Source organism: Vulpes vulpes, chromosome 1 (assembly GCF_048418805.1).
Source record: "Vulpes vulpes isolate BD-2025 chromosome 1, VulVul3, whole genome shotgun sequence".
Taxonomy (NCBI): Eukaryota; Metazoa; Chordata; class Mammalia; order Carnivora; family Canidae; genus Vulpes; species Vulpes vulpes.
In genome coordinates this window covers 19,799,414-19,936,001 of record NC_132780.1, presented here as the reverse complement: position 1 = coordinate 19,936,001, position 136,588 = coordinate 19,799,414, and the positions used below count along the sequence as shown (strand labels likewise).

The 136,588-nt window shown below is 50.6% G+C and overlaps 10 protein-coding genes and 2 pseudogenes across 38 annotated transcripts; 8 read left to right on the top strand and 4 right to left on the bottom strand.

The window, feature by feature from the left end:
* Positions 1-3,715, top strand: part of LOC112909391 (leukocyte immunoglobulin-like receptor subfamily A member 6) — a 6,713-nt pseudogene extending 2,998 nt beyond the window's left edge.
* Positions 3,716-8,880: 5,165 nt separating this feature from the next.
* Positions 8,881-16,417, top strand: LILRA5 (leukocyte immunoglobulin like receptor A5). 3 transcript variants are annotated; one of them, XM_072758871.1, is made up of 5 exons: positions 8,881-8,954; positions 9,097-9,132; positions 9,315-9,599; positions 9,733-10,035; positions 16,135-16,417. In XM_072758871.1, exons 1-5 carry the CDS (start codon positions 8,921-8,923, stop codon positions 16,269-16,271), a joined length of 795 nt encoding a protein of 264 aa, XP_072614972.1. In that variant the 5' UTR covers positions 8,881-8,920; the 3' UTR covers positions 16,272-16,417. The 3 variants fall into 3 exon arrangements, with proteins under 3 accessions (XP_072614972.1, XP_072614991.1, XP_072614980.1); XM_072758890.1 differs by lacking the exon at positions 9,733-10,035; XM_072758879.1 differs by lacking the exon at positions 9,097-9,132 and having other exon boundaries at positions 8,886-8,954.
* Positions 16,418-20,451: 4,034 nt separating this feature from the next.
* Positions 20,452-25,318, top strand: LOC140599042 (leukocyte immunoglobulin-like receptor subfamily A member 6). The gene is made up of 8 exons (XM_072758776.1): positions 20,452-20,529; positions 20,771-20,859; positions 21,081-21,116; positions 21,277-21,561; positions 21,713-22,012; positions 22,239-22,520; positions 22,824-23,123; positions 24,821-25,318. Exons 2-8 carry the CDS (start codon positions 20,811-20,813, stop codon positions 24,955-24,957), a joined length of 1,389 nt encoding a protein of 462 aa, XP_072614877.1. The 5' UTR covers positions 20,452-20,529; positions 20,771-20,810; the 3' UTR covers positions 24,958-25,318.
* A 12,548-nt stretch (positions 25,319-37,866) lies between these two features.
* Positions 37,867-44,089, top strand: LOC112909392 (leukocyte immunoglobulin-like receptor subfamily B member 3). 2 transcript variants are annotated; one of them, XR_012001690.1, is made up of 13 exons: positions 37,867-38,006; positions 38,164-38,199; positions 38,369-38,653; positions 38,798-39,100; positions 39,323-39,619; positions 39,830-40,132; positions 40,412-40,462; positions 41,355-41,483; positions 41,810-41,852; positions 41,931-41,968; positions 42,164-42,216; positions 42,729-43,014; positions 43,214-44,071. XR_012001690.1 is itself a non-coding variant. In XM_072758719.1 (13 exons), exons 1-13 carry the CDS (start codon positions 37,973-37,975, stop codon positions 43,358-43,360), a joined length of 1,764 nt encoding a protein of 587 aa, XP_072614820.1. In that variant the 5' UTR covers positions 37,893-37,972; the 3' UTR covers positions 43,361-44,089. The 2 variants fall into 2 exon arrangements, 1 of the variants encoding a protein (XP_072614820.1); XM_072758719.1 differs by having other exon boundaries at positions 37,893-38,006; positions 42,970-43,014; positions 43,214-44,089.
* Positions 44,090-54,052: 9,963 nt separating this feature from the next.
* RPS9 (ribosomal protein S9) lies at positions 54,053-60,741 on the top strand. 2 transcript variants are annotated; one of them, XR_012001717.1, is made up of 6 exons: positions 54,598-54,667; positions 54,820-54,935; positions 55,049-55,171; positions 59,475-59,661; positions 59,743-59,919; positions 60,483-60,741. XR_012001717.1 is itself a non-coding variant. In XM_025985343.2 (5 exons), exons 2-5 carry the CDS (start codon positions 54,839-54,841, stop codon positions 60,658-60,660), a joined length of 585 nt encoding a protein of 194 aa, XP_025841128.1. In that variant the 5' UTR covers positions 54,053-54,667; positions 54,820-54,838; the 3' UTR covers positions 60,661-60,741. The 2 variants fall into 2 exon arrangements, 1 of the variants encoding a protein (XP_025841128.1); XM_025985343.2 differs by lacking the exon at positions 59,743-59,919 and having other exon boundaries at positions 54,053-54,667.
* Positions 60,727-68,622, bottom strand: LOC112909393 (leukocyte immunoglobulin-like receptor subfamily B member 3). 5 transcript variants are annotated; one of them, XM_072758727.1, is made up of 14 exons: positions 68,442-68,622; positions 67,716-67,906; positions 67,272-67,576; positions 66,992-67,080; positions 66,738-66,773; positions 66,290-66,574; positions 65,839-66,138; positions 65,331-65,612; positions 64,728-65,027; positions 63,198-63,326; positions 62,805-62,847; positions 62,691-62,728; positions 62,418-62,467; positions 60,727-61,937 (listed from the first exon to the last, which is right to left on the bottom strand). In XM_072758727.1, exons 4-14 carry the CDS (start codon positions 67,038-67,040, stop codon positions 61,758-61,760), a joined length of 1,692 nt encoding a protein of 563 aa, XP_072614828.1. In that variant the 5' UTR covers positions 67,041-67,080; positions 67,272-67,576; positions 67,716-67,906; positions 68,442-68,622; the 3' UTR covers positions 60,727-61,757. The 5 variants fall into 5 exon arrangements, 2 of the variants coding, with proteins under 2 accessions (XP_072614828.1, XP_072614834.1); XR_012001693.1 differs by lacking the exon at positions 68,442-68,622 and having other exon boundaries at positions 62,243-62,467; positions 67,716-67,909; XR_012001695.1 differs by lacking the exons at positions 67,716-67,906; positions 68,442-68,622 and having other exon boundaries at positions 62,243-62,467; positions 63,198-63,461; positions 67,272-67,418.
* Positions 68,623-85,712: 17,090 nt separating this feature from the next.
* TSEN34 (tRNA splicing endonuclease subunit 34) lies at positions 85,713-92,068 on the bottom strand. Of its 3 annotated transcripts, none has more exons than XM_025985332.2 (5): positions 91,759-92,068; positions 90,824-91,070; positions 90,358-90,601; positions 89,951-90,208; positions 85,713-86,210 (listed from the first exon to the last, which is right to left on the bottom strand). In XM_025985332.2, the coding sequence occupies exons 2-5, from the start codon at positions 91,064-91,066 to the stop codon at positions 86,023-86,025; spliced, it is 933 nt and encodes a 310-aa protein (XP_025841117.1). In that variant the 5' UTR covers positions 91,067-91,070; positions 91,759-92,068; the 3' UTR covers positions 85,713-86,022. The 3 variants fall into 3 exon arrangements, with proteins under 3 accessions (XP_025841117.1, XP_025841118.1, XP_072614946.1); XM_025985333.2 differs by lacking the exon at positions 91,759-92,068 and adding an exon at positions 91,323-91,439; XM_072758845.1 differs by lacking the exon at positions 85,713-86,210 and adding an exon at positions 88,155-89,852 and having other exon boundaries at positions 91,759-91,895.
* On the bottom strand, positions 86,408-86,551 carry LOC112909444 (U2 spliceosomal RNA; annotated as a pseudogene).
* Positions 92,069-92,408: 340 nt separating the features above from the next.
* MBOAT7 (membrane bound acylglycerophosphatidylinositol O-acyltransferase MBOAT7) lies at positions 92,409-104,993 on the top strand. The gene is made up of 8 exons (XM_072758764.1): positions 92,409-92,676; positions 93,394-93,472; positions 93,577-93,706; positions 94,193-94,319; positions 96,414-96,573; positions 98,617-98,977; positions 100,819-100,995; positions 103,987-104,993. The coding sequence occupies exons 2-8, from the start codon at positions 93,397-93,399 to the stop codon at positions 104,372-104,374; spliced, it is 1,419 nt and encodes a 472-aa protein (XP_072614865.1). The 5' UTR covers positions 92,409-92,676; positions 93,394-93,396; the 3' UTR covers positions 104,375-104,993.
* A 151-nt stretch (positions 104,994-105,144) lies between these two features.
* Positions 105,145-118,998, top strand: TMC4 (transmembrane channel like 4). Of its 2 annotated transcripts, XM_025985319.2 has the most exons (15): positions 105,145-105,348; positions 106,327-106,540; positions 108,246-108,391; positions 108,538-108,770; positions 108,864-108,985; positions 114,875-115,022; positions 115,737-115,904; positions 116,108-116,271; positions 116,530-116,656; positions 117,088-117,185; positions 117,396-117,579; positions 117,868-117,998; positions 118,108-118,263; positions 118,558-118,636; positions 118,740-118,998. In XM_025985319.2, exons 1-15 carry the CDS (start codon positions 105,186-105,188, stop codon positions 118,815-118,817), a joined length of 2,211 nt encoding a protein of 736 aa, XP_025841104.2. In that variant the 5' UTR covers positions 105,145-105,185; the 3' UTR covers positions 118,818-118,998. The 2 variants fall into 2 exon arrangements, with proteins under 2 accessions (XP_025841104.2, XP_072614809.1); XM_072758708.1 differs by lacking the exons at positions 117,868-117,998; positions 118,108-118,263 and having other exon boundaries at positions 105,176-105,348.
* Positions 118,999-119,201: 203 nt separating this feature from the next.
* LENG1 (leukocyte receptor cluster member 1) lies at positions 119,202-122,324 on the top strand. Its single transcript, XM_072758860.1, has 4 exons — positions 119,202-119,453; positions 120,353-120,532; positions 121,171-121,433; positions 122,051-122,324. The coding sequence occupies exons 1-4, from the start codon at positions 119,322-119,324 to the stop codon at positions 122,322-122,324; spliced, it is 849 nt and encodes a 282-aa protein (XP_072614961.1). The 5' UTR covers positions 119,202-119,321.
* On the bottom strand, positions 122,301-135,536 carry CNOT3 (CCR4-NOT transcription complex subunit 3). Of its 18 annotated transcripts, none has more exons than XR_012001679.1 (18): positions 135,247-135,479; positions 131,686-131,760; positions 131,505-131,572; positions 131,187-131,261; positions 130,975-131,064; positions 130,700-130,828; positions 130,503-130,598; positions 129,298-129,517; positions 129,069-129,202; positions 128,699-128,755; positions 127,147-127,534; positions 126,945-127,068; positions 126,267-126,465; positions 125,221-125,320; positions 124,914-125,112; positions 124,459-124,674; positions 123,810-123,935; positions 122,301-122,642 (listed from the first exon to the last, which is right to left on the bottom strand). XR_012001679.1 is itself a non-coding variant. In XM_072758634.1 (18 exons), the coding sequence occupies exons 2-18, from the start codon at positions 131,708-131,710 to the stop codon at positions 122,544-122,546; spliced, it is 2,262 nt and encodes a 753-aa protein (XP_072614735.1). In that variant the 5' UTR covers positions 131,711-131,763; positions 135,247-135,536; the 3' UTR covers positions 122,301-122,543. The 18 variants fall into 18 exon arrangements, 16 of the variants coding, with proteins under 16 accessions (XP_072614735.1, XP_072614745.1, XP_072614739.1 ...); XM_072758634.1 differs by having other exon boundaries at positions 124,542-124,674; positions 131,686-131,763; positions 135,247-135,536; XM_072758644.1 differs by having other exon boundaries at positions 124,542-124,674; positions 124,914-125,079; positions 131,686-131,763; positions 135,247-135,513.
* Between the last annotated feature and the right edge of the window lie 1,052 nt (positions 135,537-136,588).

The following is a 136,588-nucleotide window of genomic DNA, read 5'->3' as shown; positions in this document are numbered from 1 at the left end:
TGAACTTCAAAGCCTTTGAAGTTTATTTATAAACTAATGTCAATTCATAGACTGTCTGAAGAACTCCTCACCTACTTTAATACCATACTCCTGAGTTGTCTGAATAAGAGTCAGTATGCCTAAGAGAGCTCTCAGTCTGGGCATAGTTTATATGCTGTGAACTCACTCTCTCCCTTTCAACTGGTTCTCATATGTTGTTAAATATTATCATAACCGCAAACACATGGAAATTTCCCTTTTTCATTTTGAAATGCACACCCATTTTTCTCACATCATAGGACTGAGTAAATTGTCCTCAAGCATCACATCAGGAAAACAAATTTGAATTCTATCAAACGTTTAAAGAAGAAACCATACCTATTCTACTAAAACTGTTCAGAAAGATAGAAAGAGATGGAATACTTCCAAACTCATTCTATGAGGCTAGCATCACCTTAATTCCAAAACCAGACAAAGACCCAACCAAAAAGGAGAATTATAGGCCAATATCCCTCATGAACATGGATGCAAAAATTCTCAACAAGATACTAGCCAATAGGATCCAACAGTACCTTAAGAAGATTATTCACCATGACCAAGTGGGATTTATCCCCGGGATACAAGGCTGGTTCAACACTCATAAAACAATCAACGTGATAGATCATATCAACAAGAGAAAAAACAAGAACCATATGATCCTCTCAATAGATGCAGAGAAAGCAGTTGACAAAATACGGCATCCATCCCTGATCAAAACTCTTCAGAGTGTAGGGATAGAGGGAACATTCCTCAGCATCTTAAAAGCCATCTACGAAAAGCCCACAGCAAATATCATTCTCAATGGGGAAACACTGGGAGCCTTTCCCCTAAGATCAGGAACAAGACAGGGATGTCCACTCTCACCATCGCTATTCAACATAGTACTGGAAGTCCTAGCCTCAGCAATCAGGCAACAAAAAGAAATAAAAGGCATTCAAATTGGCAAAGAAGAAGTCAAACTCTCCCTCTTCACAGATGACATGATACTGTACCTAGAAAACCCAAAAGACTCCACCCCAAGATTGCTAGAACTCATACAGCAATTCAGCAATGTGGCAGGATACAAAATCAATGCCCAAAAATCAGTGGCATTTCTCTACACTAACAATGAGACTGAAGAAAGAGAAATTAAGGAGTCAATCCCATTTACAATTGCACCCAAAAGCATAAGATACCTAGGAATAAACCTAACCAAAGAGGTAAAGGATCTATACCCTAAAAAATACAGAACACTTCTGAAAGAAATTGAGGAAAACACAAAAAGATGGAAAAATATTCCATGCTCATGGACTGGAAGAATTAATATTGTGAAAATGTCAATGTTACCCAGGGCAATTTACACGCTTAATGCAATCCCTATCAAAATACCATGGACTTTCTTCAGAGAGTTGGAACAAATCATCTTAAGGTTTGTGTGGAATCAGAAAAGACCCCGAATAGCTAGGGGAATATTAAAGAAGCAAACCAGAGCTAGGGGCATCACAATGCCAGATTTCAGGTTGTACTACAAAGCTGTGGTCATCAAGACAGTGTGGTACTGGCACAAAAACAGACACATAGATCAATAGAACAGAATAGAAAATCTAGAAATGGACCCTCAACTTTATGGTCAACTAATATTCGAGATAGGAGGAAAGACTATCCACTGGAAAAAAGACAGTCTCTCTTCAATAAATGGTGCTGGGAAAATTGGACATCCACATGCAGAAGAATGAAACTAGACCATTCTCTTGCACCATGCACAAAGATAAACTCAAAATGGAGGAAAGATCTAAATGTGAGACAAGAATCCATCTAAATCCTAGAGGAGAACACAGGCAGCATCCTTTTTGAACTTGGCCACAGCAGCTTCTTGCAGGATACATCCATGAAGACAAGGGAAACAAAAGCAAAAATGAATTAAATAGGGACTTCTTCAAGATAAAAAGCTTCTGCACAGCAAAATAGTCAACAAAACTAAAAGACAGCCTACAGAATAGGAGAAGATATTTGCAAATGACGTATCAGATAAAGGGCTAGTATCCAAGATCTATAAAGAACTTATGAAACTCAACAGCAAAGAAACATCATGAAATGGGCAAAAGACATGAAGAGAAATCTCACAGAGGAAGACATAGACATGGCCAACATGCACATGAGAAAATGCTCTGCATCACTTGCCATCAGGGAAATACAAATCAAAACCACAATGAGATACCACTTCACACCGGTGAGAAGGGGGAAAATTAGCAAGGCAGGAAACAACAAATGTTGGAGAGGATGCGGAGAAAAGGGAACCCTCCTGCACTGTTGGTGGGAAAGTGAACTGGTGCAGCCACTCTGGAGAACTGTGTGGAAGTTCCCCAAAGAGTTAAAAATAGATCTGCCCTATGACCCAGCAATTGCACTACTGGGGATTTACCCCAAAGATACTGATGCAGTGAACCGCCGGGACATCTGCACCCCGATGTTTATAGCAGCAATGTCCACAATAGCCAAACTGTGGAGGGAGCCTCGGTGTCCATCGAAAGATGAATGGATAAAGAGGCTGTGGTCTATGTATACAGTGGAATATTCCTCAGCCATTAGAAACGACAAATACCCACCATTTGCTTCGACGTGGATGTAACTGGAGGGTATTATGCTGAGTGAAATAAGCCAATCGGAGAAGGACAAACATTATATGGTCTCATTTATTTGGGGAATATAAATAATAGTGAAAAGGAATAGAGGGAAAAGGAGAAGAAATGGGTAGGAAATATCAGAAAAGGAGACAGAACATGGAAGACTCCTAACTCTGGGAAATGAACAAGGGGTGGTGGAAGGGAAGGAGGGTGGGGGGTGGGGGTGACTGGGGAGTGGGAACTGAGGGCGGCACTTGACAGGATGAGCACTGGGTGTTGTTCTGTATGTTGGCAAATTGAACACCAATAAAAAATACATTTATTATTTAAAAAAAAAAAGAAAAGAAATGACAAATGCCCACCATTTGCTTCGTCATGGATGGAACTGGAGGGTATTATGCTGAGTGAAATAAGTTAATCAGAGAAGGACAAACATTTTATGGTCTCATTCATTCGGGGAATATAAAAAATAGTGAAAGTGAATAAAGGGGAAATGAGAGAAAATGAGTGAAAATATCAGTGAGGGGGATCCCTGGGTGGCTCAACAGTTTAGCGCCTGCCTTTGGCCCAGGGCATGGTCCTGGAGTCCCGGAATGGAGTCCCGCATGGGCTCCCTGCATGGAGCCTGCTTCTCTCTCTCTCTCTCTCTCTCTCTTTCTATCTCTATCTCTCATGAATAAATAAAAGAATCTTTTTTAAAATTGTTAAAAAGAAAATATCAGTGAGGGGGACAGAACAGGAGAGACTCCTAACTCTGGGAAACGAACAAGGCGTAGTGGAAGGCGAGGTGGGCGGGGGGTTGGGGTGACTGGGTGACGGGCACTGAGGGGGTCACTTGACGGGATGAGCACTGGGTGTTATGCTATATGTTGGCAAATTGAACTCCAATAAAAAAAAAAAACTCCTGGTACAGATTAAAATGCAGAACCCGAAGGAAGGGAGCTGGTTGACATGGAACGACATGGGACTCTACTCCACACATTGGCCCCTCTGTCCTCCTGACAGGAGCCCCTGACACCAATGCCTCTTCCTTGGATGCTGGATTCTTGGCTACTGAATCACTGAGCACTCTCATCTGCAGGGTTGTGAGCTAGGAGGTCTTATGTCCCAGACTGAACAGTAAACATACAAGGACATGATTTCTGTGTTGGGAGGCTATAGTTCTCTGCAACCCTGAGCACCTGAGGCACAGCCAGAATCTATCCAGACTGACTCAGAAGCCAAGTCTGAAATCAAGGGAAAGAAAGAGACTGAGGGCATCCACTGGGGAGAGCAGAGGAACCCCTCTAGTGCAGTGAAGGGATAGTTTAGGAACTGTAGAGAAACGAGATGATGACAAGTGGAGGGATATAGAACACAGAGCAGAGGGCAGGCTGGATGGGGGTCTCCAGTTCCTCACCATGTGCTTCCATTTCCCCTCAGGAGTAGCTGACACTGTGAGCCCACCCCAAAATATGTCAGACCCCAGCACTGGTGAGTAGGAGAAAGTCTCAGTTCTCGGGCTGGTGTGGAGGGTGAAGTCCTTCTTGTCGGGGAGAGGTGGATATCCTGGGAGGACATCTGGATCCCAGTTGATTTGGGCCCACCCTGACACCTGGGACCTCTCTGTCCTAATCCTAGCCTCCGACCTCAAGGATTACATGCACAGTGGAGAATCTCATCTGCTTGGGCATGGCTACCTTCGTCCTGGTGCTTCTCGGCATTCTGCTCCTAGAGGCTCAGCAGAGCCAGAGAAGGACCCCAGGTGTAGCCAGGAGGTAAACACAGGGAGCAAACCCACCCTTCCCTGTGGCAGAGCTTTGGACATGAAAGTAATGTGCCTAGGGGGATCTGGAAGAGAGCATGGAGCTCCTGTTAGCTGAGCTGTCTGCTGAGAACACAGAGAGGGAAACATGGTTTAGGGGCCAGGAAGTGTCTGGGCTGTTCCCTGTCCAGGACTCATCCTCCATGATGTGTGATGCTGTCCCTCCTGCCATTGTTGGATGTCCTTGACTGTCCCTCATCTTCCCTCACGCCTGTTTCATGAGGGTATGGCCCACACAGCAGGTTTGGGTTTATACCTTCCTATAGCAGCAGCTTCTGGTCCTATTCGTGGCATACATTTTCTACCTGCTGAGCTTTGCCCGAGTCTGCTCAGACAATGAGCCACGTCCCAGGGGAGAAGCTGGGTCTCTGAACAGACACTTCAGTGTCCCGGGGTGTGTGATTAGGAAATAAAACTAGGTTCCTGTGTCAGGACCCATCTTCCCCAGAATCTAAACTGGGATGGAGGTCCTCGGTGTAGACGTGGGGCTACTTCAGAGATGAGGCACAGGTATCTGCAATTTTGTTTGTCAACGTGGATGATCAGGGCCATGATGGCAGAAACCCTTATTCTCACATCCTGCTATCTGTATCTGCTTTAATTATGACATTCTCCAGGTGTTCATGATCCATTTTCTTCTTCCCTTTTCTGAATGCTTCATAAATTGAAACCATATTGCATGTCTTACTATTTTGACCCCTTCACACAGTCATCAGATTCCTTCATGATCTTCCTATTGCTCATTGCTAATTACATTGCTGCTTTTTCAGAGGACACATTGCCTATGAGAGCAATGGAAGTAATTGGAGGTCCTTCTAATTTTGCCTAATAATGCTTAACATTTTAGGGACAATATGGGCCTTAAGATGTGCATTTCCTCCTGGTTGATATGTACATGACACCATAGTATTTGTTTGTTCCTTCATTTTATATATAATGTATCACATATCACTCCCTTCATATTTATGTAATATAAGTAATGAAAAGCTTTCTAATATTTGTACTCATTCGATTAAGCATTTATTGTATAAAAATCAGTTTCTGTGCACTTAACCTAGCTTATTAATAGACTTGTTAAGGTTATAATCTTGTGGAGATATGAATTTGAATCTCTGCTTATGTACAGCCTTATGCTGCATATATTTCAAGGATGTGTGATTACATACATACATGTACCTGCGATGTCAATATAATTTTAAATTAAGTTATTTTTCCTTATGAAAACATTGTGGGGCAGACTGGGTGGCTCAGCGGTTTAGCGCCTGCCTTCGGCCCAGGGTGTGATCCTGGAGACCCAGAATCGAGTACCGCGTCGGGCTCCCTGCATGGAGCCTGCTTCTCCCTCTGTGTCTCTGCCTCTCTCTCTGTGTGTCTCTCATGAATAAATAAATAAAATCTTTAAAAAATAATATTTTAAAAAAGAAAACATTGTGGCTTTACATTTAGTTTTGTTGAATATCTATACGACTATCAGCTAATATTTTATTTTTATTTTTTTTAATTATTTTTTATGACATATATTTGTTTTTTCTGATTTTATTTTATTTTTTTTAAGGTTTTTTTTATTTTTTATTTATTTATGATAGTCACAGAGAGAGAGAGAGAGGCAGAGACACAGGCGGAGGGAGAAGCAGGCTCCATGCACCGGGAGCCCGACGTGGGACTCGATCCCGGGTCCCCAGGATCGCGCCCCAGGCCAAAGGCAGGCGCCAAACCGCTGCGCCACCCAGGGATCCCTCAGCTAATATTTTAAATAAAAATAACAATGTTTTCTAATTTATATTTTTAAGATTTTATTTATTCATTCATGAGAGACACACAGAGAGAGAGTCAGAGACACAGGCAGAGAGAGAAGCAGGCTCCATGTAGGGCGCCCAATGTGGGACTCGATCTTAAGACTCTAGGATCATGCCCTGGGCCAAAGGTGAGCGCTCAACCACTGAGCCATCCAGGCATCCCAACCTTTTCTAATTTAAAATCCCCCTCAAGAAATATCAGAGAGAGTGAGAGAACATGAGAGACTCCTAACTCTGGGAAATGAACAAGGGGTAGTGGAAGGGGAGGTGAGTGGCGGGATGGGGTGACTGGGTGACGGGCACTGAGGGAGGCACTTAACAGGATGAGCCCTGGGTGTTACGCTATATGTTGGCAAATGGAACTCCAATAAAAAAAATACCAAAAAATAAATAAAATCCCCTTTAATAATTTTGTTCTCATGAGATTTCATCGTTAGTGTATATCTGTTTTTTTCTGAGGAGCACGCTCTGATCCAATCTGTGATTGGTCAGTTGATCTTTCAATGTTAGTACGAAATGAATCCCCCTGTAAATTATAATCAACATTTTATTTAAGCATTGGTTCTTCATACATTCACATCTGCACTCTCTTACTTTCACTTCCAACACCCAGAATAGTCTTGGGTGCTCAGCATTCACTTCCTTTATATAATTCCGACAACCAATTTGGTGGTTATATGTGCATTTCTCATATTTGGTAGTTAACCTATTGTTCATTATTGGTATTTAAATTTATCAATTGAACACGTTTCAAATTCACCCTCCCCTTTGGATAAGAAATAGATGATTCACATTAGCTGAACACTTATACAAGACCACTCTTAGAACTTCATTTAATCCTAATTACCAAATATAACCAGGCTGAGGGTTAAGACCTCAACACACAAATTTGCAGGAGAACATAAGCACCCAGTCCAATAACATTAATAAACCCAAAAATATTTATTATTGAGTATTCCCAGAATGCATAAAATCCTACCAACACTCAAAATGAAATAAAAAAAGACACCCACAACCCACATCATTAATGAAATACAAATCTCACAGGCTTCTATAGTGTCACCTAAATAAAGTCTGTTGAGGGTTTGGAGCAAGCTATGCCTCTAGGGAGGAATTAAAGGAGTAGGGAGCTCAGCTAGAGACCAAGCAGCAATTTCTTGTCTTGAGTCTGGGGCAAAGTCCTTGATGGATGCTCCTGGGTCAAGGGGTAGGTTTCAATTTCTGTAAAATCAGGCAATTACAAGAAATCGGTCTCTCTGATCTTGAACATTGTCTGCTAAGTATACAAGCAGGAAATTCTGCATTTCATGTCCTCCAGTTCCATCTTAGAATCCTTTCACAAGAGATTTAAGTGGACCTTATGAAGAACTTTATCCAATTTGGATAAATGGGTGAATTTCACAAGAACAATTCTAAAACCAGCTCAAGAATAAGTAGAAAACCTGAATCATCTTTGGGCTCTTAAACTATATCTAAAGATTAAAATCATCCTATAAAACTAACTCCAGGTCCAGCATATTTTACTGTGAGTTCCTCCAAACAATTATGGTTGACAAACACCATTTGTATAGATATTTTTCTAGAACAAACACATTGCCACACATTTTCAGGGGCTAGCATGAACACCCAACAAGAATACTTAAAGAGAAGAACATCACATTTAGTCTCCCACATACTTAGATGTAAAATAACTTTTAAAAATGTAGGAAGGGAGGCGTCTGGGTGGCTCAGTAGGTTAAACGTCTGACTCTTGCTTTCAGCTGAGGCCATGATCTTGAAGTCACAACGTACAGCCCCACATCCAACTCCTGCTGGGCTGGGCATGGAGCCCAATTGGGAGTCTCTCTCTTCTTCTCCTTCTGCCCTCACACAACTCTCATGTTCTCTCTCTCTAAAATAAAATAAAAAATAAAAATAAAATGAGGGAAAATATCTGATTACATTACTGTTCAATTCACATGGGTCATAGGTGGTAAAAAATATTTTAATATACATCAATTTTCCCCCAACAAATCAGGATTTTAACATACTCATTGCTCTCTACAGTTTACAAGTAGGACTTAAAACAGGGAGGACAGTTCTGCCCCCAATCACATGGGACATTGATGATTCAAAGGGATTCACAGCCATATTCTCATGAATGGGAGGTGATAGAAAAGTCCAGGAAAATAGAGAAGTCCATGCAGGCTGTGATAGAAAGAAATACCATGCTCTGGGGCCAGGAGAGAGGATGTGTTTCCTTTCCTATATTTCTCTTCTAGGCTTTTTGCCACAGTGACCTTGACCTGAACAAGCAGAGATGTCACAAATGTGTCTGTGCTGACATGAGCACCACAGCACAGCAGGAACCCATGTCTTCTGCAGCATCTCTGGAGCATGGGACCCTGTCCATGGTGAGGACCCTAGGGATATGCTGAGGTTGAAGGATACCCTATGGAGGAGATTCTGGGAGAAAAGAACATATGCAGGTCTCCTCACATGGACAGGACATGTCAGAGTCCACTTGCTGCACCATCATGGATCTCAGACCCAGGCTAGGCCCCGGAGAACAGGGTGTTTTCCTTCTTGTAGGGTTGCTGACGTGACAACCCCATGATGAGGAAGACTGGTCCCCAAGGGGACACACCCTGTGTGTCTGTCTGTCCTCTGGGCACTGAGGTTCCTCCATCTGCACAGCTGAACCAGAGAGAGAAGACACCATGACCCCAACCATGATGGCCATGCTCTGTCTAGGTGAGATCTGAGGACAGGAGGGGACCCCCTAGTCTGGGAGGGACCCACCCCACAGCCAGGTCCTTGTCTGTCAAAGATCCCAGGCTCAGGAGGCTTATGAGAAGGGATTCTGCTCAGAATTCAGGGCAAACCTCTCTTCCAGGGCTGAGTGTGAGCTCCAGGACCCGAGTGCAGGCAGGTGAGTCTGTCCCCAGGGGTCCCACTCCCACCTCCTCACTGGGAACAGGAACCACCAACCAGGCAGGAGGCATGGAGATCAGCAGCTCTGGGCTGACAGAGAGGGGATACCTGGGGGTTTGGGGCTGAGTTGGGAATTGGGTGTGGGGAGGATCTTGTGACCCAGTCTCTGTTTCCTTCCAGGGACCCTCCCCAAACCCACCATCTGGACTGAGCCAGGTTCTGTGATCCCCTGGGGGACACCTGTGACCATCTGGTGTCAGGGGAGCCTGAAGGCCCAGGAGTACCTCCTCCATAAAGAGGGAAAGTTATGGCCTTGGGAGAGACAGCCTGCACTGGAACCCAAGGACAAGGCCAAGTTCTCCATCATGTACATGACAGAGCAATATGCAGGACGATATTGCTGCTACTATAGAAGGGCCACTGACCAGTCAAATTACAGTGACCGCTTAGAGCTGGTGGTGACAGGTGAGAGCCCACTCAGGGTCCCAGACCTCAGGAAGAAGATCTGCTCTTAGAGTGTTGCCATCTCACAGCCGAGTCCTGGGGATCATGTGGGGGGATCTGAGCCCCATTTAACACAGCCCCTCCCCTCTCCTAGGATTCCATGGCAAACCCAACCTCTCAGCCCTACCCAGCCCTGTCGTGCCCTCAGGAGGGAATGTGACCCTCCAGTGTGGTTCACAGACAGGATTCCACAGGTTTGTCCTGATGAAGGAAGGAGAAGGCCAACCATCCTGGACTCAGGACTCCCAGCGAGCCCCCAGTGAGGTGTTCCAGGGCCTGTTCCCTGTGGGCCCCGTGGACCCCAGCCTCAAGTGGTCGTTCAGATGCTATGGTTATTACAGCAACACCCCCCAAGTGTGGTCACTCTCCAGTGACCCCCTGGAGCTGTTGGTCTCAGGTGAGAAGCCCAACCCTGTCCCCTCTATGTCCTGTTGATCTATTCAGAGGTCTTTCCTCAATGGTTACCTGGGCTGGGTTGGGAAAAGGGGGCTCTGAAGGAAGGTCATTCAAAGGGAGATCTATCCCTCAACTCAAAGGAAGCCAACAGGGGCCCTCGCACCCCTGCCCACAATTTGACCCTCTCCGGGGTGGACAGCCGGAAGATCTTCAGGGGTTCAGGGGGCAAGTATAGGAGAAGTTTGGGTAAGATGCAGACTCCTAGGTCAGCCCAAAAATCCATCCACAAGACCACTTGTCATCAGGGTGCCACAGGGGTCCCTTTGCTCAGAAGGAGCACACACTACTCCTGGTCAGTTTGAGAGCCCCATCAGAGGATCTAATGCCCCCTCAGATACTCAAACAATCTTGTGTCTCAGGGGGGGCTGAGAGTCCAGCAGAGACACCTAGGGTCCACATGTCTCCAGGGCTCTAGGCTGGGCCACAGGGCAGATGAAGGAGAAGAGTGTGAGCAGAGACAGGGTCTCTAGGAGAAGCTCCAGCCCCCCACCAGTACTGTCCTTTACCCCAGGATTCTCTAGAGACTCGGCCCCCATCCACACTCCCCGGAACCCAGCTCACCAGCTGCTGAGTTACAGGGGCTTCTGTTCTGGGAGTTATCATTTCTCCCAGTCTCTCAAGAGGAGGGCTGGGGGTCAGGCAGGGATGGGAGGCCACCACAGGGCTCCAGGAGCTCTGAGGCCGGCGGAGGAAGATGGCAGAGGGACAGACTGGGGCCCCATCTGGGGGAAGAGCAGCCAGGCTGAAGTGGGGAGCTCAGGAGCCTACCTCCTCACCTCCCTGTCCTTGGATTATGAGGTATGGAGGGGTGCTCACCAGGAGAGGGTGTCTCAGTGCTCCCTGAGATAGTGATTTGGGGCAGGTCCCTGGTCCTAGGTGAGGAGTCCCTGTTGTCCCTGTCCTCTCTAAGCAGAAAAGGTCAGCTCAGTGCCCTGTCTACAGGAAAGTCTGAGACAGGATACGATAAAGGGATCCCAAGCAGCGGTTCCACAGAGGAGGGTCCACGCAGAGAGTGTGGACATAGGTGGGACGCCTGCCCCGCCTGGGAATCCACATCTAAGCAATCTACACAGGGCTGAGGAGGGAGAGGCAGGGGCCTAAACACCAGGACCCTGAGAGGAAATGAGATCAGACAGGTGACAAGGCAGAGCAAACCCCTCACCCCATGATTTCCTAGTGTCTCTCGCTCAGATGCTGGGCACTGGCTACTAGCCAGGGGCAGGGGCAGGGTAGATACTCCAGGGAGGGGCAGGTTCAACGATATGGGGCAGAGTCTGCAGGTGCTTCTGTCTCCTGGGAGGTGGAACTTCTGAGAAAGGCATTCCCAGTCTGAAAAGGGGGCGGCCTGCACTAAGATCATTTCTCACCTTCACTGCCCGGCCTCTCCCAGGACCTGGGAAGGGGTAAGAAGCCCAGGGAAACGGAGATGCATATGATTTTGTCATATGCAGAACAAGAAGTATTCTCAGTAGGATAGAGACAGCACAGATTAGGAAATGCCCACTGATTGAGCATCTCAGCTCCTCCTCATCCCGTACAAAACCGTGCAATCTTCTAAAAGCCACCTGCCCCTTGTCAGCACACCTCAACTTCTAGGCCAGGTTTGGAGAACGTGTGCGATTGAGGATGAAGAGGGGCAGTTTTGCAGCACTTGGTGTCCAGGCCTGACTCAGAGCACAGGCAGGATATGGGATGATGGAGGAGGGGAGTCTGGGACAGTTGTAATGATGGTCCACATTCCCTCCCAATTTCCAAAGACCCTAAGTATGGAGCCCCTCACCCACACCTGAGGAGGTCTCTGAGCCCTCTCACATCAGGCCTGGAGCTGCTGAGACCAAGGTGGGGTTTGCTGAGAGTGCAGGTGGAGCCCTTACCAGACACATTCCTAGAGAGATGCCTCCCTGACTATGGGCACCGCTCCACAGCCCCCTGTGCTCCCCTGGGGGCCTCCATGCCCCTCAGTGCCCACCTGACATCAAAGGTAGGTTCACACAGACAGAGCACACAGGAGTCCCCTTGGATGCTGTGCAGTGTGTCTGTGTGCAATACGTGTCTGCTCTGCATTGTGTGTGGAAACTTGTCCAGTGTCAACCACCCTGACTGCTTCTTAGAATGTTCGAAGTGAGGCTTGCAGATGCAAAATACAAATTTACATTATGAGGATTTAGGACTTTAAAATCTCCAATTTCATTGGGTTTATATGAAATGCATATATTCTTTATAGAGAATAATTTGTGATTATAAAGTGTTTTTCTGGCAGTCCCGGTGGCTCAGTGGTTTAGCGCCGCCTTCAGCCCCGGGCGTGATCCTGAAGACCTGGGATCGAGTCCCATGTGGGGCTCTCCACATGGAGCCTGCTTCTCCCTCTGCCTGTGTCTCTGCCTCTCTCTCTCTAGCTGTGTCTCTATGAATAAATAAATAAAATATTTTTTTAAAAATAAAGTGTTTTTCATAAAACATGCTTACAAATATGGTTCATAAAAGATGCAGATATGCTCTGAAGTTTCACTCATGAAATTGTCTACTCTCAAAGCTTAAAATTGTTCAACTACTTGACTTATAAGTATGATTTTTTATTTCTTTATACTTTCTAAAAAAGCAGTTAAGTTCTAATAATCTGTTCTAATACAGTGATACTAATTTAGTTATATTCTTTTTTTTAAAAGATTTTGTTTATTTATTCATGAGAGACACAGAGAGAGAGAGAGAAAGAGAGAGGCAGAGACACAGGCAGAGGGAAAAGCAGGCTCCATACAGGGAGCCCAATGTGGGACTTGATCCCGGGATTCCAGGATCACATTCTGAGCCAAAGGCAGACGCTAAACCGCTGAACCACCCAGTGATCCCCAGTTATATTCATTTTATTCTATTAACTTAGTTTTGATTCTCCACCTTCCCATTGCTTTGCAACTGATCTCCTTTAATTTACTGATAATCATTATATCAACTGCAAAAACATTGAAACTTACCTGTTTATTTCCAGATTATGCACCAGTCTTATTTAAGGTAAAAAATATATATAATAATGACAAGATGTTAACACAAAGCTAAGTGTTGTTTTAAGAAAACATCTAAAGTGATACCCAAATTACTTAATTATTTTAAGTTAAACTCATTTTTAAACCCTGTATTTTTATGTATATAGCAATACTGACCTATTTCAGTCTATTTTTCTGTTATGTTCAGATTTTATTAGGAAAAAAATATGCTCTTCTTAATACGAATTAGGAATGGAATTTTTTCTGGGCTTGTACATTTCCTGACTTATTCTTTTAAATTTGTAGCCCCTGCCCCACTTTGGGCAGCAAGGCCCAGCCTGGCATAGGAACCCTGGTAGGTCAGCTCTGCCTGCCTCTTGAAAGCTCATCCAGTCATTGGATTTCTATCATCAGGACCTGTTCTTGAGCCCCCACATCGGGTATAAAACTAAACAAGTAAAATGTGTATGTACCCAACCAAAACAATGCCAGCAACTCAAAGGAAGCTGGGCTCTCACACCTCCGGGGAGCTGGGTGGAAGCCTGCCTGCCCAGTGCTCTGGGCTTCCATGGCCAAGGGAGGAAAAGCTGACTCCCAGCCCCCAGCAAAGGCTCCACTAGGTGCTGGTGGCATCCTCCTTAGCTCCCTCCAAGGGCGGCTCCAGAGGCTCTAGCCACCCAGCACTACTGCGTCCCCTTGTCATTGGGCCCTCACTCACTATCTCCAGAGGAGAGGAGGGAGAGGAGTAGGAGAGGGAGGAAAGGGCAAGGTGGTGAAGGAACCAAGGAAAATGAAAGCCAATCAGAGCAAGGTGTCTGGGGTCACAGGTGGGAGACATTCCTCTCTCTGGAGAGCTGGGGCAGCCAGGGGCCCTCACAGACGCGCAGAAGCTGTGACTCAGCTGGTATTTGCCAGAAGCTTCCCCAGTATCTGGGGCGAACCCTGCTTCCCTGGAACTCAGAGGGGCGGGGTGGGGGAGGGGCCGAGGGAGCAGGTCCGCTCAGCCAGGTGGCCCCACAGGTAGTCTCACACGCCACCACATTTCCTTCCCACCTCTTTGAACAAGTCCGTGAGAAGATGCTGGGGATCCCCGCGGGCCACTTTTTGGGGCTGAGAAAAATTGATTCTAGTTTTGGATTGGCCGCCCACTGCCTCCTGGGGATGTTAGCGAGCCCTTCTCCTAGGACAGCCCAGAGCTACACTGTCCTCAGGCTGCTACTGAGCAAGTCCAAGCTGAGCCGCATTGTAAATGCAAGATACACTCTGGAGTGTAAAGACTTGGGGCGGGGGGGGGGGGGGGGGGGGGGGGGGGGGGGGGGGGGAAGGATGTGTGCAGAATTTCTCTTAGTACGTTTTGTATTGATTGCATGTTAAAATGATGTTTGGGGTGTATTGGGTCGAATCAAAGATATATTAAGATTAATTCACCTGTTTCTTTTTACTTTGTCAATGTGGCTACTAGAACATTTTAAGTTACATACATACATACATACATAAATACATAAATAAATAAATAAATAAATAAATAAATAAATAAATAAATAAATAAATTTGTAGCCCAGTGAGATACATTTAAAAGACTTCTTGGTATCAATCATTTGGATATTAACCCAATGAATAATGTCTATACTTTATTCATACTTTCTGAATATATAAGCTTATTTTGAATTTTCACATGGAGATTTATAATTAGAATTCATATATACTCTTTTATCTTTTTGTTTTTTTTATCGGAAAATGGGTTAAATTTGTTTGTGGGATTACCTAAGTTTGTGCTCATCACTTTTATAACAATGCCGATTTTCTCTGTTCCTTAAGGATTGGAGGTGAGAGAGGTTGTCTTTGAAGATAAAAATCAAGTGACTTGTGTTCTTCCTTGAAATCTTATAGCAGTTTTCAGAGTTCTTCGTGAGTGACAGAGAAAAAGAGATGAGGAAGAGGACAATGATGATGATAATGATGGTGGTAGTGATGATAATGATAGTGAGGATGATGATGTGGTGGTGGTGGTGATGATGGTGATGGTGGTGATGGTGACAGTGGTGATGGTGATGCTGATGAAGATGATAATTGAGTTCCCTCATCTATCCTGTCACATCTGGCCTGTCTCCATTGCAGCAGGCTCATATATCCTAGTTTCCTATTTTCCTCTGGATACTCCTGTACCCACAGATGTGACTTCATTCCATACTGAAAAACATGTTTAGATCTTCCTAGGGACCTGCTCTTCCTGCAGCCTGTAATGCAGCTAGTCTGGGTCTTCATGTCACTCCCCTCAGCCTCCTTCTCCAATTCAGGAATCAACTTAAATGTCTTCTCCAAAAGCAACCTTCACTCTGACATTGTTCAGAACAGACCTGCCTCCTTCCTACCTACGATAGATATGTCAAATAACTAACACATTTACAATGCATTGAATTCTCTTTCTCTCAATGCATTCATATATACCTATTTATTTCCTGTATGTTTAAGACCAACCCCTTATCCATGGACACTGGATCCTAAAGTGTTGAAAAATTACAAGGTCTCCTATCAAAAGGAAGTAGTTTTCATGCTCAGAATGAACACAGAGAATAGAAGAGCCCAAATACTTCTGTACTGAGAGATGATTTTACCACTAAATTCTGAGCTAAGGGATGCAGGAAGAGTCCAAAGGGACTCAGAAGCAAAGTCTGAATTCACAAAACACTGGGAGACTGAAAGAATCCATTGAGAACAGAGGCATCTTTCTATAGCAGAGAAAGGGTTCATTACAGTCTATAAAGTTATATCATGAGAAATGCAGGAAGGTACAAGAACACTCAGTCAGGGGACAAATTTGAGTCTCATCAGGACTTCATTTTTCCTCATGGTTTTATGGTTCTCAGAAGCATCTGACAACATCAGCTCATCACAAACCAAGTCAGATCCCAGCAGTGGTAACTAGCAGAAAACTCAGTTATAAGGCTGGTGTGGAGGGTGAAGTCCTGTCAAGGGGAGGCAGGTACCCTGGGTGGACATCCAAGATCCCAAATGATTTGAGTCTGCCCTGACTTCTGTGATCTTTCTGTCCTCATCCTTAGCCTCTGACCCCAAGGATTACACAGTGGAGAATCTCATCCGAATGGGCATGGCTACTGTGATGCTGGTGGTCCTCGGGATTCTCCTCTTTGAGTCCTGGTACAGTCAGAGAAGAACCCAAGATGCAGGCAGCAGGTAAACACAAGAGTGAACAACGCAACAATCAAAGTCGCAGAGCCTGGGAAATACATCTCCTGTGCCCAGAAGGTTCTAGAGGAGCATGTAGGGCATGTGCTGTGTAAACTGTCAGCAGGTCATTGTGAAGTGGAGGAGTCATGGCTCATGTGCAGGGGCAATGGATGCACCCTTCTGTCATTAAACTGGACGCACCTTCTCTACCATTGCTGAGTTGTCTTTACTGGCTCTTGTCTTTCCCCATTTCAGTGAGTCCTGCTTATACCCAAATGGCAGATTTTAGTCCACATCTCCATACACTGTATGCTCTGGGACAATTTCAGGTAACACATTTTTCTCCACTTCTAATCACTACACACCTTGAGGTACACAAAGGGGTCTCCATCTCTTCAGGTCAGATAATGCAGGTTGTTTTAATGATTCACAAATTGGCATTAAAAATCCACAAAATGCTCCAACACCCTCTATGCATCCACTATCCTTCACTTCCACCAGATGACAGGGTTGTACTGCCTCTGAGAAACCCACTGTGCAAAACACTGATTCTTGGCACTGGCCAGTATCTCTGGTGCATCGCCTCCCTTCATTGGCAACCACAAGGAGCCACTGTGAGGTCCCTGATGGGGAGTGATGTGCAAATACAAGCCAACATAGGACACTTTAGTGCCACACTGGTAGCCCCAAAGTACACCAGGGATTCCCTGCATCTTACGTGGGATGATTCTTTCTACTTCCACTTGTGCCACAGGATCAGTAAATCATACCTGAAGCTCCATCACATCCAGATAAGGTGTAAACAGAAAAGTGTAATATCATTCATGGAAGGGGGCAGGCGTGAGCACACACACCTAATGCATTTCTTGTAGGATGCAAGTTACATGAAACTGAGAGAGGGATTATACTATTCTAGTTACAGTGAGACACACAGCTGTGATCTTTAAATATAAACTTTAGAGAAAATGTGTGCATATGCACCAGGATCCATCACAAGAACATTCACATGAGTTATGCATATTGACCAAAAATCATTTTTAGATTACATGCACAAACTATAAAAGAGGAAAAGTAGAAATTATGTATTCTATGTAGGATATACAATACCATATACACTATGTCTATAAAAACACACTGAAAAAATTGCAAATGCTCATGTCCATTTATGTTCAAACATGATAGTGAAAATGTAGGTGAAAAACCATGTGTTTATGATTATTCCACTCACCAAAGGTAAAAAAGACATCATGTATTACTTAGGAATGTGTGTCTAATGGAAACCCAGAAAAAAAAAAGGAAAGAAAAGAAATTCATGAAATCCGTGTTGGTGGTTACAAATAAAGCCATATTGGATGGTTTTGTGCAAGAATCTTCTGGAATGTGGGTGTGTTGTTCCTCCCAAGCACTGGGTGAGTCATGGGTACTTTTGTCTTCATGGGTAGACAGAATATCTCTAGTTTCCATGCAAGTTAGTAAATACAATATGTAGTTAAGAATTTAAGAAGGACTTGATGGGATGAGCACTGGGTGTTATAGTATATGTTGGCAAATTGAACTCCAATAAAAAAAAATACAAAAAATTAAAATTAAATTAAATTTAAATTTAAATTAATTTAAAAAGAAAGAATAAAAAGGAGAGTGATGCCTGACTGACTCAGTCATTAATGTCTGCCTTTGGCTCAGGTTGTGATCCTGGGCCTGGGAGCTATACTCATTTCAGGTTCTCCACGGGGAGCCTGTTTCTCCCTCTGCTTACATCTCTGCCTCTCTCTGTGTATATCTCATAATTTAAAAAATAAAATCTTTCTAAAAAATCATTTAAGGAGGATTTATGTCAGTTTCTGAACATATCATGAAGCTAGGATCAGAACTGGGATGCAACCCACCAATATAGACTTGAGAGTTATTCCAGAGAGGAGGGTCAACCCTCTCAGAGAGTGACTTTAGAATTACACTTGATTGGTACCTACGTCATACTCAAGGATCTGGTCTTTGCTTGGACCCCATGGAGAGGGAATCGTGTCGAGGTCATGGGGCAGAACCAGCTCCCCTTTGTTTTTTTGTTTTTGTTTTTGTTTTTGTTTTTGTCTTAATTTTTTTTAAATTCATTTATGATAGTCACACAGAGAGCGAGAGAGAGAGAGAGGCAGAGACACAGGCAGAGGGAGAAGCAGGCTCCATGCACCGGGAGCCCGACGTGGGACTCGATCCCAGGTCTCCAGGATCGCACCCTGGGCCAAAGGCAGGCACCCGAACCGCTGCACCACCCAGGGATCCCCCAGCTCCCCTTTGGAAAGGGGTTTGACAGATCCTAAAAACTTAAAGCGAGAATGACTGCATAACCAAGATATCCCACTGCTAGGAGTAAGTTGTAGTTCTGCAAGATAGACAATTCTAGAGAATCACATACAACTAGGTGCCTACAGCAAAACATACAGTCCTGACACAGAGTCTGTAAAGAGGGTAGATCTCATGTTAAGTGCTCTTATCACAATGAAAAACAAGGTAAAGAATTGCACCCAGGAAATCAAGCAGACACTTAAGCAAGTATGTTCACAGAACAACTAACAAGAAACAAAAGGCGGCAACAATCAAGGTCCACCAACGATGATGGATAAACAAGCATTAACTGCTTCCTGCTAGTGCTTTGCACAAAGCATGGAAACAGAATCAAGAAGAGCTAATGGCTGTGGGACAAGAGGCAGAGAGGAGGCAGGAATGACTCAGGTTTTTCTGGAGAGAAGGTGCTGCAGTCACAGAAACAGAGAGTCAGAGAGAGGAAGTGTGTGAGAGGAACAAACCACAAACCCAGGCTCAGAGGTCAGAGATGGTAGTTCTCTCTGGGAGACAGTTAACAGTCTGTAACATATTTCCCATCCGTCTCTGGGGGTCTCTCATCCTGGATAGCCCCACTGGCTCCTCTGGTCAACCAAGGCAGGGCATGAGAGAGCTCTCCGTGCCTCACACCCTTCTACATGACACACGATGACGACTCCACACAGTTCTGCCCAGGAGCCCTCGTTCCATGAATGCGACCATCACCACAGTCAGGCTCAGTGGAAGACTGGAGACATCCTTTTGGAGCCATCACATCAGCCTCATCCCTTGACCCTCCTGCAGGAACTCAGTTCCTGAGACCTGATTACTCTCATGGCTCCAACGCTACCTGTCACTGCTTCTCCCTGCACAAAACCTGCCCACCTTTCTCCACCTTCCTCTAATTACTCCCAATATCTACACCTGCCCATCCACGTGCTGACGACCCAACTGAACTAATTTCCCCAGCCCAGCAGGGCCTGCTCCTCCCCAAAAGCAAAATCATCCCAGTTCACACCCTCCCCTCCCCAGACACACATACAAACTATGTATCTCACAGAGCCAGTCTGAACAGAGCAGACTCCTTTCAAGCCTCTCAGGCCATGAAAACTACAGAATCCTCTCACTGGCTCTTCCCACCAACTGTGATAGTATTTGTGTTACAGGGATTATGTGAATGTCTCAAAAGAACCCAGAAGCACCACTTAGGGGCCAACCACCTCATCACATACTCATCAGATTAAAGTCAGAGCGTTAAGATTTCATTTGGAAATAAGAGATTGATCACTGCAGAGTGTACACACCTTCCTCCTACAGAACCTGTGCTCCACACTGGTCAGCTCCTCAATGCAGTAATCTGCTCACATATGACCTTCCTGACAATTTTCCTGCTTCCTGAAGGTAAAATCCAGGAACACCAGCATGTCCCCCTCTCCCTGAGGACACAGTTCTGGGAGAGTTCACCAGCCAGCCCAAAGACACCACCCCTCAACACTCTTATGCTCGCCCCATCTTGTCTTGGACTCTTTACCCCAGAGGGTCCCCACAATCCTGTGACTAAGCTTGCTAGATGTCTACTTGTGTCTGAGACACTCTGTCTTTGCTTTCTCTCCTTCTCTACAGCTTACCAAACCAATGGCCAATTTCCCATTGTCAATCGTTCGTATTGTCTGTTGTCACTAATCACAGCCCCCAGGAGTTCAGGGAAAGAGTTGTCATCTCAACAATGAATCTCCAGTGCGTGGGGTCATGACTAGATGTGGTCACTGCTCGCTAAACACTGCTTGATCACCAGCCTCATGGAAGGAAGGAAGAAAATTTGCATTTACAGAAACTCAGAAAAAGGAAGTGTTTCACCCGGGTCATGCAGATTCTGTGATAGGCAGGGGCAGAACTGGAACTGACATTGGACTGGCTCCCAGACCCTGCCCTACCTCCCCAGCCTGGACCTGGTACGATGGCCACTCTCTGGACGTGGACTCCATGAGGAAGACGCAGAGGGAGTGGGGTCTGGGGAAACTCACATCTGGTCTGCAAGGCTCCAAGGCCTGCTACTGTTGGGCCACCCTTCAGGGAGAGAAGAGCAAGACCCTCAGTGGGCTGTTCCCCTTCCTGTGAGGCTGGTCATGAGGGCCCTGTGACTGAAAAAGGGCCTGGTCCATGTTACACCCCATGCATCTGTCCATCCTGCAGGCTCTGGGGACTTTATAAGCTGTCTGAACCTCTGGGGACCATGGAAGGCAGCGCCAGAACCCTGAACTTCACTGCCCTTCTTTGCCTGGGTAAGATCTCTGGAAGAGAGAAGGGATGGGGTTGTCTTCTCCCTGCCCCAGGTCCTGGTTCCTGAGAGACCCCAGGTCAGGGAAGATCTGCCAGGGGGGGCAGAAGTTCTGGGGGAGGAGTGTCCTGAGCCCCAAATGTGACCCCAGTGCCCAGGGACCCACCCAGGCCTGGAGCAACTATGTGTGGGTGGAGGGACCCATTCACAGGCACTCTCTTCCAGGGCTGTGTTGGGGACCATGGGACCAGGTGCAGGCAGGTGAGTCCTCCCCAAACATCCTGCTTCTGCCCATAACCCCAGGACAGCTAGAGGCAGAGCATCAGGGATGATGATGACCAGTGTGGGAGGGGCCTTGGGGTGGCAGGGGGAAAAAGGCGTGAATGGCACCTTTGCAACTATGCATCTGATTCCTTTCCAGGGACCCTCCCCAAGCCCTCTATCTGGGCTGACCCAGGCCTCATGGCCACCAAGGGGAGCCCTGTGACCCTCTGGTGTCAAACGTCTCTGCAGGCTGATGCCTACTATCTGTTTAAAGAGAGGGTCTCTGGATATTTGTCCATGGAGATCTCCCAGGATTCCAAAACCAAAGCCAGTTACTCCATTGAACTCGTGAGCACACATGAGGCAGGGCGATACCAGTGTGCATATCAGAGCAGGAAGAGCTGGTCACAGCGGAGTGACTTCCTGACCCTGGTGGTGACAGGTAAGGGCAGGTGCTGACCCGACCTCTGGGGCCCCTCCTCCAGGCTGAAGAGAATGGAATGTGGTCTCAGGGGACCCCTTGCTCAGCACAGAGTACATGGAGTACATGGGTTGCCTGCCCGCTGTAACATAGCTCCCTCCTTCTCTCTCAGGACTATTTGGGGCACCCACCCTCTCAGCTAACCCAGGCCCTGTGGTGGCCTCAGGAGTGAACATGTCCCTCTCCTGTAGTTCACGTTACCCATGGTACTCATTCCATCTGCTGAAGGAGCAGGGAGCTGATGTGCCCCAACACCTGGAATTGATGATCCGTCGTGAGAAATACCGGGCACTCTTCCCTGTGGGCCCAGTGAACACCTCCCATGGGGGGACCTACAGATGCTACATTTCTGAACAGTCGTACCCGTATTCATGGTCACACCCCAGTGACCCCCTGCACCTTCAGGTCACAGGTGAGGCAGCCCCTGCTGGACCCCATCTTTCTCCTGGGCCCATATGACTGACCTAAGCCATATGCCCAATGGAGCCCTGGGAGTGATGCAGGGTGGGTGACACTGGCCTCCTAGGGCCAGAACTACAGGTTGGAGGCTTTGGGAGGGACCCACGGTAGCTTCATGTAGGCCTTGGGCCCAATGCGGGGTCTGGGTCCCCTCAGTGCCACTGTGCCCTTCCATGCAGGTGCCTACCGGGAGCCCTCCCTCTCAGCTCAGCCAGGCTCATTGGTACAGTCTGGAGACAACCTGACCCTGCAGTGTCGCTCAGAAGCTGGCTTTGATAGATTCGCTCTGACCAAGGATGAGGAGCTCAGACCGGCCCAACATCTGGATGGTCAACCCAGCCCCTACTTCCCCCTGGACCCTGTGAGCCGCACCCATGGGGGCCGGTACAGGTGCTACAGTGGACACAACCTCTCCTCCATGTGGTCAGCACCCAGTGCCCCTCTGGACATCCTGATCACAGGTGAGGAGTCCCCTGCCCCATGTCCTGTCTGCTGAAGGCTCAGGGGCCACTGTCACCCCTGGGTGATGGGGTCCGGGGAGAGGGTCAGGAGCACAGGCTCAGATGGGGCCATGTTCTAGGGACAGGGGCTGAAAAATGGCCGGTGAGGGTCATGGAGATGAAGGACATCCACTCAGAGAGACAAGAGGAGCTGAGAGGGGTCCCACACAGAGTCTCTGGAGAGATGAAGGTGGTCCCCCAGCTGGGTCAAGGGCGTATGTGGAGAGGCAGGCCTCTACACATCACGACCTTCCTTTTCCCCAGGAATATACCCAAAACCATCCCTCTCAGCCCAGCCTGGGCCTTCAGTATCCTGGGGAGAGAATGTGACCCTGCAGTGTCGCTCTGAGATCTGGTTCAATACCTTCCACCTGTCCAAGGAGGGGTCCCTTGCTCCTCCCCAGCACCTTCATCTGCAGGATACAGCTACACTGTATGAGGTCAACTTCACCCTGAATCCTGTGACCTCAGACCACCAGGGGACCTACAGGTGCTACAGCTCACACAACTCCTCCCCCTATCTGTTGTCAAGTCCCAGTGACTCCCTGGAGCTCTTTGTCTCAGGTGAGAGGTCCACTCATTTGTCCTTTGAGGGCCAAGATGCTCGGGTCATTGGCCTGTCCTTGCAGAGATCTGGGCTGGGATGGAAGAGGGAATTAAGGAGCCCAACCACTGGATGATCCCTCTTATCAAGAATAAAAAAAGAGTCCATGCCATGTTCATGTCTTACCTACACCAGAGGAAAAGAGGCAGAGCCAGGCGAGTGTGGGGAGGAGACTGAAGACTATAAAGGAACTGTGAGGAGGTACGGTGGGGTGAGGAGAACAGAGAGAGCCACCACAGCCCCACAGCCTGCTTCTTGTTCCAAGCAGCATTTGGAGACTGCAGGCCCTCACCCCATGGACAATCTTCATGTCTGCTGGGCTAGAGTCTTCTTAGCCTGCAGGAAACACAGCTTTCCCAGGCCTAGGCTGAACTTTGCTGATTCTCTGCACTTTAAATGTTTACAGTGCAGTGGTTCCACAGGACCTGGGGCCAGGAGAGGGCACTTGAAGGGTGGGGCATCACATCTGCAGCAGCACTGAGCTCATGGGGGATCCACTGGTTGTCAGTGGGAGAGGAAAAGCATGAAGGAGGGCAGCCCAGGTGGCTCAGCGGTTTAGCGCTGCCTTCAGCCCAGGGTCTGATCCTGAAGACCAGGGATTGAGTCCCACATAAGGCTCCCTGCATGGAGACTACTTCTCCCTCTGCCTCTCTCTCTCCCTGTGTGTGTGTGTGTCTCTCTCATGAATGGATGAATAAAATATAAAATAAAATGAGATTTTTTTATAAAAAGAAAAAGCGTGAAGGAGCCAAATCAAGGTGCACAGAGGTGTGGCCTCTGTCTCTGTCCTTGGTGCTGATATCTAGAAAGGAAGACTACAATGGCACCTGTGGAAACAGGACCCAGATATGTAGAGCCAGAGGAAAGGGTGCCTCCCATTTCCAGGTTAGGAGGCTGGGGAATCTCTGTAAGTCATACCTGCAGCTAAGTTGATCATCCATTCTTGATTAAGACATTGACAAAAAAAAAAAAAAAAAAGACATTGACAAAATTCTCTTCAGATCTGAGACTTTGTTCTCCCTGTTAAATTCTGAATTATCCCGGAGTTAAAAGACTAATTCAGACCTGAAATTTGATGTCCCTGACTTCTCTGGAAGAAGTTTCAGGAAATTCCTCTCTCTTGGTACCTTTTACCTCCTCTGAATGTAATAGTTAGTTGAAGATGGAAAGTGAAGTGGAAATATATAATCACAAGCCAGGGACCAGAAGGAGTTGGTTGGGTGATGTGCAGGAATGGAAAGATAGACCCAACCCCTCCATCCTCCAGGATCCTCATTCCAAGGATGAAATGTAGCCTCTGATGATTCTTTCCCCCTCCTATTTAGATGGATGGTGAGAAGCTGGAGTTACTGACTAAAGGGATTGAGATGGCATTAGCTAGTTTCAGGGACTCCCTGGACATGAGAGAAGGGACTCTTAAGCCTTCCTGTCTCCTCAACCACAAGCTCTATTTCTGACTCTCAGGACTAGCTGATACCATCAGATCATCACATCACAAGTCAGACTCACAAATGGATGAGTGATGAGGATTTCTGTGTGGGGCAATGGGCTCACAGGGTCACATGGTGCAATAAATGCAAGAGGATGGACATGCAGGGATCCCAGGGTACTTGCAGTCTTCCCTAACCACCACAACTTCCTTGTCCACAACCTCTAGCCTCAAACAGCCAAGATTATACGGTGCAGAATCTCATCCGGTTCGGCATGTCCGCCTTGGTCCTGATGGTTCTTGGGGTGCTGCTCTTTCAAGCTCAGCATAGTCAGAGAAGACCCCAAGGTGCAGCCAGGACATAACTGTAAGTGAGACAAGACCGACTGTTCAGTGAGGTAGAACATTGGAAATGACATTGAGGATATCAAGAAGTTCTGGAAGAAAATCTGGGCATAAGCTAGAGAAACAGTCTGCTGAGAATATTCTGTGTATAAACATGGTTTGGGTGCAGAAAAAGTCTGGATTGGTGCTGTAGTGCCTCATATGCAAATAAACTGTAGTCATTTCACTCCCCAGCATTTCTCCTTCCTGGCATTTCCTTGACTTTTTCTGGACTGGCTTCCATCTTTCCTCAACCTATGACATGAGACTACATCCTCCAGGATATCTCTGGGTCCACTTCATGCTCTGCTCCACTTTCATGAAATATAACTTTCTCTATTTTATTTACCGCATTCCCTGGTGTGTGCGCTCTTCGGCTCAGAACACAGATTCTGTTTTAAATAACTAAATAAATGGTAGAGCACCAAGTCCCATTTGCACTTGGGGGAGCTGCTCTGCCCCCTGCCTGGTGCAGGGTTCAGTGGGGGTTGTTTACCCCGTGAGGCCCCAGGAGGAACAACCACAGGGGCAGCGGCCAGCTCTAGAGCCCAGGATTCAGCTCCCGCAGTAACTGCAGTAACTACGGAGCTCTCCATCTGCAGGGCCTGGAGGCTCCGGGGCGGGGCCGCTGATCTGCTCAGCTCCAGGTAGGAGCGTCCTTGCTGTCCTGGGCCCTCCCGGCCTCTGCCTGTCCCGGGGGGAGGCCGGATCCTGGGCTGTGTCCCGGCGCCCTGTGCTCCGGGGCCTGCGCTGTTGGATTCGCGCTCCCGCCCCGCAGCCCCCTCCGCGGAGCCGCCGCCTGAGCCCGTCGGAGCTGCTCCAGGTCCCGCCGTGCGCGCTGCAGCCCTTAGGGAGCTCGGCGCACTCTCCCCGGGGCGCAGGTGTCTGTTAGTGTCCCGGGGAGCCCGAGGGCATCCCCGCCCCTTCTGGGGTCCTGCTCTAACTCCCAGCGAGGCCTTTCCGCCTGGGAAGGTTGGTGCAGCTCCTGCTTCTCCGGGAGGGAGCTTTCCTGTCCTGGGGGCACTCGCCGGGGCCTTAGCTCGGCTCCTCGCGGGGGCCCCCTCCCCCTTGGAGGCCTTTTGTTTCTTTATTTCTTCCCCACCCCCCACCCCGTCTTCCTACTTGATAGAAGCGTGAACTCTTCTCACTGTAGCATTCCAGCTGTTCTCTCTTTAAATCTCAGGCCGAATTCGTAGATTTTCAGGATGATTTGAAGGTTTTCTAGGTAATTTGATGGGGACAGGTGACTTGGGGACCCTACTCTTCCGCCATCTTGCCCCTCCTCCCAAGTCCCATTTGGAACAGATATATCGAAAACCATTCTGTAAAACACTATCTGGACCTCTCAAGACATTCCTGGTTCAGCACATGATAAATCATATCAATTCTCCAGAAATATCATCACTGGGAATGAACACACTGGTGTTTGAAGTGAGAGCCAGATGCTGAGTTTGTAAACAGGCTTCAAGAAATTACCATTTGTTCAAAAATCCTGTTGTACTTCCTGATTTTTCGTGAAACTACCCCTTCATAGCCCACTTTAGATGGCTGTGTGAATTCACTGAATGCAGAGTTAGGAGGTGATGATTGGGGTGGTCTCCCCAAGAGAATAAGAACCAACTACAGTACACCTGCTGATAACACCCACCAATGTGTTTATTTATGTCCTTCTATTTTCAAGGTTGTGGTCACTTCTACCTCAGTGTTATGCCACAGTGTCAGGAAATCTGTGATGCCCAATCCTGGTACATCCACTGTGCAGACAAAAGAGAAAATTAACGACAAAAAGCAGCTGCAGATGCTCTTATTGTGTAGTCAGAGCCCCATTACATTTCTGGGAGTCCTAGAAATGGCTTCAGCCAATCTGGGGAGTAGAAAACAATCATCAGCTAAAAGGGAGAGACAGGCAGCTGGGGCCCACAGCTATGAATTCCATATCGCAATGTGTGTCTATGAACAATAATATACTGGTGAGAATACTGACAGGGATGCTGGTCATTTTAGAAACAAACCACAGAAATCACAATCACAAAGAATGAGTATCTGTAGCATATGTATGCAGTGGATATGGTATGGCAGTAAAAATCCACAAATTGGAACTACAAAAGGTAATACAGATCAATTTTCAATCATGACATTGAATAAATGTAAAGGAATCTGAAGAAACATGTGTGTAAGGTTATTCGGGTCCATACAGAGTTTAAGAACAGATGTTTATTATTTAAGGAGGCAGAATTAAGTTTGACTCTGTAAGGCAAAGAAGGGAAAAATCCCAGGTAATCCAGTTGGTGGTATAAGGCAATGTTGCAAGATTTTGATCAAGGTGGAAACCACCATCTGGAACACAGACAATACTCTCAAGGACTCTCCTTTGGTGACTCCTAAGGACAGTTCTTCCTGAAAAGAACCCACATCTGCCTATAACCTATGTCCATTCCCCATACACTTTAGTGAGATGGGACTCCAGTAGAATGGAGCAAGCCTGGGTCTTACCTGACTTGAGGTAGCCACAGAAGTTGCTCCTGAACCACCATAGCAAATACGTCATACGTTGGCATTGAGGTCCACTCACAACTAGATGAGTGGGCACTGTTGCAAGAATAAAAGAGAACTCCATAAAGGGGGCTCTTAGGTAGGAAGAAGCCCACCATCAGGGGCCAGGAGAAGAGTCATATTTTCTTACCACATTTCTCTGCTTTCCTGCTTTGTGCTCAGAACCACAGTGGGGTTGAACTCAGGCCACACCATGAGACATTAAATGCATATGTGCTGCCCTGGGCACTGCAGTGTTGGCTGGCCTGGGAGGCAACCCTGTGCGTGGGTCTTTGCATTCTCTGTTGGTGGGGGGAGCAGGCTAAGACACAGGTGTGCACAACTTACAGCCAACTCTCCTTCCCTTTCATATATTTTGCAAGAGCACAATCCTTTAAAAGGTAAATCAGTGACTACACACATAAGAAAAAACTTCAAGTCAACATTGGTATTTGAATCATTGTGAATGAGGAACTACAATGATGTCAGAAGCTATCTACAGAGGAATCCATGGAGCAGACCACCTACAGGATAGGAATTTTTTTAAAGATTTTATTTATTTATTAATTCATGAGAAACAGAGATAGAGAGAGAGGCAGAGACACAGGCAGAGGGAGAAGCAGGCTCCATGCAGGGAGCCCCACATGGGACTCAATTCCGGGTCTCCAGGATCACGCCCTGGGCCAAAAGCGACGCTTAACCACTGAGCCACCCAGGCTGCCCCAGGACAGGAATATTGAAAGGAATTCCCCAGTGGAGTGCAAATGCTCCTTCCACCTGCTGTTGAGCTCTTGGGGCATTCTCTGTTGGGGCCTGTAACAGAGGCTCCTGTGCTGTGGATTCTTCTGTGGGGTCTGTGACTGGCCATTCTTGCCCTGGAGGGTAGAGTGTGGGAGCTCCCCCTTCTGGCCTCCCCACTCTTTTCCAGTGAGGATTTGCCTGTATTTCCATTCTGGCAACACTCCTTTGAGACTGCCTGATCCAAATAGGAGGGCCAGTTTCAGCAGCACAGAAGCAGAAAGTTAAAACCTCTGGGGTTGGTTATCATCCTTAAGAAAACTCTCCTCACCAGACATGTCTTCTCAATCTAGATGTGGATCCTATGTAAAGAGGGACTTCTTTCTACCCTGGGACAAGCACTGTTCAAATTACACAATGATGAGCAGAGTCTGTTATCTCCATATCACTTAAAAAAAACTGGGGTGTTCACTCAGGGGCTCTTGTCTGAAAACACTAACATAAACCCTAACCTGCAAAATAACCTAAGATCTATATAGCAGAGCAGATCCACACAACATACACTGCACTGTCCCCAGAGAGTATGTCCTCATGGTCATTGCTGACTTTCTGCCACGGCTTTGGAAAATCCTCCAAGGATCTCCATTTATTTCTCATGAGATGGTCCTCCCTTCTGAGTCAGGCATTCAGGGTTCATCCTGAATGAGCGTGGGTAACCAGTCCAGATTTATTCCAATCTGAATCTTGTCCTTGCTCTATCAGTTAATTATTCACAAAATTGGGGCATGAAATAGTAAGCTTATGTTGCTCATGCATTGGGAACCTGCTGAAATATCTGAGTCTCATTCAGCTGTCTGCTTAGTTAGCTTCCACAAATCATGCACTGTCTTTGATTGACATTCTGGGTGTGACGAGGCTTTGCATCATGAATCTCTAACTACCCTGGAGACTATTTCTGGAATACTGTCCAAGTGATGGAGATGTACAAAACAGGATGAGAACACATATGATGCATCTCATTGACAGGGGTCTCAACTGTCAGCCAACTACGTCCAGTTTACTTATAAAATCAAGGAACAGGATGGACATCAGAGAAGAACATAGGCTCCACCATAATGAAGGGCAGTGAAAATATTCCATCCAAAGGATGGAGTGCAGGACAAGAAAACACTAACTCTACAGTGGGGGACATAGGAGAGCTTGAGCAGTCACATGAATATCAGAAGAGGTATATCTCACAGCAAACAATATAATCGAAGGAACAGAGTGGTGTGCATGACCAAAGGGTTTCATCTGCAGGAAAGCATAAGACTTCTCAAAGTGCACCCACCTAAAGCATAGGTTTATAACGCAAGAGACAAAAACTGCTTGAACAGGTAGGGGGTTTTGAGTTGGTGGGGCATGAGACTCAGTTGGCTCAGTTGGTGGGGCATGAGACTCTTGATCTTGGGTCTGGGTTTGAGCCCCTTTAGGCAAGGAGCCTTCTTGAAAAATTTATAAACAAATAAATAAGGTTTTTATTTTTTTTTACACTTTTTTAAAATTTTTATTTATTTATGATAGTCACACACACAGAGAGAGAGAGAGGCAGAGACACAGGCAGAGGGAGAAGCAGGCTCCATGCACCGGGAGCCTGACGTGGGATTCGATCCCGGGTCTCCAGGATCGCGCCCTGGGCCAAAGGCAGGCGCCAAACCGCTGCGCCACCCAGGGATCCCATAAATAAGGTTTTTAAAGATATTATTTATCATTGAGAGAGGAGGAGAGAGCATGGGCACGAACTGCAGCAGAGGCAGAGGGAGAAGTAGACTCCCCTCTGAGCAAGAAGCTAGATGTGGGGCTGGATCTTAGGACCCTGGGATCATGACCTGAGCCAAAGACAGACTTTTCACCAGCTGAGCCACCCAGGAATCCCTAAATAAATATTTTTTAATTTTTAAATGGTGGAGAAATCAGGTACTGTACAACCAGGAAGAGACCTTAACACTCTTCATTAAATATACACTTTACACGCAAAATGTGGCACCACCATTGCTGACTGGAGATGATCTGCAGACTACTTCCTCTCCTGGTCCACTTTCCAATATGCATCACTGTCATCAAGGGGGAGCTCTGGTGAGGAACTCTCTCCTCTGAACCCCGGAGCATCTGTACAGTTGAGTGCAGAGCTATGTCCAGCATCAACATCTGCCTGAGGAGGAAGATTAAACAAGATGGTTTGTCTTGAGATGGTAGAGTCAGAGGTCCTCCTACCCATAGGAGGGGGTATGTCAGGCAGGGCACTGCTTGTGAGAACAGAGAGCTGATCTGCGGGTCAGAAGGAGGATCCTGCCTTCCCATAGGAATAGAGGAATACTCACAACCCTGGCCCATTCCATCCCATCAACCTTCTTCATGGCTTCTCTGGGGACTATACTTTTGGTATCTCCAGGCAGCCAAGCCTTGGGAAGAGGGAGGCTGTCCTAAATCCCTGTCTCTGACACCTCACAGCCAACCACCTGGAAGAAAGCACTCAGCCTCCATCGCCCCTGTCCTGTCCACCCTACAGCCCAGTCTGAGTGCACACCTGGACACAGCTGACCCATGTAACTGCATCCACCACCTTTTCTGGGCTTCTGAGCTCCAGAGCCACCCCCTTCTCCACTTTACCACACACACACCCATCTCTGCAACTTCCCCTCAGCATCTGTCCTTTCCCTGCCCAGAGTCCATCCATGGTCCATGCCATCCTTAGGATGAACTCCACACTCTTCCAACTGAACCCAAGGCTGTTCCCGGTCAGTGCAGATGTGATGGTCCAACCTCAGCTGCCCTTCGGCCTCCCTCCAACAAGACTGGGGCAGTGTCCAGGGACACACACACTCATGCACATGTACATGCACACACACTCACACAACCATACTGGGACCGAGGACACGACCCTGATTTCCTGGATCAGCTTTCTGGAAACTCTTCCTCCCCAGCTCCTGTGAAAGTGGAGGCAAAGGTAGTGTTTGCATTCCGTCTCCTGTTTAAGCCTGATTGTAACTCATGAGGGGTGTGTGAGCTTCCTGTGATAAATCCACATACTTCACTTCGAATACCAGCTGATACTCACAGTTTGCCTTCAATTATTGTGCTTAATTATCTACTTATTTCATTTTATTTAGTCTCATTTCCATGTACTATAGCAGCTAATATGACCTTCATCAAACTGTCTGGTGACAACCATCCTTTTCTTAAATATTCTATAAAGATTGGAAGAGGTGGTCACTTCTTTTGATGTATAGACACCAAAGCCAAGCTACAAAAAACACAAAGAACCAGGGAACTGCAACACTGCCATAGGAAAAATCACATCTGCATTAGCTGACCATGAAAACAGTGGAGATCTGTGAACTGCCTTACAATTCATATTGCTCTGATTTTTTTTAATTTTTTGAAATGTAGGCTCTGTGCCCAGTACTGAGGCCAACAGAGGGCTGGAACTCACTGCCTTGAGATCAAGTGTCCAATTTTTAACCTACTGAGCCACTCAGGGGTCTGCCTGACAATTCAAAGTAATTGGCTTAAAGAGCCTCTGATAACTCATCTAACACAAAGGGACCAGGAGTACGACTGACAAAGGACAGGCCCTTGGATAAATGGTGTTGAGAAAACTGGATGTCCACAGGCCACATCACAAAAATCAGCTCACGTGTATTAAAAATGTAAAGGTAAGGCCTGAAACCATAAAACTACTAAAAGAAAACACACGGGAAAAGCTTCTTGACATCGATGTGGGCAATGATACTTTTTGGATATGACACCAGAAACGTAGGCATCAAAGGCAAAAAGAGACAAGTGGGATTATCAAACTGAACATCTGCTCGGCCAAGGAATCGTCAACTGGGTGAAATGGCAACTTACAGAATGGAATAAAATACTTGCAACCCATTCATGCAGTAAGGGATAGCTTTCACATATATAAGGAACTCACACAACTCAGTTCAATATTAGTGATAATCCTAACCCTAACCCACATGAAAATGAGCAGAGCACCTGAACAGGAATTCCTCAGTGAAGACATCCAAGTGACTGGTATGTATAAATGGTGCTCAGCCATCATACATCATCAAGGAAATGCAAGTCAGAACCACAGGGAGACCCCAGTTCCCACCTGGCAGCATGGCTTTTATTGGAATTACAAGTTATAACAAGCATTGGCAACAATGGAGAGGAAATGGACCCTTTGTATACAACCGGTGGGAATGAAAATTGGTGCAGCCATTGTGGAAGACCAGATGGACTCTCCTCAAACAATGGAACATAAAGCAACCCTATGATCCATATTCCAGAGATCCTATGTCTGATTCTATGTCCACAGTAAATGAAATCAGATTCTCAAAGAGACTTCTGCAACCCCAGGGTCATTGAAGCATTATTCACAACAGCCAACATATGGAAACAACCTCAATGTCGGTCTACAGATGACTGAATAAAGAAAATACGGTATGTATGTGAATGGAATATTATTCCGCCTTGAAAAAGGAAGTCCTGTCATTTGGGACAACATGGGTGAACCAGGACGATGTTATGCCTAGTGACATGAGCAAGACACGCAAGGACAAGGGCAGGGCGATCTCACTGATATGTGAAATCTAAAATAGGCAAACTCCTGGATGCAGAGTCAAATAGTAGTTTCAGGGGCTGGGCAAGGGGGAGATGGGGAGATGTGAGTCAAAGGATATGAAGTCTTAGCCATGCAGAAGAGTAAGTTCTGGAGATGTAACACACAGGGATGTGCCTGCAGCAGACAAGACCCGACTGTATACTGCACACTCACTTAGAAGATGTGTCTTTTTTTTATTTGTATATTTTTATTAGAGTTCAATTTGCCAACATATAGCATAACACCCAGCGCTCATCCCGTCAAGTGCCCCCCTCGGTGCCCATCACCCAGTCACTCCAACCCCCGCCCACCTCCCTTTCTACTACCCCTTGTTCATTTCCCTGAGTTAGGTGTCTCTCATGTTCTGTCTCCCTCACTGATATTTCCCACTCACTTTCTCTCCTTTCCCCTTTATTCCCTTTCACTAATTTTTATATTCCCCAAATGGATGAGACCATGTAATGTTTGTCCTTCTCTGATTGACTTACTTCACTCAGCATAATACCCTCCAGTTCCAACCACATTGAAGCAAATGGTGGGTATTTGTCCTTTCTAATGGCTGAGGAATATTCCATTGTGTACATAGACCACAGCTTCTTTATCCATTCATCTTTCGATAGACACAGAGGCTCCTTCCACAGTTTGGCTATTATGGACATTGCTGCTATAAACATCGGGGTGCAGGTGTTCCAGCGTTTCACTGCATCTGTATCTTTGGGGTAAATCCCCAGCAGTGCAATTGCTGGGTCGTAGGGCAGGTCTATTTTTAACTTTTTGAGGAACCTCCACACAGTTTTCCAGAGTGACTACACAAGCTCACATTCCTACCAACAGTGCAAGAGGATTCCCCTTTCTCCACATCCTCTCCAACATTTGTTGTTTCCTGCCTTGTTAATTTTCCCCATTCTCACTGGTGTGAGGTGGTATCTCATTGTGGTTTTGATTTGTATTTCCCTGATGGCCAATGATGCGGAGTATTTTCTCATGTGCTTGTTGGCCATGTGTATGTCTTCTTTGGTGAAATTTCTGTTCATGTCTTTTGGCTATTTCATGATTTTATTTTTATTTATTTATATTTTTTTATTTTTTATTTTTCTTAATAAATTAATTTTTATTGGTGTTCAATTTACCAACATACAGAATAACACTCAGTGCTCATCCCGTCAAGTGTCCCCCTCAGTGCCCGTCACCCACTCACCTCCACCCCCCGCCCTCCTCCCCTTCCACCACCCCTAGTTCATTTCCCAGAGTTAGGAGTCTTTATGTTCTGTCTCCCTTTCTGATATTTCCCACACATTTCTTCTCCCTTCCCTTCTATTCCCTTTCACTATTATTTATATTCCCCAAATGAATGAGAACATACACTGTCCTTCTCCGATTGACTTACTGCACTCAGCATAATACCCTCCAGTTCCATCCACGTTGAAGCAAATGGTGGGTATTTGTCGTTTCTAATTGCTGAGTAATATTCCATTGTATGCATAAACCACATCTTCTTTATCCATTCATCTTTCGATGGACACCGAGGCTCCATCCACAGTTTGGCTATTGTGGACATTGCTGCTAGAAACATCGGGGTGCAGGTGTCCCGGCGTTTCGTTGCATCTGAATCTTTGGGATAAATCCCCAACAGTGCAATTGCTGGGTCATAGGGCAGGTCTATTTTTAACTCTTTGAGGAACCTCCACACAGTTTTCCAGAGTGGCTACACCAGTTCACATTCCCACCAACAGTGCAGGAGGGTTCCCCTTTCTCCACATCCTCTCCAACATTTATTGTTTCCTGTCCTGTTAATTTTGCCCATTCTCTCTGGTGTGAGGTGGGATCTCATTGTGGTTTTGATTTGTATTTCCCTGATGGCAAGTGATGCAGAGCATTTTCTCATGTGCTTGTTGGCCATGTCTATGTCTTCCTCTGTGAGATTTCTCTTCATGTCTTTTACCCATTTCATGATTGGATTGTTTGTTTCTTTGCTGTTGAGTTTAATAAGTTCTTTATAGATCTTGGAAACTAGCCCTTTATCTGATACGTCATTTGCAAATATCTTCTCCCATTCTGTAGGTTGTCTTTTAGTTTTGTTGACTATTTATTTTGCTGTGCAAAAGCTTCTTATCTTGGTGAAGTCCCAATAGTTCATTTTTGCTTTTGTTTCTCTTGCCTTCATAGATGTATCTTGCAAGAAGTTGCTGTGTCCAAGTTCAAAAAGGGTGTTACCTGTGTTCTCCTCTAGGATTTTGATAGAATCTTGTCTCACATTTATATCTTTCATCCATTTTGAGTTAATCTTTGTGTATGGTGCAAGAGAGTGGTCTAGTTTCATTCTTCTGCACGTGGCTGTCCAATTTTCCCAGCACCATTTACTGAAGAGACTGTCCTTTTTCTGGTGAATAGTCTTTCCTCCTTTGTCGAATATTAGTGGACCATAAAGTTGAGGGTCCACTTCTGGATTCTCTATTCTGTTCCATTGATCTATGTGTCTGTTTTTGTGCCAGTACCACACTTTCTTGATGACCACAGCTTTGTAGTACAACCTGAAATCTGGCATTGTGATGCCCGATTTTGGTTTTCTTTTTTAATATTCCCCTGGCTATTCGGGGTCTTCTCTGATTCCACACAAATCTTAAGATGGTTTGTTCCAACTCTCTGAAGAAAGTCCATGGTATTTTGATAGGGATTGCCTTGAATGTGTAAATTGCCCTGGGTAGCATTGACATTTTCACAATATTAATTCTTCCAGTCCATGAGCATGGAATATTTTTCAGAAGATGTGTCTAAGATGTTCCTTCCACACATAGATGCATGCTTACACACAGAGACACACACGCGCACACATGCACACACACACACACACACACACAAATGTTCACCATGTGAGGTCATGGATATATTAATTAGCTTCATTGTGGTGAATCACTACACAACATGTACATATATCAGAACACCACGTTATGTACCTGAAATCTATACCATTACTATTTGTCCTTTTTAGCTCAATAAGGCTGAAACAACACTGTTTCACTGAATTACACCAAGCACGTTGGAAGTCATGTCATTTCTCATTTTAGAGAATCGCACTCAAATTTAATATGTGTATTTACATTTCTGAACAAGTGCTCATTACCCTCTCCCTTCAGGTAAGTCCAAGCTCTAGTCACGCATCACCTGTACTCTGAGTGCTCCTCTCTATGTGTGTACACCCGTGTGCCTATGTACATGTGTGTGCACACGTGTGTAGTGTATGCATGTGCGTGCAGGTGTGTCTGTCTGTGATATCTTCCAATGCTTATGTTTTAGCCATTTGTCCTTCATTCTGCACCTCATCTTATCCATCCTGGGTTACTGTTCTTTTTCTTTCTTTCTTCTTTCTTTCTTTCTTTCTTTCTTTCTTTCTTTCTTTCTTTCCTTCTTTCTTTCTTTCCTTCTTTCAGAGAGAGATAGGCTGGAGTAAAGGCAGAGGGACAAGCAGTCTCTGAGCTTAGCACAGAGTCTGTCGTAGAGCTTGATATGGGGCTTGATCCCAACCCCTGAGATCATGACCAGAGCCAATAACAAGAGGCAGTTGCTTAAAAGGACTACCCACCCAGGCACTCCCTCGGTATCTGTTCTACCTGAACTTTTGGCATTCTGCTTACTGAGAGTGAACATAGTCAACTATCTAAGAACATGTAGTTCTGCAAATGCCTTCCTCCCAGTCTCTCTCTATGGTAAGGTGCCTGGAAACCTTTTCTTACCTCTTTGTGCGAGTATGACTCCAGTCCTGGAGAGGAAGCTACATCTGGTGGTTCAGGGATCTACCCCAAAGCCCTCCTTCTCTCTCAAGTGGATGCAGCCTAATCTTCTCCTGGAGCCCTCCCCACTGAAAAGACCCTGGGATCCCCCTTTGCATCCGTAAGTGTAGAAACACCCTCTCTTCAACTCCTCCGAGGTCCCAGAAACCAATGAGGACTCAGCTGAGTTCCCTATTCCCTGCTGGGTTCCACCTCTATCTGCAAATTTCATTTCCTGCTTCTCTGCATGTGTCTGTGACTGCATACTCCACACATACTGTAAGTGGCAGTCCTGGGATTCTGAGCAGACAAGGTCTCCAGTGGGCACACGAAACAGCCACCAGACTGCAGAGTCTGCCATGGGATCCCATCAACATATCAGGAACCAGCCCATGCTGGTCTTACCTGATCTGGAAACTCACTGCAACCCATCCCTTCTGGGATCTGACACCAAATTGCCACAACCACACTGGGGGTGCAGTTCAGGACAACATCCTACAGATGGGGAACTGAGGCTCAGAGCAAGGATATTACTGCCCAAGGTGATGCAGGCAGTGGATGATGCAGAATTGTTTCAAAGAAGGTCCATCTTAAAAAAAAAAAAAAAGAAGGTCCATCTTCCTTCAGAATCAGAGCCATAACCCAAATAAATGTCCCCTAACACCTACACACAGGACCCCCTATGCGAGGATGGCTCTGCCCCAGGAACAAGGGGTATTAATGAGCTGGATAGACTTGGAAGTGTGTTCCGAGGAAGAGGATGTGGAGGATGTCACAGGAAAATTGAGAAGTCCATGGAAGCTGTGAGAGAAAGAAATACCATGCTCGGGGGACAGGAGAGGTGTTGTATTTCCTTCCTTATTTGCCTGTATTTCTCCTCAGGGCTCATTGTCTCAGTGACCTCACCTGACTTATGCAGAGATGTCACACATCTGTCTGTGCTGACATGAGCTCCACAGCACAGCAGGAACCCATGTCCCCAGCAGCACCTCAGCCTCAGGACCCTGTCCATGGTGAGGACCCCAGGGATGTGCTGAAGATGGAGGAAACCCCATGGGGGAGGCTCTGGGAGGGAAGGACATGCCCTGATCTCCTCACCAGGACAGGACATCTCAGGAAGCCTCGGGATCCACTGCAGTGGCCTCAAGGACACCAGAGCCAGGCTAGGCCTCTGGGGACTGGCTGTTCCCCTTCCTGTGGGGCTGATGATGTGATAACCCCGTGACAGTGAGGACTGGGCTCTGAGTAGCCACACCCTGTGTGTCTATCTGTCCTGCAGGCACCGAGGCCCCTCCATCTTTACAGCTGGGCCAGAGACAGGAGACGGCCATGACCCCCACCCTCACGGTTCTGCTCTGTCTAGGTGAGAGCCAAGGAGGGGAGGGAATGCCTTACTCTGGGAGGGACCTGCCCCACAGCCAGGCCCTGGCCTGTCAGAGATCCCAGGCTCAGGAGGCTCATGGAGAGGAGGGGTTCTGTCCAGGATTTGGGGCGAACCTCTCACAGGGACTCTCTTCCAGGGCTGAGTGTGGGCTCCAGGACCCAACTGCAGGCAGGTGAGTCTGTCCCCAGGGATCCCACTCCCACCTCCTCACTGGGGACGGAGAATACCCACCAGGCAGGGAGGAAAGAGATCAGCAGCTCGGCTGACAGAGGGTCCCCCTCTGGGGGTTTGGAAATTGGGGGTGGGGAGGGTCTTGTGACGCAGCCTCTGTTTCCTTCCAGGGACCCTCCCCAAACCCACCATCTGGGCTGAGCCAGGCTCTGTGGTCCCCTGGGAGGCACCTGTGACCATCTGGTGTCAGGGGAGCCTGAAGGCCCAGGAGTACTTCCTGTATAAAGAAAGACACTCAGGGACCTGGAACAGACAGCCTGCACTGGAGCTCAAGGACAAGGCCAAGTTCTCCATCACACACATGACAGATGTACATGCAGGACAATATCACTGTTACTATAGAAGCACCACTGCCTGGTCTAATCCCAGTGACCCGCTGGAGCTGGTGGTGACAGGTGTGAACCCACTCAGGTCTCCAGCCCAGGCTCTGCCCTCAGGAAGAGGGTCTGCTCTCAGGGTGTCGCCCTCTCACAGCCCATCCCTGGGGATCATGTGGTGGGATCTGAGCCCCATTTAACACAGCCCCTCCCCTCTCCTAGGGATGCACAGCAAACCCAGCCTCTCAGTCCTGCCCAGCCCTATCGTGCCCTCAGGAGGGAATGTGACCCTCCAGTGTGGTTCATGGACAGGATTCCACAGGTTCGTCCTGATGAAGGAAGGACAACGCCAGCTGTTCTGGACCCGGAACTCCCAGCAAGTACCTAGTATGGGGTTCTGGGCCCTGTTCCCTGTGGGGCCTGTGATCCCCAGCCTCATGTGGACATTCAGATGCTATGGTTATTACAGCAACACCCCCCAGGAGTGGTCACTCCCCAGTGACCCCTTGGAGCTGTTGATCTCAGGTGAGAAAGCCTGGTTTTCGTCCCATCCATGGTTTGAGGCACCAGACAAGTTTCAGGGACTAACCTACCAGGGAAGCCCCAGATGTGAGGGTGGGGTCAGGGGACCACAGGGGTCACAGGTCAGAGACTCCGAGGGTGAGGGACATAAGACCTGGGGATTAGGACAGGAGAAGGGAGGTTTGAGGTAATCAGCCCCTACAATCCACGGCTGGTCTTTCCCAGGTGTGCTGGGGAAGCCCTCCCTCCGGATCCAGCAGAGCCCTGTTGTGACCTCTGGACAGAATCTGACCCTCCAGTGTCTCTCTGATGTCAGCTATGACAGATTTGCTCTGTCCAAGGAGGGGGCACGTGACCTTCTTCATCGTCATGGCTGGCAGTCCCAGGCTGGGCTCTCTGGGGCAGACTTCCCCCTGGGCTCAGTGAGACCCTTCCACAGGGGCCGGTACACATGCTACGGCGGACACAAACTCTCCTCCCAGTGGTCAGCCTCCAGTGGCCCCCTGGACATCCTGGTCGCAGGTGAGGGGCCACGGTGCCGGGAAAGCCCCAGACTCTACACAGGTCCCTGTGAGGGAAGCCCAGGTGATGGTGGCCAACCTGGGAGGTGGGGTCTCCAGGGAGGGAAGAGACAGAAATACGGGATGAGGATGGGAGAGACTCAGAGGACACAGAGAGATTCAGGTCAGAACTAGGGCTGGACAGCCCCTCACTCACCCTTCCTCTCTCTAGGACAGTTCCCCTACACGCCCTCCCTCCGGGTGCAGCCAGGACCCACTGTGGCCCCAGGAGAGAATGTGACCCTGCTGTGTCAGTCACTGAGCTCTGTGGATATTTTCCTTCTGTCCAAGGAAGGGGCAGCCAATCCCCCACTGCGTCTTAGATCAAAATACTCTTCTGGGCTGTACCAGGCGGAATTCTCCATGAGTCCTGTGACCTCAGCCCACAGGGGCACCTACAGGTGCTATGGCTCATTCAACACCTCCCCCTACCTGTTGTCACACCCAAGTGTCCCCGTGAAGATCCTGGTCTCAGGTGAGGGCCCCTGACCCTGTCTCCTTCATATGCCACATTGTCCTCAGAGCCCTGTGCCCACAAGAGCACGGGGCTGGGATGGAAGAGAGGGGCTCTGAGGGAGTTCACCCTTTACACTGCCCTCCCACTCCTGCCCCTTCCCTCGCCCCCGTCACCAGAATTTTCCACGTGGAGGAGGAGGAGTACCTGGGAACCTCAGGGTAAATGAAGAGGAGGAGTGTGAGCATAGACAGGGTATTTAAGGGAAGCTCCTGCCCCCCCTCCTGTCTTTTTGCCCAGGATCCTCTGGACACCATGGCCCCCCACCCACAATATCCAGCCCAACAGCTGGTGAGTTACAGGGGCGTCCGTCCAGGGGCTTTGGTTCCAGTCTCTCAGAGGTGAAAGGGGGCCGATGGGCACCTGGGGTCTCGGCTGGTGGAGGAGGCTGGGTGTTCATGGGATAGGGAGGGGTGGGGACCCATCTGGGGGAGGGGCAGCAGGTGCAGTGGAAGCACACAGGCCCTCCCCTGACCCTCTACTGACCCCAGGAGTCTCTGAGGGTAAGTGAGGGTCTCTGTCAGGAGGTAGTGGGTGGGTCATGGGGATCAGGGCTGAGTTACACCCTCACTTCATGACCCTCCACATTCCCTGTCTTGGACGTGCCTCTCCCATGTGTGGGCCTCAGTTTCCCCAAGTGAAAAAGAGAGAGTCATGGCCCAGATTAGATTTGTCCTTGGTTCTGACCATGGCTCTGACCTCCTGGGAGAGGAGGGCTCATGGGGAAGTTACCCAAGTCATGATTCTAGGGGAGGTGTCTGTCCCTCTGCAGCAGTGACAGTGATATTGTAGGGGGAGGGGAGGGGAGGGAAGTTGATGGCTGGGGGTGTTGAGGTCTGGAAGGACCCTCAGCTCAGGATGAAGATGCTGGGACAGATCCTGCCCCAAATGAGGAGCCCAGAGCCTCGGAGTGGTGACCTCACAGGGGAGGCATGAGTAGAGCACAGGGAACCTTCATCCTAACTTCATGTCCCAGCCCTGCCACCTCCACACTGGACGACCTGGGACACGTGATTGACCCCTCTGTGCCTCAGTTTACAGTCTGTGGAGCAGGTGGGAGGGACGGCAATCCCCTGCTGCATGATTGTTGTCAGAGTCACAGGTGCAAGCACAGAGCCCAGCAGGTGCCTGGCACACAGTAGGCGCTCAGTAAAATGGAATCACTGGCTCATTCATGGTATAGCTCCTGCCCAAGGTCCTAGCTGGTACCTGTACGCCCTCATCGGGGCCTCGGTGGCCTTCATCCTGATGCTCTGCCTCCTCATCCTCTTCCTGGTCCAACAGCAACGTTGGGGCAAATGCAGGAAGTCGAGTAAGAAGTGGCTGAGGCACCCCAGGGGTGGTGGTGCTCTGTGGGCTGACCCAGGGTGGACTCAGGGCAGTGGCCAGAGGGAACCCAGAGAGGTGGGAAAGGCCGATGTAGGAAACTTCTACAGAATCTCAAGTCAGAGAGTCTAGACAGAAAACACCCAGGTTGGCTCCCATGTGCCAGTAGAAGGTGCTCCCCTCTTTTCAATCTTGGGAGATGGAGAAACACACAGGCAATGCGGGTGAAGGGCTCCTTTCCCTGGTATCACATGGAGCGGGGAGGTTGTAACCTTCCATCCCAGAGGGATGCTGATTCCTAATGTCCGGCAGGGGATGCAGACCCAGAGCCCAAGGACAGAGGCCTGCAGGACAGGTAACTCCTACCCACAGACCCCCAGACTCCCACCCACCCGCCCCCTGCATGCCCTCTGACACCATCTCTCCTCCCCAGCTCCGGCCCAGCTGCTACCACCCAGGAGGAAACCCTCTGTGAGAGGAAGGGGCTGCCTTGGGGGTGGGCTGGGAAGGTTTGGGGTAAGGGGTAAGGACTCAATTCCCACATGCATGACCTTAGCACCTAACCTCATCCCTGGATCCCCTGGGTCACAGCCTCCTCGTCTGGGCCTGCACCCCTGAGAGAGCTCAGGGAACCCGCCAAGACACACACCCCGTTCTACTCCACAGATGCTGCTGTGCAAGACACATGGCCTGAGGAAGGGGTCGAGCTGGACCATCGGGTGAGACCCCTGCTCCCATCTGGACCATAGGGTCCTCTTGGTGCCAAACTTAATCCGATACATGCTTCTCTGTCCTCACACCACCCTGTCTCAGCTCTGTCCCAGGTGTACCCTCTCCCTTCTTGGGTACCTGGGTCATCCCGCTGTGACCTCCTGGGCCCTCCTCCCCATGTCTGGCTACCCATCCACTGTCTGACTTCTTGTTGTTGGGATGCATACCCAGATCTCAACAGGGTGCATGAAGAAGTGAATCACCCACAAGTCTCTAGGCCTCCTTCATTCATTCACTCAGCAGAGGAGCACGAGCAGTCTAATATTACCAGGCCCCACCTAGTGTTGCAAGCTCAACAGTAAGCAAAACTGAACCATACTCAGTGAGCTCTCCTTGTGGGTGTCAGACAATATGCAAAGAAGCTGCAGCATCCTCAAGCACAAAGTGAGGCTAAGAAATATAAAACAAGATATAGGAGTAGCAAGTGCAAAGGTCCTGAGGCAACAACATGGTTTTTCAGGAACATGGGTCATATGGCTGGTGCCAAATGGGCAAGAAACAGTGTCAGGAATAGAACCAGAGCCATAGAAAGAAAACATCACATGCTTCAAGGCTCAGGAAGTCCCTGCAGAGTCCAGCAGGAAAGTGACCTAATCTGCCTGAAAGTTTGAAAGCATTACTCTGGCCACAGTGTGGCAAATTGACTGAAGTGATGGAGTGAATTCAAGGAGACAAACCTCCCCTTCACTGTCTGTCTGCAGAAGAACACACAGGATGAAGAACCCCAGGGAGACATGTACGCCCAGGTGAGCTACTCATGATCAAGTCCCAGGCAGGTCCTGCCCACTCCTCCTTCCTCCCTTTCAGGAGGATTGCAGGACTCAGAGGACAGACAAGCAGAGGAAGATAGGTGGATGGACAGTCAGGTGGGCCCGGTCTTCTCTGATCTCCCTGGCTTCTCCCCACCCCAACGCCAACCTCCCCTCTCACTCTCCCCTGCTACAGGCTGCTGCATCTGACACCCCCCCAGATGTGACCTACGCTCAGCTGAACCACTTGACCCTCAGACAGAAGACAAGTGCATCCTCTCCCTCCCAGTCAGGGGAGCCCCCAGCAGAGCCCAGCGTGTATGCTGCTCTGGCCATTCACTAGCGCAGGAAGGACCCAGACCCCACGAACCCAAGGAAGGCACAGGACCTGCCCATAGTGGGTGCTACCAGCCAGCCTGGACTCCTCACACAGACCACTAAGAACTCCTGGGACCCTTTGCAAGTCACCCAATTCTGTCCTCAAAGATAGCTAATATCCCTACACTATGGAAATTAAAGCAGTGGACTTCTCAATAACCCAGGAATTTAATGAGAAAACCAAAATGGAAATGAGAGAATGTTTACACTGAGGGATAATGTAAATGTTACACATCAAACCTATGAAATGGGAAAATTAAGAACCAAATCAATGACCCAAGGTATCATACCAAGAATTTAAGGAAAAATATAGCAAATTATTCCAAATGAAGGTAAGAGGAGGGAAATTATAGTGATACAAGAAGCTACTAATGAGGACAAACAAAAAATAGAGAAGAATCAATAAACCTAAAATCTTCATTTTTGCAAATATTAATCACATGTATAAATCCTAGCTACAACACCCAAGGAACATAAAGAAAGAAGGCTTACATCACCATTATCAGTATGGCATCTCAGCCTACAGACTTTAAATCAATAACAGAATGTATTATGTTCATTTGTTATTGGTTGTTATATTATGAACAATTTTATGACAAAATATTAAAAAATGTAGATGAAACAGAAATATACGTTACCAAAAAATAAATAATTTAAAATTAAAAATGAAAATAAAAAAATAAAATAAAATAAAATAAACAAATAAAAAGAAATATACGTTACCAAAATGATGGTCACAGGAATAAATAGAAAAATCAGAATTGCTGTATGTATAAAAACATGGTGAATATGTAATTAAAGTTTTTCTGACAAAGTGAACTGAGTCTAGAAAATTCCACTGGTGAATGCCTCCAAATACTGATGCACTCATGAAATACACACACACAAACACATGGACACAGCCACATACACATGAATATGTGAAAACGCACAAACATGCAAACACACATGCACACACATGAGCACACCTACAGATGCAGAACACAGGAACACACATAAACACACATGGACACACAAGGATACACTTACATACACAAGAACAGACACATCTATATACACACAAACATATGAACATACGTGAACACTGAGACACATCTTCATGCATGAACATGTGAGCACACACTGACACATGCATACAAGTACATGAATACATGTGAACACAAACACACATGCATGTGAACACACTCACATGAACACAAGACCCGTATACACACAGGAGCATGTGAACACATATGGACACACAGACATACTTGCACAAATGAACACACATGTGAACACAGAGACCCATATGAACACAAAAACACATGCAGACACATGACATACTTGCACTCGTGAACATGTGGACATACACTGACATACATACAAACACATGTGAATACACTCACAGGAACACATGAACACACAATGAACATACAGGCCTTATGAACACATGAACATGTACAGACACACAGACACACCTGCACACATAATTATGTGAACACACATACACACATACACATACCAAATTTTCACAGGCTTCCCTTGAGAATAAAGAAAGAAAGAACACTTCCCTAGCACATTTAATCAGGCCAGAAAAACAGAAATTGACATGAAAACCTGACAAGAAGAACCAACCAATTAAATAAAGGGGAAAAAATAGGATAAGCACTGAATGGATAGAATAAAATGGTATTGATTATTCATGGATGACAAAATTGTGTGCATGAACTATCCAAAATGATGTAAAGATCTGTTATTACTCTAATCTGAAAAGGATTTACACCATGCCATTGGAAATACCATCAATATACAAAACGTGATTGGGCACCTGGATGGCTCAGTGGTTGAGTGTCTGCCTTTGGCTCAGGTCATGATCCCGGGGTCCTGGGATCGAGTCCCACATCAGGCTCCCTACAGTGAGCCTGCTTCTTCCTCTGCCTATGTCTCTGCCTCTCTCTCTGTGTCTCTCATCAATAAATAAATAAAATCTTTTTAAAAAAATACAAAAATCGATTGCATTTCAGATGTTCAATGTGGGGCCAAGAGGAAGTGGATGTATGTTTCCCTACATAAAGCACAGCTGAAATTCCTACATCACATGAACAAGAAACATAAGAATACTCCAAAAAGCAGAACAAAGGTGGCTGCCCAGCTAAAATCATGAAGACCCCAGGAATAACACAGCAAGTGTCACAGGAGGGCACATGGGGACCTGGACTGTGCCTTCCACCTGGCAGTAATGAGTCAGTACCCCAGCAATGTGTGAGAAAGACTTCTGTGATAGAAGATTTAAATAGGATCCAGACCCTCAAAATATATCCAAATGCCCAGGTTTCAGGACACTTGGGTGGCTCAGTCGGTTAAGCATCTGCCTTTGGCTTAGGTCATGATCCAGGGTCCTGGGATTGAGTCCTGCATCAGGCTTCCTGCTCAGCGGGGAGTCTGTTTCTCCCTCTTCCTCTGCCCATCCCCCAAGCTCTGTCTCTCTCTCTCTTGCTCTCTCTCGCTATCTCAAATAAATGAATAAATAATGTTTAATGCCCAGGTTTCAATTTTTAAAAAATCATTCATCATAACAAGAACCAGGAAAATCACCTGTGGAGTGAGGAAAGAGCACTGTGCACAGATGCTAGCTCTCAGATGCCACAGGTGCTGTTACCTGAGAAGGACTATAAAGTAGCCATAATAGAATGTTGCAAGGAGCCGTTAGACACAAACACGTGCTTCAGATAAATCTAAAAAGAAGGAAGAGGAGAAGTGGAAAATAGAAGATCTCAGCAAAAAAAGAAATAAAAGATATATAAAGAAGAGCAAAAATGGACATTTTAGATGGGAAAAAAATACAGTAATCAGAATAAAAGGCTCCATGAATGGCTGGACTTGATGACAGCATGGAGAGCACAGAGATGATGAAAGACGAATAATAGAAAGTACTGGCCATGGGATGGAACACATTAGGGAAGGAGATGGGCCCCTTGGCGTGTTAACAGGAGATCTACCCTCCATGTGATCACAGTCCTAGAAGCAGACAAGAGGACAGGACTGAAAAACAAACCAAGAAATAATGTCTGACACAAAAGTCCAGGGCCGGATGGCTTACCAGGGGAATTCTGTCAAACGTTTAAAGAAGAAACCATACCTATTCTACTAAAGCTGTTCAGAAAGATAGAAAGAGATGGAATACTTCCAAACTCGTTCTATGAGGCCAGCATCACCTTAATTCCAAAACCAGACAAAGACCCCACCAAAAGGAGAATTATAGGCCAATATCCCTCATGAACATGGATGCAAAAATTCTCAACAAAATACTAGCCAATAGGATCCAACAGTACCTTAAGAAGATTATTCACCATGACCAAGTGGGATTTATCCCCGGGATACAAGGCTGGTTCAACACTCATAAAACAATCAACGTGATAGATCATATCAACAAGAGAAAAAAACAAGAACCATATGATCCTCTCAATAGATGCAGAGAAAGCAGTTGACAAAATACGGCATCCATCCCTGATCAAAACTCTTCAGAGTGTAGGGATAGAGGGAACATACCTCAGCATCTTAAAAGCCATCTACGAAAAGCCCACAGCAAATACATTCTCAATGGGGAAACACTGGGAGCCTCTCCCCTAAGATCAGGAACATGATAGGGATGCCCACTGTTATTCAACATAGTACTAGAAGTCCTAGCCTCAGCAATCAGGCAACAAAAAGAAAAAAAAAAAGGCATTCAAACTGGCAAAGAAGGAGTCAAACTCTCCCTCTTCACAGATGACATGATACTGTACTTAGAAAACCCAAAAGACTCCACCCCAAGATCGCTAGAACTCATACAGCAATTCAGCAATGTGGCAGGATACAAAATCAATGCCCAGAAATCAATGGCATTTCTCTACACTAACAATGAGACTGAAGAAAGAGAAATTAAGGAGTCAATCCCATTTACAACTGCACCCAAAAGCATAAGATACCTAGGAATAAACCTAACCAAAGAGGTAAAGGATCTATACCCTAAAAACTATAGAACACTTCTGAAAGAAATTGAGGAAGACAGAAAGAGGTGGAAAAATATTCCATGCTCATGGATTGGCAGAATTAATATTGTGAAAATGTCAATGCTACCCAGGGCAATTTACACGTTTAATGCAATCCCTATCAAAATACCATGGACTTTCTTCAGAGAGTTGGAACAAACCATCGTAAGATTTGTGTGGGATTAGAGAAGACCCCGAATAGCCAGGGGAATATTAAAAAAGAACCATAGCTCAGGGCATCACAATGCCAGATTTCAGGTTGTACTACAAAGCTGTGGTCATCAAGAAAGTGTGGTACTGGCACAAAAACAGACACATAGATCAATGGAACAGAATAGAGAATCCAGAAGTGGACCCTCAACTTTATGGTCAACTAATATTCGACAAAGCAGGAAAGACTAACCACTGGAAAAAAGACAGTCTCTCTTCAATAAATGGTGCTGGGAAAATTGGACATCCACATGCAGAAGAATGAAACTAGACCATTCTCTTACACCATACACAAAGATTAACTCAAAATGGATGAAAGATATAAATGTGAGACAAGATTCTATCAAAATCCTAGAGGAGACCACAGGCAACACCCTTTTTGAACTTCGCCACAGCAACTTGCAAGATACATCCATGAAGGCAAGAGAAACAAAAGCAAAAATGAACTATTGGGACTTCATCAAGATAAGAAGCTTTTGCACAGCAAAAGAAACAGTCAACAAAACTAAAAGACAACCTACAGAATGGGAGAAGATATTTGCAAATGACGTATCAGATAAAGGGCTAGTATCCAAGATCTATAAAGAACTTATTAAACTCAACAGCAAAGAAACAAACAATGCAATCATGAAATGGGCAAAAGACATGAACAGAAATCTCACAGAGGAAGACATAGACATGGCCAACACGCACATGAGAAAACGCTCCGCATCACTTGCCATCAGGGAAATACAAATCAAAACCACAATGAGATCCCACCTCACACCAGAGAGAATGGGCAAGATTAACAGGACCGGAAACAACAAATATTGGAGAGGATGTGGAGAAAGGGGAACCCTCCTGCACTGTTGGTGGGAATGTGAACTGGTACAGCCACTCTGGAAAACTGGGTGGAGGTTCCTCAAAGAGTTAAAAATAGACCTGCCCAACGACCCAGCAATTGCACTGCTGGGGAGTCACCCCAAAGATACAGATGCAGTGTAACGCCAAGACACCTGCACCTCGATGTTTATAGCAGCAATGTCCACAATAGCCAAACTGTGGATGGAGCCTCAGTGTCCATCGAAAGATGAATGGATAAAGAAGATGTGGTATATGGGATCCCTGGGTTGCTCAGCGGTTTGGTGCCTGCCTTTGACGCAGGGCGTGATCCTGGAGACCCGGGATCCAGTTCCACATTGGGCTCAAGGCATACAGCCTGCTTCTCCCTCTGCCTGTGTCTCTGCCATTCTCTCTCTCTCTCTCATGAATAAATAAATAAATAAATAAATCTTAAAAAAAAAAAAAAGAAGCTGTGGTCTATGTATACAATGGAATATTAGCCATTAGAAATGACAGATACTATTTGCTTCGACGTGGATGGAACTGGAGGGTATTATGCTGAGTGAAATAAGTCAATCAGAGAAGGACAAACATTATATGGTCTCATTCATTTGGGGAATATAAAAAATAGTGAAAGGGAATAAAGGGGAAAGGAGAGAAAATGAGTGGGAAATATCAGAAAGGGAGACAGAACATGAGAGACTCCTAAATCTGGGAAACGAACAAGGGGTGGTGGAAAGGGAAGTGGGCGGGGGGGGGGGGTGGAGATGACTGGGTGACAGGCACTGAGAGGGGCACTTGATGGGATGAGCACTGGGTGTTATGCTATATGTTGGCAAACTGAACTCCAACGAAAACAAAAAAGAAATAATGTCTGAGGGGCACCTGGCAGGTTGCATTGGAAGAGCATGTAATCCTTGATCTTGGGGTTGTGAGTTTGAGCCTGATGTTAGGTGTAGAGATTATTTAAAAATAAAATCTGAAAAGGAAGAGGAGGAGGAGGACGAGGATGAGGAGGAGAAGAAGAAGAAATAAGTCTTTCTTTAATTTCTCCGAATGTGCCAATGGTCATTCATGAAAACTCAGTGAACCGCAAACAGGATAAGCCGAAGAAACCTGTGTCAAGGTGCATCAGAATCCAAGTAAGGAAAACAAAAGACTAGGGAGTCTCTTGAATGCAGTGAGACAGAACCAGCACCTCACAGCGGGCTTCTCATAGACACTCGGAGGCAGGAAGGAGGTGGCATTCTAGGTGAAGGGAATTAAGAGGATTTAGCACAAGTAGACCTGCTGTGACGATAAGCCAGAGGGAGTTCTTGACCTGGAAAGAAAGTGGTACCACCAGGAATTTCAGAGCATCAGGAACAGAAAGCAGAGATGGGGTCACCAGCACAGCATGAGGGCAGAAAGGCAGAAACTGCAAGGCTCCTTTCCCTTCAGAGCATTCACAGCACATTATTTTAAAGTTGAGACAAGGGAAAGCCAACATACACCAATTATCATCCAATGATGCTTGCTACCTTCTGTTAATCTACCAATATTTTAAGATATAAGAATAAGTTAGTTTAAATCCCAGAGCTCACGAAATGTTAGGAGGTGTTGGAACTCCATGCAATTGAGGCACGTTTCATCTTATCATACTTCACTTTATGACGCTCCAAGGTTACTGCGTTTTCTACAGACTGAAGGTGTGCGCCAACCTTACGTCAAGCAAATACATTGCTTCCCAACAGCATTGATCACCTCCTGTCTCTGAGTCACATTTTGGTAATAATCCCAATATTTCAAGCTTTAGTCTCATTATTATATTGTGATGGTGATCTGTGATCAGTGATCTTTGATGTTACTATTGTCATTGCTTGGGACCCCACAAACCACACCTGCATAAGATGACAAACTTAATATATGTGCATGTTCTCACTCCTGTTCCAACCCACCGTTCCCCATCTCTCTCCCTTTCCTCAGGACTCTCTGTTCCCTGACACACAGCAGTATTGAGGTTATCCCAGTTAATACCCCTACAGTGGCCTACAAGTGTCCAAGTGAAAGGAAGAGTTGCACGTTTCTCATTCTAAATCAACAGCAAAAAAAAATAAAAAATAAATCAACAGCTAGAAGCGATTAAGCTGAGGGAGGAAGATAGGTCGATGGCCAAGACAGGCCCAAAGCCAGGTCTGTTGTGCCAGACAGCCCAGCTGTAAATGCAGAGGAAAAGTTTGTGAAGGATATTGAAAGTGCTCATCCAGAGCAAGGCCCTGACTCCCTTCAATTCTGTGAAGGCTGAGGGAGGCTGGAAGCTGCAGAAGACCAGTTTGAAGCTAGTAGAGGTGCTTCAGGACATGGGAGGAAAGAAGCTATCTCCATAACATCAAGTGCAAGGGGAAGCAGCCAGTGTTGATGTAGAAGCTGCAGCAAGTCACCTAGAGCTAGTAGCTAAGATGATCCGTGAAGGTGGCTGAACGACACACAGATTTCCAGTGTAGATGGAACAGCCTCCTACTGGCAGAGGATGCCATGTAGGACTCTCATGGCTACAGAGAAGTCAATGCCTGGCCTCAGAGCTTCAGAGGACTGGAGAACTCCTGTTAGGGGCTCATGCAGCTGCTGGCTCAAAGTTGGAGCTAGTGCTCAGTGACCATTCTGAAGCTCCCAGGACCCTTGAGGGTGATGCGCAATCTCCTCTGCCTGGGCTCCATGAATGGAACAGCAAAGCCTGGTGACAGCACATCTCTTTACAACACGACTACTGAATATTTTAAGCCCACTCTTGAGACCTACTGCTCAGAGAGGGGGAAAATACTTTCAAAATACTACTGCTCACTGACAATGCACCTGGTCACCCAAGAGCTCTGATAGGGATGTTCAACAAGATTAATGCTGGGTTCATGCCTGCTAACACAACACCAATCCTACAGCCCACGGACCAAGGAGTAATTTCAACTTTCAAGTCTTAGCATTAACGGAATACATATTGTAAGGCTGTAGCTGCCTTAGACACTGACTCCTCTAATGGATCTGGGCAAAGTCAATTGAAAGCCTTCTGGAGAGATTCTGCATTCTCGATGCCATTAAGAACACTTGTGATTTGGGGCGCCTGGTGGCTCAGTTGGTCAAGCATCCAACTCTTGATCTCAGCTCAAGCTCGTGTTGGGCTCCGTGTTGGGCTCCATGCTGGGTGTGGAGCCTATTTAAAAAAGAAGAAAGAGAAAGAAGAAAGGAAAGAAAGGAAAGGAAGGAAGGAAGGAAGGAAGAAAAAGAAAGAAAGAAAAGAAAGAAAGAAAGAAAGAAAGAAAGAAAGAAAGAAAGAAAGAAAGAAAGAGGAAGGAAGGAAGGAAGGAAGGAAGGAAGGAAGAAAGAAAGAAAGAAAGAAAGAAAGAAAGAAAGAAAGAAAGAAAGAAAGAAAGAATACTTGAGATTCGTGGGAAGAGCTCCCAATAACCATATTAACCAGAGTTTGGAAGAAGCTGATTCCAGCCCTCATGGATGACTTTGAGGTGTTCAAGACTTCATGGGAGGAAGTGACTACAGATGTGGTGGGAACAGCAAGAGAACCTGGGTTAGAAGTGGAGCCTAAAGATGGGATCACATTGCTGCAAGCTCATCGTCAAACTGAAACAGATGAGGAGCTGCCTCTGAAGGATGAGTGAAGAACGTGGTTTTCGGAGATGGAATCGACTCCTGGTGAAGATGCTGTGAAGATTGTTGAAACGACAGCAGTGGATTTAGAATATCACATACACTTGGTAGAGCAGTGGCAGGGTATTAGAGCATTGACTCCAATTGGGAAAGCAGTTCTACTGAGGGTAAAACATTATCAAACTGCATCAGCCACCACAGGGAAGTTGTGACAGAAGAGTCAACTGATGTGGCAAACTTCACTGTTGTCTTTATTTTTTTTTTAATGTTTTATTTATTTATTCATGAGAGACACAGAGAGAGGCAGAGACACAGGCAGAGGGAGAAGCAGGCTCCATGCAGGGAGCCCAAGGTGGGACTGGATCCTGGGTCTCCAGGATCACGCCCTGGGCTGACGGCGGCGTTAAACCTCTGAGCCTCCCAGGCTGCCCCAACTGTTGTCTTATTTTAAGAAGTTGCCCCAGCTACCCCATCTTCAGCACCCACCACCCTGACCAGTCAGCAGCCAACAATGTGGAGAAAATGTTACAGGATTTTTGTTCCCTTAATGCTCATGGCTCTTGATCATGCTGCCTCAAAGAATGAAGAGGTAGACCAGATGAACAGTGGTGGACAACAAAGTAGTTTACTGACCAATAACACAAAGTTCCCAGGGAGGAAGGGGAGCCGAGAGGGTTGCCATTTTGGCGTTCCAATTTAGGGGGTTTTATAAGCTCCTTGGAGGAACTATCTTAAGTATCCTGAGAACATGCCCCTGTGAATTGGCCGCTAAGGTGTGCCAATTAGTTTTGATCATGCATCCATCTACCTATTGGGTTATTGTTCGAATGTTGACGGTCTTGTGGGCTGACATCTGAGACGAACTGCCTGAACTTGTGATCATAACCCATGTTTCATGGTTGTTTTGTTTCAGGATGTCTTGCAAAAGTCACTTCTGCAGAGGCTGCTAGACAGGATGCTATTGCAGTCTTGTCTAAACTGTCAAATAGGATGCTAGTGCAGTTCTATATTCACTGTCCCTGGTCCCTTTTTATTGTGGGGAATCCTGGTCCTGACACCTAAGTGTCTAACTCCTAACAGCAGGATCCTCCAGAAGCTGAAAGATTACCACTGAAAGCTCAGTTGATGATTAGGACTTGTTAGCAATAAAATATTTATTTTGTGTACATTGTGGTTGTTTAGACATACTGCTATTCCACACCTAATAGACCACCATATAATATGAACAGAACTTACAGATGCACTGGGAAACCAAACAATTCATTTTTCTTTTGCAACATCTGCTCTCTTGCAGGCCTAGAACTAAGACCCCAGTGTCCCCAGGGTGTGCCTGTCATCCCAGAGTCCCTGGAAGGGTAAGATGTCCAGAAAGGAGGTCAAGAAATGGTGTAAGTGCCTGCAGGTGATAAATGGCACCAAGGGGGAGGCCAACAGGTAGCAAGAACTTTTTTCTTTTTTCTTTTTTTGCTGTTAGAAATTTTTTTAAAACTTACAATTTGTATTGGCTTTCAATTTGCCAACATAACACCCAGTGCTCATCCCGTCCCCCTCAGCGCCCGTCACCCAGTCACCCCATCCCCCTGCCGGCCTCCCCTTCCACTACCCCTTGTTCGTTTCCCAGAGTTAGGAGTCTCTCCTGTTCTGTCACCCTCTAATTTTTCCCACTCATTTTCTCTCCTTTCCCTTACAATCCATTTCACTACTTTTTATATTCCCCGTATGAGTGAAACCATATAATGTTTGTCCTTCTCTGAATGACTTATTTCACTCAGCATAATACCGTCTAGTTCCATCCACCTCGAAGCAAATGGGTATTCGTCGTTTCTAATGGCTGAGGAATATTCCATTGTATACACAGGCCACAGCTTCAACCATAGCAATAAGTTTCAAAACATTTCTCCTGTCCTGGAAACCCAAAGGCAACCGCAGGCTACCCCCGGCGGTTCCGGTGAATGAGGCCTGCGCTGCAGGAGGGCGACGCCCCCGGACGGGGAGCCAGACGGGGAGCCGAAGGCACCAGGCGCGCGCGGGCCTTCAGGTGAGGCCCAACTCCTGGGATGAGGACGCCAGGGAGGTCGAACTGCAGTCCTGCCGGGACGCGAGGACGCGGGGGGCGCGTTCGGGCAGGGCACCCGTGTGCCCCCGAGGCCGGGCCTGTGCACCTGCTGCCCGACCTGCACCTGGTGTGTAGGTGCGCCCTGCTGGCTCCGGCCGTGCTTCAGCAGGACGCTCCTCCTCCGACATGAGAGCCGGCCACATCGGGGCTCAGGAACTTCCGGGGCCCCTCCTGGAAGGTCGCCAGGCCCCAGTTCCACCGAGCGGGAGCGACTGCGGCCCCGGGAGCATCGACACCAGCTCCCAACTCAGGCTCGCCAGCCGGGCGGGCCAACTGCCCCCTTCCCGGCGTGCCTGCCTGCACGCGCTCGTCGCTCTGGCCCAACCTCTCGTCTCGAATGCTTTTTCCCGTCCGCCTACGCCTCTTCTGATTGGTGCAGATGTGCGGCGTGCGCGCTGACGTCACCAGGCCGCGGCGTTTCTATAAAAGCGTGCTCGGGGGGCCGCGTGCTTCTCTTTCTCCGGTCTGGGAGCCTACGGTAAGGAGGAGTGTGTTGTGCCCGCGGGTCAGGGGGTGGGTTGCGAGGTCGGAGACGGTCAGATGAGACTGCAGCGCGGGAGTGTGGGTTCGCTAGGGGGCCGCGTAGGCGCCGTCCACGCCCACACGGGCCCTTCTTGCCTTCCTGCGCAGGCGGACGCGCGGAGCCAACATGCCAGTGGCCCGGAGCTGGGTGTGTCGTAAGACTTATGTGACCCCTCGGAGGCCCTTCGAGAAGTCGCGCCTCGACCAGGAACTGAAACTGATCGGTGAGTAGCCTGGACCCGGCTTCCGCTTCCGGGTGAGGGGTGGGCGAGGCCGCCGCGTGCTGGCTCTGCGCCACCAGCCCGGCCCCCCGCCAGCCAGCGCCCTGTCTCCGCAGGCGAGTACGGGCTCCGGAACAAACGTGAGGTCTGGAGGGTCAAGTTTACCCTGGCCAAGATCCGCAAGGCCGCCCGGGAGCTGCTGACGCTGGACGAGAAGGACCCGCGGCGCCTGTTCGAAGGTGTGTATGAGCGTGCACGGGCCTGTCTCCCATGAGGTGGGGATAGCAGGTCTGCATTCAGGTGTACCCCTCTCCCTTGGGTGCGTGACACCGGGCTCCCCAGCACTGCCCGCTCCGATGAGGTGGTCCGGGGCTGTGGGTGGGTGTTCCGGGAGAAACTCGTACTTTCCAAAGTCTTCCACTCTAGCTATTCAGGTTAAGGTCCCTGAATTTCTTTTCTGAGACAGGTGTTAGCGAAGGGCTTCCCGGAGCAAGGACTGATCGCATTGAAACTTTAACACACCTTTTCTATTGTGAGGTGGCAGTGACGTTAAAGTAGCTGGAATTTCCCAAGGTTTTCCTAAGTCCTTTATTTTTCTTAAGACTATTCACGAGAGAGAGGGACAGTGGAAGAAGCAGGTTCCTTGCAGGGAGCCTGATGCAGGATTCCATCCCAGGATCATGACCTAAGCCAAAGGCAGACGCTCAGCCAGAGCCACCCAGGCATCCCTAACTGCATTCTTTTAAAGTGCTTCTTCTGAGTCGTTGGATCTGCATGGAAGCCTTACAGTGGTAGAGGGGCAGTCAAGGGTCTTTCACTGTAGTGGGACTGGGGGGCGAACTGCGGTGGGGATGGGCTGTGATTTTAGAGGAAGCTTAGGGAACTTGGCCTACGGTTGAAATGCTACCTGTGAAAGGTAAAGGTCTTTGATAATGTACTGGTTTGGAAGGAGGTGGCTTGTGTTTTATAAGTGCTTACGTGGGAGTAAATTACCACACAGGTTGCTTGTTTTGCGCCAACCCCTAAAATTGGCTGCCTCACGGCTATCCTGATGTTGCTTTGGGCCTGAGCTTAGGGAATCTTGGTTTATGGTGAAAGGCAGGAGGGGCTGGTTTTTTTCCTGAATTTTCAAAGTTACTAGTTTGATTTCTTTCTCAGTGTATACTTAAAAAGGAAACTTAACTTGAGTTGTCACTGTTAAGTGTGGGTGGTCTTTCATTTTCTATATTGAGGAGGACTTGAAGGCGGTTTAACATTGCAGATTCATTACACAATTCTGAAAATTCAGGAAACCTCCCCTGTGGTTGCTTGCAGGGGACTTTATCCCACAGCTAGTTGAAGGTGGAGGAACTTTGTGAAGATAGAGCTACTAGGTCAGGTCCTTGGTTGCATAAGCATTCACGTGGCCGACTGGGTGGGGTTGAGCAGCAGGTAACCCAGGAGTACTTGTGGTTCCCTGTGGCAGAAGGGGAAGTGAGTTACAGGAGATAGGCAGCACCACAGGTTATAGGCTTTCAAGTAAATAAGGCATTTAACTCCAAGGGACAAGAAGGAGGAACCTGGAAGCTCTGCCAGTCTATTGGAGAGGTGTCTCATTCATAGAGCCTGGGGTCCAATCCATCCCACTGAGGCCTATGACTTTGGGCAGAAAACTTCTCTGCTTGCCTGTTTAAGAGACCAACAGCCAATGTGTGGCGGAGGGTTCATCCTATTCTCACGGCAGCCGTAAAGAACCTGGTATTGCATCCGTTTTTCAGATCAGAAACTGAGGTGCTTGAGTTGCTTTGTGTCATGACAGGGAAAGACTTATGCATCTGAGAATTGTCCTCATTGCTTTTACGTTTGTAAAATGTCCTGATTCTTGTTTTGGCCAAACAGAGCCCACGTGATTTTTCAGTGGTTGGACATACTCCTGTTGAAGATGCAAAGTTTATTCAGTGTGCATTGAAAATTATTTTAGTTCTTATATGTAGATAAGGCTGTTCTGGTGTTGATGGAATGCTGGCTTTCCTCAGTGTGTAGGTGGTTTAATAGTAAACGAGAAATAACGTTTGTTTCTGATGATGGTGGTCTTATTTTCCCTAGAAGTCTCTAAAGAGATTAGTTTGAATTCTCATCAAGTTTGTGTTTTCTAGCATAAGAACAAAAAGGCGTTAAGTGTCTTACTGGTAGGTAATCCCAATTGCCTATGAGTATCTTTTTTGTATTAGTATTTGAATGTAACTGGGTTTTTTTAAACTACGGTTTGATGTATAGCAGTGATTTGATATTTCTATATGCCTGAAATGATTACAATAAATCTAGTTAATTTCTGTCACAAAGTTTTAAAAAATGTTATTTTAGCAACTTAGCAATATTCAGTATCCTAACTGGAAGTTTATTATTTGAACACCTTGACCCATCCCCCCTGTGCCTCTGGCAACCACCATAATCTATTCTCTATGAACTTGATGTGTATTTTGGTGGTGATGATGGTTTTGTTGTCTGTGTATAAGCAAGATCATGGGAATTGATTTAGTCCACTTGGCACAGTGTCCTCAAGGTCCATCCACGTTCTAGGTGGTGAGATTTTGTTCTTATTGTGGCTGAGGAATACCCCCACACCGCCACCCCAGTGTGTGCATCTTACCACCTCTGTTACTTGTTCAACCATCCGTGGGCTCTCACATTGTTTGTGTCGTGGCCCTTGGAAATAATCTGCAAGGGAGCTTCTCTTCCAGTTAGCGATTTCATATCCTTTGGATAAATACCCAGAAGTATGAGATCCGTGGGTGGCTCAGCGGTTTAGTGCCTGTCTTTGGGCCCAGGGCGTGATCCTGGAGACTGGGGATCCAGTCCCACATCGGGCTCCCTGCATGGAGCCTGCTTCTCCCTCTGCCTGTGTCTCTGCCTCTCTTTCCACTCTCTCTCTCTCTCTCTCTCATAAATAAAATATTTCTTAAACATTTTTTAAATGCCCAGAAGTGGGATTGTTGTGTGTCATCGTTCTGTTTTTGTCTTTTGAGGAACCTCCGTACTGTTTTCCATAGTGATTGTGCCACTGCATTCCCACCAACCCTGCACAGGGATTCCCTTTAATCCACATCCTCAACCAGCACTGATGTCTCTTGCATTTAATCCTAGCCGTTCTGACAGGTGTGAGGCAACCTCGTTGTGGTTTTGATTGGAATTTCCCTGATGGTCAGTGATAATAAGCACCTGTTGGCCATTGGCCTTCTGGGTCTTTGGGAAAATGTCTATTTGGATGCTCTGCCCTCCCCCCCTATCGAGTTGTAGGAATAGCTTGTATTTTTGGTGTCAACCCCTTGTCAGATACATGATTTACAAACATTTTTTCTTTTTCAAGATTGCTTTGGTCTCTTTTATGATTCCATACAAATTTCAAGATTTTTCTGCTTCTGTGGGAAAATACCATTGGAATGCTGGTAGAGATTGCATTGAAGTTATTTATTATTTTGGGTAGTAGTGTGGGTATTTTAACAATATTTTCCCAGACCATGACTATGGAATATTTTCGTTTTCGGTATACAGGTTTTTCATTTGGTTAAATCTATTTTTAAATCTTTGATGTTTTTGTAAATGGGAGATATCGTCTTAAGTTCAACGCTTATTACTGCAAAAAAAAAAAAATGAAGCCATGTTACAATTTGGGGTATTGGGAAAGATACTGTTTCTCCATTTTGATCCTATCTCTTTTCCGTTAAGTGTGCTAAGACTTTCAGTGTCTTCATAAAGTCCTGCAGCTTTCCTTGGGGGCAAGAGGTCACGATGCACAGAATATTGGAGATGACCAATAATATGGAGCTTGCTTGAATAGAAATAATGGTTACTTCATAACATCCTCTTTAAGGGAAAGCACGGGGGAAAGGGTTGGGCCTTTAACCCATGACAAGGTGTTGATTTGCTAGGAGTCTGGTAATCCCAGTGAGTATGAACTCTGGGGCCAGGGTTTGCCCCCAGGGTCCTAAGGGCAGTCCCCCGTGGAGCCGTCTGGAGCCATGGACACATAGCAGGGCCTCCTGTGCCTGGGGCTGCTGGGTCACTTCTTGCCATGCATTGTTAAAATCACACGATAATTTTTTAGTGGAAAACCACAGATAAAATAGTAAATCAAGTAACAGATACTCAAACACGTGGCCAGTTGGGGATTTTTCTCAGGCCTACAAACTAGGTACTGACAGTCTAGTATTATCGCTAAGGAGGGTGGTGTTTAGTTTTACAGGGGTTACTAAGTCCTTTTGCAGGGATTGTGTCATTTCTCTCCTGACAATTCCAGGGAAGGTTCTACTCCTTTTTCAGATGAGAGCAGAGGTGTGTGTGGTCACCTGCTCTCCTGGTAAGATGGGTATGGTCATTATGATTTGCCTTTGGATTTTGTGAGGACTGCAGAGGTTACACAGTGGCTCTATGTTAAAATCTTTTATCAGAATTGGTTCTTAACTTCCTGCTCGAATCACAGCTCCATGATAATGGAGCTCTTCAAGAGGTGGGTTTGAATCCAAGACGTCTAAAGTGATCAGTGCTTCCTTCCCCTCCTATCAGGTAATGCCCTACTGCGGCGACTTGTACGCATCGGGGTGCTGGATGAGGGCAAAATGAAGTTGGATTACATTCTGGGCCTGAAGATCGAGGATTTCTTAGAGAGACGCCTGCAGACCCAGGTCTTTAAGCTGGGCTTGGCCAAGTCCATCCACCATGCCCGTGTGCTGATCCGCCAGCGCCATATCAGGTAACACATCTAGGGGTCTATCTTCTCCATCCCCCTTGGTGGTTGCCCTCACTAAGCTTGCTGTCCTTATCCCCTATGCAGCCCTCGGAGGTGACAAAGGTGTGAACACACCTTGAGGGTACAGATTGACACCTGCAAAGTGCTCATGGGTTGCTGGGGAGAGCCTCATCCCCTGCCCCGTAGCCCAGCGCAAGGGTCACTGCGGCCTAAGCCGTACACCTTGCGAAGGCTTCTACAGGCATGCATGCAGCCAGACAGGTAACCGTTCTCGGTGTGCCTGGTGAAGAGAGAAGTCATTGGGCCTGGTTTGGGTGGGTGTGTGGGTTCAGTTGGGCCCACTTGTGGAATCATTCAGGAGCCTGGTGGTCATCGTGTCCTGGCACACTGTCTGTGTTGGTGAGTTGACCATAGTCCATGGTCTGATGGTCAAGTGCTGGGGCCTGTGGGAGTCTGGCTGGCTCAAGAAGACAGGGCAGATGGGTCTTTTATCCGGGTGCTCAGTTTGACCTTTGTCAGATTTTGTAGACTGGAGTCTCAGGTGAAGGACAGTAAGGCTGCTCCTTAGATAGTAAAGCCCAGTGTCTGGCACACTTCACTTTGAAAATCAGACCCTGGAATTACTGACTGCCACTGGCTCCCCTCCGTCCTTTGTGGTCTTGTTTGAGTTCCTCCTGAATGCATCCACAACGCAAACAGGAAGTTCCATGCGTGTGAGTTGAGTGACATTCTAAAGCTCTACAGAACACACAGGTGCTAGAGGGGAAGAACACCAGAGGGGAGACGCTGACCTCTCAATCCCTCACCTGCCATCCCCCCTCCAGGGTCCGAAAGCAGGTAGTGAACATCCCGTCCTTCATTGTCCGCCTGGACTCCCAGAAGCACATCGACTTCTCCCTCCGTTCTCCATATGGGGGTGGCCGCCCAGGCCGCGTGAAGAGGAAGAATGCCAAGAAGGGCCAGGGTGGGGCTGGAGCCGGTGATGACGAAGAGGAGGACTAAACCCACCCTTCCATCCCTTTCAGGGCCCGTGGATTATCTAGTTTTCTAGACCAATAATAAAACAAGTGTTTTGGAATCGTTTATTGGTGTGTCTCCCTGTTCTGAACATACAGCTCCCTGTGGTGGGAAAAGATGACAGCTGGGTCCTCCAACCAGGACCCTCCCTGGAGGGTCCCGGGGAGCCTACTAGCAGGTGGTCCTTGTTCCTTGGGGCATGGGTATGATCTGGTACCCTCCTGAGCAACACAAACACACCACTTCCTTATTTCAGTGGGGATGCCAGCTGTGCTAGGGGGAAGTTTTCAAGCCACCTATTTGCATGGTGGTGAGCAGGGAGCCCTTTCCAGCAGGGGAAGTATGGGTGGAGGTTGGTTGTCATGGTCAGCCCAGCCCTTCTAGCCTTTGGCAAAAAGAAGTCAGGTTCAGGTTGGCAACTGAGCGCTGAACCATGGGTTACAAGTGAGAATGAAACAGTTTAATTGGGTTTTGCTGGAGAGCATTGGACAGGAAGGACAGGCCAGTTTCAAAGCTTATTTCGGTGTGGTCGGGAAAATAGCTGAGGCACCCTGCTCCCTCCCCCCTGCATCTGGAGTTTGTGAACCCGGTGAGTCAGGAAGGAGACTGGCTTCCATTTTCTCTGTCTTGCTGAGAAGCTGGATCAGGCAGAGGAGGAAGGGGCTTGGTCTCCGGAAACACAAAGCCCCTGGCATTGAGCAACGCCTCAAGGACTGTGGCACTGCTGGGCTCTGAGGTCAGTGATGGCCTGGGACGCTGCCAGGCTGCCATGGAGCCTGCAGGAGGTCCCCCAGTCCTTGCAACTTAGTGCTGGGTTCCCCAACACCACAAGGTTGCCATGTGGTAATAAATGGTGTTAGCATTTCCTTGGCATCTTACAGAAACTCTAAGATGAGCTGTGTACTGATGGGAATTCTGGAAGCAGTCAACTCATAAGACCCCAGGAAGTTCCTGGTGTTCCTTGTCCTGCCTCCAGGCTGGCTGGGGTCAAGTGGTACCTGCTGTGAGCAGCTCCTGTGCCTTCCGGGGTCCCTGTAGGGAGTCTTAGGACCTCTGGAGTGTGGGGTCTGAGTCCTTCTGGGCTAGTGGAAGGCCAGAGCAGCATACACACTGGGCTCCTCTGGGAGCTCCTCTGATTGGGAGGGAGAGGATGCGCTTGTTTCCTGTCCTTGGGAGGGAGAGGATGTGCTTGTTTCCTGTCCGAGGGTCAGGTGGTTCAGTTGGATATAGATCACATCTTGCTGGTCCTCAGATATGGCCACCTGGAGCAGGGGGAGAGGAAAGGCACGTGGCTGAGAAGAGGATGTGCTCTCTGGGGGTCTGAGGGCCCTGAGCCCACTCCTGCCCTCTTGCAGTCAGGGTATCTGGGGAGGCGGGGTACAAAGTTGAAATGCCTGTGGTGCAGACATGGGTGGTTGGCCGTGGGAATCTGGAGGAAGGGATTGCAGTAGGCCATCAGTTGGAGGGATGGACAGACCCCGGCACCCCGGCAAGGGGTTCAGCCCAGTGTGAACTGTGAACCAGCCCATAGGTTGTGGGGGCAGGGCACAGGCTGTTCAGTCCTCACCTCCAGTTCTGCCCACTCGACCCAAATGTCCCAACAGCTGGAGATCAGAGGAGGCCAGGGGGAGTGAGGTCGCAGCACCACAGACCGCGGTGCTTCCAGAAGGGAAGGCCCACTGTGGGGTGGAGCATGTACAGGGAGGCGGGGGGTGCCCTGGTCAGGAGCACAGGGAGTTCACCTGGCTCTCCTGCTGGCTGTCCTCAGGCTGCGTGTCTTTTATGACGGCATCTGGTGAGAACAGAACAAGGTGGCCCCTCTTACTAGGATGCCCTGAGATCTCACATGGCAGGAGCCCAGAGAGGGTCAGTGATGTTACAAAGCCACACAGAATCAGATGCTGAACCGCACCAGATCAGATCCATTTCCCGCCAATCCCTGCCTCCATTGACCATCCCCCACGTCTCTGGGCCCCCCTACCCCCAGCCCCCGGCAGCTCCACACTTCCCCTTACACAAGTTCTCCTCCTGGGTGGTGGCAGCAGGACTGGAGCTGGGGAGGAGAGGGGGTGTTAGGGGCGGTGAGTGGGCCACTAGCCAGCGGGAGCGGGATCTGGGACAGGTCTTACCTCCCGGGAAGGCCTCTGTCCTCAGGCACTGCTGCTGCCACTGCTGCAGGAAGTGGGAAATCAGCCTCAGGCCCCCCATTTGGGAACCCCCCTGGGGCCACCTTAAGCTGAGGCTCTACATATTCCCTGCCCATCACCAAGTAGAATTCAAGAGGAAAGGGTTCTAAAAAACAAAGCTTGTATGTGTGTTCAAACATTTCATAAGCTTGAAAAGGCAAAAGAAATATTCACAAGTATACTCACATGGACCCCTCTTTCTGGGTTTCTCATTGGGAGATCCTGGAGTCCTACGCTGGCCTTCCCACCTCTCTGGGTTCCTCTGATCACTGCCCTGAGCCCACCCTCGGTCAGCCCATGGGGCACCACTAACCCTGGGGCCCTTCAGCTCCTTACCCGGCTTCCTGCCTTTGCCTCGATGCCACTGTCGGACCAGGAAGAGGACGAGGAGGCAGAGCAGCAGGACGAAGGCCACTAAGGCCCCAACAAGGATGTACAGGTACTGGTCTGAGGCTTGAGCAGGAGCTACAGCATGAATGAGTCAGTGATGCCATGTAACTGAGCGTCTACTGTGTGCCAGGCACCTGCTGGGCTCTCTACACTCCCCTCTGACTTTGACAACCATCATGCAATGCAGCAGGGGATTGCTGTTCCTCCCATCTGCTCCACGGACAGAAACAGGCACAGAGAGGTCAATCACGTGTTTCAGGTTGCCCAGCGTGGAGGTGGCAGGGCTGGGACTGGAACCAGGGGTGAGGGTTCCCTTGTGGGATTTTGGGGTTCTTCATGCTGTCCCCTTACCCTCTGGGCAGAACCCTGAAATGGAGACCTGCCCACCAAACCCAAGCCCAGGCCTGTCTCCTGCACTGCACAGCCTGACACCCGCAGAGGAACCTGTGGGGACCTGGAGTGTGTGCACCTGTGGGGGGCTGACGGCTTTCACCAAAATCTCACAGGAGCCCTGAGGGAGGTGGTGGGAGCCCTGTTGTGCAGATCGTGAGCCTAGGCCTGGGCCTGGGAGAGGGATGTGACTTGTCCAGGATCCCGCAGCTGGGAAGTAGCAGAGCTGAGGGCTGAACCTGGGGGTGTGACTTCCAAGCCTTGTTCTTGCCCAGACTCCACAGCCACTCTCAGGCTGAGCCCCCCTTGCCATCTGTGAAGGAGAAGTCAGACTCCCCCTGTGTGTGTGCCCACTCACCCACCCCGCCCCTGGTCCCACACAGTGATGAAACCACCTTCTTGCACTTTGCAGTCGCGTTTGCTATCAGAGGGATTGTCCCAGTGACAAGCAACTTCTCTGGGGTGTAATCTCAGGAAGTGACTGAGGCAAGCCGAGGCCTAGCTCCTCCCACCCACCACCTCCTGACAGCGACCCTGCTTACCCCGTGTGGTAAGAGGGGTGCATCCTCAGAGCCTCCTGGGGACCCGGACAGGGTGGGAGGAGCAGGGCTCCTCCCCAGCTGGGCCCCACCCTCTCTCTGCCCTCACTCCACCTGCGATCCGTCCCAGGCTAAGAGACCCCAGAGCCCTGTGGTCACCTCAGACACAAGCCATGCCAGAGAGGGTGACCTTGGTCCCTCCAGGGGTCCAGCCTCTGCTGGTCACACTGGTGTTGGTGTCTCTGGAGGAGCGGCTCCTAGGACTGGAGACTGGAGGAGAATGAGCAGGAAGGGCCTCTGGCCTTCCCTTCTGTCAGCCCTGAGTCCTCTCCAGTCTACGTCACTCCCCTGTCACTACAGGGCCTCAGGGGAAGGGGAGAAGTCAGGGATGGTGTTGTCCTGACTATCCCTCTGAGAGCTGAGGTCCCCTCTGGATGATCTCCTAATTCTGTGACCCCTCACTCCCATCCCAGCCTAGCACTGCCCTGTGAGCAGGTCCATGAGCTGACCATGAGGACACAGAGGGAGAGGGTCAGGGGCCCCTCACCTGAGACCAGGAGCTCCAGGGAGTCACTGGGACTTGACAACAGGTAGGGGGAGGAGTTGTGTGAGCTGTAGCACCTGTAGGTCCCCTGGTGGTCTGAGGTCACAGGATTCAGGGTGAAGTTGACCTCATATGGTATAGCTGTGTCCTGCAGATGAAGGTGCTGGGGAGGAGCAAGGGACCCCTCCTTGGACAGGTGGAAGGTATTGAACCAGATCTCAGAGCGACACTGCAGGGTCACATTCTCTCCCCAGGATACTGAAGGCCCAGGCTGGGCTGAGAGGGATGGTTTTGGGTATATTCCTGGGGAAAAGGAAGGTCGTGATGTGTAGAGGCCTGCCTCTCCACATACGCCCTTGACCCAGCTGGGGGACCACCTTCATCTCTCCAGAGACTCTGTGTGGGACCCCTCTCAGCTCCTCTTGTCTCTCTGAGTGGATGTCCTTCATCTCCATGACCCTCACCGGCCATTTTTCAGCCCCTGTCCCTAGAACATGGCCCCATCTGAGCCTGTGCTCCTGACCCTCTCCCCGGACCCCATCACCCAGGGGTGACAGTGGCCCCTGAGCCTTCAGCAGACAGGACATGGGGCAGGGGACTCCTCACCTGTGATCAGGATGTCCAGAGGGGCACTGGGTGCTGACCACGTGGAGGAGAGGTTGTGTCCACTGTAGCACCTGTACCGGCCCCCATGGGTGCGGCTCACAGGGTCCAGGGGGAAGTAGGGGCTGGGTTGACCATCCAGATGTTGGGCCGGTCTGAGCTCCTCATCCTTGGTCAGAGCGAATCTATCAAAGCCAGCTTCTGAGCGACACTGCAGGGTCAGGTTGTCTCCAGACTGTACCAATGAGCCTGGCTGAGCTGAGAGGGAGGGCTCCCGGTAGGCACCTGCATGGAAGGGCACAGTGGCACTGAGGGGACCCAGACCCCGCATTGGGCCCAAGGCCTACATGAAGCTACCGTGGGTCCCTCCCAAAGCCTCCAACCTGTAGTTCTGGCCCTAGGAGGCCAGTGTCACCCACCCTGCATCACTCCCAGGGCTCCATTGGGCATATGGCTTAGGTCAGTCATATGGGCCCAGGAGAAAGATGGGGTGCAGCAGGGGCTGCCTCACCTGTGACCTGAAGGTGCAGGGGGTCACTGGGGTGTGACCATGAATACGGGTACGACTGTTCAGAAATGTAGCATCTGTAGGTCCCCCCATGGGAGGTGTTCACTGGGCCCACAGGGAAGAGTGCCCGGTATTTCTCACGACGGATCATCAATTCCAGGTGTTGGGGCACATCAGCTCCCTGCTCCTTCAGCAGATGGAATGAGTACCATGGGTAACTTGAACTACAGGAGAGGGACATGTTCACTCCTGAGGCCACCACAGGGCCTGGGTTAGCTGAGAGGGTGGGTGCCCCAAATGCTCCTGAGAGAGAAGGAGGGAGCTATGTTACAGCAGGCAGGCAACCCATGTACTCCATGTACTCTGTGCTGAGCAAGGGGTCCCCTGAGACCACATTCCATTCTCTTCAGCCTGGAGGAGGGGCCCCAGAGGTCGGGTCAGCACCTGCCCTTACCTGTCACCACCAGGGTCAGGAAGTCACTCCGCTGTGACCAGCTCTTCCTGCTCTGATATGCACACTGGTATCGCCCTGCCTCATGTGTGCTCACGAGTCCAATGGAGTAACTGGCTTTGGTTTTGGAATCCTGGGAGATCTCCATGGACAAATATCCAAAGACCCTCTCTTTATACAGATAGTAGGCATCAGCCTGCAGAGACGTCTGACACCAGAGGGTCACAAGGCTCCCCTTGGTGGCCATGAGGCCTGGGTCAGCCCAGATAGAGGGCTTGGGGAGGGTCCCTGGAAAGGAATTAGAGGCATAGTTGCAAAGGTGCCATTCACGCCTTATTTTCCCCCCTGCCACCCCAAGGCCCCTCCCACACTGGTCATCATCATCCCTGACCCTCTGCCCCCAGCTGTCCTGGGGTTATGGGCAGAAGTAGGATGTCTGGGGAGGACTCACCTGCCTGCGCCTGGTCCCATGGTCCCCAACACAGCCCTGGAAGAGAGTGCCTGTGAATGGGTCCCTCCACCCACACGTAGTTGCTCCAGGCCTGGGTGGGCCCCTGGGCACTGGGGTCACATTTGGGGCACATTACACTTCTCCCCCAGAAGTTCTGCCCCCTCCGATTCTCCCCAACCTGGGGTCTCCCAGGGACCAGGACTTGGGAGTAGGGAGAGGACAACCCCATCCCTTCTGTTTTCCAAAGATCTTACCGAGGTAGAGAAGGACAGTGAGGTTCAGGGTGCTGGTGCTGCTTCCCATGGTCCCCAGAGGTGCAGACAGCTTATAAAGTCCTTAGAGCCTACAAGATGGACAGATACTCAGGGGGTGACAGGGCCCAGGCCCTGTGTTCCCCGTCATGGGTCTCTCATGAGCAGCCTCACAGCCCTGCCTAGGGCCTTGCTTTGCTCTCCCTGAAGAGTGGCCCCACAGCAGAAATCCCTGGGACCTTGCAGACCAGATGTGAGTCTCCCCAGACCCCATTCCCTCTACCTTTTCCTCACGGATCCCATGTCCAGAGAGTGGCCATTGTACCCGGTCTCCAGGCTGGGGAGGTTGGGCAGGGCCTGGGAGCCAGTCCAATGTCAGTTCCAGTTCTGCCCCTGCCTGTCACAGAGGTTGTGTGACCCAGGCTGAGACACTTCCCTTTCCTGAGTTTCTGTAAATGCAAATTTTTTCCTTCCTTCTACGAGGCTGGCAATCAAGCATGTTTAGTGAGAGGTCATCACATCCAGTCATGGTCCCCAGCACTGGAGATTCATTGTTGAGGTGACACACTCCTTCCCTGGACTCATGTGCTATGATTAGTGACCAACAGACAATACAAATATTTAGGGGATAAAACAATTCTACTATGGTCTAATAAGACTCTTCCAAGTTGGAAGAAAAAAGAAACCGGGAACCATGAGATTTGGTAACATGTAGATGTCATACAACCTGGATCCCGGTCATGAGAGGTCCTTCTGGGGGATGGAATGATGGAAGGCACAAGCCAGGGGTATGCAGAGACGAGAGTGGGGGACATCCTCAACCAGAAAGATCTTGAGCTGTTCTCAGAACCGAGAGTGATCAGGAGGCCAGGACCTTGTCATGCAGGATTTTGAGCCCCAAGTAAGCATTTGGGATTTCTACTTTAAGGCAATGGGAAGAACCAGCAGAGAGTCAAACAAATTTCTGTCTGGAAAAGACTAACACTGTAGGAAATACTGACAATTAGTAGTAAAACCCCAGCATTCATGTGGTCTCTGGGTTGTGCTGATCAGTATTTAAGCCTTACATGAACCTATCATACAAAACACATGTACAGTTGAGCAGAACGAGCCAGGATGGCTTCTCCATCTGGCAGGTTGGGGAGGAGTTGGCCAGGTTCAGATTGGCGTGGAATTGTTGAGGAGCTCAGGGTGTGTTGCTTGGGAAGGTATTTGGGTGGGAGGGGAGTTGTGTTTGCTGGGGCTAGTGGGTTTAGCTCTGGCCTGATGGTCACAGCCTTATAGATGAGATAGTGCAACTTATATCTTTCTGAAGGAGAGTGTGGGGAGGGTTTTGAGCATCCCACAGGATGAGCCCAGCCTGGTGATTAGTAGGGTCTTCTAATCTAGAGGTGGTGAGAGGAATGCAATGGGGAGAGGGGGGCCTGCTGGGAGGAGCAGTGGGGTGGCTGACCTGCTGACGCACACAGACTTCTTGAGTCTTGCGATGGGTTGGACATTTTTAAGAAGGTCTCAAGAGGGATGGTGGTGTGTATCCAGAGACCGTCTGTTGCCTGGAGGAGCCAGTGGGGCCATCCCAGGAGGATGACCCAGGAAGAGGCAGGGACTGGGAGGTGATTTGAAGACAGATCATCATTTCTCAGAAGGAAGCATGACCCTTCCTCCTACCCTGACATTGTGGATTTTCTTTGTACCCCACACTTCCCTTCACTGACTTCCTTATTTCTGTAAGTCAGCACCATCTTTCTCTTCATCACTCTTAAACCTGAGTCATTTCTGCCTCCTCAGGGCTCTGTCTTCCCCTGGGCAGGGCTCTCCATCCCATACTGGGAATTACTTCTCCAGGCACAGGGTAAGAGCACGAGTTAGAGGTAATTCAGAGGTTTAATTAAAGTTAGAGCTAAAATACTACTGTCAATCTTTAGCAGATACTTACCCTTTCTGAGTCTTCTGTTCTTCATAGTGACGAAATAGTGGCCTCTCCTCTCAGGATTGCTGTGGTGTCTGAGACATGGAGGGGCTCCAGCCGGGGTAGTTTCATGTGTAACTTGTAGGCATTGAGATGACTGCAGTGTCAGAGTTAGTATCATGGGGCAGATTGAAGACCATAACCAACATTCACTGCAAACACATATAAATGCCAGATAAAGGTTTGTAAGATATGTGGCCACAGTCAAACTAGAATAACTAAAGCCCCCGAAATGTAGAGTGAATCCCTAGACATAACTAGAAACCAATGCTGAGTAGGCTTGGTGATGGGTCCCACAGATGGGAACCAGGACCTGGTTTGCTGTGTACCTACGGAGACAAGTAGCAAAGCCCCATAGGAAACAGAATTCCTGGTATGAAGCTAGGAGCTCTGACTCTGCTGCCTGTCTAAACGGAGGCTGTAGTATCTCCACTCGGTGATCTGAGGTCATGCTCAGAATTCAGCTCCTTTCTCCAGGTATGAGCAAAAAATATCCAGTACAATATGGGCAGGTATCACTGTAGTATGGAGGTCAGTTTTAAATAATCCATGCATTGCTAGAATCCTGTGTTTGGAACACCTGCAAATCATAAATCTGAAGCAGTTTCAAGGTGACCACTTGTTTAGAACTTCATAGTGCAGGAAAATGGGATAATGACTTCTGTGAAGGGTTAGCTCAGTGGCAAAATGACCAGGTATATATGATCAACTATGCCATGAAAAATAGAGTACAGATCCAGTCAGTGTGGGAATTCCCAATGAAGGCCAGGGAGATAAATTGAAAATTGAGAAGAGACTTAAAAATAAGCATGCTTTAAATCCTCAAACAGTTAAAGGAAGTTGTGACATTCATGATACAAGAAGGGTTTAGTGGGAAAAAAGATGCTAAGAAAATGTCATAAATAAAAACTCATTAGTCGAATAGAAGGATTCCAAAGATCTATTCCATAATAGATATTAGATAGCTGATCATAAAATTGGAATTGAAAAATGGAATTTGAAAATGAAACTCAGGAAGTATCCCAGAACGCAACTGAATATCATAAAAATAGAAACCAAAAGGATATAATCTGACACATGGAAAATAGAATAACTAGGTCCTAAGACACATTTGTCCTTCATTTTAGTGGAGGAAATGAGAGAATAATAAAGTGGCAGTAATCAGATATTGTTGTTAAGGGTTATTTTGGAAATGAAACCAGAGAAATGGTCAGCATGGGCTGTGACAGCCAAACTTACTGGGAACCGCATCCTCGAAAGCAGATCAAAATGTCAGTACCTAGCCAGACTGATAACCTGCTCAAAGAAACAAAAATCCACATTCCCCACAAGATTTTATCAGAACCCAGTGCCTTCTAACGTAATTAATTTTCAAAGAAACAGGAAAGTCTCAGTAATGATACTCAAAGGAAAAATAACAGACACCAACTCTGAGTTAACCAACAATTTAAAGCCAGTTTTTAAAAGATTGATTGATTTATCTATTGGAGAGAGAGTGGGGTGAGGGTCAGAGGGAGAGAGAGAGAGAATCTCCAGCAGACTCCCCACTGAGCACAGAGCCTGATGAGGGGTCTATCTCATGACCCTGAGGTCATGACCTGAGCCAAAATCAAGAGTCAGATGCTGAACCAACCAAGCCACCAGGTGGCCATAAAGCCATTTTTATAATCGAGCTTCATAAAATAAGTGCAAACACTATCGAAATAAATGGAAAAAATAGAATTCTCTCAGCAAAGAAATAAGAGGCAGAAAAAAAGAAAATTTTAGAACTGAAAAATTCAGTAACTGAAATAAATTCCTTGTGTCTAATGACAGAATGAAAATGACAAAGGCAATCAGCGAAATTGAAAACAGAACAAGGGAAATATAATCTGAACAGTAGAGAAAAAAAAGATTTCAAAAAATGAACACAGATTCAGGGATTTGTGAGATAACTTATATAATTGATCTGCCAGCAAAAGGAGAATGATATCAATAAAGAAAAAAGTTTGAAGAAATAAATAACTGTCCATTTCACAGGTTTGTTGAAAGTCATACATTTACATGTCCAAGATGCTCAGCAAATGCAAAATAGGATAAGCTTTAAAAAGCCACCCACACACATAATTAAACTAGTCAAAACCAAAAAAGAAAAAAAAAGTAGAGAAAATGCCACATTACATAAAGATGGAAAACGATTTGAGTGATAACAGATTTAATGTCAGAAATCATCAACCTTTGTCAGAAATCATCAACTTTAAAGTTCTGAGAGCCAACCTAGAATTCTTCTGGATATATTGTTCATGAATGGAAGCAAAATAAAATCATTCTTAGAGGAAGGAGCACAGGGAGAATGTGTTGCCAGCAGCTCTGCTGTACAAGAGATGATAAGGTAAGTCTTCAGGCAGAAAGGAATTAATTCTGGAGGGAAACTGGGAAGAAAAAAAGGTAAATATCTAGGTAAATGTAATAGCATACTTCTGTCCTCTTACATTCATTAACATGTATGACTGTTGAAAGCAAAACCGATAAGCTCTGGTGGGGTATGAATGTATGTAGAGGTAACACATAGGACACCGGCAACATAAGGGGGTGAGGTTGAAGGCCCTATACACTTGTAAGGCTTCTATTTTTTCTGAAAGAGGTGAAATATTAACTCTATGTAGACTCTGAAATTAGGTATGTATAATACCTACAGTGGCCACTTTAAAAACAATATACAAAGAGTTATAGTTAAAACACCAATAGATAAGGGCACCTGGGAAACTCAGTCAGTTAAGCCTCCAGCTCTTGATTTTGGCCCAGGTCATGATCTCAGGGTCATGAGATCGAGCCCTGTGTTGGGCTCTGCACTGGGCATGGAGCCTGCTTCTGATGCTCTCTCTCCTTCTCCCTCTGCCCCTCCCTCCACCCTCCCCCCCAAAAGAAGTTAAAATGGAATACTTAGAAATATTCTAGAAATCCAAAAGACGGCAGGAGAGGGAAAAGTGAAAAACAAACGATAAGTAAGAGGGAGACAAACAGAGTAAACAATAAGATGGTAAATGTAAAATCAATCTTATATCAGTAATTACATAATGTAAATAGGGAAAGCACAATTAAATGGCAGAGATTATAGGACTGGATTACTACCACCAAGACCCAACTCTGTGCAGTCTACAGGAGGTAAAGGTACTTAGTGTTATATGCTGTCAAATTGAATTTACATTTTAAAAATGTAAAAAAAAAATAAATCTCATATAAATTTTAAAAAATATATATTTTGCAAACATCAATCAAAAGGAAGCTTAAGTGGCTGTGTTAATTTCCTATGGCTGGTGTAACAAATTACCATAAACTTGGTGACTCAACAACAAAGATGTATTGTCTTACAGTTCTTGAGGTCACAAGTACAAAATCACTGGGCTAACACCGAGGCATCAGCAAGGCTGCTTGCTTTTGGTAGCTGTGCAGTGAGAATGTGTTTCCTTGCCTTTTCAGCTTCCAGAGACTGCATGTGGCATATGGCTCCCTACCCCTTCCTTCCATCACTGCAGCCTCTTGATTCTGTCTTCACCTCCCCTTCCATTGACTCTGATCCTTTGGCCCCCTCTAATAAGAAGCCTCTGAATACACCGGGTTCACCCAAAAAATAAGGGTAATGTTCCCATATCAAGGTACTTACTTTAGTCACATTTTCAAAGTCCCCTTAGCTTGTAAGGTAACATGCTCACAGGTTTCAGGGATGAGGGCATTGACACCTTTGGGAATTGGGAGGTAGCAGCAGCTTTCCATCTACCACAGTGGCCATACTGTCCAAGACCATACAGTAAAAGATACCAGATCAAGTAGGCTTTTGAATAAGAAAGTTATTGGGAATAAAAAGGTCAATTCATCAAAAAGACATGGTATTCCTAAATGTGTATGAACAAAACCACAGAGCTTCAAAATACATAAAGCAAAAACTGTCAGAAATGAAAGGACAAATAGGTAAACAGTTATGGTCACAGACTTTAACACTCCTCTCTTGATAAATGATAGAGCAGGGGATCCCTGGGTGTCGCAGCGGTTTAGCGCCTGCCTTTGGCCCAGGGCGCGATCCTGGAGACCCGGGATCGAATCCCACGTCAGGCTCCCGGTGCATGGAGCCTGCTTCTCCCTCTGCCTGTGTCTCTGCCTCTCTCTCTCTGTGTGTGACTATCATAAATAAATAAATAAATAATTTTAAAAAAATAAAAAATAAATAAAATTAAAAATTAAAAAAAATAAATGATGGAGCAAATAGATAGTAAATCAGCAAGGATATAGAAAACCTTAACTACACTATCTACCAACTTGACCTAATTGACACACAGAGAGCACCCAACCAACAGCAAAATACAGTCTTTTCAAGTGCACATGGATTATTGGCCAAGATAGCTTGTATCCTTGGTTACAAAACAAAGCTTAACACATTCAAAAGAATTAATATCCTACATCACTTCTTTCCAGAACCTAATGGAATTTACATTAAAATCTATTACTAGGGCAGCCCGGGTGGCTCAGTGGTTTAGCACCTGCCTTCGGCCCAGGGCGTGATCCTGGAGACCCGGGATCGAGTCCCACATTCGGCTCCCTGCATGGAGCCTGCTTCTCCCTCTGCCTGTGTCTCTGCCTCTCTCTCTCTGTGTCTCTCATGAATAAATAAATAAATAAAATCTTTAAAATATATATTTAAAAAAAGAAAACATTGTGGCTTTGCATTTAGTTTTGTTGAATATCTATACAACTATCAGCTAATATTTTAAATAAAAATAACAATGTTTTCTAATTTATCTCTAATTTATCTAATTATTTTTGTCTCTAATTCTCTCTAATCTCTGTGTCTCTCATGAATAAATAAATAAAATCTTAAAAAAAAAAATCTATTACTAGGGCAGCCCCTGTGGCGCAGCGGTTTAGCACCACCTGCAGCCTGGGGTGTGATCCTGGAGACCAGGGATCGAGTCCCATGTCAGGCTCCCTGCATGGAGCCTGCTTCTCCCTCTGCCCGTGTCTCTGCCTTTCTCTCTCTCTCTCTCTGTGTCTCTATCAATAAATAAAATATTTTTTAAAAATCTATTACTAGAAAGATAATCTGGGAAATCTTCAGTTGTTTAGAAATTAACACTCGTCTAAATAATTTGTGGGTCAAGGAGGAACTCGAGGAGAATTGGAAATTATTTTGAACTGAATGAAAATGAAAACAGCATTCAAAACTTTGTGGGATGCAGCTAATGTGTTTCGGAGGAAAGTACAAGAAGCAAGCACTTATATTTTTAAAAATAATGATTTCTAGTCACTAACCTAACCTTTCATCTTAAGACACAAGAAAACGAAGAGTAACTCACCCCAAACTGAGCCTGTTAAGGGGCAGAAATTAATGAAACCAAGAACAGAAAAATGGTAATAAGTCAGTGAAACCCACTGCTGATTCTTAAAGACCAATATAATTGCCAACGCCTAGCCAGGCTAATAATGGACAAAAGGAAGACACAACTTGCCAACATCTGGAATGAATAACAGGAGATCTCTATAAACCACACTGACATTAATAGGATGTAGGAGAACACTGCAAACTCTGTGCCCCAAAATATTGGCAACTTGAATAGTCCAACTCATTTTTTTAGGATAGTTGACACACAATGTTACATTAATTTTAGGTGTGTAACTTAGTGATTTGACAAGTTGATACATTATGGTATATTCACAAGTGTAGCTACCATCTGTCACCATACAACACTATCACAGTATCATGGACCACATTCCCTGTGCCTTTTATTCCTGTAACTTACACCATAGGTGGAATCCAATATCTCCCTCTCCCCTTCACTCAATTTGCCCATCCCTCCACCTTGCTCCTTTCTAACAACCAAATGTTTGTTCTCTGTATTTATAGGTCTGATTCTGCTGTTTGTTTGTTTGTTTAGGTTCTGCTTATACGTGAAATCATATAGGATGTGTCTTTCTCAATCTGACTTGTTTCACTTAGCATTATAACCTCTAGGTTCATTGTTGAATGGACCAACTCCTAAAAGACACAAAAGTACTGGGCAGCCCCAGTGGCGCAGCGGTTTAGCGCCGCCTGCAGCCCGGGGTGTGATCCTGGAGACCTGGGATTGAGTCCCACATCAGGTTCCCTGCATGGACCCCGCTTCTCCCTCTGCCTGTGTCTCTGCCTCTCTCTCTGTGTGTCTCTATGAACAAACAAATAAAAATATTTAAAAAGACACAAAAGTACCAAGACTCGTTCAAGAAGAAATAACCTTAATATTTTTTAAAATATTAAGTTGCATTTGTAGTTAAAACATCTTTCCAACAAAGGAAACTCCCAGCCACAATGTTCTCACTGGCACAAATCACTGAGCACTTGGGTAAAGAAAATAACATTCTACACAATCTCTTCCATAAAGTAAAAGAGAAAGGAAAACCTTGCAGCAATTTTATCAGCAAGCAGCACTCCAAATGCAGCAAGCAGCACAAATCAGACAAGACAGTACGAGGAAAGAAAGCTGTAGACCGATATCCTTCAAAAACATAAATGCAAAAATCCTCACTAAAATTTTGGTAAATAAAAAATATTGGTTCATTTAAAATATAAGAAAATGATAATAGCATCACAACAAAGTATAATTTATCCTCAAATGATAGGCTAGTTGAACATCTGAAAATCAATAAAGTTAATCCACCATGTCAATAGACTATACAAGAGGGGCCCCTGGGTGGCTCAGCGGTTGAGTGCTTGCCTTCGGCTCAGGGCATGATCCTGGGGTCCTGGGATCAAGTCCCGCATCAGGCTTCCTGCATGGAGCCTGCTTCTCCCTCTGCCTGTGTTCCTGCCTCTCTCTCTCTCTCTGTCCCTCGCAAATAAATAAATAAAATCTTTTTAAAAATAGACTATCAAAGAAAAAGCACATCATGATATAAGTGCATGCACAAAGATTCAATAAATAAAATGCTCAGCTGCATGGGAATAGAAGGGAATCTCCTTAATCAGATAAAGAACACCTATGAAAAACCTTTAATATCATACTGAACACTTTCATGTTATGAAACAAATCAATGATACTCTCATGACTTCTATTCAGAACTGGCGAACAGTAAAACAAGTGAAAGGAATAAAAAGCATACAAAGGAGGAAGAACTATCAACTGAATTTTATTCTATAAATTAATGAACAATTGGAAAGTAAAATTAAAATACTATTATAATAGCTCCTAAAACTATACACATGTAGGGATAAGTATGAGTATAGATGAAAGTCTCCAAATCTGGAGACTAAAAACTATAATACTTAGCTAAGAGAAATTAAAGAACTGAAAAAGAGATAACCACATTCATTGATTGAAAGACTCAACATTGGGGGCAGCTGGCTGGTTCATGCAACTCTTAATCTCAAGGTTATAAATTCAAGCCCCATATCGGCCATGGAGCCTACTTAAAATACAAATAAATAAGGACTCAACATTGTCACAAAAAAAGAATGAAATCTTTCCATTTGCAAGAGAGTATAATGTTAAGCAAAATCGGTCAGAGAAAGACAAATACCGGGATGCTGAGTGGCTCAGCAGTTGAGCACCTGCCTTCGGCCCAGGGCATGATCCTCGTGTCCTGGGATCCAGCCCCACATCAGGCTCCCTGCCTGGAGCCTGCTTCTCCCTCTGCCTGTGTCTCTGCCTCTCTCTCTCTCTCTCTCTGAATAAACAAATAAATAAATCTTCAAAAAAAAAAAAGTAGTAAGCAAACCAAATCAAAATCCCAACTAGCTGGGGCACCAGGCTGGCTCATTTGGAATAGTGTGTGACTCTTGATCTTTGTGTCATGAATTCCAGCCCCACGTTGGGTGTAGAGATTACTTAAATATTTTTTTTAAAAATCCCAACTAGCTATTTTAGTGGTTGACAAGCTGACTCTAACATCTGTGTGGAAATATAAAAGAACAATAATAGCACCACAATTCTGAAAAAAAACCAAGATTGGACGTCTTCTTCCTCCAAGACTTTCTGTGGAAGGAATAAATGTAATGGATGGTGTGGCATTTGCATAGGGATAGGTAGTTGGAAAAAATAGAGATGCCAGAGGTAAACCCACACATATATGATTGATTTTTAACAACGAGACAAAAGCACTTCTTGATGGAAAGATAAATCTCAACAAATGTTGCTGGAACAACTAGATATGTGTTTGAGGGGGAAAAAAAAGAACCTTGATCTTTACTTCACACCATCACCATACACAGTAATTCACATGAAACGGATCATAGACCTTATAGCAAAAGTCAAAACCATAAGGCATCTAAGAAAAACAAAACACTTTTTAAAAATCTTCACAAATTGGATTAGGCGAAGATTTTTTAGCAAGGTACAAAAAAAAGAAAGGTTTTTGGACTTCATAAAATTAAACTTTTTTGCTCTTAAAAGACAGCATTAGGTAATAGAAAAGACAAGCCAGGACTAAGAAGTATGTGTGCATGTACATATGTGTATCCAATAAAGGATTATGTAGAATAAATAAGCACTTTTACAAGTAATAATAAAACCCTCCCACATGAGCAAAATAATTTGAACCAACATTTCTCAAAGAAAGTACATAAATAACAATGAACACATAAAAAATGCTCAACATGTATAATCATTAGAAAAATGAAATTCAAAAAGACATCAATAAAATGGATGAGATTTTTAAAAACAGACTGCACAAAAGAGGGCAGACATGACAGGAGTATATATCTTATGGTTTCATTTCTGTAAAATTCTACAACGAACAAGAGTAAGACCTACAGAAAGAAAGCTAATTGCTGTTTGCTTCCATCAGGTTGACTGGAAAGCTCACCATGGAACTTTTAGGAGTGATGGCAATGTTTCATGTATTGATTGTGGCGAAGGTTGTTAACTGAGTGGTACATTTGCCAAAGCTGATCATACTGCACAACTAAAGGGGGTACAGTTTACACCCCAGTGACTATATATGCATATCAGTTAGGCTCCATTCGCGTCCATTCCACTGCAGATGAAATCATCTTGCAACCATATGTCTGCTTTGCTTCCATAGAAATGATACAAAGCTAAGGACTCAGTGTTGGTCTCCGCTGCTGAAGCGATGGACATTGAGCAGTGTCTATGGTTAGGTCACTTTCAATAAAGGCAGTCCATGTTATGAGACTCCTGAGCACCCTCCGCCTCTGCCACCACGGCTACTTACTCCATAGGCTCACTGCACAAACACTGGGACAAGGAAGAACAGAGAGGCTGGCTAACATCTACTCAATGAGCCACCCTGTCTCCTTGGCCAGAGAGTCTGCAGGGGATATTTCTATCTGATTCAGAAATCCGAGTACTCTGTGCCCACTCCTTTCATCTATGCATACACATGCCTCCTTCCTGGATAACCCTGTACCCTCCCACTGATCCTGCTCCTTCCAGTTCCCTGATCATGTATGCGAGGCATTTACTACTATCCAGGAGTCTGTGCACATCTCACACCTAGTCGGATCTCTTTCCACAAAATGTGCATTATCTGGGGCACTTGGGTGGCTCAATCGGTTAAGTGTCTGCCTTCAGCTCAGGTCGTGATCCGAGGGCTCTGGGATCGAGTCCCACATGGGGCTTCCTGCTCAGCAAGGAGTCTGCTTCTCCCTTTCCCCCTTCCTCCTGCTCATGCGCTCTCTCTCTCAAATAAATAAATAAATAAATCCCTTTTTTAAAAAAGTGTATCATCCTGTTCATTACCAAAATATCTGCTCACTGGTATTTTTAAGAGTCCCACCGGTGTGGCTGTAGAGCAACACTACTCTGAAACATCACACTACCCAAACACGACCCAGGTCACAAAGCTGTTGATGACCACTGAAAAGAGGTGTCATTGTGACAGGGTAAGTGTGTAGGTGTATGCTTGCAATCCCCACATTTGCCCCCAGACCTATTCATGGCCTAGGCCTACCCTTTACCCAACAGTGGCCAACAGTAAGTGTGAACTTAAACCTGAATGGAAATAACCATACCCAGCTCATCATGGATAGGTCCAGTTGCATACACACTCATGTCTCCTGTCATTCGGTTTCTGTTGGGACCAGTGGCACGTCAGAGGCAGCTTTTTAAATGGTACCTAGCTCTCTTGCACAAGTGTTGTGATGACGTGAGCCCAAAACCAATTGAGGCTCAGCAGAGGGATCACATAGCATCTCAGCACATACGCCTACTCCTAGCAGCATAATGTGGTAGGTCGTAGCTATGGCCATAAGGTCCTGGTGGATATAAAAATGTTATGCCTGGGACACCTGGGTGGCTCAGTTGGTTGAGCAGCTGACTTTTGATTTCGGCTCAGGTCATAATCTCAGGGTCACAAGATCAAGTCCTATGTCAGGCTCCTTGCTTAGTAAGGAGTCTGCTTAGGACTCTCAATCTCTCTCTCTCCCCCCCTGCCCTTCCCCTCACTTTCTCCCTCTCTTTTTCTCTCAAAAATAAAAACAAAAATTATGCTTACATGATACTGTAGTTTATTAAGTGTGCAATAGCATTATGTCTAAAAAGACAATGTACGCACCTTAATTTTGTTTATTTATTCATGAGGGATACACAGAGGGAGGCAGAGACATAGGCAGAGGGAGAAGCAGGCTCCCCGTAAGGAGCCCAATATGGCACTTGATCCCAGGGCCCTGGGATCACACACTCTGAGCCAAGGGCAGACGCTCAACCCTGAGCCACCCAGGTGTCCCTTATGCACCTTAATTTTTTTAAAAAATATTTTATTTATTTATTCATGAGAGACACACACACACAGAGGCATAGGGAGAAGCAGGCTCCATGCAGGGAGCCCAAGGTGGGACTTGATCCCCAGTCTCCAGGATCACGCCCTGGGCTGAAGACGGCGATAAACGCTGAGCCACCCGGGCTGCCCTGCACCTTACTTTTAAAAACACTTTATTGCTAACAAATGCTGACCATCATCTGAGCTCTCAGTGAGTCATAATCCTTCTGCTGCTGGAAGGTCTTGCCTTCACGTTGGTGGCAGCTGACTGGTCAGGGTGGTGGGTGCTGAAGATGGGGTAGCTGGGGCAACTTCTTAAAATAAGACAACAGTTGGGGCAGTCTGGGTGGCTCAGCGGTTTAGCACCGCCTTCAGCCCAGGGCATGATCCTAGAGATCCAGGATCGAGTCCCACACCAGGCCCCCTGCATGGAGCCTGCTTCTCCCTCTGCCTGTGTCTCTGCCTCTCTCTGTGTCTCTCATGAATAAATAAATAAAATATATTTTTAAAAATAATACAACGGTGAAGTTTGCCACATCAGTTGACTCTTCCGGTCATGACTTCCTGTGGCAGCTGATGCAGTTTGATAATGTTTTACCCTGAGTAAAACTGCTTTCCCAATTGGAGTCAATGCTCTAAAACCCTGCCACTGCTTTGCCAAGCTTATGTGATATTCTAAATCCACTGTTGTCGTTTCAACAATCTTCACAGCATCTTCACCAGGAGTCGATTCCATCTCCGAAAACCACGTTCTTCGCTCCTCCTTCAGAGGCAGCTCCTCATCTGTTCCAGTTTGACCATGAACTTGCAGCAATGTGATCCCATATTCAGGCTCCACTTCTAACCCAGGTTTTCTTGCTGTTCCCACCAAATCTGTAGTCACTTCCTCCTCTGAAGTTTTGAACCCCTCAAAGTCATCCATGAGGGCAGAGCCACAGACATGGCAATTCTGGCAGAAACTCAAGCAGGCAGAGGAGGGGGAAAGCCTACAGTGGAAAACATGGAAAGCTGCATGTGAGCCCTGACCAGAGACTGTGGGCCCAGAGAACCTAGAGGCAGGCTCACCAGGAGTCGCTGTCCTATGCCATCGGTTAGGAGAGCATATTTGGATCTTTCTAATTGGTCTTATATTAGAGCCAGCAACAAAAAATTAGAGAAGTTGTCAGTTATTAGTCAAGTCCTAGCCATTTTGGACCAATGGTTACAGGGGTATGGTATGGCTTCCTGCACTGCTCCTAGAGGGAGCAGGCTGGCCTCCCTCAGAATTCTATCTTTGTGCATGGTCTGACCATTGTCCATTTTTCTACACAGTCTCTCAACAAGGGAAATCAGGCCAAGGTTGGAGTTGGGACTGGCCCTGTGGCCTGGCCCTGTGGCTGTGCTCTTGAGCACTACTTTGCACTGTTGTCGCTCTGTGCTCCCAACAGGCAGCGTCCCCACCTCAGGGAGGCAGCTCTAGCCAGACGCCTGGGCTGAAACCCTGCAACCACCGAACTCCCTTGGACAAGTTTCTCCACCATTCTCTGCCTCAGCGTCCTTATCTGTGAAATGAGGTTGTTGGTGGTGCCACCTCATAAGATTACAGTGGGGACTGATGGTGCACAAAGAAGGCGCTCACTATTAGGAATCATCATCATTGTGGTCTCATCATGTATTGCTAGGTCTTTTAGGCTACCTTGTTCATTTTGTTGTCTTATTTACAGATTAGCTCCCAGACAAAAAAGTTATAGGATGGCAGGGGTCTCATATTTCCTTTTTATCTGTGTCTTAGCAGAGGATCAACTATAGTTGACAGTGTTAAATTTATTAATAACTAAATATATACTCCATCTACAGATGGAAGTTTCTCACAAATATCTCCTCCAGTTCATTAATTTACTAGAGTGGTTCACAGAACTCAGAGGCACATTTTACTTACCTGATCATTGGTTTATTATGTAAGAATGTAACTCAGGGACAGCAGATGGGAGAGATGCATAGGGCCAGGCATGGGAAGAGGACCCAGAGCGTGTATGTCATCTCCATATGTTTACCCACCCAGAAGTTCTCAACTCCCGTCCTTTGGGGTTTATAGGGTGGCTTCATTACTTAGCCACAATTAATTAAATCATGGGCAATTCATGAATGACCCAACCTTCAGCCCTTCTCCCCCCACCCCCCGGAGGTCATCTCATTAATATAAACTCAGGTGTGGTTGAAAGGGTTTTGTTAGGAATAATAAGACATCTTTATTGCTCTTAGGAAATTGCAAGGGTTTTAGGAGGTCTGTGCCAAGAATGGAGATGAAATCCAAATGCACATTTCTCACTATAAATCACATTAGTGATAAATGTTAAAGCAAATAAATGAAGAGGGAAGGGACATACAGGAGGGATGTTAACTATAAAGGTAGGGTTATCATGGAAGGCCTGAGAAAGTGACATTGAAGCAAAGACCAGTGGACTGTACGGGACAAGACCATGTGGCCATCAGGGGAAGAGCATTCCAGGTAGAATATAGGGGTAGTGTAAGCATAGACAAGAGACATGGACAGGGACAGGGAACATACAACATCGAGCCTTTGCTTTTCCTTTGAGATAGGAAACCACTGGAGAGTTCCAAAGAAGAGGGACACGGTGTGACCCACCTTTTAACCCAATTATGCCAGCCATTCTGTTGAAAACAGAGCATAGAGGGGCGAGGATAGAGTCCAAGGAGATGAGTCAGGAAGCTACTGCAATCATCCATACACATGAGTGATGTTGCTGTTGCTGACATGGTGGCTGAGAAGATGGAGTGATGTGGTCAAATATGGGTCTACAGTGTTTGAAAGGTAGCGCCTATATGGGTTTTTTAAAGACCTGTTTTAGGGTCACAGCAAAACTGAGAGGAAGGTACAGAGATTTCCTGCGTGCCCCCACCCCCACTAATGCACAGTCTCTTCCAACATCAGCATCCCCCACCTGGGGGTCCATTTGTTACCACTGATAAGCCTACATCAACACCTCATTTGCACCAAGCCCTATAGTTCACCTTAGAGGTCACTCGTGATGTGCACACTATGGGTTTGGACAAATGTATAGTGATGCATATCCACCAGTATGGTCTTAGTAGTTTCCCTGGCCTACAAATCCTCTGTTCTCCTGTTCATCCCTCCTCCCTAACTTCTGGCAACTATTCATCATTTTATTGTCTCCAGTTTTGCCTTTTCCAGAATGTCACACAGTTGGAATCATACAGTAAGCAGCCTTTTCAGATTGGCTGCTTTCACTTAGTACTGTGCATTTAAGGTTTCTCCATGTCTTTTCATGGCTTGATACTTTGGCTCTCTTTGACACTGAATAATATTCCATAGTCTCGATGGACTAGTTTATTTATCCATCTACAATGGACGTCTTGATTGTGTCCAAGTTTTGGCAACTATGAATAACGCTGTTATAAACATCTGGTTTTAATAGGGCCATAAATATTCAGCTCCTTTAGGTAAATACCAAGGAATATACTTACTGGAAACAGTCACATCAATTGCATATGGTGAGAGTATATTCAGTTTTGTGAGAAATCTCCAGACTGTCTTCCTAATTGGCTGTGCCATTTTTTGTTCCCACCAGCAGTGAATGAGTTTTGGTTGCTCATCTCGCCAGCACTTGGTGGTGTGTTAATGTTCTGGATTTTGGCCATTCTTACAGGTGTGTAGTTGTATCTCACTGTTACTTAATTTCATGTCTACGTGACACAACATGTGGAGCATCTTTTCATGTGCTTACTCACCATCTGTAGAATTCCTTCAGTGAGGGGTCTGTTAAGGTCTTTGGCTTTTTTTTTTTTTTTCGGTCAGATTGTTGTTTTATTTTTTTTTAAAGATTTTATTTATTTATTCACGACAGAGAGAGAGAGAGAGGCAGAGACGCAAGCAGAGGAAGAAGCAGGCTCCACGCAGGGAGCCCGATGTTTTTAAGTAGGTTCCCACACCTAGTGCAGAGCCTAATGCAGAGCTTGAACTCATAATGCTGAGATTAAGACCTGAGCTGACAGGATGCCTGGATAACTCAGCGGTTAAGCTCTGCTTTTGTCTCAGGGTGTGATCCTGGAGTTCAGGGATCTAGTCCCACATTGGGCTCCAGTGGGGTGTCTAACCGACTGAGCCACCCAGGTGCCCCTGGTTAGGTTGTTTCTTACTGTTGAGGTTTAAGAATTATTTCTATATTTCGGACGACAGTCTTTTATCAGCTGTCTTTTGCAGTACGGCCTCAGTTTTTAATTTTAGTGAAGTCCACCTTATCAATTCTTTCATTGGTCCTGCCTTTGGTATTCTGTCTGAAGTGTCATGGCCACAACCATGGTCGTCTAGGTTTTCTCCTATTATCTCCTATGAGTTAAATAGTTCTGCATTTTATACTGAAGTCTATGATCCATTTTGAGTTAATTTTTGTAAAGGGCATAAAGTCTACATTTCCTTCTTCTCTTTCTTCTTTTGCATGTGGAAGTCCTTACAAGTTGTTGTTGTTGTTAAGTAAACTGTAGACCTAGACATGGAGCTTGAACTCATGACCCTGAAATCAAGAGCTGCATGCTCTACTGAGCCCACCAAGTGCCAAGTTTTTAATGAGGAATTTTTGAGGGAAGACAGAGGTACTCAGTACTGAGTCAACTAAGTGCTTTGTTGTAGAGAAGAGAGAGCCTGGAGAATAGATTTGCAAACCAGTTATCAAAGAGGCACAAAGAACAGTGTTAATGAGGCAGGGATTAGTGTCCTGTTTTAAATTAATCTAAGTTTACAGGAAATATGAGGTTCTAGCAAATTCGTTTACTGAGAAGGATAGGAAAGAAAGAAGAAATTGGCAGCCCAGACATTGAGAAACTAGAGATAGACACTTTCAGTTCCAGAATCATTACCATGTGACTGTATTTCAGTAACAAAATCTATGTAACAAACTATGCATTTTTAAAGTATATATGTAAATATTGAAAGTCAGTAGTGATAACGTTCAAGCAATTTTTCAAGCAGAAAGGCATCTCACAAATGTGTATTTTCTTTGGATGTGTTTCAACTTTTTAAGAGAGGGTGGAACAGAACACACATATAAAAAAATGATCTGAATCATAAATGTATGGTATAAAAAATAATGCTACACACCTGAATAAACACCACCCAGGCCAAGAAAAAAACCACCAGCAGCATTCCACAGCCCCAAGTGTCCCTCCTGACATTCCCTCCCCACCTGAACCTCTGTCCTGAAACTGCAACACTCATGTGCCTTTTCTTCATGTTACTTTTATTTATGTCTTTGTGTGCACCTGAAACACTCTGTGAAAATCTTCTCAAAAGGAAGTTCAGTGTGGTGGGAAGAGTGCAGACCCTGGATTCAGAAAGACCAGGTTTTAAAAAAAAAGAAGGATGGAAGGAAGGAAGGAAGGGAGGGAGGGAGGGAGGGAAGGAGGAAAGAAGGAAGGAAGGAAGGAAGGAAGGAAGGAAGGAAGGAAGGAAGGAAGGAAGGAAGGAAGGAAGGAAGACCAAGTTTTAAATCCCAGCCCCTGGGATCCGTGGGTGGCGCAGCGGTTTGGCGCCTGCCTTTGGCCCAGGGCGCGATCCTGGAGACCTGGGATCGAATCCCACATCGGGCTCCCGGTGCATGGAGCCTGCTTCTCCCTCTGCCTATGTCTCTGCCTCTCTCTCTCTGTGTGTGTGACTATCATAAATAAATAAAAATTTAAAAAAATAAAAAAATAAATAAAATAAATAAATCCCAGCCCCTGGGCAGCCCTGGTGGCTCAGGGGTTTAGCGCCGCCTTCAGCCCAGGGTGTGACCCTGGAGACCCGGGATTGAGTCCCATGTCGGGCTCCCTGCATGGAGCCTGCTTCTTCCTCTGCCTGTGTCTCTGCCTCTCTCTCTCTCATCAATAAATAAAATCTTAAAAAAAAAATCCCAGCCCCACTGGCTACCCACTAGCAGCAGGACTCCTCCAGGCATTCCCTCCTCTGTATAAGCAAATGCAAACACCCACACTGCCAACCCCCCCATTGCCATCAGAATTCAAAACACAGACTCCGTGTTTATTCAACAAGTTTACTGAGACCTCTTGGCCCTAAGCCCTGTAGAAACTGGAGATGAATCAAACCCAGTCTTCACCCTCAAGAAGCTCACAGCTTGGAAATAAGTAACTACAAAAATATCACAGCCAATAAGTGCTTTGAAACAGGGAGGGAAATAAGAAGGATGTAGTGTTTATAAATCCGGAGTCAAAATCTAACCGCAGAAAGAGGCAGGAGGGTTTGCAGCCTCCCATTTGCAGAGATGAGCTTGGGACCATCTAGAAGGGCTCTTTCCACAGATGCAGCCACATCCCCACGGGTCTCTGGAGTTCACTGTAGGCTGGCCCACTGCAGGGAGGTGTAGACCACTTTACCATCAGGCTGAGGGGAACAGAGCAGCAGCGTCTTTCTGACGCTGGTCCCCAAGCGGCCAGCAGAAACCAGGTCCTGGAGTGGAATGGGGTCCCCAGGAGCCCAGCACTGAGCAATGTAGTGGGCGTGGAAACGAAGTGGGTCACCTGGGTAAAAGAGAGACATGTAGCAGTTCCCAGTGGTAGAAGGCTAGAAGACACTGGAATGTCTACAGGTAGGAGACAGGAATCATTTAAGTAATCACTATGAATATTTCAAAATAGCTCTTCTTGTACCTAGCAGTTCCACTTTATGGCATTTTTTACTTATAAGGATAGTGGCACTAAAATATATCTATGAAGATGTTCACTCTGTTATCATTTACAACTGCTAAGAAATGGAAACAATCAAAACCACAGACTTGTTAAATTTGTGGTCTCTCCATAAGACGAAATATTATATAGCTGTTTAAATGCACTTGATCTTAGCCAAAAGGCTGAGAAGCGATTATAGCTGTTAAAATGAAAAGAATGGGGATCCCTGGTGGCGCAGCGGTTTGGCGCCTGCCTTTGGCCCAGGGTGTGATCCTGGAGACCCGGGATCGAATCCCACGTCGGGCTCCCGGTGCATGGAGCCTGCTTCTCCCTCTGCCTGTGTCTCTGCCTCTCTTTCTCTCTCTGTGTGTGTGACTATCATAAATAAAAAAAAAAAAAAAGAATTAAAAAAAAAATTTTTTTTAATAAATAAATAAATAAAATGAAAAGAATGTACCAACATGGAAAAATAAACAATACCCTGCGTGGGGAGGGGCAGGTGGGGCAAACTGCCACAGATGTATGGCATAATTGTATTCAAAAAACAAAACAATTGAATATATCACTGTCGTGATGTAAGAACTAGGACCACAAAGTCAGTCAAAGCCATGTCATGTGAATATCCAAGAAGTGACTCTAACAGAGTAAAAGAAGAAAAGAATTTACAAAAGGATGGAGTGATAAATAGATGCGATAAAGGAGCTAACACAATTTTTCAGAAAAGGGCCAGATACTAAATATCCTCCATTTTGTGGGCCATGTTACAGGTACTCACCTCTGCACTGTAGCACAACAGGAGCCACAGACCGTACGTCAACAAATGGACAGGGCTGCGTTCTGGTAACTTTACCTTTAAAACCTGTTGGACTGCATTTGACCTGGGGTTGTGGTCTGCCCCTGAATTAGGTAAATCTGATCAAATAGAGTAGGAACCAGAGTGGGGTACCATACAGAAGATAAAGGGGTAGGTAATGTAAACCTACAAGAGCAAAGTGGTGAGGTATCCCACATGAGAGGACTGTTAGCTGGATTTCCAGCCAGAACACAGCCAGGAGCCAGGCATCACTCTGTCTGGTGTGACACCTCTGCCGGCTCAGAAGGAAGCATCAAAACACTTGAGAAGATACCCCAAAACTGTTCTTTTTTTTTTTTTTTTCCCAAAACTGTTCTAAAAGACTTAGTGTCTTTTAAGATTGGGAAGATTTACTGTTAGAAATATTTAAGGGATTCAGACCTTGAAGACTTTCATCTTCAGGGAATAAGGATTTTATGTATATCTCATATATATCAAGTATGCATTGTTTTAGAAATATTGATGTATTAGAACAGGTCAGGGATGCCTGGATGGCTGAGTGGTTGAGCATCTGCCTTTGATTCAGGGCATGATCCCAGAGTCTGGGTCAAGTCCACATTGGGCTCCTTGCGAGGAGCCTGCTTCTCCCTCTGCCTATGTCTCTGCCTCTCTTTCTGTCTCTCATAAATAAATAAATAAGATCTTAAAAAAAAAAACCTAACAGGTCAGCCTTGTGGGCCAGTTTCAAATGTGTGATTAAGTTGTTGGTGTATTTAACCTTATTTCATTGTTATTTTATTACTTTTTTAAAATATTTTTTTTATTTATGAGAGAGAGAGAGCGCACACACGTGCATGAGCAGGGGGTAGGGGGGAGAGGAAGAGGGAGAAGCAGACTCCCCACTGAGCAGGGAGCCTGATGCAGGACTCAATCCTGGGACCCTGAGATCATGATGCAAGTTGAAGGCAGATGCTTTACCAACTGAGCCACCCAGGTGCTCCAAATTTATTTTTTTAAGATTTTATTTATTCATGAGAGAGAGACAGAGACACAGACACAGACACAGGCAGAGGGAGAGGAGCAGGCTCCATGCAGGGAGCTTGACATGGGACTCGATCCCAGAACTCCGGGATCACGCCCTGGGCTGAAGGTGGTGCTAAACTGCTGAGCCACCCGGGCTGCCCAGGTGACCCAGATTTAACCTTATTTTAACCTGTAGTTTTAGTAAGACTCTTAACCGTATTAGAACATGTAAACTTAAAACTCAGCCCATTTGCAATTTATTAGATCTGAGTTTTTGGCAAGTTCTATAGCCAGAAAACCATACAACTTAAAAAGGAAAAGAAATACATTAAAATTTAAAATGCAGCTTCTAACGCTGAAAACCACATAAGGCCTTCTGTGAGTAGGATCACACAGGGACAAACAGTCCCTCAAAATCTGCTAGATTGATGGGGATCCCTGGGTGGCTCAGTGGTTTAGCGCCTGCCTTTGGCCCAGGGAGTGATCCTGGGGTCCTGGGATTGAGTCCCACATCGGGCAACCTGTGTGGAGCCTGCTTCTCCCTTTGCCTGTGTCTCTGTGTCTCTCATGAATTAAAACAAAACAAAACAAAAACCTGCTAGATTGGAAAGAAGGATTTGCAACCTGAACTGAAAGCTTAGAAACTAGATATTAGCCTTCATACGTTTAGTAAGCTGAACACTCATTTTCAAAATCAAAATCACCTTTTATGTACAGAAGTCACAAAAAACCAGCAGCAAAGTAAGGACAGTGGTTCTGTAGAGCACAGGGCAGGTACACTGTCTGTCCTAAGTCAGTCCCTCAGTTGAGTGTTTGGTCTGAGAAGAGATGAAGGTTCTCAGCTCGTGTGCAGAAGACACGGTCGGTCTCCAACCAATAGCTAAGATTTGACTATGTATCAGGTGTTTCTATCCTTCTGCGTTCTCAGGAGGAACAAAAAAAGGTGATTTGCCTGCAGATTTACTTTTTTAACCTTTAAGTTACACAATAAAGGCATTCTTACTAAAAAATCAAAAATGAACTAATACACTGAAAGTCTCCTTTACCTATACCCAATGCACATTCCTTCTCAGAGGTAACCACTGTACTTGGGCTGGAGTACGTTCTTTCAGGCCTTCTTCTCCTTGCTAGTTACTTTCCACTCCATACTTCACCTTAAGTTCTCCTATTCTTTCACTAGAGCCATATGGATTTTTTTTTTTTAAGATTTTAAGTAATCTCTTCACCCAATATGGGGCTAGAACCTACAACCTGAGGTCAAAAGTTGCATGCTCTACCGGAAGAGCCAGCCAGATGCCCCTAGAGCATAATTTTTAAAGCTATTCAAGTAACACGTACATAACTGCATCACAACAGAAAACATAATGTGCTTTTTACTGTACCTGTTTCCGACAAGTGGTTCTTTTTCCCCCCCTTTGGTCATTTTTTCATAAATGTACATGGACCTACATTACTCTGACAACTAACACCAGTGTGTAACCACTAACCTATTAATAATCATTCTGGTCGCTAATATTTCACTACCGTAAGGAATCCTGCAGTGATGATTCCTTGTACGTTTTGTGCACATATCTAAGAGTCTCTGAGTGAAACTTCTGGATCACAGAAAGTGCTTAGATTTACTATACTGCCCTTCAAATGGTTGCCAAGTGTTCTTGTCCTTCCATGGGTTTCAGAGGCTGAGAAAAGACAAAAAGGTGGCAGGCTTGTGAAAAAAGGTGAGGGCTTTGAGAAAAAGGAGGTCCCTTTCACAAGGGGAGGTCCCAACAAAACTTACCAGGATAGACCAGGAAGTCACCCCCGAACTTGCCAGCTGCACTGAGGAAGAAGCCTCGTTCCCACAGGTCTCTGTAGATGCTATACCGAAGCTCATGGGCAGGACGGCCAGCATGCGGCCAGTCTTTGGACTGGACACGCCAATCCAGAGGCCTAGCCTTGATAGGTCGAGGCCTAGCAGTGGCCAGCTGGACCAGCAGAGCCGACCTGGGCAAAGGGGCCACCCCATTTGATGGTCCTGGCTGAGGAGAGGAGGAACCTGTGGGAGGTGAATGCAAGAGTCTGATGCATCCAAGGACAGGTCTTCCCATCCCCCAATGAGCCCCAGGCCCTAGATTCCCAGCCAGGATTCCCAAAAGATCTCCCTCTCCCCTGCTCCTGGTCCGTGGACTCCACTCCCACCCTCACCTGCTTCCTCCGGCTCTCCAGGAGCCTGGCTCGCACCAGCCTCACTCTCTGCGGCAGCCGGGTTCGCACTGGCCTCCTGGCTCTCGCTGGCCACCGATTCCTGCTCCAGCTTCTGTTTCTTCGCAGCCTGGCCCTCCGCAATCTTCTCTAGGAGTTCCTGACGACGAGTCTCACGGGCCTCCGCTGCCAGGGCGCTTTGCTCCTGGAAGTCCTGCTCTTGCTGGCGTTTGAAGGATGCCAGAGCCTGAGAAGTAAAGCGGCGGGAATCCCAGGATCCAAGTCTGCCCTGCCTTAGGAAGCCAGGAACCCTGGCCCCCTGACTCCTCCCTAACCCAAAGCCTGAACCTGGGGATCCCAGTCTCCAGAATCCAAGGCGCCCAGACCCCTCCCGCAGAGACCCGCAGTCTGGGTGTCCTGCCTCCACGTCCTGAGCGTTTGCACCGCCCCCACCCCGTCCGCCCCTTACCAGGCTGTGTTGGCGCGGATCCGGGCGCGGGGCGCTGACCAGGGTCACCGCGCCGATCTCGGCCAGAAGCCGCGCCTCTTCGGGCATCAGCAGCAGCGGGAGGCCCAGGCGCGAGTTCTGGCGGGGCCCGCGGGGCAGGGCGCCCACCGTGCGGCCCCCTACTCCCAGACGCTCCCGCAGTGCCTGCACCGCCTCGGCCCCCCATACCAGGGAGCGGCCGTTCGCCACCTCCACCACCAGCATCCTCCTGCGGGGGCCAGGGAGGCACAGCGGTCACCGACAGAGTGCTCCCACCGCGGGGGTGGGGGTGGGGGTGGGGGTGGGGGTGGGGGTGGGCGTGGGGGTGGGGTGTCTCAGCGACGCCCCGCCCCTGAGCCTGGGGGGTGGAGCCTCGCGGGGGCCGCGTTCGCCACCTGCCAATTTTCCACACCAGGCCCCGCCCCCTGGCCGCCGGGCCCGCCCCCTGGGCCCCCCGGACCCCGCTCCCCGGCGATCCCACCAGGCCCCGGTGCCGCCGAGACGAGGCCCCGCCTCTCGCCGAGACGCTGGGGCCCAGCTCGGCCCTCCGGACCCTGCAGTCAGCGTTCCGGTCCTCTGCTCCCCTAGCGCGGGGCCACGCCCCCTTCCAGTGCCCCGGAACTCGGCCCCTCCCCTTTCCGAACCAACGAGGCGCGGCCTCAGGCCCTCCTCTCGCGGGGTGGGACACCCACAGCACAAGCCCCGCCCCTCCCGGGTCGGCCGAACTCGCAGCCCCGCCCCCTCCCGAAGGCCGGCGTCCGGGCTCCCTCGGCTCCCGTCAACCAGCAGCCAGGCCCCGCCCGCTCCGGCCGCAGGCGCTCCCGGCTGGGGAGTACCCGCCCTACTGAGCGAGCCCCGCAGCCGGAGGCCCCTCCCCCTGAGCACCCGCCGTCCGTTCCCTGCTCGGGCGGGCTCACCTCCTCGTGAGCGTTCCCCTCAGAATGCGGTCCCGTCCTCCGACAGAACGAGCTAGTCACCGTAAACACCAGCTCGCAGCCCCGGCGGAGCCACCCCTACGTAGCGCGCCACGCGCAGCTTCCTCCACCCCTCCCCACTCCGACCCCCTGCGTCAATCTCGTCACGCCGCCACCTCAGCCGAGCGGGAACTCTGGGATCCGCCCAGCAGCACCGTAGCCCCGCCTTCCCGCGAAGGGGAACAACCTGGCCCCGCCCCCGCGAAGCGAACCTCCCTCCGCCTCTACGGTTCTGCCTCTCGGGTGTGGGAGGCTAGTTGCCCTGGCCCCGCCCCCGCCCCGCCCCGCCCCGCCCCGCCCCCGCGGCTGACAGGTCAACGGGGGCCGCCCCTCGGGCTGGGCCACTGTAAGCCCCGCCCCCTCCCGATCCCTGCCTGTGGCCCCGCCTCCTCAGGAAAACAGACTCCGCCCATCTCCTAATCCGAGCCACTGGTACCCAACCATCTCCGCACAGAACCGACGCTATGACCCCGCCTACATCCGCCCGGAGCTCTTGGCCCCGCCTACACCCGAACAGAGACTTCCGAAGTAAACCGAGGCCTGTGGCCCCGCCTCCAAGCTGCCGCCGATTCTGCCCGAGGGAACCCGAAGCGGAGGCCCCGCCTCCTTCCAAGTCCGAGGCCTCGCCTCTTTACGTGCTCTGGGCTTGGCTGCCGGGAGGTCCAGGTGCCGCGGCCGAGGGGTGCTCGCGGGCGCGCGGAGCAGGTCGCTGCCCTGCCTGGCCCGCAGCCTGACGGAGCCGCGCCCCCGGCCCGGGACCGCGCGCGCGGAGCGAGGGAGGCGTGGCCGGATCCGGGGCGCCGGTGGGCCGGGACTGCTCCGCCGCCTCCTGCCCGGCGGGCAGCGCGGAGCCGGGCCCAGGTGGGCCGGAGCGGGGCGCCTCGGGGGCGAGGCGGGGGCGAGGCGGGGGCGAGGCGGGGGCGCCTGCGGACCCGCCGGCCGACCCGGGCGGGTGTGGCGCCGAGAGCGCGGCGGAGCGCGGAGTGGCGTAACCGCCTGTGGCTCTGCAGGGAGGTCTGACTTGCGCTGGGGGGACTGGGGCGCTGGGGTGGACCGTCCTCCGGGCTTCAGGTGGGAGAAGGGTCTGCAGCTCCGGAGGAGGTGGAGGCTGGAGGCTGAAACCTGGGTTATCGGAGAGGGAGGGTTGAGTTCCTGGGTCCTCGAAGGAGGGAGGAGGAGGCGGGGAGATCTGGAATCCTGGGCTCTCCAAGGGAAGGGCCTGGGACAAGGGTTGTTGCTGGGTTCTCAGAGCGGTATCTCAGTCCCTGGGACCTCAGGGGGGGTGGGGGGAGTTGCTTTGATTTCTGGGATCGCAGAGAGCGGGCCTGAGAGGTCTGGGTTCCTGCTTCTCACGGGGGAAGAGGACTGGTGGTCCGGGTTCTCAGAAAAGCGGAGCTGGGGGGTAGATTTCTTTATCCTCGAAGGAGGAAGGTTCTAGAGGTACAGATTTCCGTGTTCTCAGAGGAGAGGAGCTGAGGGTAGCACTCCAGGACCCTCAGAACTGGGAACTACGGGGGAGTGGGTTCCTGAACCCTCCAGGGGGGAGGGGCCTCACTAGGAACCTCTGCCCCTCCCCAGACCATGTCGCCTGAAGAATGGACTTATCTAGTGGTGCTTCTCATCTCCATCCCCATCGGCTTCCTCTTTAAGAAAGCTGGTGAGTTAGGTTCCCTCCCTAGTGGAAACTGGGGGAGGGGTGGGGGGAACCCGGCAGGAGCTCCCTGGAAGGTTCCAGGCTTATGCTCTCCCTTCTCTTTGCAGGACCTGGGCTGAAGAGATGGGGGGCAGCAGCCGTGGGCCTGGGGCTCACCTTGTTCACCTGTGGCCCCCACACTTTGCATTCTCTGATCACCATCCTTGGGACCTGGGCCCTCATCCAGGCCCAGCCCTGGTGAGGATTTGGTGGGAGGGGGAGTGGGGAGGAGGTCTGTCCCTTTCTGCCTCTGTCTCTGGACATCTCTTGCTTATCTCTGAACTCACTGTGTCGTTTGGTCTGTTTCTCTTCCTCTCGTGCCTTTTCTTCTGGGTCTCATCCCTGTGCGATTGACCTGATCCTTAACATCCAGATCCTGTATTCAGGAGGAAGGGGCGTTTGTGTGCTGGCCCTGCCACCATTCGTGTTTGTATTATGTCTCTTTCTCCCTCCTTTTTTCTTGCCTCCTGCAGAAAAGATGGAGGCCCTGTGGGGTTTTCACCCTAAAGCTTCTCCTGACCCCTTCTCATGCTCTTCTCTGGCATGGCGCATTTCTGTGGGGCTGCGCCCCTTCTTCTACCATCCCCCATTTTTGGGGTGGTGGTGGGGGAGGTTCTGGAGCTAGACTCTGGGGGAGGCAAGGGCCCTGCACTCAACACAGCCTGCGGCCTTCCTCTGTCCCAGCTCCTGCCACGCCCTCGCCCTGGCCTGGACCTTCTCGTACCTGCTGTTCTTCCGTGCGCTCAGTCTGCTGGGCCTCCCCACCCCCACGCCCTTCACCAATGCGGTTCAGCTGCTGCTCACACTCAAGGTCAGATGCCCCTCCAGCCCCACTTTGTACCCTTGAACTCCCATTTTCACCTCCTCCTCCCCTGACCCACTCCTGTGGGGAGCAGGGGAAGTGGGATCTTACCTTCCCTGCACCCCAGGACGTGGGTGATCTGCCCCTTCATGCTCTGGGCAGATCTTCTTCACCTCTCAGCTATTCCCTGGGGTAGAGAAGTACACCCACACCCCCATCTATGTAATGTAACCGTAGGTGTTTGCCATTTGCCAGAGGTGAGCTAAGTGCTTTACCAACGTGTTCTCCAGGAGCACGTGTTGGTAGCAAACCATTTAGCAAGGTAGGAGAAACAGCTTTGGAGAGAAAGCACTTCTCTAAGGGCACAGAACCAGGACACCCATGTCTGGCTCTTTATCACCTGGGAGAATGGGTGAAAGCAGATTCCCAGGCCCCACCCCCAACTGAAAAGTCAGGATTTCCCATGTGCCAGGCTCCAGCAATATATCAGGGCACAGGATAGTCACACAAGGTTGTGAACCCAAGGTCCTCAGTGTCCCAGGTTCTCGGGTGGCAAGGCAAGGACAGGCAGGAGTTGGTCAGCAAAGAGTTGGAGGGAGAGCCTTTCAGGATGTAGCACCAGGGTGTGGAAGGGAGCAGGCTGGGTTGCATCAACGGTGTGCCAGCCATAGCGAGTGTGCATCGGGAGAAGGAAGGGGAATGGGCCCAAGGTGTGGGCTTTGGGCTTCTTATGGGGCCCAGGAGCCACTGGGAGTGGTCTTTTGGTTTGTTGCCAGAAGAGGTAATGGGACCAGGTTTATGTGTTTGGAAATATGCTCTGGATGCTAATAGAATTGCCACAGAAAGGGCAAGAAGGGGATCCCTGGGTGGCGCAGCGGTTCGGCGCCTGCCTTTGGCCCAGGGCGCGATCCTGGAGACCCGGGATCGAATCCCACATCGGGCTCCCGGTGCATGGAGCCTGCTTCTCCCTCTGCCTGTGTCTCTGCCTCTCTCTCTCTCTCTCTCTGTGACTATCATAAATTAAAAAAAAAAAAAAAAGAAAGAAAGGGCAAGAAGGGATGAGGATGGTCTCCTTGATCAAAGTCCTGCTGACTGGCAGTGGCAGCTTGATACAGTCAGAGCTCCAGCAGGAAATGCTGCATTTGGGACACTTTGAGGAGTTCTTCTTTACAGCAGTGGGGGCAGGATGTAGAAGAGCCAGAGGGGACAGTGCAGGAATCCTGGACCAGCAGCTGGGGAGCCCAGGGCCGAGAAGAGGGCCAGGTAGTGCAACCTGAAGGGAAGACATTGTGCAGAGCCCTCCCTCCACCTTGACACGATCTGTCCATCAGTGAAGGGGCACAGCCAGGCCCTGGGGGATCTTACAAGGGAAGAAGAGCCCAGTGCTCAATCCTGCCTGCCCCCTCTCCACCCTGGGCTTTCTATGGGCCAAACCTGAGAGGAAGCTGGAAGCCCAGCTGAGGCCTGCTGCTGTAGGCTCAGCCTGAGGTCTGCAGAGAAGGTAGGGGGGGGGGGCGGGGGGGGGGGAACCAGGGTGAACCCATTCAGCCTCAGCGGAGTGTGGGGGACAGACTCCGAGACCTGCGGGATCAGATCTGGGAAGTAAGGCAGGTTCCTAGTCTGAGCGTTCAGGCTGCTGGTGGCCTTTGCTGAGGGGAGTGGGAGGGGACCCGCTCTGTGGAGTGAGTAGCACCACACTCCACTCTGGATGTGTCAAGTCTGAGGAACCCTGGCAGGTATCCAAGTCCTAATGACAGGAGTCACCCTGAGTGGTTTTGGGGGCTGGAGGGAGGAACCCAGACTAAGGATACAGTTTGTGGAGGTCATGAGATCGTGGCTGGTATCAAGCCACAGAGGAGAGAAGAACCTGGAAGGGGGAACAGAGAGATGGAAGGGCCCAGAAGGGAGTGCCCAAAGCCCTCAGCTAGCAGAAGCTGCTACCGGGGCACTCCTGATTCCAGAGGCCCAGAGCTGCCCCTGGAATAGAAGCTCGGCTCCCAGTGGCACGCCGGCCGCAGCACCCCTTGGCTGCTGAGAGGAGTGGGGGCAAGGAGGTCCTGTTGTCTGATGTGTCTGTACCCTACCTGTGCCCCCTGCTCCCAGCTGGTGAGCCTGGCCAGTGAAGTACAGGACCTGCACTTGGCCCAGAGGAAGGAAATGGCCTCAGGTTTCAGCAAGGGGCCCAGCCTGGGGCTCCTGCCCGACGTCCCCTCCCTGATGGAGACACTCAGCTACAGCTACTGCTACGTAGGAATCATGACAGGTGAGTGTGCCTGTGCCCCTATCCCGTCACCCTCTCGGCTCCATTCTGCACCCTGACTTTGGTGCCTGCCCTGTGTTCCTGCCTCCATCCCAGTGTCTGCTCCTCTAAAGGATGAGCATCTAGGCCTGGGTTTATGTCAAGCTTTCCCGTTGCTCCTCCAGAGTAGAGACAGACTGTTCTCCGCCTAAATGATTTCCTATGGCTTCTTGGGAGCAAATAGGAGATGAGGGAGAATGACCTATGGGAGCCTGAGGTTTCTGCCATGCAGGGAATAAATACGTTCCACTCCCATGTTAGCCTCAGGAAGTAGTTTCCACTGACGCTGACCTCCTAGGCGGTTTTCTGTTTGATGACTGCTGTCCTGATCTCTGATCCATGTGTTCGCCCACTTCAAACTGCATCCCATTCACTAGCTTTAAGTCCAGTTGCGGAGCCATGCAACCTTCACCACCACATCACTGTAGGACAGTTGTATCACCTTCCCAGGCCCCAGCTCCTGGAAACCACCGCAGACTTGTCCCTTTGGATCATTACGAATGGAATCCCACTCAGTCTGGTCTTTTTTTGTGACATGTGACGTGTCCGCTTCTGTTCATCCCCACGGCCCCCTCCCCAGGCCAGGTCATGAGTGTATCTCCGGCTTGACAGCTCTTTCCTGTCTTCCTTTCCATCAGTGACCCCTGGCAGTCTCAGCCCTGCTCGAGGGATGAAGGGAAATGCTATTCCGCACTTCCCAGCACTTCCTAGCCTACGCTGGTTTCCTAGCTCTCGGCACAGAACACCCCCCGCCCCCATCCTTGGTGCCTGCAAGGCCAGCGACCCAGCCTCTGCGACCCTCTGGCTTCTTCTCCCACCTTTCTCTTCCTCTCCAGATGCACCACTCTACCTTCTCCCTCATGCAGAGCTCACTCCCATCCCACAGGGTCTGGCTTATGCATCCCCATCTTTCTCGAGGTCTCCATAGCCCTCCTTCTCTAGGTCTTTGTTCCTCACCATCTGGCTTCTCTGCCCTCTTTCTCTCTCAGTCCTGTGAACTCCCTCTCTCCAGTGTCTGTCTTTCTTTTCTTTAAGATTTTACTTATATTTTTAGTTTTTTTCCTTCCAAACTTTTATTTAAATTCAATTTAGTTAACACATAGTGTCAGATTGGTTTCAGTGGTAGAATTCAGTGATTCAGCACTTACATGCAACGCTCAATACTCATCCCAGCAAGTGCTCCCTTAATGCCAGGCACCCATCCTGCCCATCTCCCACCCACCTGCCTCTATCAGCCCTCAGGTGGTTCTGTATTGTTAAGAGTCTCTTATGGTCTGTTTCCCCCCACCCTTTTTAAGATTTTATTTATTCATTTGAGAGAGAGAGCACAAGTGGGGGGGAGGGGGCAGGAGAGGGAGATTGAGAAGCAGTTTCCAGCTGAGCAGAGAGCCTAACACAGGGCTTGATCCCAGGACCCTGAGATCATGACCTGAGCGGAAGGCTGACACTTCACCAACTGAGCCACCGAGGTGCACTGCTTCCCCTTCCCCTGTGTTCATTTGTTTTGTCTCCTAAATTCCACACATGAGTGACAGCACGTGTGTTTGTCTTTCTCTGACTGACTTATTTCACTTAGCATAGTGCCCTCTGGTTCCCTCCACAGCTAGGATTTCAGTCTTTTTGATGGCTGAGTAATATTCCATTGTAGATACACACTGCACTTAAGATTGTTTTTTTAAGTAATCTCTATACCCAGCACCCAATGTCAGGCTGGAACTCATGACCCCCAAGATTAAGAGTCTGCTCACTCATTGATTTCTTGTCCTTTTTTCTCTGAGTGTCACTCCCCTTGTTCTGGTTTTCAGACCCCTCTCCCTCCTCCTTGCCCCTCCCCCCCTTCTCCCCAATCTCAGGCCTCTGGCCTCCTTCCTCCTGTTGGAGGTTTCATAACCCTCTCCCCGCAGCTCCCCAGTCTCAGGCCCCCCCGGACATCAGACACTATCTGTGGCCACCCTCCCAGCCAGGGATGTCTGACCAGCCACCCCTCCCTCCTCCCTCCTGCCACAGGCCCGTTCTTCCGCTACCGCACCTACCTGGATTGGCTGGAGCAGCCCTTCCCGGGAGCCGTGCCCAGCCTGCGGCCCCTCCTGCGCCGAGCCTGGCCGGCCCCCCTCTTCGGGCTGCTATTCCTGCTGTCCTCACACCTCTTCCCGCTGGAGGCCGTGCGCGAGGACGCCTTCTACGCCCGCCCGCTGCCCGCCCGCCTCTTCTACATGATCCCCGTCTTCTTCGCCTTCCGCATGCGCTTCTACGTGGCCTGGATTGCCGCTGAGTGCGGCTGCATTGCTGCCGGCTTCGGGGCCTACCCTGTGGCCGCCAAGGCCCGGGCCGGGGGCGGCCCCACCCTCCAATGCCCACCCCCTAGCAGGTCAGGTAGTGGGAGGGAGGCTTCCCAAGACCCGGCAGGCCCCATCACCACAGGCTGGTCATGCCCCTAGCAGGGAGGAGAGTGGGGAGCAAGGGAGCAGGTTCATCACCTGTTGTCAGAAGAGTGTCGCCCACCTACCCCTGTCCTAGGGAGCAATACTCCCCATACCTTCCACTGCCCCTTGTGCTACTGCTTGTCACCTCTTGGGATGGCGAACTGCTCTCTGTTGCTAGGAGAGGGAAGATGGTCTTTTAGCAACCATGCACTGCCCTTCTGTTGCCATGGAAATGTTACCCTGGTAACTCGGTTGTTCCTGGTTACTCCAGATACCATCTTTGGGCTGTGATGGGGCCTCACCCTTTGTTGCTAGGGAAATGGTACCCTGGCAACTAGACTGCCCCTCTATTCCAGAGAAGCGCTTCCCTAGCAACCGTGGCCTGCCCCTTCCAGCCACAAGACTTGCTTTTCATTGCTATGTAAATAGCATCCCCTTTAAACTGCCCTCTGTGGTGGCTAGAAGCCAGCACACACACCCCCAACCATGGGCTGTCCTAGCAGCCTGCACCTTCTAAGCAAATGGCATCCCTGACCATGCTGCCCTCTGCACAGAGGGGATGGCACTCCTAGTCACCGCAGGTCACTTTCCTACCATTGCCAAGGACATACCCTGGTAACTATGGAGTGACCTTGTTGGCAATGCTGCAGCCCTCACCTCACCCCTTTCTTTAGTTGTTGGGTAGGTCACACTGCCAGTAACTAGGGGCATCTTGTTGCTAAGGAAGTGTTGCCCCTATGTTGCTAGGGAAATGATGCTCCTAGCAACTGGGAATGGACTGCCCCACTGCTCCTAGCAAACATGGGTGGCCTTCTACCTGGGGCTGAGGCTGGGCAAAGCAGCCTGTCTATGTAAATTATGAATTCCTCCTTGCCCAGATTGGGGCATCCCCTAGTAGTCACAGACAGCCATTCCATTAAGGGGGAAGTGGCACCCCCAAACGAATTTCAGCCACTGCCCTGGTAACCACGAGTGGACCTCCAGTTACTAGAGAGAGTGTCTCCCAGAAAATGTCAAGCAGAAACTGAAGGCTTTTCTAAATCTACTGAGCCCCACTTTTAATAGATGGCTCCCATCCCATTATCAGAAACCACCAACGGCTCAGATGGGTGCAGAATGTTGGGGATGTTGACACCAGTGATCCAGGAACCACCGTATTGCTGGAGATGACACTTCTTAAGTCATCATAGGACCAATAACCAGGAAAGGCCCTTTCTGGAAGCATTTGTAAACATCCCAGGCCTTTTTGCTAAGGAATGCCCTTTTTCTAGCAACAGAGACCGTCCTGGTGTCACATGGGTCAGAACATCTCCCTAGCAACCACAGACCACCTCATTGTTAGGAATGATACTTCCCTAGCAACCACAGTATCTTCCCCACTTAGAAGGGACCATACTTGGAAGCTTCTTGGAATATAGTGAGCTTGGTTGCTAAGGAATGGCCTTTCCCTAGCATCAGAGACCAGTGAAGGATCAGGTTGCTAAGGACTCCTAGCTTAGCAACTGTAGCTCTTCCAGGCTCTTCCTTGCTGTTGCAGCCCTGTTACCAAGAGGAGGACCCCATTGTCAGTGAACTGTGCCCCTCACCTCCACTAGTCTTAGTCCTGGAAAAGCCCCCCCCCCCAACCCTGTTGCCCTAGCAAATGTGACAGCCAGAGCTATTGCCTGGCCGTGATCCCCTCCTGAGTGTCTGGGGCTAGGACAGTAGCCAGCGTCGGGAGGGGGCCTGGCTGAGCTGCATGTCTGTCCCCCACCCTCATCCTCCACCCCCCACCCCCCACCCCCAGTCCGGAGAAGGCGGCTTCCCTGGAGTACGACTATGAGACCATCCGCAACATCGACTGCTACGGCACTGACTTCTGCGTGCGGGTGCGGGATGGCATGCGGTACTGGAACATGACGGTGCAGTGGTGGCTGGCACAGTATATCTACAAGAGCGCACCTGCCCGCTCCTATGTTCTCAGGTGAGCCCGCCTGCCTTGGGAAAACTCGGAACTACATCTTCCGGCAGCACCTGGGGCTGCCTGCTGGCTCCGCGGTGGGGCCTCCTCCCAATAGAGTCACGGGAGTTGTAGTTTCTCGAGGCTGTTGCCCTGCCATTGATTTGCATTCCTCTGGGAGGTAAATCATTCCCTCTCTCTGGGCCTCAGTTTCTACTTCCGTCCTGTCAACCTCATTCGACAGAAGCAGTGTATTGAATCCTATGGACTCTGGTCAGACTTTCTGGAATCTTGGCCCTACCAACTACAGAGAAACCTTAATGAATGAGCTGACCTGTGTCCTCAACTCCTGAATGGGGGTCATGATGTTACCTGCTTCATAGTTTGATGTGAGGATGAAGGGAGATAAAGTGTGAAATGTAGTCACTGTGGGGCCCGCCAGGTGGGTGGTCACTATACATTAGATTTTTTCCATCATTCATCTTATATTTCTTGAGTGAAAGCTTTGTGCCAGATACTGCTATGTTTACAACCTTATGATGTAGAAGTGAGGCTCAGAGGGTTAGGTAACCTGCCTAGTGTTACTCAGCTTTCCCAGAACCAGCAGATGAGGTCAGGACACAGCTGACAGAGTCTTGTAATGAAGCCAGACTTACTGGGTGCTGGGGTCAGGGTCTGGCACCAACTGGATGTGGGAATAAGAAAGTGCAGAGATGACACAGCACACCAGGTGGCGGCTGGGGGAACCTAGGGCACAGAAGGGCCATTCCCGAGATGGGGAGACTGGGCAGGAGGCAGTTTCAGGACTGGGTCAGATGAGGGAGCAAAATGGCTCTAGTGTCACTTAACCCGGGGTGACAGTTGCGTTCAGCTGAAGTTACCGAATAGGCCGTTAGTTACGTGACTCTGGCACATAAGGAGGTCGGTGTGAGAAGCAGACACTCCGGTATCATCAGGTAGAGGCAATATGGAAGGCTCTGGAGCCGAGCACCAGGTCAAAGTCCAGGGGGCTCCAGACATTAGACATTTTCAGTGGGTGGGGGAGGGAGAGTTTGTGCCACACTCCTTGGCCGGGGGGCAGGGGGCATTCATCAACAGCTAGAAACGTTGTCATAACCGGGAGGTGCTACTGGCATCCAGTGCTTAGAGGCAGAGATGCTCCTCAACATCCTGGGAAGCACAGAATGGCCCCCACCATAACACAGAATGACCTGGCCCCAAATGTTGGTAGTGCTGAAATTGAGAAACCCTGGTGTGGACTAGGGACGAGGAGGAGCCGGCAAAGACACAGCCCATGAGATAGGAGGCCAGTCAGGAAAGTGTTCCTTCCCAGGTGGGAGCCAAGTGAACAGAGTGTTTCAAGGAGGGAGGGGTTACTTGTGTCTGGTGACGTCAGGAGCTTCAGCGTGGGGTTGGGAGGGGAGGAGAAAGTCTCCGGCAGCCTTGATGCAGCCTTGACAGGAGCAGTTTGGTGGGTGGAAGCAAAAGCAGTTGGAGTGGGTTCCAGGGAGGACAGAAACGGGGAAGGGTTGAGGGGAGCGTGGGCTGGTCTTTGGAGAGTGTTCACTGCCAGACAGGGCGAGCAGAGGAGGATCCATGCCCAGTGTTGCCCTGTACCTGTGTGGGATCCTAGGTCCCCAGGCGCCATCCGTGTGCACGCTGCTGCCCTGTTTCCCCCTGTTGGGGACCATCATTGCAAAGTTCCTGACCCAGGGAATTCTTCCTCCACTATAGGTGGAAAAGAAAGAAAACAGTTTTGTTAATGAGCTAGCATTAAGCCAGGCTGTGATGCACGTCGTCGCTTGTAACCCACTAGGGAGATAACCAACACGGAAAGCTCACCTTCTTGTAGACCCACCTGTCACAGCCCACTGCGCAGCACGTGCTTGAGACACGAGGGTAACTTGCCCTCCTGCAGGGACTCAGCAGCTCCGTTTGCCACCCATTCCTTCATGTTCTTCCTCAGTTGGGCTGGTGACCGGGGGCAGCCACTGGTGCTGCTCAATAGGAAGACTGGAACGTGTGCCTATGATGAGCAGGTGGCAGCGTGGTGCCAGGTGCTGGGATGGGCCCCCACAGTGGCGGGGAGACAGGGACCCTGTAGATCTCGCAGAGGTGGCACCACCTCCCTCCAGAAAAACATTCATGGATTGTGATGTTTTCATCTATACCCAAAGGACAGAGGAAAGAGTCTCAAACACTAGGTTTTACAGGGAAGTAGCCAAGAAGAGAGAGAGAGAGAGAGAGAGAGAGAGAGAGAGAGAAAGGTCTCCCCTTTCAGTAGCAAGGAAAATTCAGCCTTTTTATGGACTCTGTGTGCCCCCCAAGAATGAGAGGACAGCATCATTGTGTCACCAGGTGTCATCAGCACCCTGATAAGCCAGAGGGAAAAGTTGATGCCACAGACCAGGAAGAGCTCCATCCCCACCCCAGGCCGTGGTCCATGGCAGAGCCTGCTGTGACTTCTGTGTCTTCCATGCGCGTGCCTGAGTTTGTGGGTCTTCTATGGAAAGCATGTTTGGGTCATAGAAAGAGGAGACCATGGCTGGAGATTTCTGAGTCCTCATGAATCAGGAATTATACTGATCCCAAAAGGAAGTGGCTGGAGGCTCAGGTTCATGGGTCTTAAGGACAGATATGATAAGAGGGGGTTAACCAGATTCCTGAAGAGTAGTGACTCCTGGGGCTGAGGGAGGAGGGGGCTGAGGGGCCTGAACTCCTGGGTCTGAGGGAAGAGGGGCCTGAGGGGCCTGAACTCCTGGGTCTGAGGGAGGAGGGGGTTGAGGGGCCTGAACTCCTGGGTCTGAGGGAGGAGGGGGCTGAGGGGCCTGAACTCCTGGGTCTGAGGGAGGAGCGGGCTGGGGCCTGTACTCCTGGGTCTGAGGAGGAAGGGGCTGGGGCCTGAATTCCTGGGTCTGAGAGAAGAGGGGGCTGGGGGGCCTGGACTCCTGGGTCTGAGGGAGGAGGGGCTAGGGGGCCTGGCTCCCAGGTCCTGAATCTCAGCCTCTCCCCCAGGAGCGCCTGGACCATGTTGCTGAGCGCCTACTGGCACGGCCTGCACCCTGGCTACTACCTAAGCTTCCTGACCATCCCGCTGTGCCTGTCGGCTGAGGGCTGGCTGGAGTCAGCCCTGCGGGGGCGGCTCAGCCCCGGGGGCCAGAAGGCCTGGGACTGGGTGCACTGGTTCCTGAAGATGCGCGCCTACGATTACATGTGCATGGGCTTTGTGCTGCTGTCCCTGGGAGACACCCTCCGGTACTGGGCCTCTGTCTACTTCTGCATCCACATCGTGGCTGTGGCCGCCCTGCTGCTGGGGCTGGCCCTGGGTGGAGGCAGCCCTGGCCGCAGGAAGACGTCACCCCAGGCCGCCAGCCTCGCCCCAGAAAAACTCCGGGAGGAGTAGGCCACTGCCGTGACACCCCTTTGCCCGCCACTACAGCCACTAAGCTTCTGCCTGGGAATTCCATGAACCAGGCTGCTGTCTCCTTTCCCAGAAAGAGCCCCTGATTGGGCTGGGCCCTGGAGAGGATTCCCTCAGCTCTGCACCCCACCCTCCCCCAGCAAGGCAGGGCTGCTCTCCCTGCTCCCCTGCCCTGACCCGAGGGCTCAGGAAGCTCAGACTTCCCTTCTGGAAAGTTCAGGTGTTGTCTCGAAGAATCTCCCTTGGTCTCTGCCCCAGCTGCCAGGTCTTCAGAGTGAGCTACCCGCTCCCCAGCCCCCCAACAGGGCCACGGGGATTCTTGGGCAAATTCCCTGTTTCTGGCTCCACGGTGTGGGGCCAGGAGCCTCAGGGCAGGCCCTGGGAGTGGGAACCTCTCTCATGGGCTTTCCCCCTTTCATCAAGCAGTGTTTCAGGCCGGGAAGGGAACATTTCACAACGGGTAAACTGAGGCAGCTAGAAGCTGCAGCTTCCATCTGAGCCACCTCAGGGTCCCAGTGCTTCTGTCACCATCTTGTCATTTTCTGGCCTAAGGTAGGGTCAGACTGTGTGAACCTCCCCCAATAAAATGTTCCAAGAGGTCCGTATGTGTGTCTATGAGTGACCACCAGGTGTGGGGCCCACACGGGCGCTGCAGGATGGGCTCGAGCCAGGCTCCCTGGTGTCACACTGGCATCCGGGGGTTTCGGTTCCCAGAAGACCTTTCGAGCGGCCACCCTGTTGGTTGATGACAAGTGCTTCGGATTCCCCTCCCTGAGCCACCTGGTGGCCAGGTATGGACCTGCCCATGTCCCTTCCTTACCTGCAGCTGACCGCGCCCAGCTGGCCGCTGGAGACGGAAACAGTTTCACCTGCGGCCATGGAAGAGCGCCCGACATGGGAACCGGAGGCCTGGGGCTCCCCCGGAGGGTGGCTGGCACCCCGGGAGGCCAGAGCAGGTGGGGGAGTGGGAGGGGCCCAGCCCCTTGGGCTGGTGGAAGTCCTGAGGGAGGCAGGGAACGGAGGCTGAAACTCCAGGGTCCAGAAGGCAGAAGGGGGAGGGTTAAATTCCTGGTTGTCTGAGGGAGAAGGGATCCAGGAGCTAGGACTCCTGTGTCCTGGGGAGCAGTAGAGGGGGAAGAGGGGGGCAGGGTCGCAAACTCCTGAGCAAGAGGAAAAAGGAAATTGAAGACTGGGTTCCTCAGCCCTGAGGAAGGAGGGGTCTAGGGAGCCCACATTTCAGTGCTTACAGAGGGGACATGGGGCCTGGACTTCTGGGTCTGAGGGAGAAGGAGCAGGGGCCTGGACTCCTGGGTCTGAGGGAGGAGGGGCTGGGAGCCTGGACTCCTGGATCTGAGGGAGGAGGGGCTGGGGGCCTGGACTCCTGGTCTGAGGGAGGAGGAGCAGGGGCCTGGACTCCTGGTCTGAGGGAGGAGAAGCAGGGGCCTGGACTCCTGGTCTGAGGGAGGAGGAGCAGGGGCCTAGACTCCTGGGTCTGAGGGGAGGGGCTGGGGGCCTGGACTCCTGGTCTGAGGGAGGAGGAGCAGGGGCCTGGACTCCTGGGTCTGAGGGGAGGGGCTGGGGGCCTGGACTCCTGGTCTGAGGGAGGAGGAGCAGGGGCCTGGACTCCTGGTCTGAGGGAGGAGGAGCAGGGGCCTGGACTCCTGGGTCTGAGGGGAGGGGCTGGGGGCCTGGACTCCTGGTCTGAGGGAGGAGGAACAGGGACCTGGACTCCTGGTCTGAGGGAGGAGGAACAGGGGCCTGGACTCCTGGTCTGAGGGAGGAGGAGCAGGGGCCTGGACTCCTGGGTCTGAGGGAGGAGGAGCAGGGGCCTGGACTCCTGGTCTGAGGGAGGAGGAGCAGGGGCCTGGGCTCCTGGGTCTGAGGGAGGAGGCTGGGACTCCCGCGCCCTCCCAGCCCCTTCTCTTCCACCCCAGGCCCATCGCTCTCCTCTGTGCTGAATGAGCTCCCCAGTGCTGCAACCCTTCGGTACCGAGGCCCTGGGGTTCTTCCGTGGGGGGCATCGGAGGAGGAGGAAGAAGATGGAGAGAGGAGACTCCAGACCATGGCAGAAGTCGCCCAGCAGGAGCTGGAGGAGCCTGTCCCCTCCCGGGAGCTGCCATGGCCCATGCAGGCCCGCCGGACACACAGGTGAGGCTCCGCTCCGGCTTGCCAGCGTGTGTCCTCTCCTCCTCCCTCAGCCTCTCCCTGCTTCTCTTGCCTTCTTTCCCTGTGCCTGTGTCTCTGCTTCTCTGACTCCCAGGCCTCCTGCCTCCCTGGCTCCTGGCTCCAGAACGCTCCTGTCGCCCGGGTTCGTGTGCTGGCTCTCTGCTCTGGCTCCTTCTCCCTGTGCCTGGAATCCGTGTAGTGTTTTTGTTGTGGCCTTCTGTTTTCCGAAGTTTGTCCCTCTTCCTTCTTTCCCTTCCCGGGCTACACGCTGTGCACGGCTGCTGAACAACGAACATTCTGGAGAGTTCCGGCAACACTGACAGGTTTCCCTGCTATCCAAAGGACAGCGTTGCTATGAAACCTTTCATAAACCTGCTTGGGGCATCAAGCAAAGGGTAACACAGGTCTTTCCTAAAAACAAAGGCCTGGGCCTGGAACTTTGGGGAAGTGTGGGATGCCTGTGTTGTGCATTTCCACCAGGAACAGCAGGACAGAAGAAGCAAGCACAAGGCCCTTCTGAGAATGGGGCCGTGTGTCTTGAAATTGTTCTCCAAACCCCATCATTTTGCTTTTATTCTTTATTTTTTTAATGTATTTATTCATGAGAGACACAGAGAGGCAGAGACACAGAGGGAGACGCAGGCTCCCTGCGGGGAACCTAATGCGGGACTCGATCCCAGGACCATGGGACCACAACCCCAGCCAAAGGCAGACGCTCAACCACTGAGACACCCAGGCCTCCCTCGTTCTGGGTTTTTATGGTGATTTTGTTGCACAGGCGTGCTTGGTTAAATCTGTGGGCATTGGCCATGGAACTCAGCCTGCAGCCCCTCTCTCTCCCTCCTGGCTCAGGGCTTGCTTCCCCCCCCCCCCCCCCCGCAACGAGGCCCCCACTCTTAGTCTCATCACTCAGGGCATTCCAAAGATTTTTAAAGCTCTGTGCCAGGAATGGGGACAAAACCCAGATATATTTTTTTTTCAGATATATATTTCTTATTATAAATCACAGGATCACACCTTCCTTTTTTTTTTTTTTTCCTTTTAGATTTTGATATTTGCCTACAGAAAAGTGCATGAAACATTGTGTATACACAGAGTATTCCCATCACGGGAACCCACGGAAACTCCACGCAGGGCAGGAGACACAACTCCACAGCTCCCAGAAGCTGCCCATGGGCCCCAAGTCACCCCCACCTCCCCACAACATCCCTTCCCAGACTTTAAAAAAATATTTGATTTATTCATGAGAGACACAGAGAGAGAGGCAGAGACACAGGCCAAGGGAGAAGCAGGCTCCCTGCTGGGACCCTGATGTGGGACTTGATCCTGGATCCCAGGATCACACCCTGGGCCAAAGGCATATGCTCAGCCACTGAGCCACCTAGGCATCCTATCCTTCCCAGACTTCTATGATGATCTGTTCCTCATTCTCCTGTCCAGCTTGGCCACCTGCAAGTTCATCCCTGAAGAGCACAGTGTGCTTGCTCCAGAGCTCCTGCGGTATCCACAGCCTGCCTGGCCTTCTATGCATTAGCTGCGTCTCTTCCTATTGCTGTAGAGGATTCCGAGTTATCGATATATTGCAATTTACTTCCCGCTCCTGCTGTTGTGTTGTTTCTCTACTTGGGGGTGTCCATTGGGAGCTGCCAGGTCCTTCCTATTCTGTCTCTGAATGTTTCCCTACCAGGAAGAGCCATGCCAGGGACCAAGTGGCTCAGGGATCGGGTTCCAGAGCCTCAAATTGCGCCCTGAAGTTCCGGAGGTTGAAGGAGAAGACGAAGGAAGGCCTGCACACCTTGCAACCCTGGGCGTGGACACTGAAGAGAATTGGGGGTGCGGTGGGGTTGAGGCTGGCCCCATTCCTGGGTCTGAGGGAGGAGGGGCTGGGGAATCAGGACTCCCAGGTCTGAGGGACTGTGTGTCAGGGTCCCGACTCTGGACCTGGAAAGGAGCCCCAGGCCTCTCTGCACCCCCTGTAGGCCAGTTTGGTGCCGGCACCGAGTCCTACTTCTCCTTGCTGCGTTTCCTGCTGCTTCTCAACGTGCTGGCATCTGTAATTAAGGCCTGTATGACACTGCTGCCCACCTGGCTGGAAGGGACCCTCCCAGGTCCCCCTGGCTCTGACACCTCCTCGCCCTGTGGCTTCTACAACCCCAGCCCCCAAGGCCTAGTCACCTTCCCCACCCATCTCCTCAACTTGCTGTCAGGAGAGGTGCGTCCCTGGAGCCCTGGGAGACCCCCCCACCGAGCCTCAGTACCCCCTGATTCTGATTGCCTAAGCCCACGGTGAACTTTTCCTCTCCAGGGTTTTCTAGAATGGTCTCCTCTCTTCTATGGGTTCTACCCACCCCGCGCACACCTGGCAATCACCTATCTGTGCTCCGTCTTTGTCATTGGCCTCCTGTATCTGCTGTTCATCCTCCATCGGTAAGTAACAACCGCACTCCATCCCCACCCTGGTGTCGTGGGGAAGGAGTGGTGGTGGTAGAGGACCAGTCCCCAAGAATCCAGAGTCCTGCTCCATGATCCCTTTCTCTAGTTGTATTGAAACCAAATTTTTAAAATGCCAAAGACCAGTGACAAAGATGGACAGTTTCAACTTCCTGCGTCTTAGAAGCTTGTAGGGGAAAGTAAGATATTAGCCCAGCAAATTAAATACATCTTTTCTGGAGGGGAGAGAGCTTTATAGGAAACCAATAGGGGTGATTCATTCATTCTCACAAATATTTATTAAGCCCCTACTATGTTCTGGTCACTGTTCTAGACAGTTGGCAAAACAGGACAACAAACGAATGAAAACCTGACCAAGGGGCACCTGGGTCGCTCAGTGTTTGAGCATCTGCCTTTGGCTCAGGTCATGATCCTGGGGTCCTGGGATCGAGTCCCACATCAGGCTCTCTATAGGGAAACTACTCCTCCCTCTGCCTCTGTCTCCATGAAAAAATAAATTCTTTTTTAAAAAAAGAAAACCTGACCGAGTTCTGTCCTGATGGAGCTGACAGTCTTCCTGGTGGAGACAGGTGATAAGCAATAAGCTATAAATGAGTCCATGACGTGGGGCTCTGGACACACACAGAGCAGGTGAAGTGGGGTGCCAGTGATGATAGGCCAGGCTGCTCTATGAATAGGTGCCCAGGGAAGCTTCACTGAGACAAGATCTTTATTTTTTTTTTAAGATTTTATTTATTTATTCATGAGACACACAGAGAGAGGCAGAGACACAGGCAGAGGGAGAAGCAGGTTCCATGCAGAGAGCCCGACTTGGGACTCAATCCCAGGACTCCGGAATCATGCCCTGAGCCAAAGGCATACGCTCAACCGCTGAGCCACCCAGGCGTCCCAAGACAAGATCTTTAAATGAGGATGTTGAGAAGGAGAGGGATTTGGTCAAGTAAACACGCAGGGAAAGAGCATTGCAGGCAGAGGGCCCGGCCAGAGCAAGGTAGGAGGAGAGTGGTGTGCTGGAGGGCGCACTAGGCAGCCGGCTGGGGCCAGAGCAGAGGGAGGTGGGGAGAGCGGTGGAGATGCACCTGCACTCCAGAAAGGATTTGGCTGCTTTTCTGAGTGAGATGGGACTCACTGCAGTTTCTTGACCAGATCAACCTGATTTGATTTCAGGTTCTGGCCCTGAGGGAGGGAGAGGCAAGAAGGAAAGGAGGGAGGAAAGACAGTAAGGGATGAGCAAACCCACAGCAGGTGAAATAGTCACAAAGGTTTTGCAATCCAGGCAAGAGACAGTGGTGGCTTGGAGTAGGGTGGTGGTAGTGGTCAGCTTGGGATTTTTCTTTTCTTTTTTTTTTTTAATTAAAAAAATTTTTTTTTAATTTAAAAAAAAATTTATGATAGTCACACACACAGAGAGAGAGAGAGGCAGAGACATAGGCAGAGGGAGAAGCAGGCTCCATGCACCAGGAGCCCGACGTGGGATTCGATCCCGGGTCTCCAGGATCATACCCTGGGCCAAAGGCAGGCGCTAAACCACTGTGCCACCCAGGGATCCCTCTTTTCTTTTTTTTAAATTGAATTTCTACACCCCCTCCCCCAGCTGTCTTGAGATACAATTGGCATAAATAACATTGTGTAAGTTTAAGGTGTACAAAGTGTTGATTTGGTACATTTACATATTGCAACATGATTACCGCCACAGCAATGGCTCATACCTCCACCCCCTCACATCATATCATGTCTTTTATGATGACATTTAAGATGTACTCTTGTAGGGACGCCTGGGTGGCTCAGCGATTGAGGGTCTGCCTTCAGCTTAGGGCGTGACCCTGGGGTCCCAGGAACAAGTTCCGCATCGGGCTTCCTGTGTGGAGCCTCCTTCTCCCTCTGCCTATGTCTCTGCCTCTGCCTCTCTCTCTCTCTGTCTCTTGTGAATAAATAAAATCTTTACTCTTGTAGCAATTTTCAAGTATCTAACATAGATAGTACTGTTAACTATATTCAGAATGTTGTACATTAGCTCCCCAGAACTTATAATTGGAAGTGTGTAACCTTTGACCCCTAGGTGTCCCCATCCCCTGGTAACCACCAGTTTACTCTGTTTCCATGAGTTTAACTATTTTAGATTCCATAAATAGTGGTATCACACAGCGTTTGTCTGCTCTTACTCACTTAGCATAATGGCCTCAAGGTCCATCCATGTTGTTGCAAATGGCAGGATCTCCTTCTTTCTCGGGGTTGAATAATACTGTTGTTATATGTGTACGTATCAGATCTTTATCCATCCATCCGTTGGCAAACAGGTTGTTTCCATATCCTGGCTATTGCTGATAATGCAATGAATGTGGGGGTGCTGATGTCTCTTGAGATCCTCCTTCCATTTCCTTTGGACATATACCCAGAAGTTTGCTTCTGGGATTGCTGGATGAAGTGGTAGCTCTATTTTTAACTTTGGGGGGAACTTCCATACTGTTTTCCATAGTGGCTACACTGATTTACATTCCCAACAGGGCACCAGGGTTTTCTGTTTGCCACATCCTCACCAACAGGTCTTATCTCTTGTCTTCTTGATGACAGCCATTCTGACAGGCGTGTTGCTCATTGTGGTTTTGATTGGCATTTCCCTGATGATCAGTGATGATGAGCACGTGTTTGCATACCTGTTGGCCATCTAGATGTCTTAAAAAAAAAATGTCTCAATTTCTCTGCCCATTTTTAAATTGAAATTTTTTTCCTGTTGGTATTGTATGTGTTCTTTTTCTATTTTTTTTCAGTTAATCCCAGTGACAGATATGATTTGCAAATATTTTCTCTTATTCCATAGGTTGCCTTTTCATTCTATGCATTGTTTCTTTTGCTGTTCAGCGGCTTTTAAGTGTGATGGAGTCCCACTAATTCATTTTTGCTTTTGTTGCTTATGCTTTTGGTGTCCTAGCCAAAATATCATCCCCAATGAATGTCAAGGAGGTCTTCCATCATTTTTTTTTCCCTAGGACTTTTTCTGTTTTAGGTCTTATGTTTACATGTTTAACGCATTTCAAGTTAATTTTTGTGAGCAGTTTAAGACTGAGACCAGGTTCATTCTTCTGCATGTGGCTCTCCAGTTTTATCAGCAACATTTGTTGAAAAGACTATCCTCCCCAAGGGAATATGTGGGCTCCCTTGTCAAATCTTAGTGTTGTGTGTGTGTGTATATATATATATATATTTAATATCACACATATCCAGAAAAATGCAAAAATCAAAGAATAGAGCTTGGTATGTCCCCATCCATATCAAGAAATAGAACATGGCCAGCCCCTGGAAGCCCCCTCAAGATCTCGGGTTACTGCATTTCCCCTGAACTCTCCCCACCCCATCCTTTCTGTTTACATCATGGGCTGGTCTGGCCTGTTTTGTTCTTCATATAAAAGGGAGACTCTGGCTGTATGTTGAGTAGAGCCCAGAGGGTTCCCTAATGTTGGATATGGGGCGTGGTGAAGCTGGGAAGTTAAGAATGACTTCAGGTGTGTTGAGCCCGAGCCCCTGGAAGGGCCACATTGCTGGCAGTTGTGATGGCAAGGGCCATGGAGAGAGTAGCCTTGGTGAGGAGCACAGTTGTGGCCGGTTGGTTCTGAAGTGGCTTCTGGACAAATGAAGGGAGTAGGTGGTTGCCCACATGGGTTCTGGAGATGGATCCAGATAGAGATGCCCATCTGGGACATGCTGGCATTCAGGCAAGACTGGGAATCCCTCAAGGGCAGGGGCTGTGGTCAAGAAGAAAATCATGGGCTTAACAAAGAAAATGTGGAGGGTCTCCTAAATGCCAGGCACTGGGCCAGGGCCATCAGATTGGGTCCCCCTACCTTTGCACAGTTCACACAGTCCAGGAGGAGAGAACTGTGAGATAAAGAAAAAGCAACTTTTACATTAAAAATCGAATCAGCTATTTCAGTGTGAGAGCAGTACTATATTAAAAACAAATGGGGAAAAAAAATAAAAAATAAAAAATAAAAACAAATGGGGGGCACCTGGGGGGCCCAGTCGGTGAAGCATCTGCCTTTGGCTCAGGTCACAATCTCAGGGTACTGCAATCAAGCCCCACTTCGGGCTCCCTGCTCAGTGGAGAGCTTGCCACTCCCTTGCTTGTGCTTTCTCTGTCAAATAAAATCTAAAAAACAACAGTTTTTTTTTTTTTTTAAGAGAAAAGGGATGAGATGATAAAGCAGAGATCAGCAATTTGTCCTGATAAAGTAAAGGCCTGATAGGAAATATGTTCATCTTTTCTGGCTATATGGTCTCTGTCTCAAACTCTGCTGTTGTAGGGCTAAGGCAGCTATAGCCAGTAAGTAAATGAGTGGATGTGGTTCTGTTCCAATAAAACTTCATTTACAAAAAACTGGCACCATAATTTGCCACCCCCTGTGACAGAGAATGGGAGGGGACCCTCATTAAATGAAGTGGTAGTAAAGGACTGACCTGTAGGTAGAGACCAAAAGATGAGAAGGAACGTGCCAGGTGAGCAATTAACGACCTGGACATTCTTGGCAGCAGGAACTGCACGTGCAAAGGCCCTATGGTAAGAAGAGGTTTGGAGTGTTCTGAGAAATGAAAGGCCAGGAGGAGGGACAGGATTTGAGTTTCAAGAAGTAGGTGGGGGCTAGATTAGGTGTTTTCTGGCTGGCTGTGCTATGAAGGAGCCTAAACTTCCAGAACAAGGACGAGCTGTGGAATAGTTTTTAAGTGGTAGTACCATCTAATCTGCATAGGAGAAGGTTCCAGGGCAGCCCCGGTGGCGCAGCAGTTTAGCGCCGCCTGCAGCCTAGGGCATGATCCTGGAGACCCTGGATTGAGTCCCATGTCAGGCTCTCTGCATGGTGCCTGCTTCTCCCTCTGCCTGTCTCTCTCTCTCTCTCTCTCTCTCTCTCTCTCTCTCTCTCTCTCTCTCTGTGTGTGTGTCTCTATGAATAAATAATCTTTTTTTTAAATAATCTTTAAAAAAAAAAAAAAAGAAGGTTCCACCAGTGTGGGAACAGAATGGATTCAAGAGGGCGAGGGTGGAAGCAGAGGCCAGGTGGCAGTTCTCTGTAGTCATCCACTCAAGAGATTCTGGGGGCTTGTGGCAGGTCATTGAGGGTGGATATGGAATCTCTTTGCCCAGTTTTCTCTGCTTCCTTGTCCTCTCCCTGGGTCTTTGCCCCACTTCTTCCTTCCCTTCCCTTCCCTTCCCTTCCCTTCCCTTCCCTTCCCTTCCCTTCCCTTCCCTTCCCTTCTATCTATCTATCATCTATCTATCATCTATGAATGACACAGAGAGGCAGACACAGACAGAGGGAGAAGCAGGCTCCCCGCAGGGAGCCCGATGTGGGACTCAATCCCCAGACCCGGGATCATGCCCTGAGCCTAAGGGAGACGCTCAACCGCTGAGCCACCCAGGCGTCCCTGCCCCATTTCTTTGAGTCTCAGTCCTCCACCCTTTGGGTCTTTCTCCCTCACCCCCTTCTCTGGACGTCTGTCCTTCCCTCTGAGTCTCTGACTTCTCTCTAGACCTCTTCCCTCATTTCCCTGTCCACTTTCTCTGAATCCTTTCCCAGTGGGGTCGCAGTCTCCCCTCTACATTTGTGTCTGTCCCCAGGATCTTTGTCACTCTGGGTCCCGGCCCTCTGCTCTCTGGAGCGCCGTGGCTCTCTGCGGGGTGTCTACCTTCCCCAGTCGGCCCCTGAATCCCTCTCTTGGTCTTTGGCTCCCATGACTGTGTGTGTCTACACGTCTCTGACTCTACTTGTCAAATTCCCAAGGTCCCAGGGTTCATTTCCCTGCTAGTCCCATAAGAGGGGTGACCCCGCCCTCACTGACCTTCCACACCCCGTCTCTGGGGCCTTCCTCTCTCAGCTCCGTGTCAGGACTGAAACAGACGCTGGTTGCTGAGTCGGGGGCCCTGACCAGCTACAGCCATCGGGTGTTCACCGCCTGGGACTTCGGCCTCTGTGGGGATGTCCACGTGCGGCTGCGCCAGCGCAACATCCTGTACGAGCTGCAGGTGAGCTCAGGGAAAGGACCAGAGGGGGCGGGGCCGGGAGTCTGGGCGGGGCCCAGACCCGGGACGGGGCTCAAAGCGACGCTGGGCGGAACTTTCTCCTAAGGAGGCGGGCCTTGCGAAACGAGAGGGCGGGACGAGGCCCCAGTAGGGATACCTGATGTCAAAGGGGACAGGAAAAAGCAGGCAGCGGGAAGGGGGCGGGGCATGAAGCTCCTCTGCCCTGGGTGAGGACTTGGGCTTGGCCAGAAGGAGGCTAAGAAAGTAGAACTGGAACTGCGCCCCAGGCAAGAGGGCTGGGCGGGGCCTCGGAGGGGCGCAGTGTGGAGCCCTGGGCGGGGCTGTGGAGAGGTGGGAGATCTAAATTGTCCAGTAGAGGACCATGGGGGGATTGGGACAAGAACTGCAGAAGTCTTTTTTTTTTTTTTTTAAAGATTTTATTTATTTATTCATGAGAGGCACAGAGAAAGGCAGAGACACAGGCAGAGGGTGAAGCAGGCTCCATGCAGAGAGCCTGATGCGGAACTCGATCCCGGGACTCCAGGATCACGCCCTGGGCCAAAGGCAGGTGCTAAACCACTGAGACATCCAGGGATCCCCTGCAGAAGTCTTTAGAGGGTGCTGCTGTGTCAGTTCATGTTGAGCTGGGGTTCTGAACCACCTGCCGGGCCTGTCTGGGGGACCTGAGCCCACAAAGGACGTCTTTCCTGGCCTCAGGTGGAGCTGGAGGAAGCTGTGGTGCGGCGCCAGGCTGCAGTGCGGACCCTGGGCCAGCAAGCCAGGGTGTGGTCGGTGCGGATCCTGCTCAATCTGCTGGTGATTGCACTCCTGGGAGCGGCCTTCTACGGAATCTACTGGGCTACAGGGGCCACCGTGGAGCTTCAGGTGTGGAGGGTCCTGGGGGAGGAGAGTCCTTCCATCCTGGAACTTACATTTCCAAGGTTGGAGGGCATCTTAGGAGGGATGGGGGTGTATGTTTGGACTTTGGGGTGCTGGAGGAAGAAAAGGCTGGGGGAGGACGTTTAGCAAGGTTCTGGAGGACCAGAAGCCCGGAGCTTCTTTGCTTGATTCACCACCCTCTCTCCCAGGAGACGCCCTCTGTCCAGCAGATGCCACTGCTGAAGCTCCTGGTGGATTACCTTCCATCCATCTTCATCTCTGGGGTTAACTTCTTGCTGCCACCTGTGTTCAAGCTCATCGCCCCGCTGGAGGGCTACACCAGGAGCCACCAGATTGCTTTTATCCTGCTCAGGTTCTACCTCTGTGGGTGTGCTGGGGATGACGGCAGGGCTGGTGTGAAAGACACTGGCTCTAGTACACAAGGCACGGAAATCCCCAGGATATGGGACCCAGTGAGATCTGGATTCAAATCCTGACTTGTTCCAATCAGAGCCTCAGTTTCTTCATTTGTGAAGTGGGAAGAATTGTGAGCGTGTTCCACATGTGGGGGGTGGAGGCGGGCTGGCACGTGGTGAACACTGGTCAGGGCTGATTCCGTTCCCCTTGCCAGGACCGTGTTTCTCCGCCTGGCATCCCTGCTAGTCCTGCTCTTCTCCCTCTGGAATCAGATCACTTGTGGGGGCAAGGCTGAGGCTGAAGAGTGTAAGACCTGTGGCTACAACTACAAGGAACTACCGGTGAGAAGGAAAGGGGCCCCAAATCCTGGGTCCTTGAAGGAAAGCAGGAACTAGATGGGTTAGACTCCAGGTTTAAGAGGAAGAAGGAGGGATCCCTGGGTGGCGCAGCGGTTTGGCACCTGCCTTTGGCTCAGGGCGTGATCCTGGAGACCCGGGATCGAATCCCACGTCGGGCTCCCGGTGCATGGAGCCTGCTTCTCCCTCTGCCTGTGTCTCTGCCTCTCTCTCTCTCTGTGACTATCATAAATAAAAATTAAAAAAAAAAAAAAAAAGAGGAAGAAGGAGCTTAAAGTGCTAGGACACCCTCCCCTTAACGCCCCCCCCCCCCCCCAAAGGGTTGTTAGGATCACTTGTGATTTGGAGACTTGGATGCTTGGACCTCCAGGTGCCTGGATCTGGAGGTCTTTCTGACCCATGCCTTCCTTCCTCAGTGCTGGGAGACCCGGCTGGGGCAGGAGATGTACAAACTCCTGCTCTTTGATCTGCTGACTGGCGTGGCTGTCATGCTGCTCATCCAGTTTCCTCGGAAGTGAGCCCCCACCCCTACCCCATTTCTTTGACCTTTTGTCTGCAGGCCCCGCCCCCTCTCACCTAGTTACTTCCCTCTAGACACACCCCCTCCAGGACTGAAAACTCCACCCCTATTCAAATATATTCACTTCTGACTGGCGGGCAGGACGGCAGGGGCGGGGCAAGGCGGGCGGGCTTGCCTCTGACTTGGCCCCGCCCCGCCCCTCAGGCTGCTCTGTGGCCTCTGTCCCGGGGCCCTGGGTCGCGTGGTGGGAACCCAGGAATTCCAGGTACCCGACGAGGTGCTCGGGCTCATCTACGCACAGACGGTGGTCTGGGTAGGGAGTTTTTTCTGCCCTCTACTACCTCTGCTCAACACGGCCAAGTTCCTGTTACTTTTCTATTTCAAGAAGGTGAGGAGTGTGGTGGATTCCTGGGTCCTGAGGAAGGAGGATGTGAGGGTCCCCAGCTACTAGCTCCTGAGAGAGAAGGGTCTGGAGGACAGACTCCTGGATGTGGGAGGAGGGGATTAGGGCATCTCTTCCGTCCAGGGGAAGAGGGGATCTGGCCTCCCAGATCTGACGGCAGCAAAGAACCAGGGATTCTGTTTCCCTCCTGAGGAGGGGCCAGGGACAAGGACTCTTGGACGATGAAAAAGGACAGGCCAGGGCTCAGGGTCTTGTGTCTCCTTCTCCCCCCAGTTCACCCTTTTCTCCACCTGCTCTCCGGCCTCCCGCACCTTTCGGGCTTCCACAGCGAACTTCTTTTTCCCCTTGGTCCTTCTCCTGGGTCTGGCCATCTCCGCTGTTCCCGTACTTTACAGCATCTTCCTGTAAGTGTGAGAGGGGCCTGCCTCTCCCTTCTCCTTCCCTCCTTCCTTCCACCCTCATCCAGGATTCTGAATCTTGGCCATCCTTGAACACTGTCTCTGACTTCTTCAGGATCCCACCTTCTAAGCTGTGTGGTCCATTCCAAGGGCAGTCGTCTATCTGGGCCCAGATCCCTGAGTCTATTTCCAACCTCCCTCAGACCGTCCAGAACTTTCTCTTTTTCCTGGGGACCCAGGCTTTTGCTGTGCCTCTTCTCTTAATCTCCAGGTGAGGGAGCCCATAATCCTGGGTCTGAGTTTGTGTTCCCTGGGGGCCCCTACTGCCTGTTTCTAAGTAAGGAGGGGCTGGGTGCCAGGACTCCTGGGTCTGAGGAAGGAGGGGGGCTGGGGGCCTGGACTCCTGGGTCTGAGGAAGGAGGAGCCTGGACTCCCGGGTCTGAGGGAGGAGGGGTCTGGCGGAGGGGTGGGGCTGGGAGTCCAGATCCCCGGTTTCTATGGAGCCTTTACACTGAAGATATGCTAAGAGCCCCCTGGGTACGGCTTCCATTTCCGTCTCCTCTAGCATCCTGATGGCATATACCCTGGCCTTGGCTAACTCCTATGGACGTCTCGTCTCTGAGCTCAAACGCCAGATAGAGACGGTGAGGCAAAGCGGGTTCATGGTAGGGGGTCCTGGATATTGAAAGAAATGTGGGGAGCGGTCGGCCTCACCTGCACTTCTCTTTACCCTTTACCTCTACCCAGGAGGCGCAGAATAAGGTCTTCCTGGCACAGCGCGCGGTGGCACTGAGCTCGGCCACCGGGGCTCTTCGACCTCCCTAGCCCTGCTCGGGACCATGGCCCACTTCATCCTGCCCCCGGACCCTTTGGAAGCCCGCACCTCATCTGTAAAAGAGAACTTGAGAAGACCCTAAGTCCCCGGCTGCGGAGATTTCCGGGGCCCTGACTCCCCCTCACTCTCGCGTTAACCTTTCTCGTACCAATAAACGCCGCCGAGACTGCAGAGCGCTTTGTTTGTAACTTGCATCCTGAGCCGGCCAATCAGAGGTATCGGCCTCGAGAAGGCCAGCCAATCAGCGGCCGCGTCCCGTAGCTTGAGGGCGGGGACAAGTGATTGGCTCAGAACCTGGTGAAGAGGCGGTCTCCAGGCTACACCAACCCGAATTCGGCATCTCAGCCAATCAGCGCTCGCTACGGACTTCGAGGGGCGTGGCAGCCAGCCCAGGGCCAATCCGTAGCTGAGGCAGGAACAACAGGGAACGCCATCCTCTCGCCAATAGAAAGTGCTCAGAGGCGGGCCTGCAGTCGGTGGACGGCTACGACGCCATGAATATCTTGCCCAAGAAGAGTTGGCACGTCCGGAACAAGGACAATGTCGCCCGCGTGCGGCGTGACGAGGCTCAGGCCCGAGAGGAGGAGAAAGAACGTGAGCGGAGGGTGCTGCTCGCTCAGCAGGAGGTAAGCCCCGAGTGCGGTCGGACGGGACTCCCGGGCCGAGCGCGCAGGCGCGTGGGGGAGGGGCCGGAAGCGGGATGGCGCACAAGCGCAGTGCCTCCCGTGAGGCTGGAGGAGCTGGGCGCGGTTGGAAACGCAGGGGCTCGCCTGCGCGGGCCCTACCTGAGGCTTCCCCACCTGGGCCTCCCCTTTGCCCTGGTTTCCGCCACTCGGTTTTCGTGAGGCCAGGGTGTGCCTGGCTTAGAGTAGGGGCTGCTGAAAAAATGAATCCTGTGCAGTTCAAAGAAACGCAGACCCACGTTTAGTGTTCCTGCCCGACCTCTCTGGAGCGTCTGCTGTATGCTCGCCCCGAGCAGAGCGCTGGACCTGCTCTGTTCGTGCCCAGAGGGCACTGCCCTCCGCTGTGCAGAGAAGTGGGACATACCCATCTCCCTGTGGGGCGAGCCCTCTCCCCGCGGCCCCCAACCCCGGGGGCTCTCGGTGTAACTTCTAGCTTCTAGTGTGCACGGAGTTTGAAGTTTGTTAACGAATCTGGCCCTCACCGCTGGCCGGGAGGTGGTCTGGGCTTTTAAAGCTCACTTTTGGCAGCAGATCGCATGTGGTCGAGGGACAGTGATCTGGAGCCCTTACCTGTATTTCTGGTCGCCTGTTGGCAAATTTTGGGCTGCCTTCCTAGCTGTTTTTATTGTGCCAGCTGAGGTTGGGAAACCCTTCTGGTTCACCAAAGGCAGCGTACAAACCCAGGTGTCACCTCATTCTCCCATCCTCTCCCCCAGGCTGGGTGATGCTCTGATGAGCCCTCAGCACCAGCACGGGGATTCTCTGTGCTTGGCACCGGTCTCACAGTTCTTGGAGGCACGGCTAGGCAACGAATGCTCTGCCTGTAACTTTCTTTTCCCCAGGCCCGCACAGAATTCCTACGGAAGAAGGCCAGGCACCAGCACTCGCTACCTGAGCTCCAAGCAGCAGAGGCGGGAGCCCCCAGTTCTGGCCCTGTGGACCTATTTCGGGAGCTGCTGGAGGAAGGGAAAGGGGCGACCAGAGGCAATAGAGAGTATGAGGAAGAAAAGCGACAGGAGAAAGTAAGCTGCGGCCGCCCCCCCCCCCCCCCCCCCCCCCCCCCCCCCCGTCCCTGTCAGTCAGGGGTAAAGTCTGACTGATGGGAACAGAGAGGTAGGGTGGGGATGAAATGAGCTGACACAGAACTCAGTACTGGAACACAGCACTCCAAGTGTGGGTTATTGGCACCCTCCCTGCAGGGGCTTGGGAGTGGGTGCATGGCACCGTCAGGTACAGACCCCTTGGGCTGATGTCAAGACCCTGTGGAGGTGTATTAGGAAGCTTTTTCACCTAAATCAGAACCTGGGTCCTGTCACTTACCCACTTTCAGGGGTTCCCACCAAACTCTGAACTTGCCTTTGTCTCGCCTCGCTCCTTTGCCTTGCTGGCAGGCTTTCAGGTTCATCTTCAAAGTATCTCCCCAAAGATGCTGCCTCTGAACCCTAAAGCAGTTGCACCCCATCCTTCCCCCTTGTGTTTTTTGTTATTGAACTGACACTCTGCCCAGTGCAGGAGGCCCACCTGTCCTTGGAAAAATGGCTGAGTTGACTCATGCTGCTTCTACCTGTCCAGGAGCCTGGGGGATTCTGTTGTCACAGGTAGGGCTCCCTGAGTGGAGACATCGCTGACATCCTCAGTTCCCTCTTTCTGTCCCCCTCAGGAGAGGCAGGAGAAAGCTCTGGGCATCCTGACCTACCTGGGCCAGAGCGCAGCAGAAGCCCAGACTCAGCCGCCTTGGTACCAGCTACCCCCACGGCAAGGGGCCCCCCAGCTCGGCCCAGGTCCAGATGAAAAGATCAAGAACCGCTTGGACCCTCTACAGGAGATACAGAAGCACTTGAAGAGGAAGAGAAGGCACAGTGGGGACAATGGTGGCCATGGCAGGAAGGGGAAGGAGAGGCCTGAGAAGCAGCGGCCTGAAGTGTAAGGAAGTGGGCGGCTGCATTGGTGCTGTCAGGGTGAGGGGCTGGGGGCCTGGGGAGGCAGCTTGCCACGTGTGGCTTTGGGGCCCCAACACCCTAGCAGGGGGTCTGCAGAGGCAAGCTGGTTTTCCTGAGCCCCCGTGACCCTTCACTCAGCCTTGATTGTCCAGTGGCTTTTGGAGAGACAGGGTGTGAAGAGACACTGGTGACTGGGGAGGTAACCTTGTTTCAAGGTTTTCTCGCTTCTATGCAAAATAGCAATAGATGAAACCCACTGAAACAAAGCTTTCTGGGGGTCTAGTTTGAGAACCACGGGGTCAGTCAGAACAGGTTTGTGTCCCAAGGAGGACAAACCTGAGCAGGTCTCCTAGCTCCTACAGAAGGGGAAACTGAGGTCCTGGCTGTGCTCATCATCATAGCTCGTGATCTGGAGGGGCATCAGGGGCAGTGATGGCAGTCCTGGGTCCTTGCACAGCATGAGGCCAGCTTCCCACCCACAAACCTCTCAGACCAGAGCAGGTAGGGGTGGATGGGGTTCCAGGTGGGGCAGCTCCTTCTTGGGGGACAGTGGGACCTCTAGGGGCTACAAGCTTTCTGACCTGAGTGTTCTCCCCCCAGACCCCCATCCCTGGACCAGCTTCGAGCTGAACGTCTTCGGCGGGAAACAACAGAACGGGCTCGGGCAGAGGCCCTGCTGGCACGAGTCCAGAGCACAACCCCCCAGGAGGAGCAGCCTGAGGAGGAGACAGATGAACGGCGGAGGCGGTACAACTCCCAGTTCAATCCCCAGTGGGCCCGGCGCCCCACCAGCAAGACCCCAGCGCTCACTGACTCCTGGGGGGAGAGGAGAGGCCGCAGCTGCCAGCCGTCATATAAAACTATTTATTCATAAATATTTTCCAAAATGAAAATAGGTTTACCAAAAAATGTCCCTCACTGGGGAGGGGAGGAGGGGGCAGCCCTCGCCCCCGGGCCCCCAGGGTGGGGCTGCTTCCTGGGGGTGAGGGCTGCCCCAAGGCCTGGGGCCTCCCCCAGTCTTCCAGGGCCGGGCCCTAGCCTGGGCAGGGGGGTCAGCATGCGGGGGGGGCGGGGGTAGAGGGAGGGGCCGGTGTCACTGGAGGTCCCGGTCCTCCAGGTAGCGGTACTCAAAGGTGAAGCCTTCCTTCTTCCGCTGGCCCCACTTCTCGTAGTCAAAGTAGATGTAGGTGCCCTGCCCAGGGGAGAAGGTGGTCAGTGAGTGGACGAGCAGGTGGCCAGGAATCTGGGCCGGACCGACAGACAGAGGGAACAGATCTCTGGGCCAGGGACGTGCCAGGTACCAGGCCCAGCGGCCTGCATGCACGTGCCAGTTCCCTCCACCCTCACCAGGCTCTTTTTGGGCAGGACAAGATTCTCCTGCCCCCTTTAAAGGAACCGGGGAGGCAGAGGCGCACCGAGGCCAGCATGGGGCCTCAGTCCCCCGCATATTTACACAGCATCTGACTTCTCGCGAGGGCTGCGGCGCTTGAGCACAGGAGCTGGTGCTCGGCCCTCGAGCTGTGTGCTAGCATTGACCTTCACACAACCCCGAGGCTGTTACCCCATCCTAGAGAATGGAATAGGCTGAGTCTACGTCCAGGCACGCTGTTGGGATAGATGTTTTATTGGTGACAGTGGTGGCGTGGGTGTTTCTGAAGGAGGGAGGCCTTGCCATGGACTTGGAGGATTACTTTGGCCCAAACCAGGATAGAGAGAGGAGTCTGCTTAATGTCAGAGAGGACACAGGGAAAGGGCCGGGTCTGCATCAGTATCTGAGATGCTGCAAAGAACCTGAAAAGAACTGAGGGAGGGGACTGAGTTCTCTGAGGATAGAGGCCTTGTTCAGAACTTGGCATCAGGCAAATATTGGATAGAAAAAAACATTGTGGAACACAACAATTAGAAGTTATCGGAAGCCAACACCCCCAGGGTACTACAGAGCGGGCACCACAGAGTACTCACATGTCATTAACTCATCTAATCCTTGTAACAACTGCACACATGGGGTTTGTCAGCTCGTGTTTATACATAAGGGCATGGAGGCAGGTCCAAGCGACTTGCCCAAGGTCACCCAGCTGGAGCTGAATTCAAACCCAACACAGCCTGGCCACAGAGTGTTGTGCAACAAGTAGGAGGTTCTGATTTTCACCATGTGGGAAGGTCATTAAAGAATACAGCTTCCCTGTTTGTGTTTGCCAAGGAGCCCCTGATCTGCTAGGTGTGAGACGATAGGCCAGGTGCCTCCCTGGAGGACGGGACACCATTGTGATGCCCCAGGGGAGGACCAGCAATGGGGCCGGAGGAAGAGGAGGATGACGACGGGCCTGGGGGTGGGCAGGGCACAGCGAGGGGCCCTCACCTGCTCAAACTCATCTGTGATGGTCTTGGGCTCCTCGTGCCTCTGGAACCACATCATGTACTTGGTGTGGAACCGCCACGACTGCTTCTTTAGGGCCTTGGCTGCCAGATACTGCGCCTTTGTACCCTGGGGGAGGAAGGGAGGAGCCAAGGATCAGGGGGCCCCCAAACTGGTGGGGGCAAGGGGCACAGGGCATCAGGGCTGACCCGGGCCCCGCCGTAGACCAAGGGTGGGCTGGACAGTCCAGGTGGAGATGGGTGGGGACACAGAACATACCACTGCTGGTCAGAAGAAATTGCTTTCAGGGAAGCTTTGAGAAGGAAAAGAAACTACTGCGTGTTGAGAGCTGAGAGCAGGCAGTTCAGGAAGCTTCCCAGGGCAGGATGAGAGTGGGGCTGGTTCTAACTCCCTGGGGTCATGCAGAGGGGACAGTTCTCTAGTGGCCTCCAGAGGCCGTGACTGCACTGTGACAGACACCGGGGCACACCCAGAGGAGGCTGGAGGGGCGGGGGCTCCCAAGCCCCCACAGTGGACAAACCTAGCCTGAGCTGAAGTGGGAATGGGGACAGGTTTGCCTGGGGGGTGAGGGGAGGGCAGGACTGGGGACAGGGAGGGGGTGCGGTCCCGGTGGCCGCAGTGGGGCACCCACCTCACCCCTCCAGCCCGAGGGGGGACGGCGGCGGTGGCGGCGAAGCCGGGGGGCCCGAGGCTGCCCCGGGGGCCCTGCTGTACCTCCAGATAGTAGAAGATGAAGAAGAGCGTCTCAGTCGACAGGCGCTGGTAGAACTCCACGGTGTCCGAGTGTGGGGGTGGCATCTGGTGGTGGTATGGGGGTGTCGGGCAGGGGTTCCGGGGGAGGTACTGCCTGTGGAGGAGAAGAGGCTTATTCTAGTGCCTGATGATTCCCACGGTCTCGAGGTAGGGGTAGAAATCTAGCCCTGATCTGACCATAGCCGCCCACCCCACGGATCAAGGGAGCTTCCAGGCACCCAATCACCCCAGCATGGAGGACCAGCAGCAAGCTTCACACAATGTCTCTGGACTGGGGAACCATACCCAAACATCAGGGCCGCCTCCCCACTCTCAGGGGTCTTGGTCCCTCACCGGATACGCTCGGAGTCTGAGGGGTGGGGCATATGGTGCCAGGCGGCCTCTTCCATGGCCTGCTGGTAGAGCTGCTCCTTGGTGAGGGGCACAGGCCCCAGGGGACACACGCCCAGCGAGAGCGGGATGTTCACTTCTGACAGCTGCAGGGGCGGCTGAGCTGAGGCTGGTGGGGCGGACGTGCTGCTCAGGATGATGTCTGCAGGGCGGTGTGGGGGGTGTGGCAGGGCCAGGCCCTCCGGTGAGGCTGGAGTGTGCCATTACTCCTGCCCGGCCGCCCCCGCCCCCACCTCACCCAGACCCTCACCTCGCTCGGTTAGGTGCAGCGTTGGCACAGGATCCTCGATGCCGGAGCTGATGGCTGCCCGCTCTGCCATGGACTTGAGAGAGCTCAGAGGTTCCGGGGCCTGTGGGGAGAAGACAGCTGCCACCCATGCTGCTTCCCCCTCTGGCAGACGCTTGGCTCAGCCAAGGCTACCAGTTCTTCACCAAGGTAGCTGGCAGTGGGGAGAAAATCTGGATGTTGGGGCATAGGCAGCATCAGAGGATTGCCTGGTGAGCAGGGCCCCTCCCGAGCCGGACCATGACCGCGTGCTGCACATGGCAGACCAAACTGGTGCATGGATGCGGCACCACCACCGCTCAGAACATGTGGTAGCACACAATTCTCACACCTACACTAGCACCCACTCTGCTGGCGGCCATGCCATGGGAGGCTGCTGTGGGGCAGGGATCTGCACGTACCCCAGCTCCCATGGCAGCCATCCCAGAACTCTGGCACAAGAGAACCACTCCTTCCCTTAGCCTGTCCTGCTATAGGGACCTCACCAGACCCCAGGACCCCCATCACTCCCGGCTCAGAGGTCTCTCCTTAGAGACCTTGCTGGGCCACCTCCCCAGGTTCAGTACAAGACATTTCTACTGCTCCAAAGCACGTGCTGCCCTGCCCCGTGCAGTCACACGCAGCTTCCCATACAGAAGGCGGGACCTGGGTGTATTCACCCAGCATGAAGTGCATCCCAGAGTGGGCATCAGTGTTTTCTCAATTTAGGCAGTCCCTCGGAAGGGAAAAGGATGGTGGTGAGCTGGATGATGGGTGTCTGAAGGAGTGAGCAGAAATGGGGACAGAGATGATGGGAACCCAGAGTGCAAGAGGGCAGGTCCCAACAGGAGCACAGGAAAGTGTCCCAGAGGGCAGGATGGTGGAGGAGCTCAGAGACCAGGCGAGAGCACAGCCAGTGGGGAGAGCACACCAGAGCCCCCCAGAGGAGTTGAGGGTGGCAGACCTGCAGGTTGGGGGACAGCAAATGTACAGGAGGATGGCAGGACAAGGACACAGCAGCTGGGGCCCACCTTGATCTCTGGGGCGGTGCTGAACTGTGGAGGTCCGTTGAGCAGGGCGCCAGCTGCCTTGGCCTCACTGAAGCTAGGTGTCGGGGAGCTGGGAGGGTTCACGGGAAGCGGCACCAGGAGGCTGGGTCCTCCTGTATTGTTCCCTGAGCCTGGGGCCACACCCCCAGCCCCTGCAGGGGCTGCTGCACTGGTTTCCTTCCTGGGCAGCAGAGAAGGAGAGAGGGCTCGGTGCTCCAGGGACGAGTCAGGCCGCGGCGACGGCACATGGGGTGGGGAGCATGTGGGAGGTGGATGTTCCACTTAGGTGCATGGACACAGGGCAAGTGCGTCCATCCCTTGGGGCAGCCCACCCAGAGCCTGGTAAGGAGGCAGACCCAGGGAGCAGCTCTTCACTCCTCCCTTTCTTGGGGCCATCTTCTGAGAAAGGTCTGACCTGAGGTATGGAGCGGCAGCTCTCTGAGGGGAGTCAGGTGAGCCTGAGGCAGGTCACCAGAAAGGGGATATATGGAACTCTGAGAACACTCCCAATTAACCAAGGAACGTTTTAAAATAGTCAAAAGGGTAAAGCTAGGGGACTGGTGTATACGATGTTCTGGCTGGAAAGAAGTTGGACACGACACCCAACCCAGTGGGAGAAGTCCTGGCAAGGACAGGGGCTGCTGAAGGCCAGACACTCACGAGGTGCTGGGAGGTGGGTTGTGGGAACCTGATGGGGGGCCCAGAGCCTGGCTGCTGGCACCACTGCCCCCACTGCTGCTGAGAGCCACTTCTGCCGGGCTGTCGGCCACCACTGAGCTATAACCTGGGGGTGGGAAGAGAGAATGAAAAGAGGCCAGCCAATCCCAGAACCCCCCCAACCCCCTGCAGTCCTCCCACTTACTGGTGGCGCCGTTCTGTTTGCCAGCACCTCCACCTCCACTGCTGTTACTACTGCCACTGCCGCCACTGCTGCCTCCACCACTTCCCCCTCCCCCACCGGGCTGGACACTGGGAGGCCGGGGCTGGGTGGTGCTGGACCCGCTGGGGGCTGGTGGGGCCACGGCCTGGGCGTAGGGGGCAGGGGTGCCGGAACTGTGGCTGGGAGCTGGGCTGGCCTTGGGGCCCAGGGCACTTGTGGGCGCTGCTGGGGTGGAGGCCCCATTGTTGCCAGGAGTGGTGCTAAGGGCAGAGGTGGCAGGTGGGGGGCCAGGTGGGTAGCTGGGCGGCACGGCCGGAGACTGAGGATGCTGGTTGCTATGGACAGGCTTAGAGCCATTTTTGGCTGGAGACTGCAGGTGGGAGAGAAGAGGATCAGGATCCAGTTGACCAGGTCTGCTGAGCCTCCCACATGCTGCCCACCCTCCCCGCCCCAGCACCCCTCCTCCAAGCTGGGCTGCCGTCCTCACTGGGCCTGGCTGCCTGAGCTTCCTCCCCCTGCTGACCTCACCCTCAAGGCTTCAATAACCACCTTCACACCTAAGACACTCACATGCATCCCAGCCCCCACCCCAGCTCCCCATGTCCTACATGGACGCCTCCCCAAAACATCCAGTGGGGGTTTGACACACAACCTGGGTGCCGGTCACAGACACCCATCTGAGGACAGGGAGGTAACTAAATGTCCTCAGTATGAAATTAGTCCAACCAGCTGAGTCCAAGAGAAGAAAAAAGTCTAAATTGGGCAGCAGTTCTGAATGTCACTTCAAGGGTCACAAAAACTACTTGAAGGGCTGCTGATGACCACTACCTAGAAAGCAGAGTGACACGCCCAGGGCACAGTGGCAGCTAACTGCTCCCCACACCTCACACATGCCACATGTCAAGGAATTATGAGACCAACTGGTTCCTGGCCCCCCCAGGGCCCAGAGCAGCCCTACCGGTGCCCTCCCACTAGGCTCCTCCCTAACTAGGACCCTGGTTCGAGGACCAGCTCCCGTCCCAGAATCCACAGGATTCACTGGGGGAACACAGACGGCCTGAGAAGTGCCTCCCCTCTTGGAAGTCCATGATGTCCATCACTAGCACAGCCAAGACCCAGGACAAGGCCCAAAGAGGCCCAAAGAAACCCGTGTGACTTCTGAGTAGTCATTTCTCCAGCTGGTGGGGCCATTCCACAGCCACTCCACAAGGGGCGGGCGGGGGGGGGGGGGACCCTCGGCCTGAGCCAGGTGGGTCATCTTTGGGCACCACCCACCTGTCTGCCCGCCCCCTTCTCCCCACCTGGTAAACCATAGTCTTCCCCCCACGTCAGGGGCAGGGGTCTCTCTGGAGCAAGGTCTCCTGACCACCCAGGCCAGGCCACTACTCCAGCCACACACTCAACCACAGCACCAGCCACCTGCTTGCCTGGCCCTCCACACCTGCCCTAAGTAAGGCTACTGGCCTTCCTCGTGCACTCAGGCCTTTGTGAGCCCTGGGAGCCAATGGCAGACTGATATGCCCGTCACACCTACCTGGCTGACTTCGCTATCTGTTGAGCGTCCTCTCTTCTTGTCATCTTCAGAGTTTTCCTGAAGTGGGAGAGGAGCAGATGGAAACCTGTGTGACCCCTAGGGCGCCAACAGAGACTCCAATCTCTGAAGCTCCCAGGGCTGCTGCGGGACCTATGCCCTTAACCTCATCGGGGGACCCAGGGTCCTTGTCTCCTGGGAGCCAGCACCCCCTGCCAGCGTCTCACAGGCCTGGCAGCCTGCTCTCCTCAGGGAATCCAGTCCTGGATCCCTGCCTGAGCCACTCCCCACTGCCTGGCCTCTGCCGCATGCCCCAACCCGTGACACCAAGACCCCACTTCCTTGGTTCCCCTCCCCTGGGCTGCCTTCTCACCGTGGTGCAGTTGGCCGGGCTGGGCGGGATGGGAGAGCTGGAGGTGGTCGAGGTGGGTGTGCTGCTGGACTGGTTGAAGATCTCATCCTCCATATGACTGTGGCTGGGGGGGGAGGTGGCGACCAGCGCCTGTGCTGTTGGGGGCAGGGAGGGGCATGCTGAACAGGCTCGGACACCATCCCACCTGGCCCTCACTGCCCCATGCCCGCAGGCCAACCCCGGGCCTCACGAATGTCCTCGAGGTCCAGATCGTCATAGAGGAACTCGTTCTCCTCGAAGTCAGGGTCCTGGGACGAGTCGACATAGTACTCAACGTCATCCTTGATCTTGCGAATGGCATCGACAAGGATAGAATCGTTGTCCAGCATGCGCAGGATGGTCTCCAGCATGCGCACGTGGTAGCGGTGCTTCTCGATGTGCCGCTTCAGGCCCTCGATCCGGTCCTGCTTCTGCTGGCGAGCCCAGGGCCAGGCTCAGGGGCTGCAGGGCACCTGCCCAGGCCCCTCCTGCCCCCGCAGAACCCGTCCTCAGTCCCCGACCCCTGCAGAGATGCAGGAGGCTCCACTCCAGCCCCTCCTGGCACGGGCAGTGAGGAGTCTGCCCGCCCCGGCCCCTCAAGGATCCTCAGCTCCCACCCAGACATCCATGGAAACCTCCCAACAGACCAGAAAGCCCCATGCCTCCTACACTGTGGCCCTCCCTGCAGCTCCCCTGACAGCCCAGATCTCACAACTGCAGCCCACCCCCCTCACCCCATCTTGCTCTAATGGCAAATGATGATGCCTGTTTGCAGCGAGCTTGCTGTTTATGACCACCGTCATCTTTGTCCTCACAATCCCCACCCCTAGGAGTCCAGATTCAGCAGCTTGGCTCGGGCTCTCCAGCCACCTGCCCCTTCCTCAGTTCTAAATATCCCCATCCTTTCCACAAGGACCTGTTGTGGCTCCAGCTTCCCAAACTCCTCGGAGTCTGACACCCAGATTGGGCACCTCTCCCATGTCCCCTGCCCCTGGACCCAGCTCTCCGCTCCCTGTGCCATCAAGTACATGACGTTTGCATCCCCCTGAATCCACACCCTTCAGCCCTGGAGTTCTGGAATCTGGGAACCTAGACCTGGCTCTGCCCTAGATGGCTCTTCTCAGCCCAAATGAGGCTCGCCTCTCCTTACTGCCTCAGGACCTGAGCCTTCTCGGAGCCAGGAGGCTTCAGCTCTCAGACTTCTCCACCCTGTATGGCTATCTGCTCTCACCTAGTCTGCAACCCCAGCAGAACCCAGCATGTTCCCCCAAACCACTCCCCCTTTCCATGGTGCCACTGCTGACCAAGGCTGGAGCCCTGACACTGGCTCACCGACAGGTGCTACCCCCAACTGGCCACATGCCTCCCACTCGCCAGCCCATCTCTGTCCCCTGGATGCAGTGTCCCCCTACTCACATCCTTGTCACCCTTCTTCTTGCGCGTCTGCACGGACAGTGACTCCACTTCACTCTCAAACTGGTCCACCTGCATGTTCAGGGTGTCAATGGTGTTCTGGGGGAGAGGGAGTGGAAAGGCAGCTGGTCAGCAGGTCTCCGTGGATGCCTGGAGGTTAGGGCCCCAAAGGTCATCTCCTCCTCTCTTTCCTGACTCACTGTGAGCCACTGGCCGACCTCCTCCTTCTCCTTCTGGGCAGGGTCCACCTTCTGTGCCAGGCCCAGGCCCTCCTTGCTGTAGGCTTTAGTCTTGGTCTCTCGCTCCACAACTTTGAACCGTTCCATTTGCTGTGGAGAGCGCAGTTGGCAGGAGATCCCAGCCCATCACCTCTCCCCTTAACCTTGCCGGAGAAACCATCCTCTTCCAGAGACTTCTTGGGCCCAGGGAGTCCGGCCACCTCCCACCTCTCAGGTACCAGGCTCTGAGCTCCTACCGTCTCAATGAGTTTGCGGTTGTCTATGAGCTGCCTCTTGTCCTTGATCTCGTTGGATGCTACCCATGTCTTGATCTGGTCCCTCAGCCGCTGCAGATGGGGAAAAGCAAGAGTCACATTGCCTCAGGACCTGGGCACCAAGGCTGCCAGCCCCCTCCTCCCTGTTCCCTCTGCCCTCAGGATGCAGGAAGCTGGGCCCCTAGGCCCCTCACTTGAAGCTTCTTAATCTCCTTCTTTAGATCAGCTTCATACTTTTCTTTCTGGTTCGCGTTGGCTGCATTGTGGAGCTGCAGGATGAAGGGAACCCAGGTGTCAGTGTGGGGCTTGCCATCCTAGTGCCCATTCTAGTGGTGAAGCTCCAGCCTCTGAGGGGTATGGATGCCTCCACCCCCATCTGTCTCAGAACTGTTCCTTCTGTCCTCAGCACCAGACCCACAGCCCCTCTCCCTGGCCTACACCCAGAGACCCTGAGCCTTTTCCCGTGCTCTTCTCCTCTAAGACCCAGACTGTTAAGGCCCCAGGCTCTGTACCTTCTGCCAAATATCCTCAAACTGTTCCACGCCCTCGGACACCTTCTTGAGGCAGCGATCAATCTCACCTGGCCAGGGAGGAGAGGCTATTAGCACCTTGTCCAGGCAGTAGGCACCCAAGGGGGAGTTCTAAAGATAGTGGGCACGAGGCCACACAGGCAGTGGGCAGGGAGACCAGTACCTTGGAGTTTGCGCTTGTCCGCCATCTTCCCTGCCCTACAGACGCACTCTCTTCATACTCTCTTAGAGACGGACGCTGCTGAGAGACAAGGAAGGGGGACATGTTTATTCCCTATCTGTTCCAAACACAAACATGACGAGGCTGGGAACAGGAATACATGGAATGGTAAAGCGAAGATGCGTTCACTCTCTGATGAGAGATGAGGCCAAGTTCTACTTATGCTGCCCTGACAGCCCACTGCAGGGGTCTGAACACTCTGGAAGTTTGCTGAAACAAGGAAACAAATGTACTTTTCGTGTACCTCCGACCCAGGAAGTGGAAAGTACCTAGAGCACGGGATACTTTCTCACCAGATGACACTCCAGACATTTTAGAGCAAGAAGTCAAGCAGCCCATGGCTGAATGCTGGGGATGAAAGCCCACAGAGGGGCACGGTACACAGGTGTCTAGACTCCTAACTCGGGGAGGTTACCCCTCAGGTCAGAGACAGTTTTCAGGGAGAAAGTTCAGATGCTGTCTGCTGTCTGTGAGAACTGCAGGGGAAGGAGGGGGAGCAGCGGGAGATGGGAAATACCTGGAATCATGAAGAGCTAAACCCACCCGTCGTGACAGGACTGGGTCCCAAACAGAAGAGGGCCTTACACCACCAAGTTCATTCCAGAACAGAATCCTTAAAACACAAGAGACACCCAACCCAAAGACACCGATACCAAGATTTAGACACATGGGGGTAGAAAGCATCACCCCCAGAGGGCCAGCAAGGTGGATGGGGACCAGAGCTATGAGAGAGCCATCTGTGCACTCGAAGGAGTTACGTATCAGATATGGTGGTAACACAGACTCAGAGAAACATAAACCGCCAGGACCAGGAGAGAGGGGCATCTTCACCCTAACAGTCTATGCAACCCAGAAGACGCTGAGGTCAAAGGGGAGCCACCAGGAGCTCTGGCCCAAGGAAGCCACAACTTAGGGTCGACACCAGGATCAGGGGGGATCCAGGAGCCTTGCAGGAGGGTTATGCCAGAGGTCACTCCCCAGAGAGGGGGTCTCTCCTGAAGTGTGGCTGAGATAGGCCCAGGGCAGGGAGCCCAGGGCAGGGAGCCCAAGAGCAGCCTTACCCACAGCCAGGACAGACTGCCTCACCAACAGCCCTATCCAACAACACTTTCTACGACGACAAAAATGCTCCCTATAAATGCTACCTATGTCTCTAAACACCACTATGAAAAACTAGAACTTTGCATTTTTATTTCAATTACACACAGCTAACGGCTAGTGTATAACACGTACGAAAGCACAGGGCATGAGAGTATGCTGGAGAAGGACCAAGGCCCCGAGGCTGTCTGCACCAGCATCCTCCACGAGAGCCCATTCTGGACACTGAAGAGCGGGGGAGAGGGATGTCACAGCTCAGACTTGAGGGAGCATACATCTCCATAAGGGCCAACCCAGATGATGGCTCCACCCTCGGCCCCAGGCCAGCCGACACACCACAGTGGGGCCAGATCCCCACACAAGAAGATCCCTCCAAAAAGGAGGCAGCCAGAGAAGCGCCTAGCAGACAGTTGCACAGAGAGGACCAAACTGAAATGGAAGAGCCTTTGGCCTGGGAGCTTGGGAGAGGGCCAGGACCCCAACACAGGAATGCCTCTTAAGGCCAGGGGCAGCCCGGAGGGAGAGGATGCATGCCCACAGCTCAGGGGGGAGGTGATACCCCAAGAGGGGAGCAGACTGTGGCAAGTCCTGAAGGAGTGAGAAGCACGGTGGCAGGGGAACAAGAGGCCTCACCCAGGAGAGGACATCTTGGGCCCAGGGAAGACAACCCTGTATCTGTGGGAGGCACCAGGGCCCAGGGTACTTGCACCTTCTGGGCTGGGTGCTACAGTGGACAGGAGCCTTCGCTGTGGGAGCAACAGCCCCTGCCTTTGAAGAAAGATGCTCTCCCTCCCCCACCCTGAAACAAGGGACCAGAGATAAAGAGAACTAGAGCCTGGGCCTTGAAGTGGAGGTACCACAATGGAAAAGCCCCATTCTTAAAGAGCTGGGAACCCCCATGGCTCCTGGGGGATCCTCAAGGAAAAGGTAACCACAGTAGGCCCACCGAGACAGGGGATCTCAGGCACCGAAGAGCTCGAACGCTCATGGCAAAGTGTCTCAAACACAACTGAGGAAACAAGAAGCCCCGGCCCAAGAGGCTTCACCAAGTCTCATCCCTCCCCAGGAGCCCATTCTGGAGTTGGGGTTAAGTAGTGCGCCAGACCCATGGGAGGCAACAACCATTTCAATGCGGGACCAAAACGACAATCATGGACAGCCCCCAAAACCTCAGCTCTGGGGAAAGGGCACAGTCACAGAGAGGCCTTGCCGGGGACCCGGGGAGGAGGGCAGAAAGCCTAGTCCTTAACCCCGGGGGCTGTCACAGTGGACCAGGAGCTTTGGCACACTGGGAAGTGATGCTGGAGAGCAATCCTTAGCCCAGGAGGCTGCTGATGAACCACACAATGCTCCTGAGACCCCGGAGGAGGGACATGTAGAGCCTAGGGTGCAGGTAGTCACCTCCACCCCCCCACACACACAGGGAGGCTGACACCAAGGACGGGGGCCTGGGAACCCCACCCGGGGAATGACTACAGCAGAGGAACCTCTGTGCTTCGCAAACTGACAACGGTGGGGGTCTCCCAGCCGCTGAGAGGGTGGAAGCCTTAGAGCCACACCTGAGAGCATGCAGGAAGGGGCAGAAGCGCTGCCCTGTCCACCTACACCTAACACGGGCCCTGGCCCACCGGGGCAGGAACCCGCTGCCTGGGGGAAGCAACACCGAGAAAGTTTCCTTGCCCTGGAGGAGAAAGCACACCCCCCAGCAAAGTGCACATGTCTCATTGGTAGGGGAGCCCCAGCCCTAGGAGGCCTCAGGCTCCCAGGGGTCCCCGGTACCTGGGAGTGGGGTGCCGTGTGCCCGGGACCCAGCACTGCGGACACCAGTAGGGACCGGCACAGACGCCGGGGGGCGGGCCGGGCCACGGGGGGGTGCACTCCACCAAGGGCTGATGGGAAGGGGGCACGCTATCGGCACACCCAGGTCCGTGGCGGGCGCCCCAGACCCGCGAAGCCGAGGGAGTGGGAGTGACATCACCCGGCCCGAGGGGCAGCGCAGGGGGCTGCCCCGGCCGCCCCGAAGGCGCAAGGCCCGGGCCCCCGACTTTCCGCTGCGGGGCAAACTTTGGCGGAGGCTGCCGGGGGCCGGCGGCGGGCGGTGCAGGGGGACCTGGCCCCGGGGTGGAGACCCCCTCCCCGAGCCGCCGCCCCCGACGCGGAAAGGGGCGGCCCCGCGCGCCCGCACCACCGGACCCCCGCGGGGGACCTCCGGCGCCGCCGCGGGGCGCGGACGAGGGGGGCACGGGGGGCGGGGGCAGGGCGGCGGGCGCCGGGGCCGCCCCTGCCGGGAGCCGGAGGTCCGCCCGCGGGGGCCGGGGGTGCGGGGGCGGCCATGTCGCGACAGGCGGTGGTGGCGCCGGGGGAGGAGGGGAAGGGGTCCGGCCCAGTCGAGCCTGACGCTCTCACCACAGGAGCTGGCGCCGCCGCTGAGGAGCGTATCGCGACAGGCGGGGGAGGCGAGCACCCGCCGCCTTTTTCTCGCGCCCCGGGCCCGGGCGCTATCGCGATAGCGGCGCGAAGCGGAAGTGGGGTGGGGGGGAAGTGGGCCCGGGGTTGTTCTGACGACGGGGTCGGGGCTCAGGGGAGGCCGCGGCGTCTGCCGATGGCTCCGCGGAAGCTGACCGGGCCCGGTCCAAGATGGCGGCGGCGGAGGAGGCCTCCCCTCCTCTCTTCTCGTCTCTGGCGCCGACCCGCCCCCGAGCCCCGTGCACAGGTCTGTGATTGCTCCGGCGGCACGTCGCTCTTGCCCTTCGGTCGCACTCTATTGGTCTTTGGCCAGGACGCAGCCGGCCCCCTCTCGCCGATTGGGCAATCCCTCCAAGGCGCGGCGTTCGATTGGCCTCCCGCGCAGGCTACTAGGATTGGCTCGGGTTTTCCTCCCCGCTCCTCCTCCTCCCCGCCTCAGGGCACAACACGCCAGCGCGAGGGCCCGCGCGTCCATCAAGACGCCACTGTCGTGCTGATTGGATACACCCGCCCCCCTCTCCTAAACCAATTGGCCGGGGGGAGGAGCTAGGCTGATCAGGGGCGGGAAGTCAGGCGTCGAGTTTAGGGCCGTTTTTAATTGGTTGTGAGGGGATCTTCTGCCCCGAAGCCATTGGTTGGCTCCGGAAGTGGGTGGGGAAAGCGGAGGCAGGCGTGGAGCGTGGGCGTGAAAGGCCTTACACCTAATGGGAGGAGGACAGGTGCCGAAGTCGCCTGCCAATTAAAGCTGCGCTGGGCCACGGGGCGGAGCTGGGCCGGCGGGCCCGCCCCTCTCCGCTCGTTGGCCAGGACGGCTGTCGCTCACCGCGGCCAGTCCAGGGGCGCAGCGAGGGGGCGGCACCGGCCTTCGCGGCGTGTGAAACGGGGCGTAGCAGGCGGGCTCGGCTCCCGGGCGCGTAGTGCTCCTCTCGCTGCCTGTCTTTGCGATTCTCACGTTTCGGACTCAGGGTTGTAGATCGGAGGAGGGAGGCAGTGGTCACCGGCAGCTCCGCGCTCACGGGGCGGGGGTGTGCAGTTTCTGTACTGCCTCCGCCTGGCTCCGCGGCGGGGGAACAGGAGCTTCCTCTGCACGTCCGCTTCCTCGGCGTCGTGAGGACAATGCAGAGGATACGCAGGAGATCGCCCTGTGCCCTCCCGCGCCCCGGCTGCCCTCCTGGAGCTGGCATCCGCAGGAACACAGTAACTGTTTGCTCAGTGAAGGAATGAATGAATGCATGTGCATGCATGCGAGGGAAGACTTGTGGTCGACGACTCGGGAGGCACT

Coding starts and splice junctions, on each gene's coding strand:
- LILRA5 (XM_072758871.1), top strand. CDS start 8,921: ATGACCCCAACCATGATGGCCATGCTCTGTCTAG. Junction 9,133..9,314: donor CAGGACCCGAGTGCAGGCAG/GTGAGTCTGTCC, acceptor GTTTCCTTCCAG/GGACCCTCCCCAAACCCACC. Junction 9,600..9,732: donor CTTAGAGCTGGTGGTGACAG/GTGAGAGCCCAC, acceptor CCCCTCTCCTAG/GATTCCATGGCAAACCCAAC.
- LOC140599042 (XM_072758776.1), top strand. CDS start 20,811: ATGGAAGGCAGCGCCAGAACCCTGAACTTCACTGCCCTTCTTTGCCTG. Junction 21,117..21,276: donor ATGGGACCAGGTGCAGGCAG/GTGAGTCCTCCC, acceptor ATTCCTTTCCAG/GGACCCTCCCCAAGCCCTCT. Junction 22,013..22,238: donor CCTGCACCTTCAGGTCACAG/GTGAGGCAGCCC, acceptor CCTTCCATGCAG/GTGCCTACCGGGAGCCCTCC.
- LOC112909392 (XM_072758719.1), top strand. CDS start 37,973: ATGACCCCCACCCTCACGGTTCTGCTCTGTCTAG. Junction 40,133..40,411: donor CGTGAAGATCCTGGTCTCAG/GTGAGGGCCCCT, acceptor CTTTTTGCCCAG/GATCCTCTGGACACCATGGC. Junction 43,015..43,213: donor AGGGAGACATGTACGCCCAG/GTGAGCTACTCA, acceptor CCCCTGCTACAG/GCTGCTGCATCTGACACCCC.
- RPS9 (XM_025985343.2), top strand. CDS start 54,839: ATGCCAGTGGCCCGGAGCTGGGTGTGTCGTAAGACTTATGTGACCCCT. Junction 54,936..55,048: donor CCAGGAACTGAAACTGATCG/GTGAGTAGCCTG, acceptor CTGTCTCCGCAG/GCGAGTACGGGCTCCGGAAC. Junction 55,172..59,474: donor CCCGCGGCGCCTGTTCGAAG/GTGTGTATGAGC, acceptor CCCTCCTATCAG/GTAATGCCCTACTGCGGCGA.
- LOC112909393 (XM_072758727.1), bottom strand. CDS start 67,040: ATGGGAAGCAGCACCAGCACCCTGAACCTCACTGTCCTTCTCTACCTC. Junction 66,774..66,991: donor CACTGTCCTTCTCTACCTCG/GTAAGATCTTTG, acceptor ACTCTCTTCCAG/GGCTGTGTTGGGGACCATGG. Junction 65,028..65,330: donor TCTGGACATCCTGATCACAG/GTGAGGAGTCCC, acceptor CCTTTTCCCCAG/GAATATACCCAAAACCATCC.
- TSEN34 (XM_025985332.2), bottom strand. CDS start 91,066: ATGCTGGTGGTGGAGGTGGCGAACGGCCGCTCCCTGGTATGGGGGGCC. Junction 90,602..90,823: donor ATCCGCGCCAACACAGCCTG/GTAAGGGGCGGA, acceptor TTTACTTCTCAG/GCTCTGGCATCCTTCAAACG. Junction 86,211..89,950: donor TGACTTCCTGGTCTATCCTG/GTAAGTTTTGTT, acceptor TCTTTTACCCAG/GTGACCCACTTCGTTTCCAC.
- MBOAT7 (XM_072758764.1), top strand. CDS start 93,397: ATGTCGCCTGAAGAATGGACTTATCTAGTGGTGCTTCTCATCTCCATC. Junction 96,574..98,616: donor CTACGTAGGAATCATGACAG/GTGAGTGTGCCT, acceptor CTCCTGCCACAG/GCCCGTTCTTCCGCTACCGC. Junction 98,978..100,818: donor CAATGCCCACCCCCTAGCAG/GTCAGGTAGTGG, acceptor CCCCACCCCCAG/TCCGGAGAAGGCGGCTTCCC.
- TMC4 (XM_025985319.2), top strand. CDS start 105,186: ATGGACCTGCCCATGTCCCTTCCTTACCTGCAGCTGACCGCGCCCAGC. Junction 106,541..108,245: donor CAGGCCCGCCGGACACACAG/GTGAGGCTCCGC, acceptor TTTCCCTACCAG/GAAGAGCCATGCCAGGGACC. Junction 116,272..116,529: donor ATTGCTTTTATCCTGCTCAG/GTTCTACCTCTG, acceptor TCCCCTTGCCAG/GACCGTGTTTCTCCGCCTGG.
- LENG1 (XM_072758860.1), top strand. CDS start 119,322: ATGAATATCTTGCCCAAGAAGAGTTGGCACGTCCGGAACAAGGACAAT. Junction 120,533..121,170: donor AAGAAAAGCGACAGGAGAAA/GTAAGCTGCGGC, acceptor TGTCCCCCTCAG/GAGAGGCAGGAGAAAGCTCT. Junction 121,434..122,050: donor GAGAAGCAGCGGCCTGAAGT/GTAAGGAAGTGG, acceptor TTCTCCCCCCAG/ACCCCCATCCCTGGACCAGC.
- CNOT3 (XM_072758562.1), bottom strand. CDS start 131,710: ATGGCGGACAAGCGCAAACTCCAAG. Junction 128,756..129,068: donor GCCCGGCCAACTGCACCACG/GTGAGAAGGCAG, acceptor CTCCCACTTCAG/GAAAACTCTGAAGATGACAA. Junction 127,069..127,146: donor CAAACAGAACGGCGCCACCA/GTAAGTGGGAGG, acceptor TCCCACCCCCAG/GTTATAGCTCAGTGGTGGCC.